Source organism: Zingiber officinale, chromosome 5A, assembly GCF_018446385.1.
Source record: "Zingiber officinale cultivar Zhangliang chromosome 5A, Zo_v1.1, whole genome shotgun sequence".
Lineage (NCBI taxonomy): Eukaryota > Viridiplantae > Streptophyta > Magnoliopsida > Zingiberales > Zingiberaceae > Zingiber > Zingiber officinale.
In genome coordinates, this window is record NC_055994.1 from 149,555,336 (window position 1) to 149,672,063 (window position 116,728).

Genomic DNA, 116,728 nt, shown 5'->3' on the forward strand with positions numbered 1-116,728 from the left:
ATATCTCTATGGATTTCATAGTGGGCCTACCCAGAACCACGAATGGTTTTGACGCCATCTGGGTAATAGTCGACAAGTTGACTAAATCAGCCCACTTCTTAGCTATCAAGATATCCTACTCCATGGAAAAGCTAGCTCAGCTGTATCTCCAGGAGATCATCAGATTACATGGAGTCTCACGGACCATCATTTCAGACAGAGATAGCAGATTCACATCACACTTCTGGGAGTGTGTACAGTCAGCGTTGGGCACGAAGCTGAAGTTCAGCACAGCATTCCATCCTCAGACAGATGGTCAGACAGAGCGAGTAAATCAGGTACTCGAAGATATGCTCCGAGCATGTGCCCTAGATTTCAAAGGAAGTTGGTGCAAATATCTGAGTCTAGCAGAATTTGCATACAACAACAGCTATCAGGCCACTATCGGCATGACACCTTACGAGGCTCTCTATGGCCGGAGGTGTAGATCTCCAATCTGCTGGTATGAGAGTAGTAAACAGAAGGAACTAGAGCTCCAGACAGATCTAGTCACAGATACCACAGCAGCAATACAGCAGATCCGCCAGAGGATAGAGATAGCTCAGAGCCGCCAGAAAAGCTATGCTGATACACGGCGCAGACCCTTAGAGTTTACAGTTGGGGATTCAGTATTCCTCAGAGTAGCTCCCATGAAGGGAGTAATGCGTTTTGGGAAGAAGGGCAAGCTAAGTCCCAGATATGTGGGACCATACCTTATCAGTAGAAGAGTGGGCAAGGTGGCATATGAGCTAGAGCTACCCCAGGAAATGTCAGCTGTCCACAACGTATTTCATGTCTCTATGCTGAAGAAGCATACCCCAGATGCCACCCAGGTGATTGAGCCTCAGTCGGTACAGATCCGCGAAGACCTCAGCTATGATAGTCGGCCTATTCAGATAATAGACCGAGCAGTTAAGAAATTACGGAACAAGGAAGTACCATTAGTCAAAGTCATTTGGCACAGTCACACAGCAGAAGAGGCAACTTGGGAGACAGATGACAGAAGTACCCAGAATTGTTCTAAGTTCGAGGACGAACTTTTTATAAGGTATGGGGGATTGTAACGCCCGAAAATTCTCAAACTTGCATTAGAATTATTCTATGATTTTTCTAGAATTTTTAGATATTTTTCCGGAATTTTCCGAGTAGCGGAAGTAGCAAAAATAATTAGAACCGCAAAATAGCTTAGGCGGGAATCGAACCCGAGACCTATGGTATACGGGATAATGTTAATAACCGGTGAACCCAGCAGGGCCGTGCTGAAAGGAAAGGGAACCAATAAAATTTATATTGGAGTTGGGCCTAATATCCACTTAATATAAATTAAATAACTTAAGTTGGGTTGGTTTAAGTTTTGGTTCGGCACCTCCTCACCTCACGCCACTTTTCTCTTCCAAAACCTCACCGCCGCCTCTCCCTCCTTCTCCTCTTCCTCACGCACGGCACACCAAGGCAAGGGTCCATAGGTTCATCTTCCGGCGACGACTCCAACATGAAAGAGGTTCTTCTCCGCGAGAGGAACGCGAAGACGTGATCGGATCGTCGAGAGGATCATCTCCACCGGAACTCTAGCAAATAGAATCGTAAGAAATTACGATCAGGAGGTAAGAAACCCCTCACCTGCGGTATAATAGCTCCGTTTGGTTTCCTACGCATTAGTTTTAGCTATATGCAGGTTTTTCGGCACATAGGGTGTGTTTAAACCCTCCTCGAGGATTAGGGATCTAGTTGAGCACCTCTAGACGGGCCGGACACGTTGTTCTCCTTTAGTTGGAGATTCTAGACGTTGTCGGGTGCCTAGAGGTGATCTCCCTATTAGAGGAGAGAGTTGGAGCACACCAAGTGTTCGGTAAAATGTTAGTGTAGCTAAATACCACCTCAGTTATATTTAAAAGCTCAGTTAAATGCATTAGAAGCATTTAAAACAGCACATTAGTTTAGTTCAGTTTTATGGGACTACGGTCCAATGGGTGGGCTCCCACAGTCGCCTCTAGATTCAGATAACCTAGCTCTAGGTTCAGATAACCTAGAAACAGCAAGTTAAAACAGTTAGCTATATTCAGTATTTTTGTACTGGATCAGATATCCATTGGGTTGGACTCCCACAGTCGTCCCTAGGTTTAGATAACCTAGTTAACCCTACTAAATTCGGGACTTGCAAACCCGGGTCTAGTTAGGGATGCGCGCACAGCAAGTACAGCTGCCGGGCCCAAACAGCATGCTTATGTATTTTCACTTACTATGTATTAGTTTTCAAAACTCATAAAAATCAGTTATGTTAGTTGAGTTTGAATTAAGTACCAGTTTAGCTTCAGTTTAGCTCTTCCTTACTTACACATTATGATAGCTCATGTTCAGTTCTTGATTGCTATGCTTGTATGATCATATGCCATGTTTATATGTTTAGCCTAGTCAGTTTATTTCAAATAGCATGCTTTAAAAATCATATTGCATCGTCGCATGTTTTTGTGAGGTATATGGTTTCTTACTAAGCTTGTTAGCTTACAGATACTACTTTTCTTATACTGCAGATAAAGGTAAAGGAAAAGTGGACTAGCAGTGGAGGCTGGAGGTCAATGCAGATGAGGATGTGTGTGTATGGAACTGGAATCAAAGGTCCTTAGGGGACGTAGCAAATTGAGCATTAGACTCTTTAGCATTTACTTTAGCATTCTATTTATTGGTTTTGGTTTTCATGTTCTAGGCACTTTTAGTTGTGTGTTGCCATGAATTCCTAAACTATGCCCTATGTTAAGTTAGATTACTAGTTTATGTCGTTAAAATATTATTACATGTTGTTAGAATGGTTTATGATGCATTAGTTAGATGTTATGTGGGGTTTCGGCACGCCAAAGTGTTGGAAATCAGAGTCCCCCGGGTGAAATCAGACTCTGATCGGTCTCCCGACCGATCAGGGCCTGGCTGTGTCACTCGATCGGTCAGCCGACCGATCCAGCCAGATACAGTATGCTACTGTATCCTCCTGGATCGGTCAGCCGACCGATCCAGTACAACACAGTAGCGAGTCCCCGATTTCCAGGTTCCTGGATCGGACATACCTGGATCGGTCGTGCTGACCGATCAGGACACTCCTGGATCGGTCGGTAGACCGATCCAGCTGGGGACAGAAGCGATGTAGCTCCCGGATCGGACAGCTGACCGATCCAGGGTCTTGTGACCGTACCAGTGTCAGCAGATCGGTCTGTGGATCGGTCCGGAGGGTGTTACCAGTTGTAAATACCTCCCCTAGCATGTGTACAACTCCAAGGTACACCCGGAATGTTAGTGTCAGAGTTAACATTAATCAGATAATTAGCAAAAACTCAAATTAGATCAGTTTTCCGCGCAGCTTAGCACAGCAAAACCGTAGCGATTCGCCTTACAGCCTAGTAGTAGAAGGTGGGTCGTTACATTCTGCATAGCCCAATTTCTGCATAGTATAAATAGCTTCCAACTTCTCTTTTTCCTTCGCTTTGACTTCCGAAGCTCCGTTCTTTTGGATGATTCTGGCCAACCGAAATAGGGCTCACCCGAACCCAATTTCTGGCCTTCTCCTCGAGTAGCCTTCCTCTCCGGCTTAACGTCCCTCGAACACCGCGCACGTTCTTCTCGCCCACCGGTGTACTCTTCTGCAGCTCTCTCGTCCTTCAGACGCACCGAGCCCGTCGACTCCCTTCCTGTGCCGTCCTTCTCGCTAGCTGCGTCTTCCGCTCAACTTCCTGCGCTCCTAAGCTCCTGCACACTCAGACACAGAGATCAAACACAAAGCAGGATCTAACCAACTTGGTTGATCACATCAAAACTACCACGGGATCCAACAATCTCTCCCTTTTTGATGTGTTTCAACCCAAGTTCAAGTTAGGGTAAAAACAGACACAAAAAGTAATTTTAAAGAAAAATTACTAAACTAGCATGCTAAGCATAAATTTTCCTATAAATAAAATTACAACACAGTTTTTATAAAAAATGATATTGAAATTTTTAATTTTCCTAACTCCCCCTAAACTTGTACTTTTCTCTCCCCTTTTGATCACAGCAAAAACAGGGTGATAACTCAAAAATATATTAGGAAATTTTTAAGTTGGAAAAATTTGTAAGCAAAAATGATTTTTTAGAACATACCAAAAATTTCTCAGTAAAATGAATTTTTCCAAAAAAAGATTCTAAGTAAGAATGAGGTTTTTGAAAAAAATTTCAAGTCAAATGAATTTTTGAATTTTCCAAAAAAATTTTCAAGTAAAAATGAATTTTTTTTTGACATTTCAAAAAAGAATTTCAAGTCAAATGAATTTTTTGAATTTTCCACAAATTTTTTAAGTCAAATGATTATTTTTTTTAACAAAAAATTCTGACTTTTTAGAATATTTTTTAAAAAAATCTTACAAGAAAAACTTTCAAAGCATTAATCAGTTCTAACTTTAATGCTTTTACCAGAAAGTTAATTAAACTTTTCATTTCTATATTTGGCTTCCAGTTAGTGGCGAGGCACTAGGCCTTCTTGGTTATTGGAGCAACAACCACTTTCTAGTCAAAACCGCATAAGGAAATTCCTTGTTTAATTTTTCTCTCTGAAAGCTTTTAACCCTTTTTTTTTAAAACAAAATAATCTAGCAATGATTTTGGAATCCAGTAAAGGTTACTTCCTACAGGGTTATTCAAAAACATAGCGGGTATATAACTTTTGGGTATTTTTCTAAGTTGACCTTGGTGTTTTCTAATGTACCAATTCAATTTTCCATAAATTCTAATTTTGATTTTGGAAAAACATTTGTTTTTAAACATGCATCCGATTTCAATTTTTCAAATTTTAATTTTTAATTTTCATTTTTGATTTTAATTTATCTAAGTTATTATTTAATTCAGCATTCTCTCTTTCTAACTTAAATAGATCTTTAGAAAGAGACTTAATAAAGAGAAACAACTGAGTAGGGGTTAGAGCACGTACCTTACTTACCTGACTTGGTGATGCTCCCCCTTCATCGCTACTTTCTTCTGATGATGTTCCTCCCCCTTCATCGATGCTCATCTCGAAGCAACTTTTATCGTCGTCTTTAGGTCGGTATTCGGCTATTAGTGCTAAGTTATGGATCTCCTCGATCTCAGATTCCTCTGATGACGAAGCGATGTCCATCGAAGGGTCAGATTCTTCGTTTCTTGATGTTTTGTAATGTTCTAAGAACTTTTCCCAAAGTTCTTTTGCACATGTATAGTCACTGATCTTTTCGAGTTACTGCACAGGTAGAACAGTAAGTAAATGAAATTCAGTCTTACCATTTGCCATGAATTCGATCCTTTGTTGTTCGTTCCATCTGTATCCTCAAGTACTTTTCTGTCTATTGTTTTAGGTACTTTAAAACCCCTCATCATACTCAACATGATGTCGAAGTCCGTCTTGAAGAAGACCTCCATTTTTCGTTTCCAGAACTCGAAGTCTCCGTCAAACTTCGGGGGATGGATATTCACTCTGGCCATCGTCTTGATCGATGTGCTTCAGTCGACGGTTAGTCCTTCTGAGGCGGTTTGGCTCTGATACCAATTGTAGGTGCAGCAGAGGCCGACAAGAGGGGGGTGAATTGCCTAAAAACAAAAGACCTATACCCTCCTCGGATTTTTCAACTCAAAAGTGCAATAGCAATAAAATAATAAAACAATTAAACAAAAAGGACAGAGAAGATCGGGAGTTAACCTGGTTACAACCAAGAGGGTTGTTAATCCAGGGCAATGAAAGAGAGCACTAGAAAAGTCTTCTTTGCTGAACGCGGAGAAGCCTTTTACACACTAACAGCTCAGAACTATTGCTAGGAAGTTGTTACAGAGTTGAATACTCGATGAATAATTCCTAGGTCCAAGGGTCCTTTTATAGCCCCTGGAAAGTCTATCACGAAGGTCCAAGGCGCCTCCAACAGAGGTCCAAGGCGCCTTCATCGAGTCGGCAGATAAAACTTTATCCGAAAGCTCAACGACCACTTTGGCTAGGTCCGAGGCGCCTCGGACTGTCTGAGGCGCCTCCAATGGGTCTGAGGAGCCTCCAAGTAATAGCCCAATTTCTGCATGGCCCAATTTTTGCATAGCCCAATTTCCAATTTCTGCATGACCCAATTTCTACATAGCCCAATTTCTGCATAGTATAAATAGCTTCCAGCTTCTCTTTTTCCTTCGCTTTGACTTCCAAAGCTCCATTCTTTTGGGTGATTCTGGCCAACCGAAATAGGGCTCACCCGAACCCAATTTTCACCCTTCTCCTCGAGTAGCCTTCCTCCCCGGCTTAACCCCCTCGAACGCCGTGCACATTCTTCTCGCCCACCGGTGTACTCTTCCGCAGCTCTTTCGTCCTTCGGACACACCGAGCCCGTCGGCTCCCTTCCCGTGCCGTCCTGCTTGCTAGCTGCGTCTTCCGCTCGACTTCCTGCGCTCCTAAGCTCCTGCACACTCAGACACAGAGATCAAACACAAAGCAGGACCTAACCAACTTGGTTGATCACATTAAAACTACCACGGGGTCCAACATATTACCTTGATAGACCATATCGATGTTATGATCCAGTGGTAGCCAATAGAAAAGCTATCTTAACAAATAAATAGACTTATTTGATGATTGTTATTTTTTGCTTTATATGCATGCTTAGATTATGCTAGATTAAGGACCTAGGTGTAATTTACACTTGACTGGTTAGTCCTAGACGTTTCAAAAAGAAAATTAAATATATAATTTCTTTGAAAGGCTCTGCCTAGAAATGGTGGATGATCTCATACCCAAGAAGGTCTAGTGCCTCGTCACAGCTTGGGAGTCAATCCTTAAAATCTGTATTTAATTGATTAATTGAAAAATCTAAGTCTAACTCAAATGTAAATTAATTCTTAGACAAATCTAAATTAAAGATAACCATCTCAAAAAAATACATAAGGTTCCCTGATTGATAACTTAGAATTGGGTAATATAGATCTAAGATGAACATAGTCGAATTTAATTAATCCTTTTAAAAATTATTTTTAAAACCTTTTAAAATTCCTTTTAAAATTCCTTTTAAAAATTATTTTAAAGATCCTTTTAAAAATTATTTTATAAACCCTTTAAAAATTATTTTAAAAATTCTTTTAAAAACCTTTTAAAAATTCTTCTAAAAATCCTTTTAAAAATTATTTATTAAACCTTTTAAACATTCTTTTAAAAATTTCTTTTAAAAATCCTTTTAAAAATCATATAAAAATTATTTTAAAACCCTTTTATTAATTATTTTAAAAACCATTTAAAAAACTTTTAAAAATTATTTTTAAAACCTTTTAAAAATCCTTTTAAAAATTATTTAAAAAAATATTTTAAAAACCTTTTAAAAATTATTTTAAATATCCTTTTAAAAATTATTTTAAAAACCTTTTAAAAATTCTTTTAAAAATCCTTTTAAAATTAATTTAAAAATTATTTTTAAAACCTTTTAAAATTAATTTAAAAATTATTTTTAAAACCTTTTAAAAATTATTTTAAAATTATTTTAAAAATCCTTTGAAAAATTATTTAAAAACTATTTTAAAAACCGTTTAAAAATTATTTATAAATTACTTTAAAAAATTCCTAATCAATATAACTTAATTACTTAATTTAATTAACTTAACCAAACCTAGTCAATATAACATAATTACTTATTTTAATTAACTTAACCAAACCAAATCAATTTAACTAAACCAACTTAATTTAATTCACTAACTTAACCTACTTAATTTAACTAACTTAACTAAATTAAATATAACTTAATTAATAACTTAATAAATTATCTCACACTCACTTATAAGCTGAACATGCTTGATAATCTAGAATCGGTGAGATGGAAAAATTAGGAACATAAAATAATAATCCTTATGTTTTTTCTAATTTACATGCTTGGACTCTAGGACTTTAATACTTTTTGGCTGGCATTAATTAAAAGGGAGTGGAAAAAGATTTTTTGAATTAAACCAAGTTAAATTTTCTTTTAAAGTTTTTTTAAATAAAAATATATATTTTTCAATTTAGCTTTCAAATAAAAATTATTTTTGCCTTAGCTTTAAAATAAAAATTATTTTTGCCTTAGCTTTAAAATAAAAATTATTTTTGCCTTTGTTCTGAAACAAAATTATTTTTAAGTTTAATGTTTAAACTTAGTGTTTATCAAAAAAATTTTAACTAAAAACTTAATTAAGTTTTTTTTTATTTTTTTTAAAGTACTTACCTGCACCTTTTCCCATATCTTTGAAAACTAAGTACTAAAATTATCCAAATCTTTTACTAAGTCTTTTTCAGAACCTTTATTTTTTTTAAAAAAAATCTTCTTAAGCTAAGCATTTTTCAAATAAAATTCCTTTTTGAAACTATAAAGTGTTTTATTTAAAAAAAAAATTCTTTTTTGAAACCATAATGTGTTTTGTCTTAGTTAATTTTTCTTTTAAAGTTTTTTTTTTAAAATAAAAAAATATTTTCAACTTAGATTTCAAATAAAAATTATTTTTACCTTAGCTTTAAAATAAAAATTATTTTCGCCTTTGTTCTGAAATAAAATTATGTTTAAGCTTAATGTTGAAACCTAGTGTTTTTCAAAAAAAATTTTAACTAAAAACTTAATTAAGCTTTTTATGATTTTTTAAAGTACTTACCTACACCTTTTTCCACGTCTTTGAAAACTAAGTACTAAAATAATTATCCAAATCTTTTACTAAGTCTTTTTCAGAACCTTTATTTTTTTTTAAAAAAAAATCTTCTTAAGCTAAGTATTTTTCAAGTAAAATTCCTTTTTGAAACTATAAAGTGTTTTCTTTAAAAAAATTCCTTGTTGAAACCATAAAGTGTTTTGTTTTGAAAAATTCCTTTTTAAAATATTCTTAAATTAAATATTTTCTTCACACTTATTAAACTAAATTTAGCTAAGTTATTTTTTAAAATCAAAAAAACTTTTTCTTAGTTAAACTACTTAATTTTTGAGCAAATTTTTTTAAGGAAAAGATTTTTTAAACTAAAGCTAAGTACTTTCTTAAAAATTATGCTCCTTATTAAACTTTGTGATTTGTGTTACTTACGTTTTGATAACAATTCTTTAAAATATTCATTTACTTAGCTGAAAAATCTTTCAAGAAAATTTATTCTAAAAAGCTAAGTATTTATCAAAATGTTTTAAGTACTATTAAACTGCTTTCATTTTAAGCTAAGTTTTAGCTAAAGTTTTTCTTCATATTCTTAAAAGCTAAGTTATTATAAGCTAAACTTTTACTCACTTTTAAAACTTAGTCTTTATCCTTCCCTCACAAAGTTGTTTCTTTTTAATATATGACAAAGGGGGAGAGTATAAGAAAATTCAAAATAAAAAAAATCTAAAAGTCAAGTATAAAGAAAAATTCTAAAAAGGGGGAGCTTTTATTAAGGGGAGCTTGCACTTAATTTTATTTATGCTTGCACTGTTACTTAAATTTCAGTTATGCTTGCACTGTTTTTTATAGCATTATTTTTTATTTCTTATGTCTTTTTACTTAACTTTGAATTTTTATTGCCACAATCAAAAAGGAGAAGATTATTGGTGCGGGAAGCATCCGACGATCGAACCTGAGTTTTAATAATGGCAAAAAATTCAAAGTTAAGGTTATTTGTGATCTAATATATTTGAATGAATTTACAGGAAAGACCTAAGTGTACTTAGGCAAAAGTTCTAGCTGCGATTTTGCAGATGGAAAACCCTAGGGGGCGGTAACCCTAGGTCCTAAGGGGGCGATAACCCTAGGTGAAAAGTCTTGGTGGGTCGAGGTCTTCGGGCAAAAGTCCTAGAGTCGGGGACTCTAGATGGAAAATCCTGGTGTCGCGAACCAGGTAGAAGACTAGGCGGGTCGGAGATCAGACGTCCAACAGAAAGTCCTGGAGACTCAGGCACTGAGCAAAACTCCAGTCGGTCTGGATGACCGGTCTGTCAAAGGTAAACTCTCCTAAGTAGATTAGGTGAAGACGCATTCCCCGGAAGAGGGAACAGTAAGCGTCGGTTCGACCTAGAGTTTCGATGAAACTCAAAGTCAGAACCGGACAGCCGGAGGCGGTCAATTCTTATATTAAATATATTGTGTTTTGCCTGGACTAATTTTGGTGTCTTTGTTCTTTCTGCTTTTCTTTATTTTAATTCTGCTGCAAGTTTTCCGAAACAAAAGTGAAAGCCACGAGCGTTATTCACCCCCCCCTCCCCTAGCGCGTCTTGTTCCAACATATATGCTAAAGTAGTAGACACTGATTTGAGCTTCAAGTAGATAATTAAATAGTTACTTAAGATAAAACTAAGATTAACTTATAATCTCAAGGGTCTCACATAGTAGAGAAACAGAGATTCATTCTACTACTACTCTTATTGTCATTTTAGCACATATTGTATGAATCCGATGCTATGATGTTATTCTCTTTACCAATAAAGAGCGCACATTTTTTTCAAAATTTAATATCGTACATATTTTGATCTAGACATACATAATGTCTAATCCTGAATTCAACTCATGAATTCGAATCTGGCCTTTAGCAAATTCACTAAATGGTGAGTGTATTTACTCCAATCATTATTAATACATAAATGATCTTATCTTGACATAACTATCAAAGCAATCCTAACTTATGAGTATGCCTCTATTTACAACTACATAAGTTGTTCCATAAGTAATGATCTTACCTCTATTTATATTTAATAAATAGAGATGATTGTCTATGTGAGTGGACTAATCTCTAACTGCCAACATACTCATCAAGAATTTATCCAAAACTGTAACAACAACATATACACTGAATAGATCATGACATTTTCATATATTCAATTATCTTTACAAAGTGTTACATTTTATGAAGTTCCAAAAACCTCACATATCATTGAAATGACTCTTTAGTCAATAATTTAGTAAAAGGATCTGCAAACATAACACGTATAGGGATATACTTGAGGATTATCTTTTGCTTGTCAATAATATCCCTTATAAAACTATACTTAATTTCTATATACTCGTCTTTGTAGTGATATTTAGAATCCTTGAAAAAAAGCTATAGCAGCTTGATTGTTACAGTATGTTGGTGCGGGAAGCATCCGACGATCGACCATTGTTTTGATAATGGCAAAGGAATTCAAAGGTAAGTTATTTTGTGATCTAATGCACTTGATTGAGTGTTTCAGGAAAGTCCTAGCTGCGGTTAGGTAGGTGGAAACCCCTAGGGGGTGGTAACCCTATGCGGAAAGTCTTGGCAAGACGAGAGCTTCAGGCAAAAGTCCTGGGGGGTAACCCTAGGTGGAAAGTCCTGGTGTCATGAACTAGGTGAAAGACTCGACTAGCCGGGAAGCGGATGTCCAGTAGAAAGTCCAGAAGCTACGAACGCTAAGCAAAAGTCCAATCGATCTGGAGGATCGCACTGGCATTAGGTAAATCTCCTGAGTGGAGTAGGTGAGGACGCGTTCCCCGTAGAGGGAACAGTAGGCGTCAGGTCGACCAAGGGTTTCTGGTTGGAAATCCGAAGTCAGATCCGGACAGTCCGACGACTGTCAAGTTTATCTATAATATTATTTCTGTGCTAACTTTGTTTTGCAGGGTTTGTGTTTAGGACTAACACAATTTGCAGGAACAAAGGAGCAACTCAAACCTCGGATGAACAGTGTCCGAGGCGCCTCCATGGGGCTTGGAGGCGCCTTGAGTGCCAGCCGAAGCCAGCTGTCCAGAGGAGCTGGAGGCACCTCGGAGGAAGCTGGAGGCGCCTTGGAGCAGCTTGGAGGCGCCTTCAGAGGGATGAGGTGCGACCAGGTTTGCGTTGATCAACCCGTGCGACTCGGCGGCCTGGAGGCGCCTCGGAAGCCTGTCCGAGGCGCCTCCAGCACTGTTTATAAGGGGACTTCGAACAGCAGCTCTTGACAACTTTACATAAGCAATCTTTCTGCAACCTGCTGCTAACAAGACGTTCCGATAAAGCTTCAACTCGACGCCGACAACCCGGAGCTTCAGATTTAGTCTTTTGTAGTTGGTATAATCTTTATTATTACTGCTGTCAATTGTGCTTAGTTTGTAATAGTTTTTTCGATCTTATAGTTGTTGCCCACCGGAAGCGATCAACGATCACGGGCCTTAGAGTAGGAGTCGCCACAGGCTCTGAACCAAGTAACTCCTCGTGTCCTTCTATGTTGCTTTACTTTTTTTTCGTTATTCCGCTGCATTTAATTACTCGAACGATTTACGATTTTGAAACGTACGAAATAGCCACGAGCGCTATTCACCCCCCCCTCTAGCGCTTTCGATCTAACACAGTACATCGCAATTGGATTTCCACTATCCTAAGTAATCATCAGATGCTTCATGAACCCTCTCAACTAGACAACTTCTTGCACATTCGTTACGCAAGCTACATATTCAGCTTCTATTGTCGACATCGCTACACAAACCTATTTCTTGCTATTCCATGAGATGGTGTCACCATTCAGCAATAAGATATAGCCAGATGTGGATTTTTTGTCATCAAGGTCTCCTACCCAATTTGCATATGCGTAGTAGCCCTTCATGCTCATATTGGATCATTGAAAACAAAGGCAATCTATTATCTCTTTGGGTGTGTTTGGTTCAAGTTATCATATATAACCTTGGTTATGTGATTACTAAGTAATCACATAACTAAGGTTATAAGGAATAAAATATAACCTTAGTATTGTTTGGTTCAACCTAGTAATGATATAACCTAATTTTATATTTACTATATTACCCTTAATAATATTAGGATTAAAAAAACTATTTAAGTATTTTTACCGTGCTCTCTAAAGTTTAAACTATTTAAACTATCTAAAGTTTAAATTAAAAAAAATCAAATGGATCACTTCGAACCTTTTTTTTTTGCCGTGCTCTCTTCTCCTTTTTTTCTCCAACGTCGTCTGCATCCCACTGCGAGCTCGCGAACGTCACGGGCAGTGCCAACGTCGTCATCAGGATGGATGGCGAATGCGACGACGGAGTCGTCGAGAAGGAGAGGGTCATCAGCGGCAGCCCCTGGATGGAGGCGAGTCCTCTTCTCCGGAGGATGCAGGCGGCTGCTTCTGTGATGGGTCCTTTTCTCCGGCGGACTGCTTCGCCTCTTCTCCGACTCCGGCATCAACTTCGGTGATGGGTCCTCTTCTCTAGAGGATGCAGGCAGGCTGCTTTTGAGTGCCCAGAGAAGAGATGGGAACAAAGGAAGGGAGGCGAACGAGGGTGTCGACGAGATCGGGCACGTGCGAAACGAGGAAGGAGCTAGGAGACATCACCAACTGAGGGAGGGAGGAAGATGGAGGAAGTTGCGACTCGACGAAGGAGGACGAAGAGAAGAGGGGAAAAATCGGAGGGTAATAATGGAAAAAAAATTATTAACCCCGGAATCGTGAAAAACCCTACGCTTCCAAGGTTTTCTTATTCCGGGTTGTATTCCCACTTTGCTGACGTGGCGGGAATCGCCCATTACCGGGAATCACTCATTACCTAAACCAAATAAAGTTTTGATTAATAACCTACCAAAGTTATCAACGATAACCTTGAACCAAACACACCCTTTGAGATATCTGAATATCCTCTTCACCATTTTCCAGCATCTCGATGCTAGATTTGACTGAAAATGGCTAACTAAGCCAATAACATAACTAATATCAGGACGAGTACACAACATAGTGTACATCAAACTACCAATAACACTAGCATATGATTTTTTTTCTTCATTTCAACTATTTCTTCATAAGTTTTGGGATATATACTTTTGCTCAAAACAGTACCTCTTGTTACATGTATTTGTTCAATGTTGTAATTTGATATATTGAAGTGTTGTAGCATCTTAGTTATATAAACCTCTTGAGACAAACCCAAATACTTTTTTGATCGATCTCTAATGATCTTTACTCCTAAAGTGTACTTTGCTTCTCTCTTATTTATTATGTTAAACTATGATAAAAGCCATGATTTGACTTCTATCGCAAACTTCATGTTATTTCCATCTATTAGCATATCATCAATCTATAATGATAAGATGATCAACTTTCCTTTCTCCTTTCTTAGGTAAACACAATGATTATCATTAATCATTTCAAAACCATAAGATAAAATAACTTTATTAAATCTCATGTTCTATTATCTTAATGCTTGCCTTAACCCATATATAGAGTTTTTAAGTTTACAAATTTTATTTTCTCGCCCTTCAGCAATGTAACATTTTGGTTGTACCATATTGATTTCCTCGTTAAGATTACCATTAAGGAATACTATTTTTACATTTATCTGATGTAACTTCAAGTCAAAATGTATTATTATAGCTAAGATGACACATATTGACACAAACTTCACAATAGAAGAAAAATTCTCTTCAAAATCAATATCCTCCAATTGGATATATCCTTTTGCAACCAGTAGAGCTTTGTACTGATTAATCGATTCATCTGCTTTCCTCTTAATTTTGAGAATCCACTTATTTCCAATAGCCTTTGGCCTGAAGGAATCTCGACTAAATCTCAATCTTGATTCTTTCTCATAGATTGTATTTTCCCATCTATTGTAATTTTTCATTTTTTTCTAACTGAACATCTCAATGCTTCCTCAACCGTTCGAGGATGCTCATCGTCCACTGGGATAATCAATAATGCTCCATTATCAATATCAAATCTTCTCTAAGGAATAATTTTACAACTACTTTGTATATCAAACTGTTGAGAAATCATCTTATTAATTGATAAATTACTCTTACTCGGTTGACTAGATTCAGTTATCTTTTGTGATATCCTATCCATTAATAAAGGAGCATAATCCTCCTTTATTGCAAATAAAGAAATTATCTTATTAACTTCACCTCTTGTTAGGAACTCAATTTTGAAGTAGCAATTCTTGACTCTATTTCAGAGATGATTCCATCTTGTTGCTTACCAATGAAGGCATAACCCTTGAAAGTATCATAATACCTTATAAAAATACATTTATTACTTTTGGGTCATAATTTTTATATTTGTGAGTCTTATCATAAACATAAGCAGCTGACCTACATGGTCTCAGATTACTTAAATCTGATTTTTTGTCTGTCCAACGTTCATAAATCATACTGAGTCAATGGAACAGATTTATAAGGCACTTGGTTAAGTATATAGGTTGCAGCTAATAATGCATCTCTCTAATAAAAAATTGGCAAATTAGCTTGAGTCATCATAGACATAACCATATCTAGAAGAGTTTGATTTCTTTTTATAGCTACCTCATTTTTCTGCGGACTTCTAGGGATAGTTAGATGTCTAATAATCTCTTTCTCATTACATATTATCTTAAATTGATCAGATATATATTCACATCACAATTAGTGCGTAAGGTTTTAACCTTACATTCTAATTGATTCTCAACTTTGTTCAAATAACGATTAAAATAATCTAATATTTCAGATTTATGAGAAATCAAATACACATGACCGAAACGTGTGAAATCATCAATAAATATAACAAAATAGGAATCTCTATGTCTAGACTTCACATTCATCGGATCACAAATATCCAAATGAATTAATTGCAATGATGATTCAGCTCTAATAGTCTTACCAAATAGTTTTATAGTTGTTTTTCTAGCAAGACAATGCTCACATACAAACAAATTAATCTTAGCATGAGCGCCTAATAGACTCTCTTTAGCTAATCTATTCATTCGTTCTTATCCAATATGTCCTAGTCTAGTATGTCAAACTTCATCATTAATATCAACACTACTAATAAGAGCAATGTTTGAAAAATAACCATTAATATCATAATTAATATCTGGTTCTACATCAAGAACTATGAAACTACTCATTATATAACCACACCCAATTAATACTAAGTTAATTGAAGTTCGACATATTGACTGAAACAATTTATACAATAACCTAATTAAATCAAGAAAATTAGTAATAGAACTAGATTCTGTCGAATCTCAAGAGCATAAAGGACATTATGTAGAAACAAGGTAGGTCCACCACGTAGGTTGAGTTTGCAAGTGACAACTCCTTTGACTTCACTCCTTATATTATTTCCCATATATATCTATTTGTTACGAGTTGGTACTTAACGGTGCTCTACATAGTAACTCAATCATGAGCTACATGGTTCATTGCTCCTGAATATATAATCCACAAAGGTTAAGAATCAGCTAGCAACACTGAACTAGCAACATAATACCCATAAAAGAAGTTAAATATGGATTTACCTTTTTTGGCTTAGTACAATCCTGAGTAAAATGGTCCTTCTCGTTACAGTTATAGTATGTCAGCTTGCTTTTAGGTTTCTTTCTATACTTCTTTCCTTTAAGATTCTTCTTAATTGGGTCTTGTCCAGTAGCAGCACCAACTTCTTTTCCCTTTTCCTTTCCTTTCTTTAACCATCTTTTCTTATTCTTGTATCCATATGCTCCAATAGAACCTTCAGCCACAAAACCTTGTTTTGAAATCCTTACGGATTCAATTATCTCCACCTTAAGTTTGATATGACGTAAAACATCAGTGAAAGTCTTGATATTTTCACTGTGGGTAAGATTATGTTTCATCATTTCCTAAGAATTAGGAAGGGAGCATATTACTGTCTGAACTTGTTGTTCATCAGTCAACTCATGACCAACAATCTTTAGCTCCCGAATCATATTCGTCATTTCCCTCAAATATTGAACCATGGTAGCATTCAGACGTTTTTTGTAACTGTCAAACTTTATTGTTAGTTGATGAAACTTGCTCAAGCTAACTTTACCCTATGATGGAAAGACATCCCTGAAATGCTAGTTGTGGAGTGACCAGTCATTCATATTTCTAAATTTATCCCGATGATTGATAGAAAATTTCTATTGAATTTGACTGATCATTTTTAAAATTAAACGGTTTGAAATATTTGGATTATAAAAAATATATATAATTTTATAGAAAAGAAAAATGTAAAGCCAAGTTCCATCTTCCTACCAACAGAAAGGGATTTCACCTTCAGAAGCAACTAAACCTTTCTAAAGCTATAAAATCAAACCGTTTGCATTCTGTTTAGTGTAACATATTATTGTCCCATGAGAGTATCAGTTGATTAGAAGGTGACATATTTAGCATAATGAGATTGAGATCAATTTTTGATTAGCACACGCCTTTGAAGAAAAATTCTTCACACACTCTCTAATTACTTAACAGTCAGCTATATAAGTTGATCCTGTAATTTACTACCCCTCACATAATTTAAAAATGGACTACGAGAAATGTCTCATATTAGTATAATCACTTTTATATAGTACATTATTTCAAAAACAACATAAAAACTAATAGTTAAAGTTATGCTAAAGATCAGCATTGCTGTATTCGGAAACAAAATAGTTTATTTAAGGGTGAGATGCAAGAAGCTGATGATTCATTGGAAGCTTGGCATCACAAAAGCTAAATCGAGTCCAGTCGCAAAGCCGAATCCAGCCATAACCTTTGCGAATCTTATTCATTGCAATCTCTTCTTGCTTTTTCATCTTCTCTTATGGTGTGTTTGGTTCAAGTTATCATGTATAACCTTGGTTATGTGATTATCAGGTAATCACATAACCAAGATTATGGGGAATAAAACATAACCAAATATTATTTGGTTCAACCTAGGTAATGTAACAAAAACTTGTTTATTTGAAGGTTTTAATGAATACCTTAGTTTAATATTTTACCGTATTATCCTCAGTTACAAAATCAACTATACATAATATTATTATTATTTATTTTTTTATGTTTTTTTTACTTTTCTTCTTCTGGTATATTTTTTTTACTTTTTATGTTTTTTTTATTTTTAATGTTTTTATATTTTTTATATTATTTATATTTATATTTTTTATATTTTAATTTTATTTATTTATTTTATTTTTAAATTTTTATAAATTTTTTTATTTTTTTTAATTTTTTAATTTTTTAATTTTTTTTAAATTTTTAAATTTTTTTAAATTTTTTAAAATTTTTAAAATTTAAATTTTTTATTTTTAAAATTTATATATTTTTAAAAAATTTTATTTTTTAAAATTATTTATTTTTTAAAATTTTAAAATTTTTTAAACATTTTTTTTTTTACATTTTTTAATATTTTTTTTTACATTTTTTCTCCTTTTTCCATATTTTTTCTTATCGGAAGGTATTTTTGGTAAAAAAAATTTATTAACCCTGGAATCAAGAAAAACCTTAGTTTTCTGAGGTTTTTCGATTCCGGGCTACATGACCCTTTTACTGACGTGTTGGGCATGAAACATTACTCGGGAATCATCGAATACCTAAACTAAACAAGATTTTTGTTGATAACCTTGGATGAATAACCAAGGTTATCAAGAATAACCTTTAACCAAACGCACCCTTAAATTTTTTTCAGAATTTCATGCTCATTCCGCAAGGCTTCCTCTTTCTTTTGAATCTTCTTCTTCTCCTCTTCAATTTTTTTTTCCAGAATTTCTATATTTATTGTTTGAGTAATGATATGCAAGGGTAAAAAATTTCAAGTAAAAGTTTAAGGATAGATATATAAATTCATGGTGTACTATTTTCACTTTTCTGAATCCCACCACTTTATATATTTATTTCTAAATTTTTTATGAGATTTTTTTTCCTTTGCATATTATTTTTCTTATTATTTTCAATTTTTTTAATGAAAGCTATTATATCTTCCAAATGGAAGGTTAAGCAATATAGTGGAGTATTTATAACTAAAATTAATATGGACTGGTCCATGGAACTAACAGGACAGTTGTATGTATCATCATAAGGCCAGTCGTCAGCCAGATCAATCCTCTGGTCCACCTTTTATAGATTAAAGAATGATCCATAATACAATTAAAATCGGATCATGATCGTAATTCAACCGTAATTAATTACGATCCCTCCCTGTATTCACTGTCCTAGGAGGCCACATGCGGTAGACAGGTGGCTGGGTTGTCGAACGTCGAGCGGGGGTAACTTGCTAAGAGAGAAGACGGAACTATAGTTCTTGATTCTGTAAAACTTGTGATGGCTAAGTAAGGCAATATAGCATGCATGCTACAATAAGACCTGAAGTGTCGGGATAAGAAACCAAGAATTATATAAAAAGTTCTCGAGCCTCTCTAACTGGTGATTTATAGAACAACACTACAACTACCTAAGGTTTAGGTCTATCTATCAAAGAAACGCAACTCAGTCTCTATCACTACCTCCCAACCTATAAAAAAAAAAATTTAAAGCCCAAACCTAATTTGAACTTCCGGGTGGCCTCCTGATCGAAACTATAACCTGAATGAGAAAATAAAATCAGAAAAAGATCATAACTACTGACAATCAAATTATGACCATGATCTAACCATAAGTACATAATAAATCATCCTCGGATCCAGATAAAATGAACTAAAGGATCCTCTCTCATCTTTACCCTTCATATTTCAGATCTCGGATTGACAAGATATACTTGTCTGCCCATTGACATATTTTATTTTATTTTATTTTATTTAACTAGACCTCATTTTAATAAGGATCCTATGTAATTATTTTTTACCTGCGCTATACATGATGAGGAGTTATTGTCAAGTGAAGAATACGGATATAAGATAAATATATGTACACAGATACATAGGAGGTGCATGGTAAAATTATTAGTGCAATTTATATTGAGAACCTAGCTCAGATTTTGATAAATAATAAGTATGTTAAGTTATATATTATTATGATATAATTACTTGACTAAGTATACCGGAGTTGACAGGTTTAGATGACCTGACACCAGGATAAAATCAGGTAGGTCCATGAGACCCGATAGTCAGTACGAAGCTCAGATAGAGATATCTGATATGAAGTACAGTTGGATCTGCGGGACCTGACAACTGACCAAAGTCTAGTTGGGTCTGCGGACCTAACAACTGACATGAAGATCTGGTGGGTCGAGAGGTTAGTCAACAGATTACAAATTGGCAAGTAAAGATAAGTCACTAGAGGAGAGTGACCAAGTGATGATGTGTCCTAATTGAGGGGAAAGTAGGTGTCGGTCCAGTTAGGTCCATTTTGGATCCCTAAACTTAGACCTTGACTAGTTTCTGATCCATGAAGGATAGAAATTAATTAATACTCCTTATGATTGTACAAAAACTTATTTTGTACGTTAGATATTACCATGTTAGACTAACATAACCTGTAGGACAAAAAGGAGCAAAAAAAGGTTTCAGATGAATAGTACTCGAGATGTCTTCAAGCATTAGAAGGCGTCTTCATACTATTCATGGAAAGCGCATTCGGTGCTATAGAAGGCGTCTTCAAAGGGATAAAATCGAAGATTTCATCGCAGATAAGGAGCGAGCTGTTTGGAATAAAGTTTTGACCATTGAAGGCACCTTCAAGGCCATGGAAGGTGCCTTTCACACCCTTTAAAAGGGTATGTCGAGGAGCATTCAAGACACAACCTCCATACGAGCTTCTAAACGTCTGATTTAGATTTCAACTGCTCTAGCTTCCTATTGTTGCCCTGCTACGACTCTACTAGGCCCAACTGACGTTGAGAAGTCGCCTTAACACTGAAATTAAAACCGACCAATTACAACAGTGTTGAATAACAAAAGTTAATTTATGTACTTTTTTGCAAACGGGAAGTGTAGCGTGTTACACTTCTTTGATTCTCTTATACAACATCCCCTCTTCCGGCGGTTTTGGAAGAGGCTTTTAGTGAATTATCCGTCGATAGGTCCGCGGGACCTGGGTCTTGGAGTAGGAGTTATCGAAGGCTCTGAACCAAGTAAACTGATCGAGTTTGCGTGTTCTTTTGCTTGCTTTTCTACTTCACCTTCTAACTGAGTTTTTCGCTGCACACTTTGATTTCAAAACTGAAAAATAAGATTTTTGAAAACCACGTGATTCACCCCCCTCCACGTGCGTCTCGGTCCAACAAGTGGTATCAAAGCAAGTTCTGCTCTGAATTAGTGCAACCATCAATCAAGCCGGGAGAATCATTTTTTTCAGTATTTCGTATCTTATCTGAATTGGTAAAATGTACCTCTTCAGATAATGATTCTCATTCGTTTTAACTCGAAGTTGGTGCAATACCACTCAAGTTTTTCGATATTTTTTTCAAACTCTGCTCCAAGACCAAGTCTTAGTACCTCCTTTTTGGTTCTCTATTTCAGTGAAAAATGGCCTAACTTAAGGGATATACCACTACCCATCCTCCTCTCTTCAAAGGAGATGACTTCCCCTACTGAAATAGATGAATGGAAGTTTACTTTAAGACCGACTTCGGCCAGTGGTTTAGCGTCACCAAAGGATACAAGGCGCTAGTCGACCATAACATTGAAATTCTAATGAACCCAGAAAATTGGAATCCAAAGATGAAGAAAAAGACCCAAATTGACTTCAAGACCCTCAACACAATCTATGCAGACTATCAAAGGAGGAACTAAAGCACATCAACCCACACAAAAACTAAAAGGAGCTATGGGACAAGCTCATAGAACTACACAAGGGAACCAATGACACAAAGATAATTAAAAGAGACTTGTTCTTAAATAGATTATTTAATACCAAAATGCAGGAAGGAGAGTCTGCGAGTCAGTAGCACGCGAGGATAAAGGGCATCCTCAACATGCTCCACACAATCGACCATCAGATGGAGAACCGATATCTAATAAAGTATGCTCTAAATACATTTCCTAAAAAATGCACTGTGGGCATCCATCGTGGATGCCTACAAAATCTCGCGGAATTTGTCTAAATTAAAATTATATGAACTCTTATGTGAATTAGAGCTACATGAACAAACTAACATTAAACCCGAGAAAGATATTGCTCTTGTTGTAAGATCATCAAAAGAAAAATCCAGACTTAAACCAGAACCAGAAGATGAGTCTGACCCAGACTCAGACGATAAAGAATACCTAGTGAACCTGGTAAAAAAATGTTCAATTGGAGAAAGAAAGACTTCATCTAAAGGGATATGCAGAAGATCAAGTCTACTCCAAATAACAACAAGACAACGTTACGTGCTTTGGATGTAACAAGAAGGGACATTACAAGAATGACTGTCCGACTCTCAAGAAGAAGAAAGCCCTCAAGGTGACTTGGGACGAATCGTCCGCGGAGGAATCAGACAATGACTACCTGAAGCACACTAACTACCTCGCGTTAATGACATACAAACTAGAATTTGAAAGTGAATCAAAAGGTGGGTCCGAACTCGAATCGAGCCACGAGTTCACACTCATGTCTAACGAGGTACAATCTATTTTAAGCAAAAAGTTTTTTAAAATAATTGCATGTTTACATAGGAAATTAACTATGTTTGAAAATAAAATAAATGAACTAAGTATAGAAAATAAAACATTTAACGAACAACTTAAATCAATCTCAACGACCGAGCCGATTCAAGTTGAAATTCTGACTCAAGTTGCAAAACTTGAAAAGGACAATTTCAGATTGAAAGGCGAAGTAGTTGAACTAAAACAACTACTAGAAAAATTCACAACTTGATCCAAGTACCTTGATATGATACTTATATTACAAAGAGTTGTGTACAATAAATCTGGACTAGGATAGAAGTCCATCTCAACTAATAAAATATTTATATCTCTAGTAAATCAAAATAAAAATCAAACTAAAATCTGGGTTTCAAAAGTGTGTCTAACCACACAAGTAAGAATCAATCAATATTATGTACCTAAAAATAAAATATACTATCTAAAATCAAATAAACTAAATAATCCAACCTTAATCTCAAAAATTAAACTCTCTAAGCTAAATTCAATAAAGTCAAACAAAGCAGTAACTAAACCTAAATTAAATAAAATTAATCTAAACTAGAACAAAGTTTATTATAACTATAAAATAAATCGACATAAACCTAACACCTAAAGTTCAATAATTCAAGGAGAGACTCCAAACTAGTTGGCACATCCAAAGCAATAGTTCAATAAATTAGGACTAAGTTAAATAGGAACAAAAGTTTAACTTGATAAATGGTACTGGAGAAGTTTTAGATGATAGTAGGTTATGGAAGCTTTGTCTATCATGTCTAGGAAGATATGACTTTGACCTAGTGTATTTGACTGAGTAGAACTAATTGAAGCTATCCCTTATTAATCCTAACTGGTTAGATAAAAGTTTTGTACTAAGTTCAGTTGATAGGATTATTTAAAAATTTTGAAGGCGTGGCTACTCTAATGATGTCTAGGTGACTCACCACAGCTTAGAAGTTTATCGAAAGAATGTCTGTTTGGTGAACCTAAAGCTAAACTTAAATCTAACACAAAGTTAAACCAAATTCTAAAATCTAACTTAACTCATCTCACAAAATCATAGGATTCCCCGATTGAAAATATAGATCGGGTGAGATGACTAAGGATGAAATTAAATTAAATTAAATTAAATTGGGATAGGTAATATCGAACTCAAAAACTGACTTTATTATTAAAACTTAAGGTAATTGGGATAGGTAATATCAAACTCAAAACTAACTTTGTTGTAAAAGGGGGAGAATGATGTGTGCCAAAGGGGGAGAATGATATCTTAAGTTAGAAAAATTAAAGGAAGAGAGTTATCTTAAGTTAGAAAAGTTAAACATTTCTAAATTTTCTTCCCATAAATTCCTAAATTTTGGTTTTTCACTAAATCCTTGAGCATTTTTATTTCGAGACTTATAACTATGGTCCTTAGTGTTATTGCCTAGACCCTTACCTACCTTACTAACCCTAGGGGTGATAGTCTTAGCATGAAGAGCCACATATTTTTCTTGAATGACATCATGCTTCCTATTTTTGTGGTAAATAGTATTAAAATGATATAAATTAGAACTAGCATGCTTTTTACTATTAGTCAAGGGAATAGGCTCAATAAATGATATCTTTCGTTTTACCATGGAGGCTCCCCCTTGACTTGTGTTTCCTCCTTGAGCCTTGACCGCTTTCTTCCCCTTTGGACATTGACTCCAATAATGTCCCTTTTGGTTGCACAAGAAGCACACAATGTGCTCCTTGCTCTTCTTTGTTCCGGGAGCGGTCTCCTTGGACTTCTCCTTGCCCTTTAATGTCACTTGGCTCTTTTTCTTAGCCAATTTAGGGCATTTGCTCTTATAATGCTCATGTTGTCTACACTCAAAACATATAATGTGATTTTTATATTTAATTAAAATATTTATACCTTCATGTGTAGGGATGACACTTGATCCTCCTTTTGATGCGGAGGTAGATGCTTCCTCTTGATTTGATAATGATACTCCTCCAATAGATTTGACTTGACTTATGGAGGTGGAAGCTTCTTCATCCTCTTCTTCTCTTGACCCGGATGTGGAGACTTCTTCTTGCTTCGGTGTCAATAATCTACACTCCCCCTCAATCCTAGAGGTGGAGGCTTCATCATCTTCATCTTGTACATGGAACAAAGAGTATGCTCCCTCTTTGCTCTTCTCATTGTACTCCTTTGAAGATGAGGCTTCTTGAACTTCTTCTTCTTTGGAAATTGAGCATCTCTCAACTTCGGAGTCCTCTTGATTTTGATCCAACGAGTCACCCTCTTTGGATTCTTTGTGATTTGGTACAGTGGAGGGGATCTCATGAATCTTGGCCAATTTGCTCCATAGCTCTTTGGCATCTTCAAAATCTTCAATTTGCTCCAAGATGTTGCACGGCAATAAATTGACCAAAAGCTGGTCACTTTTTCATTGGCCTCACATCTTTGGATTTGTTCTTAGCTCCACTTGCTTCTCTTGAGAATTTTGCCCTTGGAATTTGTTGGAACTTCGAATCTTTCCATTAGAGCAAACCATTGCTCTATCTCCTTCATAAAAAAATTTTCGATTCTTGATTTCCAAGAATCGAAGCTTGTGGATACATATGGTGGAGGCACCCTCGTATCGAATTCGAGTCCATCTCGAAATTCCATCTTGAAGTTGAGCTTCTTGAATTCTTGATTTTGACGAATTTGCTTCAACTTCTTCACCCTCTAGCGTTTTACCCCTTCCGGCGATGATTCCGGTGAGCAACATCACTCTGATACCACTTGTTGAGACCAAATATCTAGATAGAGGGAGGGGGGGGGGTGAATATCTCAGCGCGATCTCGTGCTCGTTGTTGCTTGTTTCTTCATGGATATGCAGCGGAAATACAAAGAAACACACACAACAACGCTAACTCAAGGATTTACTTGGTATCCACCTCACAAGAGGTGACTAATCCAAGGATCCATACACTCACGCACCCTCCACTAATAAAACACTCCTTTATGGTAACTACCAAAGGCGGAGAATCCCTACAAGTTCACACTACAAGAAGAAAGGGAAAGGGAACAAAATACAAGCAAAAGCTTACAAGTTTGTACAAGAAAACCCTAACCCTAGCTTTCTTCTTCTTGCTGTAGATCCGCCTCTTGACTTAGAAAAACCTCCAAGAACTTCAAGAGCTGGCAGTGAGAACTCTGAGGAGAAGCTTTGGAAGCGCTGTGAAGATCTAGGATGAAAACTGTGAGCTCTCTCTAAGAAATCGCACGCCACCAGCTAAATACGACGCCAACGGTCAAATCCCAATCAATTGGATTGCTCCCAATCGATTGGGGAGGCTTTGGATCGATCAGCCGCTCGATCCAGAGTGCCTCTGTGCTCTTGGGAATTGCCTGTATCGATCGGTCGATCGATCTAGGCCTTATCGCGCAAAAACCACACCTCCCAATCGATTGATCGATCGATTGGAGGCTCCCAATCGATCGGCTGATCGATTGGGAGGCTTTCTGTTCGCGCGACACTTCGATCCACTGATCGATTGGGAGATGCCTTTGTCGTGGCACTCATTCAATCGATCAACTAATCGATTGAATCACCTTGACTTGCTCTAATCAAGTCCCTAAGTGCCTAAAACCAATATCCGGTCAACCATGACCTGTTGGAACATCATGCCTAGCATCCAGTCACTCTTGACCTGCTAGGACTCCCTTACCAAGTGTCTGGTCAATCCCTTTGACCTACTTGGACTTTCACCAGATGTCTGGTCAACCTTGACCAATCTGGATTTTCTCGTGCCAAGTATCTGGTCAACCCTTTGACTTACTTGGACTTCCCAACATCAGATGTCTGATCAACCTTGATCCATCTGGATTTCCTGTGTTTGGCTTCACTTACCAGGACTTCCCTTCTGCCTAGCTTCACTCACTAGAACTTCTCATCTGTTTGGCTTCACTCACCAGGACTTTCCTTCTGCCTAGCTTCACTCACTAGGACTTTCACCTGGCTTCACTCACCAAGATTTCTCATACTGTCTGGCTTCACTCACTAGGTCTTTCACCTAGCTTCACTCACCAGGATTTTCCATACTGCCTAGCTTCACTCACTAGGTCTTTCACATTTGCCTAGCTTCACTCATCAGGACTTTCCTTTTGCCTATCTTCACTCACTAGGACTTTCACCTGGCTTCACTCATCAGGATTTCTCATACTACCTAGCTTCACTCACTAGGTCTTCTCATCTGCCTAGCTTCACTCACCAGGACTTTCCAAACTGCCTAGCTTCACTCACTAAGTCTTCCCAGTCAAGTATCCAGTCAACCTTGACCTACTTGACTCTCCTTCACAATCTCCCCACACGAATGATTACACCTACAATCTCCATGTGTCGTCTACATGTATTGTCAAACATCGAAACCCAAACATCAGGATTCGAACTTGATATAATTCAAGCTCAGTCAACCAGGTCAACCTTGACATAGGGAATATTACACCAACACTCGATTCTCTCTTCTGGGGGTATCGGAAGAGGTTTTTAGTGGATTGCCCATCGATAGGTCCGCGGGACCTGGGCCTTGGAGTAGGAGTCGCCGAAGGCTCTGAACCAAGTAAAAAATCGATTGTGTTCTCATTGTATTTCCTTATCTTCAAATTTCTTACTTTTCGTTGTGTACTCGAGTTTTTAAACCAAAAAGAAGTGTTTTTGAAAACCACATGATTCCCCCCCCCCCCCCCCCCCTTTACGTGCATCACGATCCAACAAACTGGACTTCCCGCTAGATTTGGGTCCCACGTGTAACTACCCCGTGGTAGTTTTGATGTGATCAACCAAGTCAAGTTAGGTCCTATTATGGTTTGATGCCTTGTGTCTAAGTGTGTAGTAACTTAGGAGCATAAGAAACCAACCGAAACACGCAGCTAGCGAGAAGGACGATACGGGAGAGAGTCGAAGGGTTCGGTGCGTCCAAGGGATGAGGAGCTGTGGAAGAGTACGTTGGTCGATGAGAAGGAAGCGCGCGACATTTTCAAGGGACGAGAAGTCAGAGCGGAAGGTTGCACGAGAAGGCTAGAAAATGGGTTCGAGTGATCCCTATTCTGGATAATCAAAATCACCCAAGTGAGCTGAGCCGGAGCAGAAGACCAGGACGAAAAGTCAACCTTAAGTTGACTGTGGTCCGGGTGCTTAGACTAGTCTGGTCCAGCTGGGGTGCCTTAGCAAGGTGCCCCTGTGCGAAGGCGGTATGGGCGCCTGGAGCTATTCCAAGCTCTCGGACCCGAGAAATTTATCTAGATCGAGCAATCGCGATCTGTTGCATCGTAGATAAAGTTTTATCCATACCTAGACACCCATAGCAAGACTATAAATACAATCATGATCTTAGTAGTCAGAAGAACACTAGTAAACAATATTCTATTCCGTTCTACTTTGTGATCTAGTGCTGAACTACTGTAAGAGGTTTCTCCACTAGAAGGAGATTTAATAGTGAGCTTTCAAGGTCTTGAACTATTAATCTTCTGATTGCAAATCAAATAAAAAGATCTGCCTCTACTTTCTTTTTAATTAATTTACTATTAACAACTTTGTCTTAATTTAATTTAAAAAATTGAAAAAGTTGTTTTGTTTGTTTTATATTGTGCAGGGTAATTCACCCCCCCCCCCCCTTCTTGTCGGTCGCAAAGGACCAACATCGTAGACTTATCTCGACTTCGCATTAGCTAGCAGGTCCCGCGGACCTAATTGGATTTTAGTCTAATGTCAAATCCTCCAAACCTGTTAACTCCTACATACTTAGTTAAATAATTAGATCATAATATTTTAATTTTAATCTACTTATCATTAATGGTAAAATATGAGTTAAATGAGATTTATCTTCACTGAGAGATATATGCCCAACCCTGCCATGAGTCAACAACAACAATTAGGAAAATCACCTTGTCATTTACCATTCCACCCTGCCCCGGGTCAACAACAACAATTAGGGGAAAAAAATAATTTATCAACTTATATTCGGGAGCATCAATCCATATTATACTAATTAAAAGATAGATAAGGACATCTTACTTTTCACCCATACTTAAATCAGATATCCTAAATTTCTAGGCCTGAACGGAATCCCAATGGTGACGCTCATATTTAGTAAGTATTAGATGTTTTAACAAAATAAATAAAGGAACTGAATCACCAAATACGAAGTGAAAGTGCGAATTTAAAATCGGATTTGATCGAACAAAATCTATCAAGTAGGCTGAAAATAAAAAATATATTGTTTTAAATGGAGTTGATTTGGTTTTGATTTACTCAAGACTAAACCAAATTTAATTGAATGAAACTAGTCCAATCTATTTAAAATAAATGAGGAAATTTTTTAGAAAAACTATTCTCTCCTCACTTTTCTTTTTATTCTCTTCCATATACGTAGCTTCCCTCCCACTATCTCAAGCACAAATCTCCATGGGTTGGCTTCTTCTAAACTTCTCCTCCCTATTGTTTTTCTCAACCATAGCTTAATTGCTTTTTCTTATTCACCTTTTCCAACGATAGCTTAGGAGTTTTTCCTTCTTCTCCCCCCCCAACAATAACTCTCTTTTTACTTTCTATTCTCAAGCGTCATCCTTCTTTCCTTCTTTTATTGTTTTCCAACCGACCAACATCAACTCTAGTCCTTCTTCTTCAACAAAAGTAACTCTTATTTTAACTTTTCTTGTTGTTAGAACTAGCTAAGACTATCAGAAAAAAGGATGACTTCCATTCTATTTTGGTTTTATCTTTGTAGTTTTTTTGTTGTACATATAATGTAATGATTTTTTTATTATATGTATTAATAACAATATATAATTTATTATATTAAATTTCAGTTCACCCAAACTCTAATTTGTAGATTTGTCCTAAAACCCATCTCTCAAGAAAATATTTTAATATTACTCGGAGTAAATCCGATTACCATCATATATATACCAAGATTTAGATGGTACACAACATTTAGAACTCTCATTAAATACAACATCAAACCAAACAGGCTAAAAATATTTTCTTTTCGCCTGCTACCAAGATTTAGATGGTACACATCATTTAGAACTCTCATTAAACACAACATCAAACCATACAGGCTAAAAATATTTTCTTTTCGCCTGCTACCAAGATTTAGATGGTACACAACATTTAGATGGTAGTGCTTCCTTCACCTCGACTAACACAAGTTTATGTGATTTGGAATCATCTAGCTTCTGGAATTGAGATGATTCAACTATTTTGGACTGTAGAGAATACGCATCAAGATGTAAGAGAGTTATTAGTGCTCATAGAGACTGCTTCGAGCAAAACAAGTAATTCGATAAATGATTACCAGAGAGTTATCCAGAGTTGGAGTAGTAGGCTTAGCCCTCTTCTCTTGCAGTGCTTTCTGGCGATTCTCGTAAAAGCCAAAGTCGTCCAATATGGACGTTTTAGCAGAATAGCTCTTGAAAATGTTTAACATCTCAGTGCCTTGTGGAAACTTAACCTGACAGATTTCAAGTACTTAGCATCACATCCAGTAACATATAGAATACAGTAAGGTATATATGAGGCGACAGTTAAGCGGCAAGAGAGCATTGAACTTCCTTTAGACTATGAATCCCAATGTAAGGAGAAGGATGAAGTACTTAATTATAGGTTCATAAGATTGATACTTTTAACTTCTACTAAAGCAACCTTCCAAATTAGTAATTATCAAGGCATTTTAACAATATAGAATATTACTCTACTTGCCTTATGGTATTCACCTTGTGAGCACCAAGTATTTTTTTTTTAGAGCTTAAGAATTTAGATTATAATATTAAAGCTATTTTTTTTAAAAAAAAAATAATATTACACATGGTGCTCACAAGGTATAAGTGTCATAGGGTAAGTAGAGTATGAAGACTCTCTTTCTCTCAATATATATATAACGTGCCATATCATTTTTCAAAATCCTTAAGAAGTACACAACGTCTTAAGTGAAAATTAGTGGAGGTTTGATAATACCTTAAATCAAATACATGGTCATGATTTTTGAACTTTCATTTTTCATGTGCTTGTATTTTGAGTTACGAGTCAATGGGATGATCCTTAGATTGTATTTTGAAAACACAATCATCTAGTAAATTATCAGAACATTATAATAGGAAACCCAGAACCTTCTAACAGGCAGATAAGCATCAACATATTCACAGTTGAAACTATAGAGAGGTATACCTCTTGTGTATCCCTGCTGTTTGTTACAGGCTTGTTCTCATTATTCTCCAATATTATGTGACGGAGTCGTGGGTTTGAAACATCTTTAATTATATGCCACTTCACTGGGAAAAAGCCATTCCATTTGTCATGTTGCCAAAAGGGCATATTTTTACTGAAATCAACTCGGCCTGACATTTCTGCAACGCCACAAAATTGACCGCTTGCATTAACCTGAACAACAAAAGATTCAAAGGTTTAGGCAAATAAAAAAAATTGAGCATTCAATAAAACAACATTTGTAAAAAGGCAAAATTCTTCAATAATAACATGCGGAACACTTGAAGAGATGATACACCCACTTAATGGATTAGGACATTTTACCTTAAAAGCCAAGTTACACCTTTAATGACAAAAATGCATGTGTCATGACATCCATGTAGGAGACAGCAACACCAAATCAAGGATCATTTTTTGCGATTAGATAGTTAGGCCAACCTTCGAAAAGGAGAAGTTAGGTCTACTTACAGAAAAGAAGAGAAACACGGGACACTTGCCACCCTTTTCTGCCATCTTTCCTTGAGCAGCTAGGAAGGCATTGTCAAGCCTTTTGTTCCCATTTGGAGTGCTTGACCAGACATTATATTTTATACTTTTATGAACATCATCTTCGCTGTATGAATTTATTACAAAAAACAAAGCTTATTCATACTTCGTTATGAAATCAGGAGAGTTGTATTCATCCTTGTCAATTGAACCACTGCTATTATCATTCTGTTTGATGCTAAGAGTTTGCTGAAAATTATCACCAGAATTAGTAGTTTTGATGCTATTTGTTCTAGGACCACGGTTTCACTCATTAAGCAAGTCGCCTGCTACCAAGATTTTCTTTTGGCCTGCTACCAAGATTTAGATGGTACACAACATTTAGAACCCTCATTTAATACAACAATATACAAATGTTGATGTAGAATAACTAGTGATGAAAGTCCAAGATACCTGTGCATAGAGCTCTGAAATTTTCTGCACTAGCCAGGAAAAAGAAAAATATACCATAAGTTGACATGTTAAACTTGGGATGAAGAAAGACTAATAAAAATACAAAATTGAACTTATGCACATCAAAGAAGATGTTAGAAGCCTTGAGAGTAGTTATGAAGAACTGCGATCCATATGAATCAGACCATGAGTTCACCAGAAACGATACCTGGACGGTGTGGGCTAGAGGCCTAGAGTTTTAATTGAGAAATTCATAGTGCTAGTTAATCAATGTCATACAAAAAAAGCAATTAAAAGAAAACCAGTCTCTCTTAAGAGACAAATAAGATGTCACATCAAAAGAAATGAGTATCTTTATTTACAGAGATAACTTGTCATAGCAGAGATCGAACTATCCAGCAGCGGGCTCTCATTTTGCCTGGCCCTTCTCTCTTTCAGCATTGAGGTAAGCTATTTCTTTCGTGGCGACATCCAGGGAGGACTCCAACATTTTGATCGAGTCTTCAGAGGCTTTCTTTGCATTTTCGTAGCCTTTCTTTAGGTCATCGAAGTCTTTCTTTAAGTAGTTGAAGACTTTCTCCGTTTCTGCAATTGAAAGCTTGAATTCGACAAGTTCTCTGGTCATCATCTTGAATTTGGATTTGGAGGCCAGTTTTCCTTCCACAATTTCTTCAAATCTTTTCATGAAGTCTTGCAGCGTAGCGATTTCTTCCTCCTTCTCAGCTTCCAGATCCGTAACATATGCAGAAAAAACTTTTAAAAAACGATCGAACTTATCTCTTAGTTCACCAAAGGAAACGGGAGGATGGAACGGTGCATCGGGTAGCGCAGACGCATCGGGTAAGGCGAGCGCCTCCGGCAGGGCGGGCGTAGGGTCGACACCTTCATCTTCCATCGTCGTCGTCAGTGTCTCACTGATAGGGTTTCAGAGTGAGGTGTCAATAAATAGAGCGTCGAGATTGTTGTTTAGACCGGCCAACAATTTTATTTGGCTCAATTAAACGGAACCGGCAGGTCCGGCACCATTTACAAATGCATATAATGGGAAAAAAAAATAAACAGAAATTAAAATTTAAAGCAAGCGTTCTTCCATAAAACAATGCAATAATATATATTTTAAAACTAAAATTAAATATCCAGAATTTATTATTAGTTTTATAATCCATAGAATTTTGGAGTTAGAATTTATCTTATATTTTAATTTTAATTTTAATTTTAATTTTAATTTTAATCTCATAATAATTTAAAACAACAGTTGGATCTTCTATTAAATTCTTTTAGCGTTGCTAATTAAATTTTCATCTCCCTTATTTGTCAAATATTTATGGATAAGGTATATTATGATGGGACACGGTGAGATCGATGGTGAAGTGTCAATCAAAATCGGAGTATATCACTGGAGCTCAGCTCCTCATCCCCAAATGCTAAGGCATTTAGAATAAATCCGATTGGTATAAGGATCTCAACTCACAACTTTACATACAAGGTTCTCAGCCTATATCTAGCCATCCCCTTACCAGTCGAACTTATAGTGTGTAGATCTCCATTCCTAAAATACAAGTCTCAACATATGATTGGTCGGCCCTACGGTCGATCGGACTTAAGAAACTTAGTGCTCCACTCTCCAGTATATTCTCAAACGGTCAAAGAATTGTTCGAGCCTTAGGCACTCGGTTCCCCACTTCTCCAAAGACATTGCTCCTAATATATGCTCGGCCGAACTAAAGTACCGGACTGATCTAAGGGCTCAGCTCCTCACTTACAATGCAATTCAGTATACATCCGGTCGGATCTTCGGGACATAGTTCCCCCATTTCCCAACACCAAGACATTATGCATAGAACCGGTTGGCCTGAAGCGCCGAGCAAACTTATGGGGCTAAAGCTCCCTACTAATGCCATTCTCTCATTATAAAATCGGTCGGTAACTAGTCCAGTCGAACTGCATCCAAGAGATAATGTTGTTAGGGAATCACAACAACCTATCAGAGAATAACGATTATCCACCAGGAATATTATGATATCTGACACATATCTGTAATGGAAGCTTCTTATGAAGGTGGCTATACAACTTTCATCATTACTATAGAGGTTAAAAGAGATTGTTCATATACATATAATGGAAGATTCCTCGAAGGATGATTGTACATTATCTGAAATCTTCCAACATCGAATATTTCATGTCACCTTATTATTACAGAGTTATGCGAGGTGATATAAAAGGGAGGCCCTCTCCGTTTGCCAGGTACGCTTACACGTAGGGCTGTAAATGAACCAAATGTTCGTGAACAAGCTTGGTGTTCAGTTTGGGAAGAGCTTGTTTATGTTCGCTTAATATACATTAGATTAATTAAACAAACAAGTTTGAACAGCTCGTTAAGCTAAACAAATAAGCTTGAACACATATGTGTTCAGCTCGTTAACGTTCGTGAACAACGTTCGTGAACAACGTTCGTGAAAAACGTTCACGAACCATATTTATTAATAAAACTCTTTTCAATATGCTAAATAAACAATACAATATAATAAAATAAATAAATAAATTTAAATTATCTATCTTAATAATCAATCAAACAATTAAAAGTTTCAAACAATCAAACAAGTTTGAATTGAGAGCTTGATAACATCTAAACAAACCAAGCTCAAACCAAGCTCGAACCAAGCTCAAGCCAAACTTGAATTGAGAGCTTGATAACATCTAAACGAACCAAGCTCAAGCCAAGGTTCAAACAATCTCAAGCTCATAAAACATAAATCAAACCAACTTGAACACTCATTTCAAAAGCTTGGTTCATTTTAAGCTCGGCTCGGCTCGGTTATTTTATCAAACAAGCTTGAACACCCTAAAGCTCGATTCAGCTCGGCTCGTTTACAACCCTACTTACACGTATACACATATACATCTACTATTGTTCATCTTCTCCACATTTTCGCCAGACTACTCTACTGACTTGAGCATCGGAGTGTCTGCTCTAGGGACTTCTTCCCTAGTTCTTGCTCTAACGCTTCTCTCTCTCTCTCTCTCTCTCTCTTTAGTGTATGCAGAAAGGAAGAAGCATCCGGGGTGCTCTCTCCTCCATCTCAAAGTTTTTTTTCCCATCAACGATCAAGCCATCTACCCAGCGTGTCATCTCTAACGCTTTCAGACATGATCAAATTTGGTGTTGTTTGTGGAAACTTTGCCTGAATCTGAAACGCAGAGATGGACAAGCCTGGATGATTAACCGCAATCACCTTGTCACAAGAAGATTTAGAGTTGCTAATAGTAGCTCGAGCGCAGAGAACGGTCCATTGTCGTGCAACCTGGCTGCATAGGTAACAGACACTCACACTGAACGAGGGACCCGAGTAGAAGATCCTATTGGGTTTCAACCAATTCCCCCTCCACCAACGATGAACTTCATCAAGGCACTTGTGAAACCAATCAGCTTGCCGCTTGTGCCCCCATTCTCGGGCGTTATTCTACACGCCCTTCGAGGAGTGGGCCTAGTAAAAATGCCCTAAGCATCATCTTCCGAAGATGCCCCCGTTCGGGACCCACGAAAGGGAAAGGATCAGGACCCTAGTGCTTCTCTCGAACAGATTAGCATGTCATTCTTTCAAGAGATATTGGAGGATAGATTGCTAAACCACTTCCGACCCCTGACTATAGGGAAATACGGAGGCACTACGAACCCGGAGGATCACCTTCTCAAGTTTGAAAACGTCGTCATCCTTGATCAGTACACGTATGGTGTAAGGTGTTGAGTATTTCTTATAACTCTCTCAAGCTTGACACAGAGATGGTTTAACCAGCATCTGACAGGATCCATTTGCTGCTTCAAGGATTTCCGCAAAACTTTCCTTCATCAATTCACCATTAGTCGTCGATACCACAAAACAACGTTGAGCTTGTTCTCCCTGAAACAAGGGCCCAAGGAAACGCTAAGGGCATACATCAAAAAGTTCAACCAGTGGCCATAAATGATCCTTCGGCTACCCGGAGATCCTAGTGAGCGCCTTCTTGCAAGGGCTCATAGATACGATTTCTTTTGCTCCCTGATCAAGAAACCCCCGAGACTTTAACTACCTACTTGGAATGGTGACCAAGTTCATTAATATGGAAGAAGCTCAATCCGCTTGGAAGAGGGAAGTAGCACAACCTACTCACACTTCTGTCCCTAAGGATGTAAATGAACCAAACCGCTCATAAGCTATTCGAAACTCGATTCGATAAAAGCTCGTTTGAGCTCGTTTAATGAGGCTCGTTAAGATAAACAAGCAAAGCTCAAGCTTCGCAATACTCGGCTCGTTAGCTCGTGAACACGTTCGTTAAGCTCATGAATCAATTTTTAAATAAAAAAAATAATAGTTCTGATATTGAATTTCTAAATTTTACACTCTACTTATGAAAAATATTGATAAATATATTAAATTTATTTATTAGAATAAAATTATAAATTTTAATAAGAATATTAAAATTTTATATAAATATATAATTTAGTTTTTAATGAATATTTAAATTTATAATCTATATTTATTAAGCTCGTTTAGGCTTGATAAAGCTCGAATAAGCTTGTGAGCCATGAATATATTCGTTAAATAAAGCTCGAGCTCGGCTCGATTATAAACGAGCCAAGCTCAAACATTCAAGAGTTCGGCTCGGCTCGGCTCGATTACATCCCTAAGACTATCCCCGAGCAACAAACGTTGGGCGGCTAACCATAACATTGAAGATTGTTATCATTTTAACCAGGAGAAGCGTTGGGCGGCTAACCAGGGGTTCCGCCAGCGTTCGCCATTGATGTGCATAGATTGTATACACTTTTATGCATGTTTGGACGTGCATTCACATATTTTGAGCATGCTTTATCTATGCATTTTCGTACTTCCAACTTTCCTTTTAGCATATTTACTCTTTTTGTTCGGAGATCTGCTTTTGTGCATTTTCTGTACACAGGAGTCGGATTTGGTGAAGGATTCAAGTTCAAGGCCAAATCTGCAAACGAAGCAAAGGAGGAAGGCACCATTCCTGAACCTCACACGACCCTGCCATGGGGGGTTGCCCAGGCCGTGTGGGGATCCTTGGCCGTGTGGTTGCAGTAGAGGTGGAAGTTGTCACGGCCGTGTAAACCTCACACGGCCGTGCCAAGATTTGAAGCCAGAAGGAGTCAGGCCGTGTACACTACACGACCATGCAAGCCATCCAGAGCTGAAGCCTTACACGACCGTGTAGATCTACACGGCCGTGCAAGGTTTCCAGAGACCAAGAAGACCCTGGTCGTGTGTACCACACGGCCATGCGAGGTTTCCAGAGGCAGAGGTAGTGCAGGCCATGTGGATCTATACGACCGTGCAGGAGAAGGAGAAGCAGTGTGTGCCACGACCGTGTCTCAGACACGGTCGTGTGAGGTAGACAGAGAGGGAAGTGGAGCAGGCCGTGTGAACCTCACATGGCCGTGCCTCGGGGTCGTGTGGCGCCCAAACCTCCCTTCTATATAAAGCCTTCTTCTTGATTCGAAAGGGGATCTTCTGTCTTTTGGGGGGAATCAAGATTTGGGGTGTTCCTCCACCTTCTTGGAGGGATTTCCGACGATTTGAGGGCAGATCTTCAACGTTTCGACTCCGGAATCGAGGATTGGATCCGAAGACCGCTCTTCATCGTAGATAAGCTTTCTTTCTCTCATTTCTTGGATTTGGGGATCAAGAATGCTTGTAATCTTCTTCTTTTCGGGTTTCCTTCCATGTTCTATGGATTAGATCTTTTGTTCTAGGATGGAGGGAGTATTTGTAATGAAGATTTGATATAAAACTCTTGTGGATTTGCCAATTTCCAATTTTTATGATTTTGCCCTGTTTGTATCAATTTGATCTTGTATGGATTGTTGTGATTGTGCCTAATTACCATACTTAATTGAATGTTTGGATATCTTGTGGATTTTATAGAGGTAATTCCTCATTCAATTTTCCGAGAGACGTACGTGACAGACATGCCCGTGTAAGAACGTTTGAGGGGTGATCTTGAAGGTGAAATAGGGTCATTCAAGGAGGTAGGATGGATAGTTGGCATTAATCTTTATATCTTGATGGGGTTGAGAAGTGATGGATTCTTATGTTGATTATCCGAGGGGCGCACGTGACAGGCAAGCCCGTGTCAGGATAACATACATTCATTCCTAATTGATCATATTTAGATATATTTTAGTCCTAGGCCGATTGTCTATTGCAAGAGAGAACCGGCAACCTTCTACAAATGAGGGACAATTGAGAAATAAGATTTGGTAGACCATTTACATTGAAGAACATTACAAAAAAACCAAAACTCCTAAAACATACTTTTATCATAGTCCTTATTCTTGTTTCTTATTCGTTAGTTTCTATTGTCTCCTTTTCATAGTTGCACTTAGCTTTGATAAACCAATTGATCGATTGTTTAGCTAACTCGCGTTGAGATATCTTTAGTGCTTATACCAGTCTCTGTGGATACAATATCTTTTATTATTACTTACGACATTTCCGTATACTTGCGGAGAGTCAACAACCATCTCTTAACCGCCGACGTTACCAGCACTCACCCAAATGGATCGCCCCAAAGAGACCATCAAAGCGCCGAGCCTTGCCGACAAAAGCCGCAATAGCAAGAAAACCATGCCCAAGCCCTCGCCTAGGTTGAGCAGGAGCGTCCCCTGATGCGACAAGAAGAAAATCATAATAATGTCGCTCGAGGGGAAATTTGTATATTACAGGAGACCCGACCGATGGAGACTCCAATCGGGCGAGAAAGTCCCATACCCGTCGACTGAAAATTCACACAGTCAACTGTAGCCAGGAACGAGCACAGGGAATGGAAGTCAACACCATCCATAAAGCACTCCCGACATTGGTCTATGAAAAAAAGGAATAAGTACAAATTCAGCTAGGTTGACAAGAAGCAACCACCCAGATAGTTGCCTATCTAGCCTTGTAACTTAAAGTGGAACTCGTCACGTGTTTAATATGCAATAATGACGTCTTTGTCTGGACACCTAAGAAAATCATGGGTGTATCGCCAACGGTGATGGAACATGTGCTTCACGTCCACCCAGATGCTCGACCAGTCAAGCAGAGAAAACGAGCCTTTGGAGCCAAGAAAAATAAAATCATCTAGACGGAGATAGATAAGTTGTTGGAGGTCGGATATATTCAGGAAATGCAATTCCCAAACTCGTTAACCATCATGGTGTTTAAACCAGGGAACAAAATGGCGAGTATGTGTCGACTTCTGGGATCTAAACAAGGCATGCCCCAAGGACTATTATCCCTTGCCCCAAATAGACCAAGTGGTGGACTTAACCTCCGACCGCGAGTTGATATGCATGTTGGATGTATACCAAGGTTATCATTAGGTCCCATTGACCGATGATCAAGATAAGGTTAGCTTCATTGCTATTGAAGGAACCTATTGCTACAATGTTATGTCATTCAGACTAAAAAATGCAGGAGCTACTTACCAACGACTCATAAACAAAGTGTTCCAAAAGCAGATTGGGCGCAATATGGAGGTATTCGTGGACAACATACTAATTAAGTCACTCCATGCGGTCAATTTGTGCACTGACATAGAAGAAACCTGCCAAATATTGCGAGAGTACAGGCTCAAATTTAACGTTAGCAAATGTTTGTTCGAAGCCAAGAGCGGACGCTTCTTGGGCTATATAGTTACAGAGCATGTAATTGAGACTAACCCGAGTAAGGTGCAAGTTTTACAAGATATGACTCCTCCACGCAATCTGAGGGAAGTGCAACGGTTGATAGGGTGGATCACAGTATTATCTCGCTTCATATCAAGATCGATTGACCGGAGCTTACCCTTTTTCAAGATACTCCATCGAGTGACCAAATTTCAATGGGATACTGAGTGTAATAAGATGTTCGAAGTGTTAAAAAATTATCTATCCGCCTTGCCTATACTAGCAAAACCAATAGTGAACAAACCTTTGTAGGTGTACTTGTCCACCATTGAGAATGTCGTCAGATTGGTGTTAGTAAGTCAATAGAGAAAAGAACAACCTGTATATTTCCTGAATAATTTATTGAAGGATATCGAGTGCCGCTATACTGCTCTCAAGAAATTGACGTATGGATTAGTCTTAGTAGCTCAGAGATTACGACCTTATTTGTAGGTCTCGTACGACCGACAAGAGGGAGGTGAATTGTCCTAAAAAAATAAATTACCCTTCTCAAAACTTATGACTTTAATTAAAATAAACACTTTAAAAGGAAACTAAAAATACATAAAATAAGTATGAGACACAGATGATTTACTTATTTACAATGAGGGATGTTGCTAATTCAAGGCAAATGAAGCTCAACTACTCGACTCCTTCGACACAAGTCGAAGGCGGAGAAATCTCGTTCACGGCAATGTTCTAGACTCTCGAGCCTCCCGGCTATGTTATAACCTAGCATGCTCTTGCGCTAATGTCCCAGATTCCCGAGCTTCCCGGTCGGGTTATAAGTGAGCATGCTCTCACGCCAATGTCCCAGACTCTCGAGCCATTCGGTCAGGTTATAAGCAAGCATGCTCTCGCGTTAATGTCCCAGACTCCTGAGTCGTTCGGCCGGGTTATAAGCGAGCATGCTCTCGTGTCTATGTTCGAGACTCTCGAGCCTCCCGATAGGATATAAGCGAGCATGCTCTCGTGCCTATGTTTCAAACTCTCGAGTCGTTTGGTAGGGTTATAAATATGTTCCAGACTTCCGAGTCGTTCAACCAAGTTATAAGTGAACATGCTCTCGCACCTATATTTGAGACTCCCAAGCCTCCCGGCGGGTATAAGCGAGTATGCTCTTATGCCTATGTTCCAAACTCCCGAGTCGTTCGGCAAGGTTGTAAAATATGCTCCAGACTCCCTAGCCACTCAACCGGATTATAAGCGAGCATGCCCTCGCGTTTAAATATCGGATGTTTACGTACTCTGATTGGATTCTTTTGCCCGACTGAATTATTTAAAATGGAATTGCTTACGTATCTAAGTTCTTGATTTCGAGGCATTGGACATTTCTTATTAAGGAACGTTCACTCGAAGTTCATTTTATGAGCCCAAAGGATTTGACAATTAATGCTGAAAATATACAAAAGGTCAGGTATGATTTAATGATTATCAATACATATTTACAATTTGGTTTCACACCCTCTTGGAGGGGCTCAATACATAAAAATATCTACACTATAAAATCAGTTGAGCTTACTCAAGAGGTCTTTAAGGAAATTGTCTAAAGTCCATTAGCGGTTTATGAACCGTTTTGGCGACTCTGCCGTCAAATATGTCGCCTTACAGAGTTGTTGGACCGCTCCTTCAGCTCCATGGGTAAACATTCTTATTGTGTGATGGCCAAATTTTAAGTTGAACTATGAGATTGAAGATAGGCTTTCTGCCTGGCTTCAAATCGCTCATATTCCCCGACCTAGTATGTTGTCAGCTCAGACTAAACAGACTTCAGCTCAGCCTGCATAGAGTTTATCTTGCTTTCTTATGTATCCAAATCCTTCTGTTGCTCCAATATCAACAGGTCTTTAGTGGATAGCTTCAACAGGTCTTTAGTGGATAGCTCCTTCGCTCTTGCTGCTGATTCCGCCACATGGGTGGTCTTTAACTCCTCCAACTCAGCAATTTTCTGTGCCAAAGTCGGATATTGCCTTGGCTTTCATTGTAGTTTCCACCCAGAGTTAGGTTTCATTGGTCTACAACAAAATCTCTAATTTCCTTTTTTTTCTTCCTATTGGAGATCAATTGTTTGAGTCTCATCAATGGCTTTCTCCAGCGTAGATAGCCACTGGGCTTGAATTTCTCCCTCTTTTCATAGCCCGACCATCTCAGGGGTTAGGGCAGAAGTTGCTGAGAACTCTAACTTAGCTACACGATCTTTCAAGATCTTATTATCCCGTACTAAGTCCACCACCAAATGACTTAGGCTCAGACCGGCTACGAAAGTCTAAGAAAAACCAATGTCAGGAAGTTTTACTCGCTAAAGGAAATATAGTTAAGAACTTACTGTGGTGGTGAATTCATCCGCACGAGCAGGAGCAGAGAAGTCATTCGGCTGGCTTCTTCCACACGTCCAACTTTCCACCAGCGATCCTCTTAAATTCACCACCCCGAAGGGTGACAGGGGGTTGGAACTCCTCCCTTGCTGGGATGGTAAACCAACATAGACGCAAAATTGGGGCTCAGGCTCAGAAGGCGTGCCAAGCCCCGTAGAATCCCTCGAGGATGGGTCGGCTGGTCAGGGAGGACATACGGAGGTGGAAGGCGCGGGATTAGGCTTGGTTGGCTCCAAAGGCATAGGCATTGTTGTTGTACATGCGAACTTTCCATCGAGGCTTTTCCCCGATTGAAGGCAGGAGTTGTGGGCATCCGCTTAGCCGTCATTCGTTGAGTAGGGGTCAGTGCATCTAAACGGGTTGTAGGAGTTGTGGACACCCGCCCAACCCTCACTCGTTCTGTCAGAGCCGGTGCATCCGATCAGGCTGTAGGAGCGGAGGATACTCTCTCAGCCTTCACTCATTCAGTCGAAGCTGATGCATCTGATCGGGTTGTAGGAGTGGAGGACACTCGGTTGGCCCTCACCTGTTTAGTCAGAGTTGATGCATCCGATTGACTTCTTTTGTGCCTAAATCTGAGCGGCACATCCGAGTCAGGAGACTCACAGGCGATGCTTGGTATTTGAGGACGATTAGATTGCGAAGTTTCCCGCGCAACCTCCCGCGCCTCTAAGATTGCTTTTTCTAGCCGATTCAATGTAGTAACATCCAGTCTGACGGTTTTGGAAAGAAAAGCCATGGACATAATCTCCACTACAAAAGAAAGAAAAGGGTTTTAGTGAAAGGGGGGAGAGAAATGAAATTTCCTACTAAAGGAGGAATTTAGCCCCATACGGATAGGGTTCAACCCAAACATTTACAACATCCCATCCTCCTCGAGTAGTTTAGTGGTATCAAACTACAAACCGACCAATTTCTTGGTAACTTCGTTGAAGACCAACTTCGTGCGAAAGTCACCTAGCTCAGGTGCCAGAGGAAAAGACAACAGCCACTTAGTTAACCAAGACACTAAAGTGGGAAGTTGAATAAAAAAGTAGTTATCCCTCCACTGAGTGTCTTGGGTATGGACCTTACCAAAAGGGGTAATTTTTGGACGAGTGAGGAAACAAAAAAAGTTGTTGGTTACTTGCTGAGGGTAGTAGAAATAGAACACTCGTGGGTTTAAGGGAAGTCCGAACAAGTGGAACATGATGGCAACTCCGTATAAAAGGCAAATGGAGTTGAGAAATAACTTTTGAAGAGAGTTGAAAATACCAACTCACTTCAATAAAAAAGGAGGGAAGAGGGAAACGTAAACCTGCTAGGATTTGCTTTTTAAAGACAATTACATAACTAGAAGGGGGAAGATGAGGATGATCCTGGTCGATGGGAATAATCACATGTAGAGATTTGGGGACTTTATAAGTAAACTGAAGATTGTCCACATCTACCCCGTCGAAGCTTGAGATGAGTCAAGTGTACCACACACTCGAAATATTCATGGTGGGATTCAGAGGGTATGGTTGAAGAAAAACCTAGAAAAGAAGAGTTCACCGGAACTTGTGGAAGCATGGGGATCAGTTAGCCTCAGAGAGAAGAAAGGAGATGCGAAGATGAGAGTGTTAGGGTTTCTTGAAGGAACCCTGTGAGTTCCTTTTAAAAGAGACCGTCGGATGCGGAAGGTAAAAAAAAGGTGGGTCCACTGTCGCAGCCATTTGATTGGAAAAGAGAGAGGAATGGCGCCCCTATAAAAAACCGTGCGCTACCTGTCACATCGTAAAAACTGCCGCTGTTAGACATGTGTCGATAATAGGGAAAGCGCATTCATGACAAATATGACAAGCAAATCATTATTCTAAGACACCAGCGCGCATCGATGAGGGCCTCTATTTTTAGAGGCCAAGTCACCTAAAGAGCCGACCGACTCTTGCTCCGATCGTGTCTTGAGGGTTTTGTGCTTTGTCTAAGTATGGTCGTTACCCTATGTTCAATTGGTCAGAAGTCGATCGGAACTTAGAGGTTTTTGTTAAATGGTTAAGTGCCCAGCTTTCGATCGACCGAAAGTTGGTCAAACCTTAGAGGTTTTTCTTTAGTGGTTAAGTGCCTGAACTTTCGATCGGCCGAAAGCCGGTCGGACCTTTGAGGTTTTTGTAAGTGGTTGAGTGCTCGAACTCTCGGTCGATTGGAAGCCGATTGAATCTTCAAGATTTGTTTTACTAAAGGAAAATTAACAATGGAGAATGACCAAATATGCAACCAGAACAAATAGAAGTCCAACATAAAATAAAATTCAGCAAATTAAAGAGTTTTCTTTACCCATGAGAAGAGAAAACATTCAATACATTCTATGAGAATTACGGGTGGGAGCTCCTTTAATATCCCTTAGCGGTGTAATAATCAGGTGAGAGGTTCGGACACCAGGTAACCACCTTCACGAAATTGCATAATAGCCCCCTCAGCCCCAACAAGAAACGCTTTGTTGATGGAGTTGACGATGGACATATTGAAATCGCGAGATTGAAGGTAGGCTATTTTCTTCGTCTCAAAATGCTCGTCTTCCCGCCTGGTAAGTGGTTAGTTCCACCTGAGAGGCTATCAGCTCAGATGCGACTCCCTCCACCTCAGACTTGGAGGTAATCAGTGTGGATTGTGTAGCCTCTAATTTTGCTTGAAGAGACTCGATCTTGATCCTCTGAGCGTTCATACTTTGTTGCCGCTCAGACAACAAATGGGTTTTGGTTGTTAGCTCAACTTCTTTTGCACCCATTTCCGAGGTGTGAGCAGCCTTCAACTCCTGTAGCTGGGTAGAGAGGCTCTGGACTTCAACAATTTTTCCATCCAGATCGGCCAACACATTGGTCCGCCTAGTTATTTCGGACCGCAGTTTATTTTCAGTTGTCATCAGGGCGGCGTCGGATGTCTTCGCTTTCTCTGCCTCAGCCTTCACCATTGCCTTAGCTTCTTGGAGTTGCCCTTTTAACTCGCTCAGTTGCTCCCACTGACCCTGATTTTCCTAAGGGGTGTGGGGCATAGATAGACCCCGCCTCTGATAGTCGACCGTTCAAGACTTCGTTCTCCCGAGATAGGGCCGCCATGGATCGGGTTAGATTCATCCTGACTCCCCAAAAGCTACAGAAAAGTCATCATTAGAAGTATTCTGGGTAAAAAGGTAAAACAAAAAAAAATTGAAACTTACTGTGGTTAGGTCGTAGGTATACCCATCCGTCATTTTATCTAAAATATTGTTCTCCGCTCGGTTCATGGTCAGCTCCTAGGCCTCAATCAATTGGCCCTACAATAGTACTCAGCTGAAGGCCTGTCGAGGACCAACGGAGAGGATATCGTCTAGGCGGATGACACTTTGTAAACCGCCGAAAATTGATAGCAGCCTTTCGGCTGGCTGAAGCTTCGGCGAGTGGAGCCTCAGCTGGTAAAGCAATTGGAAAGGAGGAGAGAATGTGGAGAGAGGTCGGCCGACGAACCACCCGGACGGGAGGTGGTTTCCTCTGTTAGGACCACTGGCCAACTAGAATAGGGGGATAAATAGCCCTGCACAAATAAAACAAATCATACTCGGACTTAAAAGAACACTTGCAAGAAAATGATAGAGTAATTAAAAGGACAGAGGCTCAGAGTTTTTACTTGATTACAATCGGAGAGGTTGTTAATCCAAGAAAATGAATCGCACTACTAATTCCTTCAGACAGAGAAACTTCTTTACAGCAATTAACGCACAAAAATGAAAAAGTTAAACAAAAAGAAAAGCGTGTACAAGTGTTGTTCAGTAATTCTTGTTGTTTTCTAGCTTCTGGACCGAGACTGTATTTATAGTCTTGGTCGGGGTGCCTGGAAGTGTGTCAAGCGCTTGGAGTGGGATAGAAATATATCCCCGACACAACGGTCAACGTCCACGTCGATGATGATAGAATTTGGATTCCGAGGGTCTGGACCCTCAAAGTCAACCCTGTTGACTTTTTTTTGTCCGGGTCCTCTACTTCAGTTCTGCTCGCCTCAGTCCGGATCTTCCACTCCGGCTCCGCTCACTTTGGTGATTTCGGTCATCCATAATAGGACTCATCTGAATCCAACTTCCGATCTTCTTGAACAACCTTCCGCTCCGGCTTCTCGTTCCTCGGAAACGTTGCGCGCCACCTTCTCGTCCGCTCACATACTCTTCTGCAACACTTTGTCCCTCAGACGCACCGAGCCCGTCGGCACTCTCCCATATCATCCTTCTCGCTAACTGCGTCTTTTGCTCGACTTCCTGCGCTCCTAAGTTCCTTCACACTTAGACACAGGGTTCAACACAACAGGACCTAACTTAACTTGTTTGATCACATCAAAATTACTTTGGGGTACCAACAATCTCACCTTTTTTTTATTCGAGCAACCAAAGTTAAGTTAGGGTAAACTAACATAAAAATAAAGGCAATTAAAGTGAAAAATAATTAATTGAAATCTACCTACCCCCAGAATTAATCTTTTCATTCTCCCCCTTTGATCACATAAAAAATGGGGTACCAAGAAAAATCTAAAGGTAACTCTGATTTTAAAAAAACTTATCAAGTTTTGAAAATTCTGAAAATTATTTTGATATAAAAAAAATTTACAATAATCTTAGAAACTTTAAAGTGTTGCAAAAAAAAAAAATCTACGTAAGAAAATTTCAATTACAAAAATTTTCTAAGTTTAAAGATAAAATTTCTGTGCATGTATAAAATAAATTTTGGTAAAGCAAAAAATAACTTAAGTTAAAAAAAATGAGAATTTTTTTAAAATTAAACAAATTTGTGGAGAAAAATTTGAGAATTTTCCAAGTAAAAAAAAATTGAGTAACTATTTAAAACATTATCTAATTTAAATTTTAATGCTCTATCAATTAGTCAATTAAATATTTTATTTTAATATTGGACTTCCAGGCAGTAACGAGGCACTAGGTCTTATTAGTTATTAGAGCAACAACCACTTTCTAGACAAAGTCTCATAAGGATATTAAACGTTTAATATACTCTCTGAAAGTTCTAAGTCTAATTAAATTTCAATTAAGACAAGACTTTGGAACCCAGTAAAAGTTCCTTCCAACTAGGTTAATTAGGAATTTCTTAGGAACATATTTCTTTGAAATGTTTCTAATTTGTCATTTATGATATTTAAAATATCAGTTCAGGTTATATTTTCTAACACTTGTACTATGTATGCATGCATTATTTCTCAAGTTATTTATTTCTAGTTGTAAATTATCATTTTCTAACTTTATTTTGTCAAATTCTTCTAATGGACAAGAATTTGCTAGAATTAACTTTAATTTCTTAACCTATTTTTCAAGTTTGCAACTATCTTTGGTTAATAATTTCACAAATTTAAATAATTTATCGGGAGGTAGAGATCGTATCTGACTTACCTAGTCAATCTCGTTATCCATAGCTCCCACTGAACTGCTGCTTACTTCCGATGTAGCTTCCCCTTCATCGATTCTCTCGATGCTCATTTCGGACGAGCTTGCTTCGTGTTCATCTTCTTGATGACTTGTCATTAATGCAAGTCCAAAGAAAGCCTCAACTTCCGATTCAAACAACGTTTCGTCTGACGTCGCTTTTAAAGTCTTGTACTTATTCATTTGGACAGGCTTCTTTCCTCTGTCCTTATCCTTGTTCCTTAACTTAGGATAGTTGTCCTTAACGTGCCCTTCTTCGTTGCAGTAGTAGCATCTAATTATTCTTTTCTTTCTTTCTTGCGGATGGTTAGTTTTTATTGATTTAAATAACTTTTTAAAACGTCTTACCATCATTACCATTTCATTGTCATCGAGAGAGGATTCTGACTCATTTTCGTCTCTCGTTGCCTTGAAGGTGATGTTGTGCTTAGGCTCCTTCGTACCTGCACATCTGGATTCATGCATTTCAAAAGTTAAAAATCATTCTTCTAAGCTAATAGATTCTAAGTCCTTAGGGATATAGAAGGCATCTACTAGTGATGCCTATTTTGTATTATCTTAGCGAATCTCGGTTGTTTACCTTTTCTCCGAGATTCGAAAGTCCGGTGATGAGCTCCTTAATCCTCGAGTGAAGGTGTGCAATCGTTTCGTCTTCTTCAAATCGTAGGTTGGTGAGCTAGTTACGAAGTAAGCCCCGTCTCGCAAGCTTGGCTTCGGACGTCCCTTCGTGTAACTCAAGGAACTTCTCCCAAAGCTCCTTTGCTGAGTTGTAGATACTGATTCAGTTGATTTCATGTGGCGGAAGGGCGCTCAACAGATGGAACTCTGCTTTGTCGTTTGTCACGTAGTCGGCCTGCTTCTTTTTCGTCCATTGGTATTCTCCCTTACTCTCAGGTGCTACAAAACCGAACTTCATTATTAAAAATAATTCAAAGTCGATTTTAAAAAATACTTGCATTCTCTTTTTCCAGCTAGCGAACTCCCCCTCGAACTTTAGTGGGTAGATGCTCGATCCGGCCATCGTCTTTGCTTCGATTGGCCATTAATCCTCCTGAAACATCCAGGCTCTGATACCACTTGTTAGGACCGTTGGTCGGCTAGAATGGACTTGAATAGCCCTGCACAAATAAAAATAAACTCTTTTCGAACTTAAAAGAACACTTGTATGAAAATGATAAAGAAATTAAAAGGACAGAAGCTCAGAGTTTTTACTTGATTACAACTGAGAAGGTTGTTAATCTAAGGAAATGAATCGCACTACTAACTCCTTCACGCGGAGAAACCTCTTTACAGCAATTAATGAACAAAAATGAAAAAGTTAAAAAAAGAAGAAAGCGTGTACAAGTGTTGCTCAGTAATTCTTGTTGTTTTCTAGCTTCTGAATCAAGGCTTTATTTATAGCCTTGGTCGGGGCGCCTGGAAGCGTTACAGGCGCTTGGAGTGAGATAAAAAACTATCCCCGACGCAACAGTCAACGTCTACGTCAATGATGATAGAATTTGGATTCCAAGCACCCGGAAGGGTTCCGAGCGCTCGAACACTCAAAGTCAACCCCGTACTTTTTAGGTTCGAGCCGCTGCTCCAATTTTGCTCGCCTTGGTCCAGGTCTTCCGCTTCGGCACCGCTTGCTTAGGTGATTTTAGCCATCCGGAATAGGGCTCAGCCGAACCCAACTTTCGACCTTCTCGGGCAACCTTCCGCTCCAGCTTCTCGTCTCTCAGAAATATCGCGCACCTCCTTCTCGTCATCCCGCTTACTCTTCCGCAGCACCTCGTCCCTCGGACGCACAGAGCTCGTTGGCTCTCTCCCGTGTTGTTTTTCTCACTAGCTGCGTCTTTTGCTCGACTTCCTGCGCTCCTAAGTTCCTACACATTTAGACACAGAATTAAACACAGCATGACCTAACTTAATTTATTTGATCACATCAAAACTACCTTGAAATACCAACATCTTCTTCTCGAGCTAGATTACTATAAGGGAGAGTGGACTCCTGCTCGGAGGATAGAGCAATGATTTCCTCCCGGACAAGTGTAAGATGGTGAGAGGACACAGTGGTTGTACCTGTCCATCCTTCAGAGAATTGAATGACAGGAGAGAGGCGTGGCCTATTGCATCTCCTTTTCAAGGGCGCTTCGAGATCAGAAGGAGGATCTTCAGGTATTGGGAGAAGGTTGACAGGCAACCCTTCTTCCGCAGTAGGCGTCGAGATGGTATCATCTGGCCGACCACTGGAAGCCTCTCCCGAAGGCCCGACTGGTTGATTATCCTACACGGCTAAGAGTGTTTGCGCTAGTTGATCCATCTTGGCCTCATCCATTCGAAGAGACTCGGAAGCTAAAGCCAGAAAAAAGGTATCCACCGCATAAGATAAAAAGAACCTTAGTGATAACATGAAGGCTAAGTTATCAACTCTTACTAAAGAACAAGCGCCGCTCGACTAGGGCTCAATCAAAATAAATAAAGCAGGCCTTTGTGTAACAACCTCGGAGCTTTGAATTTCAAACCAACCACCTTCTCCGAGGAGAAAACAAAGGTCGGACAATGTAGTCTCCAAGGTCGGGAATAGGAGGAAGGTCTGATTGCCATTCAATCGGTCAGGAAACCAACTCAAGCATTTAGATAAAAAAGTACTGAGATTTCCATCCATTATTCGATGAAGTTAGGTCCTTAAAGAATATTGCCTTGGAGTGAGACTAGAACAAGAAGACCCCTGACTCTGATTTCTTAGGATAAGAAAAATAGTGAAAGTTAAGGGAGTCGGAGGAATATCATACAGACGAAACAAAATGTACATTCCATACATGGTGCAGAATGCATTGGGTGCAAGTTATTGGAGTGGAATATAGTAGTAGCTTATCCCGAACAGAAAACGTGGAATCGAAAAAAGTAAACCCACGAGAAGCTAATATTTGAAAAGGGTGATATAGTCAGGAGGGGGACGATGAGGATAGTTTCGGGAGGTTGGAATACGGATGCGGAGTTGTTTAGGGATTTCAAAAGCAAGACGAAGAGTTTCTAGGTCACAGTTATCAAAATCAAAACGGGTAAGGAGTACTAAGGAGCAAAAGTTTCTGGAGTCATGGCTAGATGAAAACAAAGAAAGATAAGAAGAGGAACTTACTACTACAAGTCATAGGAGGAAGGTCGGTGATGGAAATCACTAGGCGAGAAAGACGAGAATGAACCACAATGAGATGTTTCTGTAACACTTAGGGTTTGTAAACGTAAACCATAAGAGATTTTCTAATCTTAACCATTTGATTGAAATGGTCTGATCATTGCTGACCATTGGATTGAAAAAAGGAAGCGTCGTTGGTCCGTACGACAAGACGTGTGTCGTATAATAAGGCGTGTGTTAACCGTCGCTTCAAAGAACGAGGTTGTGGGATACATGATGCTTACCCATAAATGGGCATTTACGATAGATAAGACAGTTGAATCATTTCAATGAGAAACGTCTTCCATTGTATCATCGGCACGATACTTAGCATATCAACGTTTGACACGTTTTTTCGAGAAAAATAAAGTTGACTATAGCATTAATGAAAGAGCAGACACGTGACTAGTCGAGTAACCCGGCCGATTATATAATCGGGTAGAAAAAAGATTTGCCTTACTAATCAATTAGACTAATAGAATAGGTGATTAGATGGGAAAAGGAATTGGGCCCAGTCAACCGAGCGATCAAGCGGAAATGAGACTCGGGTCTAGTCAGTCAGACATGAGCCTCCTTCGACTAGATATGAGAGGGAGGCTAGTGATACAGTATATTATGATGGGACCTAGAAGAGGTATGGCATCGATGATCAAGAGGATATGGTAGTCAAAGTCAATGTGAGGTAGTAGTCAGAATCAGAGTATATCACCGGGGCTCAACTCCTCATCCCCCAATGCTAAGACATTCAGAATAAACACGGTTAGCATAAAGAGTCGGTCGAGCTTAAGAGGCTCAGCACCCCACTTCACATATAAAGTGTTAAGCCTATATCCAACCATCCCCAGTACCAGTTGGACTTACAAAGTGTAAATCCCCATTCCTAAAATACAAGTCTCAGCGTGTGGTCGATTGACCCTAAGGCCGGTCAGACTTAAGGGGCTTAGTGCTTTACTCTCTAGTATATTCTTGGGCAGTCAAAGAGTCGGTCGAGCCTTAGGGACTCAGCTCCCCACTTCTCCAAAGGTATTGCTTCTAATATATGCTCAATTGGACTAAAGTATTAGGTTGATCTAGGGGTTCAGCTCCCCACTTACAATACAATTCAGTATATATCCCGTCAGATTTTCGGGACATGGCTCCCCTATTTCCCAACACCAAGGCATTTTGCATATAACCGGTCGGCCTGAAGCGCCGAGCAGACTTATGGGGCTAAATCTCCCTACTCATGCCCATCTCCCATCATAAAATCGGTCGGCAACTAGTCCGGTCGGATTACCTCTAGGAGACAATGTTGTTAGAAAATCACATGTTAGAAAATAACAATTATCAACCATGGAATATTTTGATATCTGATGCATCTCTACAACAGAAGCTTCTTATGAAGGTGGTACATCTTTCATCATTACTGCGGAGGTTATAAGAGATTGTCCATATAAATGTAACGAAAGATTGCTTGGAGGATGACTATACATTTTCTATACCGTACGTCTTCCATTACCCGACATCTTCTGACACCAAATCTTCCATGTCGCCTTATTATTACAAAGTTATACGAGGTGATATAAAAAATCCTCTCCGTTAGCCATGTACGTTTATACGCATACGTGCACACATCTACTATTGTTCATCTTCTCCACATTTTCACTCGACTACTGTACTGACTTGAGCGTCGGAGTGCCTGTGCCAGAGACCTCTTCCCTGATTTTTGCTCGAACACTTTTCTCTCTCTTGTGTACGTAAGAAGGAAGAAGCGTCGGGGGTGCTCTCTCCTCCATCTTAAAGTCTCTTTCCAATCAACGATAATATAATCGGTCGGGTTACTCCACCGCTTTCCGATAAGATCATTTGTTAATCACCTAAATATATATTTATACTAACTAATCAAATTTACAACTCACTATAAAAATGAAATCAAACCAGCAAACTTCAGCAATAGCTGCATTAATCCCATTTTATAAAGAAAGTTTGAAGCATAAGCTTGGATTTCAAGCAGTGTTATAAATAACGGTAGGCGATGGCGGTGCGATCAGTCACCGTCTACCACCTCGGTGGCTAAATTCTTTTTTTACTATTTTTATACATAATTAGATAATATCTAAAAATAAAAAAAGTTATAATCTATTTTTTAAATAAATAATAATATTTTTAAAATATATATATATTAACTTAATAAAATAATTTTATTGATCTTTAATTAAGCTTATTTAAATTATTCCAATAATAATTAAAATTATTAATCTAAAGTTTCAATTGAATCCTGATCAAAAAAAAAAACTTATACTATTATGTGATCGGCTTCAGTGTTTCGACGTCTAGACCTGTCGCCGAAGCCCGGTGATGATTCCAGACCCGTCGTTTGGCCCGGCGACTCGTCCGGACATGTTGCCCAAACCTAGTGATGCTTCCGGATGAGTCCCCCAAGTCCAAATCAGAAACACTTTACTGCCACCAAAACACAAGGCGGTGTGGTTCAAGGCAATGTGGTTGAGGTCTGCCTCCTGCCTAGACGGCAGCGGCCGCCTCAATCACCATTTAGAATACTAATTTAAAAATAAATTGATCAGACCTATCGTAACTAAACTTACAATCACTACTGGCATTGAGGAACTATACTACATCTTGGAGGAGGAAACCTAGCCTTTAGTCAATCTTCACCAGCGAGAAAAGGCAATGAACGAAGTAGAACAAGACCAAGAAACTGATGGTGCCCATAGATAGCATGATAGCAAGCGCCATGATCAGTGAATAGCCAAGGTCAATGGCGTAGTTCGGATTTTCAACTGGGGGAGGAATTCAATAAATTTAAAAAATTAATACAACATAAAATGTATAATAAAAGTCGCAAAAACTAAAACCATATGATTCTTGAATATATAATAGACTTTTGTTGTAGGAGTTAATGTTATGTATTGGTACACTATATTTTTTTTAAGCCCCGGACCCATCCAATATCAAAATAATATGAATTCTAGAGTTCGATTGGATTAGGTGGAATTAGATGTGTTTGAAACCATATGTGGTATAAAATCATTACAATTTTTCATCACTAGTGAAAGACTAACTTAGAATTCCAACAAATAAAGCAGAATATACCGAATTGAAAACCATATAGTGAAGGGGAACTCACTTCTTCACGAACAGAGCTAGACGTCTATGCTCAATACTTTTAGGAACTTGATCATCAATATCTTATCCAGAATCAATTGTCCATGTACCGCTACTTCTTCTCTAATGATGAAGAAAAATGAGGAACAAAAAAAAGTGAGATAAAAAGCTTGTCTTCAAAAGATATGACCCTACAAAGGCTTCATTTTCATCTAGTGTGCCTTAGCAATGTTGGTTCAACTAAAAAAAAAAAAAAAAAAAATTAAAAAAATAAAACATTACTTATTTTAAGGATAAAATAGTGATTGCCTCAACACCAAAGAAACAATATGACATGGAATGAAAGAATGAATCATGTAGAATATTATCACTATAAACAACATATTTTTCAAGCACAAATATTCCTCGAAGGTGCTAGAAATGAATTGATACAGATGTGGGTAAATTCAACAAGTCAATCAATTTTTTCTTTAGGATATGAGACTACTTCCTTTTAGTTCAGATCCTAAACCAGATAGAATGACCAAATGGAAAGCAAAAAAAACTCTATGGTAAGTGAATAAATGTACCTCCATAAGGTTGGGATTATTCCATGGCCCATTGTTAACTTCAAACATCCACCTTCACTAGAGCAAGTGCACAAGCCACCCAAGAAATCAAGAAGTTGGCTGAAATTCGAAGAGAATGTAATTTAACCATCAAAAGAACAAATATTAGCAGTATCACGAAGAGAAAAATATGACCCTATCAAGAGTTCATAACTTCAAGCAATGCACTCTGGACCTTTGTTCCCAATACCTTCATGATATAGTAATCAAAATGTATTGCAATAAATATCAGAAAATAAGATACTTTCAATATTGGAGAACTTACATGTATGCTTGAAGTTGTTTTTGGGTCAAGAAAACGGTGTTCCAAAGGAGCCTAAAGTAGTGCCAGCATTGACAATGAACATCTCAGGTAAAGTCTGCACTTTAACAAGTAAAATATTGCAGTTTGAAGAGACGAATAACAAAGATGATGAAAATGGATAAAGTCCAATACCTCAGGATAGTAATCTCCATCAAATTTCTGCATTTTGAGCAAAAAGACTATAGTTGTCTTGATGAAATTCTTCAAACTCTAACTCAGTGGAATGCAACTTGAAATATCAGTATCGCGGTCCGGTCGAGGGCACGCGGTTGAGGTTGAGGGCATGTGACTAAGGTCGCATATGGCCTTTCGACCTCGCTATGAGGCAACGGCGGGTAGGGATGTAAACGAGCCGAACCGAGCTGAACAGTATTAGGCTCGAGCTCGGCTCGTTTAAGTTATATTCGGGCTCGAGCCCGGCTCGAATCGAGCTTTTATCACAAGGCTCAAGCTCGGCTCATTTTAGAATTATCAAGCTCGCGAGCAGTTCGAGCTCGGCTCGTTATTAGCTCAATTATCAAAGTTAACGAGCCTAACTCGTTAAGTGAGCTCGGACTCATTTTCGGGCTTGTTTAGAGCTCGTTTTAGAACTCATTTTTTTAGCTCATTTTAAAACTCATTTTAAGGCTCGTTTTAGATCTTTTTTTTTTCTCGTTTTAGAGCTCGTTTAAGGCTCGTTTTAAGGCTCGTTTTTTTTGGCTCGCGAGCCTATAAACGAACATGTTCGCGAGCTCACGAGCCGAATATCCTTAAGCCCAAGCTCGGCTCGATAAAACTGTCGAGCTCGAAATCGAGCTCGGCTCGATAAGATAAACGAACGAACTCGAACGAACTTTTTATCGAATCGAGCTCCGAATAGCTCGCAAACCATTTGGTTCATTTACATCCCTAACGGCAGGCATGGCAAGGTCGCGCTATAGACAAATTGGGGGTAAGGGGATAGGAGAGAGGTCTATCTACCTGAAGAAAAATCGCATGAGTAGATCGGAGATCGAGACAGATTGCTTGAGGAAAGTCGCGATGGAAAAAATTGGGAAAGTTAGATCGGCTGCAGCTAAGGGGGGGGGTGCGGTCGCACCCCCTAGTCTCCACTTGGCTACGACCCTGGCCAAGGTATAGCATTGCCGAAATAGGCCCGCTTAAGCTTCTAAGCTGAAATATCAAGTAGTTGATGGAGTACAGGAACACATATACGGCGACCGATCCAGAAGCAAAGAAAGCTTTCCACCACCACAGTCAATCCTCGACGCAGAGATGCATGTAAGTTAGGATGACCGAGACTTCAGCGCAAACTATGACCAGCAAGAGGAGAACTACAAGCAGGAATCCAAATACATAATAGAACCTTCCGAACCAGACACTGGATAGGATGAAGAAAAGTTCAATGAAGAGAGTGCCAAAGGGTAGAGTTCCAGCACCGAGGACAAGGAGCCATGAAGGATACTTCCTAGCAGGAATCTCTCTCAGAAACTGATTCGTTCGCACAGGGAACTGAATGTGTTCCACCCAAGTGCCCAAGAAGCCTCCTAAAAGGGTAAGTGGCACCGAGATGCAGAACCACAAAGATAACAGAGTGAAAAACAATGATATCGGTAGAGCTCCAGTGCTCTTGCTCCGCCACAGCATGAAGTTTAGAATGCACAGAACAAGAAATGCTATCCCAGGAAAGAAACAAGAAATAGACCATGAGACTGATCTCCACCCTTCCAAACCACCTTTTATGTTCGCCAAAGTCTAACTCTGACGTATCCAGAAACAATTCCGAGGAATTGATAAAGAACAATCATGCCGGTAAAGAGCCTGTCTCGTGAAGCAGGAGACATGAACCCAAGAGCAGCAAACACAATTGTCACGACTGTCATTCCTGTAATTTGCACTCCATCACCGACCATGACACAGAGCAGCTTCGAGAAATTTGGCCCCCTAAAGACATCGCCTACAACTAGTTTCCAGCCGGACAACTCCTCGTTCATTTGTGCTTGAGACTCTTTATTTCTTCATAGCTAGTAAGGTCTCTCCTTACGGTCCTCAAAAATATCACAAAGACTATCCCGGCTAAGAAGAATATAACCATCAACGAGTTCATGATCGAGAACCAATGGACTTTGGCACCTTCCATCTTGAGATATGCTCGGAGCTAGTTTCAGAAGCGAGATCAACAAAGCGACATAGATGAAGCAGGAAGACGTCATAGCGACGCAGACAAATTTCAAACTTTTCTACGGCAACCTGCAATCAAACTCAAAGATTCCATCTTTCACCGAGCAGATCAGAAAAGGCAAACACCATCGGAGCATTGAACAAGACCCGGATCTAATTCTCAACGATGAAAGCAGCAAAGAAGGTTGAGAAACCGACGTCTGATAGGATAAATCGAAAAGCAAAAAAAAAAACCCTAAGACGAAAACGGATCTGAGAAGGAGATGAAACGTACCGAAGAAAATTGGATAGGGAATTAGTGACGAGGGAAGGGAAGAGAAGAGAAGATCGAGGGGCAAATGGGGAGGAGAAGCGATTCCGATGGATTCATCGGCGGCGTTGAAGTCGCGACGCAAACCGTGGAAGAAGAAAGGAAGGGATTATTAGAGCTAGGGCTAGGGGTGAGTAGTTAACTCGTCAGACCGACCAACCCATTTATACTGACCCGAACCAAATCGAAAAAAAATAATCTGTCGGATATAGGGCCGGATGTAGGGTCTTAATATTGCATTATCTGATCTAGTAGGGCCGGATAGTTTTTTATCTCAATAACTGAACCAACCCGATCCGATCACCCCTACTTGTAGCAACTAATGTTGATAAGCTGTTACACGTTGTAGCAACTATTGTCGATAAGCTACTACACATTGTAATAGCTATTTCCGATTAGCTGCTATAACGTGTAATGAGTAATGTCTATTATCATTTTAAAAAATTTTATTTTTTTTGTTATATTTATATTTATATTTTATATTTCATTGGATATAGAGTCGGATATCGAAATAACTGACAACTCGTCGGATATCTGATACATAAGAACCGCCGGATATACGGCCGGATGTAGGTCCTGATTTTACATTATCTGATCTAATAAGACCGGATAATTTTTTACCCCAATAACCAAAGCAATCTGATTCGTGATCACCCTTAATTAGAGCATCCCAATGGGATATGGGATATTAAATGGGGCGGGATACATACTGATAAGAGCATGTAATATAAAATTTTAATCACACTTAATCTTAGCAAAAGAAAAACCAAAAAAATATATACTTTCTAACATTACTGACATAAGATATTTGACAATTATAAAATTAGGATTAAAAATAACCATAACAATACATAGTTTTTAGGAAATATACTCATAAATCTTAAAATTATTTTAGTGTGAAAAGAAAAAAAAAGACATTAATATAATTTAATTTTGGACTTCACCCAAATTAGTTATTAAAGGATATAAATTCTTAATAAAATAGTAAGATGATGATGATGATTGATACGGGTTGTAGTGAACGGATACAAAAGATGGCTGAGCTTAAGGGAGTTAGCCTTATAAATCCTTCTATATACGTCTTGTCGGGCTAAAGGTCGGTCAGGCTCAAAGATACTTAGTCTTTTAAGTATCTCCATATACACCTTGCGCGAGCTAAAGGTCAGCTAGGCTCAAAGATACTTAGCCTCATAAACATTCCTATGAAAATCTGATCAAATAAAGGTCGTCCGGGAACAAAGGCACTTAGGCTCAAAGACATGCACTAGCCTCTTAACCTTTCCTATGAATGCACGACCGAATAAAGGTCGTCTGGACTCAAAGGCACTTAGCCTTCAAAGTATCTCCATATACTCCCGGTCGGGCTAAAGACCGATCGGGCTCAAAGATACTTAGCTTCATAACGTTTCCTATGACCGCCCGACCGAATAAAGGTCGTTCGAGCTCAAAAGCACTTAGCCTTCTTAATATCTCCATATATGCCCAGTCGGGCTCAAAGATACTTAGCCTTCTAACGTTACTATGAATGCTCGACCAAATAAAGGTCGCCTGGGCTCAAAGGCACTTAACCTTCTAAGTATCTCCATGTACGTCCGGCTGGGCTAAAGGTCGGTCGCTAAAGGTCGGTCGGGCTCAAAGATACTTAGCCCCGTAACCTTTCCTATGAATGTCCGACCAAATAAAAGTCATCCAGGCTTAAAGGCACTTCGCCTTCAAAGCATCTTCATATACGCTTGGCTGGGTTAAAGGCCGGTTGGGCTCAAAGATACTTAGCCTCATAACCTTTCCTATGAACGCCCGATCGAATAAAGATCGTCCAGACTCAAAGGCACTTAACTTTCTAAGTATCTCCATATACGCCCGGTCGGGCTAAAGATCTGGCGGACTCAAAGATATTTAGCCTCATAATATTTCCTATGAAAGCCCAATCGAATAAAGATCGGTCGGGCTTAAAGAAGCTTGATTTTATATTACAAATACTTGATTGTTATTATCCTCAATATATCATACCAGGTTTCTAAGAAGGTTTATACAACATTTGATACATGACAGAGCAAATTAATACAAAAGAAAGCATGAATGTGGCCGACCTTAACGACCGGCCGAGATATACTCAACGGACAACATTCAACAACATTCTAACAACTTATCATAACTTGTCGAGGAATATTCCTTTAGAGCCTTCTTCGAATGTTATCATATTGCTCACAAGCTAAATAATGATGACAGCATATTGTTGGTTGCTACTTGGTTGCTACTTGGAAAACCTAATGGTTCCACTGTACAAAAATTTTATACAAAGGTCTGAACCTTTTCCTAGCTATCATGTGTTTTTTTAAATTAAACTTGGATCGCTTGCGGAACTTAACACGTTTGATCCAAAGTTTAATTTATTTGTTCTTTTAGGTTTAGACTTGGATCTCCTGCGGAACTTAACACGTTCGATCCAAATCACCTAGGTTATTAATTTCATTAAATATTAATTTCCAAAATTGGCTTCCAAGACTGCATGGCGATGCACCTGACCTTCTTGGATATGGGAACAACCACCACCGCGCTTAGACAAAGCCTTTTAAGGAAAGTTAATATTTAATTTCCTTAAATAACTTTAGGTCAACCAAAAAGAACAATCAAATCACAAGGAAAAGAAAAATAAAAAAACACAACATCGAAAACTAATTCGAAATATTAGAATCGCATGCCTCTTGTATTTGGTATTTTTACAAAGAAATAAAACTAGTATGATGCGGAAATTAAATACTAGTATACCTTTTCTTTTGCAAACAAAAACCTCTAGGTCTTCTACCGTATTCCTCTTCTAATCCCGGACGTTGTGTGGGCAACGATCTTCCGAGACGAGAACCACCAAGGCACCTTCTTCTTCCTTCCTTCAAGTTTCGGCCAAGCATATCTTCTAAGGATGAAGAACTTTTTTTCACCAACCAAGCTCCAAGGGATGCAAGCTTTCTCTCCTTCTTCCTCAAGCTAGATCCGGCCACCTTCTCCAAGCTCCAAGAGATAAAGGATTTCGGCCACACAAGAGGAAGAAAGAAAAAGAAAAGGGCCGTCCACACCAAGGAAGAAAAGAGGGAGAAAATAGAATAGAGTCATTAGCCACGAAGCCTTCTCTACCCCCTCTTTTATAATCCTTGGTCTTGGCAAATAAGGAAAATTTAATAAAAACTTCCTTAATTCTTTTGCCATTGAAAAGGAAAATTTATTTAATTAAAAATAATTTTCTTCTCAATTTATTTGTTTGGCCGGCCACTCTTCTCCCCAAAACAAGGAAAGTTTTAATTAATTAAAACTTCCTAATTTGTCTCCAGAAATTTATAAAAAATTTCTCCAATAATTTTATCCCTTCATGATTGGTTAATAAAAAGGAAATTTTATAAATTAAAATCTTTCTTTTTAACATGTGGATAAAAAGAAAGTTATCTCTAAAAATTAAAATCTCTTTTAATCTACAAATAAGGAAAGATAACAAATCTTTTCTTAATCTCTTGTAGAAACTTATAAAAGAGAATATTTAATTTTTAAACTCTCTTTTAAAACATGAACATGGTTAAAAAGCAAAGTTTTCTTAAAATTTAAAATCCACCTTTTAATCAACAAATAAGGAATGATTTCAAATTTTAAACTCTCTTTTAAACATGTAGATGATTTACAAATAAGGAAAGTTTTTACCAAAAATTAAAACTATCCTTTTAATCTACAAATAAGGAAAGAGATTAATCTCTTCTCTTAATTTTTTGTAGAAAGCTATAAAAGGAAATTTTTAATTTTTAAACTCTCTTTTAAAACCATGATATCCACATAAGAAATTTTTTTAATAAAAATCCTTTTTAATATTCTAGTGGCCGGCCACCTAAGCTTGGGACCCAAGCTTTGGTCGGCCACCAAATTGGCTCATCCACTTGGTCTTGGCCGGCCCTAGCTTGGGTTCCAAGCTAGCTTGGCCGGCCCCATTGGATGGGTAAGAAGGTGGGTATGTGGTGGGTATAAATCTCTATACACAAGAGGCTACGATAGGGACCGAGAGAAGGAATTGGTTTTGGTCTCCCGATGAAATTAATCATCCCATATTCGCCCCGAACACACAACTTAATTTCATCAATAATAATTCATTCCACTAAAGAACTATTATTGAACTACCGCACTAATCCCAAATTACATTTTGGGCTCCTTCTTATTATGAGTGTGTTAGTCTCCCTGTATTTAAGATATCGAATGTCTACTAATTAAGTGAGTTACTGACAACTCATTTAATTAATATCTTAGTCCAAGAGTAGTACCACTCAACCTTATCGTCATGTCGGACTAAGTCCACATGCAGGGTTTAATATGACAATCCTTATGAGCTCCTCTTGGGGACATTATCAACCTAGATCACTAGGACATAGTTTCCTTCTATAATCAATAACACACACTATAAGTGATATCATTTCCCTACTTATCGGGCTTATTGATTTATCGAACTAAATCTCACCCATTGACAAATTAAAGAAATAAATATCAAATATATGTGCTTGTTATTATATTAGGATTAAGAGCACACACTTCCATAATAACTGAGATCTTTTTTCCTTCATAAAGTCAGTATAAAAGGAACGACCTCTAATGGTCCTACTCAATACACTCTAAGTGTACTAGTATAATTATATAGTTAAGATAAACTAATACCTAATTACACTACGACCTTCTAATGGTTTGTTCCTTTCCATCTTGGTCGTGAGCTACTGTTTATAATTTATAAGGAACCGATAACATGATCTTCTGTGTGTGACACCACACACCATGTTATCTACAATATAAATTAATTGAACAACTACATTTATCATAAATGTAGACATTTGACCTGTAACACCCCAAATTTCATGATTTGGAGTCCCAAAAGACCTTATTAAAATCTAGAAATGCTATAGAAAAATTCTAGAGATTTTTAGAAATTTTTAGAGTATTTTTATGCAATTTTTGGAGGTCGTTTGGTATTTTTACTAAACGAAGGAAGTTTCGACAAAAAAATGTCCAAGCCGAGAATTGAACCCACGACCTTTGACTCGGTCAAAACCCAGCTGACCAAGTGGGCAAACAGATTTTTCTGTTTAGAAAAGGTAGCGAATTTATTTAAGATAGTTAACAGAATATTATAAAAGGGAAAAGATGATCTTGGATTTGTTTGTTTAGAAAAGGTAGCGAATTTATTTAAGATAGTTAACAGAATATTATAAAAGGGATAAGTTGATGTTGGATTTGTTTGTTTAGAAAAAGTAGCGAATTTATTTAAAATAATTAACAGAATATTGGATTATAAAAGGGATAAGTTGATGTTGGATTTGTCTATTTAGAAAAGATAGCGAATTTATTTAAGGAGTTAACAGAAATATTAAGTTATAAAAAGGAATAAGTTAATGCTCTGTTTTCCCATAATTTAAACCATTCTCTCCTTCTCTTCTACGTACGATGGCGGAGCTCGGGCAGAAAATGAAAGGGAGTTAGGGCATCATCTCCGGTGGTCGGCCAAGGTCCTAGAAGCCCTTTTTGTTCGGTTGTGAGTCCAAGAAGCAAGGTAAGACGCTTACTCACCTGCGGTAAGAGTAGCTCTCGGATTTCTTGTTTTCCATGATTTCGTAGCATGTTGTAAGGATAGTTTGTTTTGTGTTGCTGCCGTAAGTCTCAAGGGAAGAAAGGGGAAGAACGGTAGAGGTTAAGTATGTGGAAAGATTCCTTTCAAGCTTTGAAATTGGCATTTGTAGCTTTTGATTTGGATTTTTCTGTGTGACCGTGATAAGCATGCTTGGTTAATTTTCCCTTGCTGCCGTGAGTTTGATAAAGAAGAGGAGAAGAGATCCATTAAGTTCTTGTACTAGTATACCATGAAACAAAACAAGCTTTACATAGGTTTGAAGAGAAGATCCCAGCAGGTTTTAGCTTGAGTTGGAACTTGCTGTGCAGTTTCAGATTTTCTTTTAGCATTTAGTTTAAGTTCTGTTAAATGTATTTCAGTTGTGGTATGAGGTTTATGTCTCTAGTTCTAGTTTGTTTTTCCTTAGAAGTTTCGAAGCTTATCCATGCTTAACTCAACTTACAAAACTAGTAAATACCAGATGCATAAGAGTATGTTTGATTTCTGTTTTAAGAGTTAATTATCATGAGGTTTTAAGTGTTGTACTATGTTATTTTTAGGCACTTCAATTTAGTATGACATGCAGATTTTATTAAGTTATAATGCAGAATTTTATTAAGCAGTTTTATTGAGCTAGTATGCAGATTTCTATTAAGAATTAGTGCAGATTTTTGATAACTATTGTATGTGCAGATTTTTTTGTATTCTATGCATGATTATGTGTTACATAGTTAGTTTCATTCATAGATGCATACGAAAGATACCCTAACAGTATTTTGGATTTAAGAAAAGTATAAGAAAGATAAAGATAAGTATAAGAAAGATAAAGAAAAGAAAGAAAAGGCCGAGGCCTTAAGTAGATCCCAAAGTCGAGACTTTAGGGATTTTTGGCACACAAGGTGTCTATTAAAATGCCAAGGCATTTAAAGAAGAAGTAAATAAGCTAATAAGTATTTTACTTTTAAGAAGAGGCTAGTACCCGACTTCCGAGGTTGTCGTTAAACAAATCCAGGTAATCCTACTAGATTCAGGACCAGCTATCTCGGGTTTAGTTGGGGATGCGCGCATAGCAAGTACAGTGTCAGGCCCAAGAAGAAAGTTGATTATTATTTTGAAGTATTATAAGTATAAGTTTTGAACAAGTAAAACGAGTTTTACATAAGTATAAAGTATTAAAGAATAAGTCTTTAAACAAGTTGAATAAGATTCAGAAGGTGTTTAGAATTCAGTAAGTTTAGTTCTTTATTCTACCATGTTTGTCTAGTGGATGAGTAGTTTTCATGTTTACCTATTAGATGAGTAGCATGATTAGCGAGTAGAATTACATGAGTAGATTTCTTAGCTTTTCTTTGCTATTAGTTTGACATGAGCAGTTATGTTTATGCTTTATTTCTTTTTAGAGCATATAGTTTCTAGTTCTTTTCGTATACATGCACATTCGTGATTTTGTGAGTTAGATAGCGCTTACTAAGCAAATTTTGCTTATAGACTACACTTCCTCTTACTGCAGATAAAGGAAAAGAAAAGATTTAGCAAGGAAGGCGACAAGGTGGCGCGGATGGTGTGTGATGCCAGGACTATGGAAGCCTTAGGACTTAGTTTAAGAATTTATTAAGATTGTCATTTATTAAGAAGGTATTAGATGAGCCATTTAGTCTTCCGCTGTTAGTTAATTGTATGTTTTCATTTTGTTTCCGCTATTCATTACTTGCATGATTTGATTTCATTAAACTGCGTGGTGATGTTATTCCTTTTATGTGTTTGATATGTGTTCCAGCCGCCTGTGGCTGTGTATATTATGTTATGTATTAATGATTATGGTCACCGGTACAAGGGAGACTCTGTCGGAATTTTTCGGTAGGGTTTCCATGTGATTCTTAATCATACCGGTTAAGTAGAGTTAGTAGTTAAGTAACGGTCATCCTTAGAGAGTAGTAGTAGTAAGAAGGGTGGTCGTTACATGACCAATGTGATTCTTATTTCTAGATAAATATTTATACCAAAAGCTAGGCTTTTAGTATACATCCTAACACATATTCCTTTAACAAGCCTCAGTAATAGCGAGATATATATATGACAAAAGATGTACATCTATGGGTAGGTAAAGATTCCTCGGGCAATTATTGCACATTGTCTAGGTTGTATTTCTTTCCATCACCTAACAAACTTTATTATCCAGGAGACCACCTCACGATCACGGAGGTTATGTGTGGTGGTATAAAAAAGGGGATCCTCTCTGTTGGCAAGGTATACAAACATCTACATCTGAACCTTAGTTTCGCATGAGCATTTTCGCTACTGTTCTTCATCCACCTTATTGAAATCATACTAACTTAAGTATCAGAGGGTCTTGCCAGGGATCCCCATCCCGAGCTTTGGTCATTAACACTTTATCGGATTGTCTGAGTGTGCACAAAAGCATTAAGGAGCTTCTCTGTTCATCAGGAAGTCCTCTAGCAATTAACAAATTATCCACCGGAGCCAGCGCGCCATCTCTTTAGCTTTTAGACAGGATCAAGTTTAGCGCCGTCTGTGGGAATCTTCACCTGAATCTAAGACTTAGAGGAAAAATTCACCACTGTTACCTTGACGCAAGAAGATTTGGAGTTGTTGATTAATTCTCGAGTTCAACAATGGGTACAACAGCAACAACAAGCAAATACTAGTGGTACATTACCATCACCGCACCCTGCAGGCTTGAGGACAACACATAAGAAGGAGAGAGGGGTTCAGGAGGAAGGCCCTGCTCGTATGCTTCATGTGCTTCCTTCACTCGTTCATCCCCCCGAGCACTCTTTCGCACACCACCGAAGCAATTGGACCAAGAGGGATTATTCCAAGAATCTTCAAGAGAAGTGCATGTCCGAAATAGACGCAAAGGAAAAGCTCCAGTGAGAGATAGCTCTCTGGGGCAAGCTGTCACCCTGTTTTCTCAACAAATATTGGAGGATCCATTATCAAAGCACTATCAGAATCTGGACATCAGAGAATATTCGGGAACAACTAACCCAGAGAATCATCTCCTCAAATTCGAGAACACCGCCCTTCTTCAACAGTTTACAGATGATGTAAAGTGTCAAATGTTCCTTACCACATTCGGCGGTGCAGCCCAGCGATGGTTCAAACGATTACCGGACAACTCCATTCGATACTTTAAAGACTTTTGTAAAGTTTTTCTTCACCACTTCTGTAATCGGCGCTACTACAAGACTCCGTGAAACCTTTTCTCGCTCAAACAAGGGTCCAATGAAACACTCAGATCCTACATTAAGAGGTTCAATCAGGTGGTTGTGGATGTCCCCACAGCCACCACGAAGATTCTGGTGAATGCCTTCTCTCAGGGACTCACCAATAACGACTTCTTTCGTGATCTAGTGAGAAGACCTCTAAAGGATTTTGATATTCCACTCAATCGAACCATTGAATTCATCAACGTCGAAAAGGCACAAGCTGCCCGAAAGAAGGAAGTTGTCACACGTACTCTCGTTCCAACTATTAAGCACCCAACGCAGCCTGCCCTCCACTGAAAGGACCTCAAGCGGGCCATCAATTTCGGCATCAAGAATCACGACCTCAGGGCGTGCAGCATGTGGAAGCCCCTCGGGGAGTTCCGCGAAAGTGGTGTACATATCACCGATCAGACACCCATAACACTCAAGATTGTTTTGGTTTGGCAGGGTGTTAGAACAATAATCCTAGATACCATCGGCATTCGCCAACTCCCAACCACCAATCGTACCAGCGCCGACTGTATCAACAGCAGAATAGCCCGTTCATGATTGAGTATCAAGTGGACCGACAACAACATAGAACACCCCCAACAGCAGGCCGAACAAACTCAATCACTGACTCTATCTCAGCAAGAATAGTCCTTGACACGACAAGAGGAAAATTACAACAATGCCCATTGAGGTAGCATTGGGATGATCACGGGAGGGTCAACTAACGAAAATTCCAATCTGGCGAGGAAGTCGCACGCTCACAAGCTGGAAATTCATGCGGTCGGATGTAGTCCGGAAAAAGCATAAGGATCTGAAATCAATTTCGGGCCCCGAGATCTCGAAGGGGCGGAAATATCCCATGATAACACTCTAATAATTAAGGTCGTTATAGCTAATTATAATATTCCTTGTACTTTTGTTGAGATATTGTTCTTGATCCTCCTCTAACCGCGAATATACCAGAATGTCATCAATAAAGACAATAATAAACCAGTCTAAATATTCCAAGAATACTCGGTTTATCATATCATAAAAGCTACAGGAGCATTGGTAAGCTCAAATGACATTACCAAAAACTCATAATATATATACCGAGTACAGAAGGCGATCTTCTGAATATCTGTATCTCTAACCCGTAATTGGTGATAACCTGATCTTAAATCAATCCTTGAGTACACACAGGTACCTTTAAGCTGATCAAATAAATCATCTATTCTAGATAGAGAATACTTGTTTTTGATAGTTACAAAGTTTAACTGCCTATAACCAATGCAGAGCCTTAAGGATTCATCTTTTTTCTTAGCAAAGAGCACCGAAGCACCTCAAGGAAAAAAACTAGGATGGATAAAACCCTTATCTAGCAACTCCTGAAGCTAGATCTTTAGTTCCTCCAATTCTCTTGGTGTTATCCGATATGAAGCTTTCGATATTGAAGTTATGCCAAGAAACAACACAATGGCAAACCCTACCTGTCGCCGAGGTGGAAAGCCATGAAGTTCTTCAAGAAATACGTCGGGATATTCACGAATTATGTGGACATAAGAAAGCTGGACAAAACTATCTACATAGGAACTCACTAAAGACAAGAGATATCCCTTACATCCCTGAGTCAACAACTATTGAGTCTGGAGAGCTGAGATAATAGATATCACTCGATTATTGATCCCAATAAATTCCCATGATGATTGATCCAAGGATTGAAAAGTTACTACTTCGGCTTGACAATCGACAGTGGCATGATACTCTGACAGCTAATCCATATCTAAAATAATATCGAATTTGTTGGACCCCGTGGTAGTTTTGATGTGATCAACCAAGTTGGTTAGGTCCTGCCTTGTGTTTGATCCCTGTGTCTGAGTGTGCAGGAGCTTAGGAGCACAGGAAGTCGAGTAGAAGACGCGACTAGCGAGAAGGACGGCACGGGAGAGAGCCGACGGGCTCGGTGCGTCCGAGGGACGAGGTGTCCGCGGAAGAGTACTCCGGTGGAGCAAGAAGAACGTGCGAGGCGTTCAAGGGACGAGAAGCCAGATGGAAGCCTGCTCGAGGAGAAGTCCAGGAATTGAGTTCGGGTGAGCCCTATTCCGGTTGGCCGCAATCACCCAAAAGATCGGAGCGTTGGAAGTCAAAGCGAAGCAAAGAAGCAAGCTGAAAGTCAAGCTGCCAGCTTGGAGGCGCCTCCATCAGGATTGGAGGCGCCTCTATATTGAAGGCGCCTTCAATCCAGATTGAAGGCGCCTTCAGTCCAGGTTGAAGGCGCCTTCAACCCAGTCAATCCGACCGTTTGCCTTCGGATAGAGTTCTATCCGATCACTTGCTTGGAGGCGCCTTAGACCCCTATTGGAGGTGCCTTGGACCTCCAAGATAGAATTTCCAGGGGCTATAAAAGGACCCCTGGAGCTATGAATTATTCATTAATTGAGTCTTCAACTCTGTAGTCATTCCTAGCAACTTGTCTGAGCTTTCCATTGTGTAAAAGGCTTCTCCGCCTTCAGTAAAGGAGATCTCTACTAGTGCGCTTTTCATCGCCCTGGATTAACAACCTCCTTGGTTGTAACCAGGTTAACTGCTGAGCCCATTTCTATTTCTCTACTTTTGTTATAGTTGTTTATTATTTTGAGTTGAAAGACGAGGAAGGTAGTTTTTATTTTTCAGGAGCAATTCACCCCCTTCTTGCCAGCCTCCGCTGCACCAACAATTGGTATCAGAGCCAGAACGCCTCAAAAGGACTAACCGCCAACTGAAGCACATCGATCAAGACGATGGCCAGATCTAACATCCAACCGCCAAAATTCGGAGGGGACTTCGTAAACTGGAAGAAGCATATGGAGGTATTTTTTGGTACTGATTTCGATTTATCACTAATAATGGAATTTGATTTTGAAGCTCCCGAAGGCAAAATAAAATATCAATGGACAAAGAAAGAGCAGGCCGACTACGTGGCAAACAAGAAAGCAGAATTCCATCTGCTAAGCGTACTTCCGCCACAAGAAGTCAACCGGATCGGCACCTACAACTCGGCAAAGGAGCTTTGGGAGAAGTTCCTTGAACTACACGAAGGAACATCCGAAGCCAAGCTTGCAAGACGGGACTTACTTCGCAACCAGCTCACCAATCTTCATCTGGAAGAAAATGAAACAATTGCACATCTACACTCGAGGATCCAGGAACTCATCACCGGACTTTCGAATCTCGGAGAAGAGGTAAGTAACCGAGATTCACTAAGGTACGCTTTAAATTTCTTTCCTCAAAACTCAAAATGGGCATCACTAGTAGATGCCTTTTACATTTCAAAAGATCTAGAAAAAATTTCATTAGAAGAATTCTTTTCAACTTTTGAAGTGCATGAGTCAAGATGTGCAGGTATAAAGGAGCCCAAGGATAACGTCGCCCTCAAAGCTTCGAGAGACGAACCTGAGTCAGAATCTTCTCTCGACGACGAGGAAATGGTAATGATGGTAAGAAGATTCAAGAAACTTTGTAAATTTAGATCTACTAACCATCCACAGAGGGAAAAGAAAAGGACGATCCGCTGCTACCACTGCGACGAAGAAGGGTACGTCAAGGACAACTGCCCCAAGCTGAAGAACAAGGACAAGGATAAAGGTAAAAAGCCTGTCCAAAAGCGTAAGGCTCTAAAAGCAACGTGGGGCGATACGTCGTCCAAATCGGAAGTCAAAGAATTCTCCGGACTCGCACTGATGGCGAGTCATCAAAATGACGACTATGATTCAAGCTCTTCTGAGATGAGCATCGAGAGCATCAATGAAGGGGGAGCCTCGTCGGAAGAAAGCAGCAGTTCAGGGGGAGACACAGACAACAAAGTCGACAAGGTAAGTCAGGTACGTTCACTCCCTCCCGATAAAGTTTTTAGGTTTGTTAAGTTATTAACTAAAGACTGTTGTAAATTAGAAAAAGAAATTAAGAACTTAAAAATAAAATTAGCTAAATCTTGTCCTCTAGAAGATTTAGACAAATCAAAGTTAGAAAATGAAAAACTGAAATCAGAAAATGAAAGTCTGAAAATTCAAGTAGATAACATGAAAAATCATGATGCATGCTTTAATAAATTTCCAACATAAAAAATTAGACTTTATGGAAAATTGAATTGGTATATTAGAAATTATCAGGGACAACTTAGAAGAGTGCCCAAGAATTATGTACCCCCTAAGTATTTGATTAATCCAATAGGAAGGAACCTCTATTGGGTTCCAAAATCTGTGCTAAATTAATCATTTAAAATTAAAAGCTCTAAGAGAGAAAATTAAACATTGATTTTCCTTATGCGGCTTTGACTAGAAAGTGGTTGTTACTCCAATAACCAAGAAGGCCTAGTGCCTCGCCACTAACTGGAAGCCAAATATAGAAATGAAAAGTTTAATTAACTTTCTGAAAAAATATTTTTTTTTGCTTTGGAAGTTTCTTTTGTAAATTTTAAATTTTTTTTTGAAAAATTCAAAAATTTATTGTACTTAAATTTTTTCAAAAATTAATTCTAACTTGTAAATTTGCTTTAAAATTATCCCATTTTTGTTTTGATCAAAGGGGGAGAGAAAGGTACAAGTTTAGGGGAAGTTAGGAAATTTAAAATTTTAATCTTTTCCTAAAATGTGTTGCAATTTCACTTATTGCAATTTTTTGTACTAAACATATTAGTTTAGTAATTCTCTTTAAAATTACATTTTTTTTGTGTCTATTTTTACCCTAGCTTGAACTTGGGTTGATGCACATCAAAAAGGGGGAGATTGTTGGACCCTGTGGTAATTTTGATGTGATCAACCAAGTTAGTTAGGTCCTGCCTTGTGTTTGATCCCTGTGTCTGAGTGTGCAGGAGCTTAGGAGCGCAGGAAGTCGAGCAAAAGACACGGCTAGCGAGAAGGACGGCACGGGAGAGAGCCGACGGGCTCGGTGCGTCCGAGGGACGAGGTGTCCGCGGAAGAGTACTCCGGTGGAGCGAGAAGAACGTGCGAGGCATTCGAGGGACGAGAAGCCGGATGGAAGCCTGCTCGAGGAGAAGGCCGGGAATTGAGTTCGGGTGAGCCCTATTTCGGTTGGCCACAATCACCCAAAAGATCGGAGCGTCGGAAGTCAAAGCGAAGCAAAGAAGCAAGCTGAAAGTCAAGCTGCCAGCTTGGAGGCGCCTGCATATTGAAGGCGCCTCCAGCTTGAAGGCGCCTTCAGTCCAAGTTGAAGGCGCCTTCAACCCAGTCATTCCGACCGTTTGCCTTCGGATAGAGTTCTATCCGATCACTTGCTTGGAGGCGCCTTGGACCCCTGTTGGAGGCGCCTTGGACCTCCGAGATAGAATTTCCAGCGGCTATAAAAGGACCCCTGGAGCTAGGAATTATTCATTAATTGAGTCTTCAACTCTGTAGTCATTCCTAGCAACTTGTCTGAGCTTTCCATTGTGTAAAAGGCTTCTCCGCCTTCAGTAAAGGAGATCTCTACTAGTGCACTTTTCATCGCCCTGGATTAACAACCTCCTTGGTTGTAACCAGGTTAACTGCTGAGCCCATTTCTATTTCTTTACTTTTGTTATAGTTGTTTATTATTTTGAGTTGAAAGACGAGGAAGGTAGTTTTTATTTTTCAGGAGCAATTCACCCCCCTCTTGACGGCCTCCGCTGCACCAACAGAATTCAGTCATCTCTAGCACCTGCAGATCCACTGTAAGAATATGCCTAATGAAATTTAAAGGACAACTCTTGACCTCCTGATCTGACATCAATACTCCACCTTATGGTGTCAATACTGATAATCCATAAGGTCGAAGAGTTGGGACCTCCCAATCTTGCATACAAACTCATGAGAAATAAAGGAATGAGAGCTACCGACATCTATCAATACATCTGTAAGAATACTATGAACTGAAATAATACCTCGGATAACAAATCCTACAACTCGTGGTGCCTCCTCATGAGTCAAAGCATAAACATGTCCCGACTCAAGACCCGATGGCTAACCCCTCTAGATAGAAGAAGAGGGTTGACTCTGATCCTGCGAAGGCTGGTATGACTTAATCGAAGGCTGATAAGATAATAGTGGCTGATACTGCTGGGGTGGCGGTAACAAGTACTATTCGGGTGGAGGTAGCAAGTACTATTGGGGTGGAGCTACCAAATACTATTGAGATGGAGCTGGCAAATACTGTTGAGATGGAGCTAGCAAATACTGATGAAGAGGAGGTATTGAATGATACTCAGTCTCCACCTGGGACTATAAATGATAGAGTTGTGGTAGTTGAGCAGACTGTGTAGGTGGGGGGATTTCGTTGCTGAGCCTACTGAGATCTCTGTGGGCATTTCTGCTGCCAAGACTATGGAGGTTGTGGGGTAAGTCGAGCCTGTTGAGACTGTGATCCTCCTGCTTGATGTTGTGCCTTTAAAGTGCAATCTTTCTGGATATATCCTGGTAGTTTACAATAGAAACATATACTCTTATCCAGTAGACATTCTGATGGTAAGTGATTTAGTGCACCATATTGAAAATACTTCACAGATATCTGACCCCGCTATGATAGGAGTGGACGACTAGATCCCTGTGATACTTTGGCCACCTTTTGTGACCGTGAAGACGCTCTAGTTGTATCCTGGCCATGAGATCGACGACCTTAACTCTGCTGTCTAGAGTGTGAGCTCTTCGAGGTCTATCGGTTGGCTTCTCTTTCTTGGGAGACTTGCTGCTAGGTCATCTCAATAAATATAGCTTGATCAAGTGCCTCCCAATAAGTAGTAAGAGGAAATTCAGAGATCTTGATCCAATATAAGTTGTCAGTCCCTGTGTAAAGTGAAGCATACGATCTAAGTCCTAAGCTACCATATGTGGGCAAAACTCAGCAAGTCTACAAAATTCTGAACTATAGTCCAGCACGCTTCGATCACCACTACAACAAAAACCCTCATAGACATCGACTTTCCACCGGTGTCTATTACATTTTCGACCGATGTCTATGAAGGCGATGTTAAAGGTTTGCCATTTTAGACATCGGGTTAAAACCGGTGTAGTATCACTTAACGACACCGGTGTTCGAATCGGTTATTAACCGGTGTAGTATCACTTAACGACACCGTTTCATCAACGGTGTAAAACCGATATAATATTATATGTTAATAACACCAGTTTTGGTAGCGGTATATGACCGATGTAATATTAGTTAATTACACCGATTTTGCAGCGGTGGAAGACCGATGTAATATCAGTATTTTTTAATAGTACAAATTTGATTTCCGAAACAGTGAAAAGTCGACAGTAACCAAAAAAATACACAAATATTCACAAATTACACAAATATTCTTCATTCAACAATATCCATAAAATACACAAATATTCACAAATTACATAAATATTCTTCTTACAACAGTATCCATAAAATACACAAACATTCTTTTTACATCAAAAGCTAATAGATATCAGAATCAAGGTAGAACATTCTTTTAACAACACATCAAGATAGAACCGCACTTCAAATATAATCTAGCATGCATTCAGCCCACTCGAACCGCACTTCATCAATTTCAACTTTGGAGTACTTGAGATTTGTAAACTGTAAAAACACATAAATAATATATTAGTAAACCAAGACCAAAAATCATAGTTGAAAATGCAATAAGAGCACCAGGTAATAAGATGACTAATTGGAATGCTTTAAAAAGATAAACATTCATCAATTATCTCAACCACAAATAAATAGAAAGAAGAATCATAGATGTAAGATACTGATATAGTCCAACACTAACACAAATTCAAAGAAGAAATTACCTATCTTTGTAAGCTGAAGCCAAATTTGCATGGGCTTTAGGCATAGTTGGTCTGATATTCACAACACGTATATAATCCTGAATTGCTTCAGTAACTCTACCAATCTCCTTAAATGTGTTCCCTCTATTGACAAGACCATCAGCAGCAGTCTGCGAAGAACTTCATTGTAACAGGCTATCGCTTCTGCACGGTGTAATACAAAGAACTATATCAATTTCCAACTAGGGAAAGAAGATGATAGACAAATTATATGACTTTCTTCCATTAAATGAGGCAATATGCAGTAACTCTCAAACTAGCGATGAAAAAGGCAGATATAGTACTCTACCTGTTGCTTGTATATAATAGCCAAGTTGTTGAAGGGCGCAGATATCCCTGTTGTAACTACTAAAGTTGCCTTATAGAATGATGCAGCAACACTCATCATGTTGCTGCATGAAGAGAAGTTTCATTAAGGAACAAAAATAAACTATCCGCATAGTTGTCATCAAACATTTCTAAAGCTTACCAGTCCATGTATATGTTGCCAAGGCTTGACAATGCTTGTGGATGGTTAGGTTGTAAAGCAAGGCATGACTTGGGAAAAATTATTAAAATGAAGTTATTCAACAAGGGAAAAAAACTTAAGAGAATAAAAATATCCAAATTAAAAAGTCACCCTATAGAAGTTGATAGCCTCTTCCACATGTCCAGCGTCTTTGAGAGCATTCCCCTTTTAATGTGCAAGAAAGTCGATCATTAACTAACCTGGCTCACCATCAAGAAGGATACCACATTTTGACATATTAGACCATTATCAACTTACCAGATTATTGTAAGCTTCAATAAAGGTAGAATCACAGTTGATAGCTTGCTTGTAATGCAGAATTGCCATGTCAAGTTGACTTTGTTCATAATAGATGCCAGCAAGGTTTCCTGCGTCCAGATATCCCCAATGCATAGTTGACATAATAAACTCTCTTCAGAGCATAGTTTGCAGCAAAGTTATCCACAAAATCAAAAAGAGATTAACAGTCCAGTGGAAAAATAGGAGTTATTGAATCACGTAGCATATTCCAGTGAAAGTATTCTACCACAGTAATGTTATGAAGAACTTGAAATAAATAGAAAATGATTAAGAGTTCACACAAACAAAAACTACACATAGTAAATAAACTTCTCTCCTTTTGTATGCAAGTCAACAACAAATCATCATGTACTTCAAAAATGAGTAAGATATTAGTTAAAATAGAAATAATTAGAGGAAAAAATAGACATGTTTCATATAGCAGCCAATTAATACATTTTGATATGGAGAAACAACATCAAACCCTTAGTTGCAACTATTAAGGAGACCTAAAGACAAACAGTGTAAAAGCCTTCACACAAAAAGTAGAAGTGTGGATACCAAATATACAATTTCTTCTTTCATATCAAATCCAGCAAAGAATCATTGGATCACTGTCATCTTTGGGAAGCAATGAGATTTCAATTAAAATAGAACAAATTTGAGGAATTTTACATTCTTGATTTGTATAATAACTGGTCAATTGATTTTCGTATGGAGAAGAACCAAATAAAATATGGTTAGTGTAAAATCCTTATGAGTTGAAGTCGAATTATATTTCAACTAAAATACAGATTAAATCAATGACAAATGATAATCAAAGTGAAGAAATAAACAAGTAGACAATAGGTTCCATTATCACAACAGTTCACAGAACCTAAACATTCTAAAAACACTAAATCTAAGAATTTATTTATGGTAAAGAATCTAAGCTTGCTGCGCATGAAATGTAATGAATCTGGAATGCAAATTCTAAACACACTAGGAGTTGAAGTCTTATGAATGGTCAGGTGCAAGAAAAGGTGAGGAGGGCCCCTTGAGGTTTAATCTTAACAACTTAGCATCTAATATTTGGATGCTAAAGTTAATGCAGGCTGATGACTTTGACTCTGAAATCTACAATATCCACAGTTCACATATGATTACAGTACACTCTTCTTCATAGCAAACAACACAGAGTAGGAATCTACAAGTTTCGTTATGCAAGGTTGACCATAGAGAAAGTTAAAATCCTGTTACTCTTACTTGTTGGTCTCACCACAGAATTACATCCGTCATGCATTTGCTGCAATTTCATAAAAGACATCCTTAGGTCATTAAGCCATGTGCAAGCTCTGTTCATCTTTTCACCATTTTTAAGCTCCAAAATCTTATATATTTTTCATCATAAAGGACCTTTCGTTTGCTCATAGCTTGGATATGTGGTAGCGCTGATCAGGCAATTTCTTAGATTTAGGTTCAAATGACATCAATCTATATGACTGAGGTAATCTTGCAATAACTTGAATAGAAATTTGAAATATTCTGTATTTTTTTCAGGAGGGATAACTCTAAAAAGATAATAGCCATTCCATATCAACTATGTGAGTTGAAGTTCTAACTAAGAGAAAAACCACAAAGGTACACAAACTTTCAAAATTTTTTTGTAAAATGTCAATTCTGATTGACATAAAAATCATTACCTAGGCCGAGGGCTACAACTTCTTGACCTTCCTCTTGTCTTTGGAACTGCTTCCATAATTTTTCCTTTATGTCTAGAAAATATTAAAAAAAAAAGATACATACAACTTATTAGATTTCATGTTAAACAGAAAAGAAACATCACATTGCTTAGTGTTTACATCCATAGAAGATGAGATACACGTCTACAAATTGACGAGATGCAGTCAAAAGGACAGCATTACACTATGAATTGTTAAGAGATTAACTAAACTTGTAAAACTCTGCACAAAACTAACAATGTGTGAGGAAGAACCTCAAACAGTCACCCACTAACCTATTGCTAACAATGGGATAGTAGTTTAGAACATCAAAGGTTGCTTGAATTTATTAAATACTAAAAATTCTTTCAAGTATACTTTGCATTTATTGTGCAACTTGTGTTCCAAACAATCATATAAGATTTCCGATGACCGCATTAATATCCCTTGTCTTTGTCTAAGTAACTAGATGCACATCAAAATCAGATATACAAGAGCAGAAGTGTTGGAGTGACAGTACTCATGTCTTTAAGATATTAAAATTTGGACCACTTATTCAGTAAATTTGTTCAAGTATTGTAAAGGGGATATATAAAATAATTCTTAAATGCAAAACCTTCCAGTTATTTCTAATCTACTGAATTCAAGTCAGTGCAACAATAGCAAAAAATAATCACTTCAACAAAAAAATCACAAAAGAATACTAGCAGTTCCATAACTTACATACGCTCAGCATTTGGTCCATATTTTGCAAACTGAACCATAATATTCCGACCATCCACATTCCTCCCTATAATATCCAATAAAAATAATAATCAAATTACAGGTTACTTTCCAGAAGATCAAACATCATCAGAAAAATAATTATCAAAACAGAAAATAAAGTAGAAGAAACTTGCCATCAAGTCTATCGACAGCCTTCTGAGCCTCATCAGCATACTTATACCTCACAAAAGCAAACCCTCGTGAATCTCCAGTCCTTTGAGTCGCTAAAAGACGAACAAACAATTTAGTAAACAATTGAAACTCAAAAATCGTATCAATAACAGTAATCTCTCACCTCCGGTCCCTTGGAATGAACACGTCAATGACTTTCCCGTACCGATCAAAGAGAGGAAAGAGATCATCGGCAGTGGTGCCTAGCAATTCGAACAGAACCCGAGTCAAAAACTGGATTCCCATCAAAACCAGCAAGAGAGTCCGGGGAGAAAGGGAAAACACTCACGGAAGTTGATGTTGAGAACGAGGAGGGAGTAGGTGTCCTTGATGTCTGGCAGCCTTGATCTCCCGAAGTGCGACATGGGTGGCGACGAGACTATTCAGATTTCTAGGGTTTCAACTTTCAGGGAGAAGACTGGCGAACGATGCGGATGGGAGCATCCGACGACGTCGATCTGAAGAATTAGAAGGTGAGGAAAGGGGTCGGCGAGGGTGATCGACAGTAGAGAAGAGGGGGGGGGGGGCAAAGGTACGACCTTGTTAAACTAGATCTTGCGGGCGGACTGGATTGCATGGTGGATGTCAGAAAACGGCGAGGGGGAGGCGAGCTCCTTGGCGAAACGTTTGCTGCCGTAACACCGTAGCACATCCTCCGTCATCTTTCGTAGATCTAGGAATGGGAAGAGGGAGATAATGCTGAGAGAGATGGTCGGACGCCAGCGGCGAGGAGAAAAGTGGTGGTGGCGTTGCTATGTAATATAGTGGACGACGCGATAAAGGTTTAGGTTTAGGTTTGGAGGGAAGAGTGAAGTGTTGTAAATTTCGGCTAAGTATTGGTGGGAAAATTAAATTATTTTATTTTATCATAGACACCGGATTTTAAAAACCGCTATTAAAATCAGTGTCTATTAACAAAAAAAAGGCGCTTATAGACATTAGCTAAAAAACCGATGTCTATGAGCGAAAATCTGCGCTCATAGACACCGGTTTTTAGAAAAACCGGTGTAAAATACTCAAAGACATCGGTTTTTGCTTAAAACCGTTGTTATTCCACCGATGTTTATGAGGGTTTTTGTTGTAGTGCACCTTGCTTGAGACTCATGAATTCCTGGCGTCGAGCAATACAAAATGTTGTAGGAAAATACTGTCTCTCGAACGCCTCTCGAAACGACTGCCAAGAGATAATCTGATCCCCAAAGATCGTCTTTTGCATCTTCCACCATGTCGATGCTTTCCCTCGAAAATGATAAACGACTAGCTCTACCTTCTATGTGTCTAAATAGGACATGTACCCAAAAGTGCCCTCAATATCCTCCAACCATGTACGCGCCACCCAAGGATCGGTGCCTCCATGGAACAGTGTAAAACGATCCTTTGCTGAACTAGCAAGCAAAGGAATATGGGCCTTTCCCATGATAATGGATGTTGTGGGAATGTCTAGTACGGCTACATGAGCTGCAACAAGATGAGGTTGTCCCTTAGTCTGACCACCAACTCCAATACTGGGACCAACCTGAGTCTCGGTATCAACTCAGATAGGGAGATAGAGGCCTCATCCAAACCATGATCAACCCTCTGAGTAGTAGTGGTACGCCGGCATACACGACCATGACCTCGGCCATTACCACTATTGCAACCACGCTTGCGACTACGAGCATGGTTACTGCTCTAACCGGGACCATGAGCTCGTGACATTGCCTATAAAATTGAATGAAATTTTTAATAATCGATTATAATCAAGATAATTAAAACGATGAAGGATTCTTAAATCATATAACTCAGATACAACTCGACTTACATAAAAATTCCTTTACTCGGGAACTACATAAACCAAAAAAAAAAATTCTGAAATAAAGTCAAAACCCACGAACAGAAAACATAAACCTGGGCTCTGATACCAATAAAATTGTCATGCCCCGAGGGTCTAGTTCTTGGTACCCCACTCGGTGATGATATAATAAAAAGAGACCATAGGAACCATCTAAACAGAATAATTAAGAAATGTATCAAATTTGTATATATCATAGTTTTCGTAGACCACAAAACTATATAGATAAACAACATCTGAAATAAAATTTTAAAATGTAAATACAAGGAAACAAAAGTATGACAAACTAAGAATCAATACGTCAAGATCTCTGAGTAACTCTATGTAAAGCCGGAACCAACTATAATATCAAAAAGATCTCTGTGTCTGCAAAACTGGAGGCCAAGGAATGTATAAAGTTAGTCAAATGGCTAAGTGAATACTCAAGAAAGATGTGCATGAATTTAATCTTGTTTAAGAAGTCAAAGAAGTAGAGTAAATCATAATCTTTTGTTACAACTTTAAATTATTCTTAAAGTTCTCCATTTATACATATATATGTATAATCATCTTCAGTTATCATTATCTATAATCAGGTAATATTTTTATATTAGAGTTTAGGATCTTCACCTTATCATCATTTGTTATTATCAATTAAAATCAATTCTCCAATCTTATTATTTAATCAATTGGTATACAAGTTATCATGGTAATATCAACATATATATCAATAGTCTAAATCTAATAAATCAACTAAAAAGTGAAGCACTGGAGCCAATATCATCAGAGTGTAATGTCATATGTATAGGCTAAAAGCCTCCTCAGAGTATAATGTTGTCGAATGCATCATCTGACGTACGGGCTATCAGCCCTCACTAGTGGAAGACATAATAAATACTGACCGAGGGTTACATCATGTCACCACGCCTCGGATGTATGGTCAGGTACTCTGAACCGTGGTTACCACGCTACCACAATAATATATGGATAGAGGCGCAGCGGAATAAGATGCAAGATAGATGCGACAACTCGACCCGATGGCGGTGGCTAAAGATGGCAGCAGCTAGGGTTGGAGCACACGGAGGACAGTGATGAAAATGCCATAATAGTTGAAAAATTAATATCCATGTTTATTTCTTTTATTTACTGTGATGTGTGTATATGCATGTGTTATATGCTAGCATAGGTTAAAATTCCTCACCTTAAATAACTAAGTGAGAGAGGGATTAGTATATTAATCCCACGGTCTCCATTACTGGTTTGTAAGTGATGCAACAAGCTTGCGTTTTGGCTCTGAGTGCCTCCCTCTACAACGGATGAGTTTGTTTGCGGATCACTAGATCAAACTTCTTTAATGGATGGTTATAGGAAATTATTTAGGATGTGTGTGATCTTCTCCAACTGAAGGGGCACAATTCTATTTAATGGACTTAGTATCAATGTAATGGTATACACTTAGATGCATCTAATAGTATCCTCCCCAACGGAGTCAATGTTATTACTTGTGTGACAAAAAAGGAAACCAACTATTAATTTGTCATAAAACTAGGTTGACAAGATAATAAAATTAATGGGTTAAAACCCATCTTACAAATGATTGATTTTGTATACGTCCACACTAACGTGGCATACAAAATTAACGGTGTTTGAGATAATTTTATTTGTCATAAAGATACGTTGACAAGATAGTTAATGGGTAAAACCATACTGTTACAAATGTTGATTTTGTATACGTCCACACTAACGTGGCATGCAAAATTCACGGTGATTTGAGGTGTTGGTAAATTTAAATAGTATTGTTAGAGGAATCAATATTATTTTAAATTTAGAGTCTTGACCAAATATTTGATCAAAGACAGAGCAACTATTAATTTTATTTGTCATAGGTTGACAAGATAATAAAATTAATGGATAAAATCTCTTTTTATAATTTGTATACTTCCACACTAACGTGGCATACAAAAATTCATGGGGATTTTTGAAATGTTGGTCTTGACCAAATTGTTGGTGCAGTAAGCATCCGACGATCGAACCTCAGTTTTGATAATGGCAAAGGGATTCAAAGTTAAGATTCCTTGTTATCTAACGTGGTTAAATAAGGTTTCAGGAAAGTCCTAACTGCGGTTAGGCAAGGGAAAATCCTAAGGGGGGGGGGGGGGTAACTTTAGGTCCTAGGGGGCGGTAACCCTAGGTGAAGGAAAACCCTAAGGGGCGGCAACCTTAGGTCCTAGGGGGCGGTAACCCTAGGTGAAGGAAAATCCTAAGGGGGGGTAACCTTAGGTCCTAGGGGGCGGTAACCCTAGGTGAAGGAAAATCCTAAGGGGGGGTAACCTTAGGTCCTAGGGGGCGGTAACCCTAGGTGGAGAAAAACCCTAGGGGGCGGTAACCCTAGGTCCTAGGGGGTGGTAACCCTAGGCGGAAAGTCCAGTCGGTCTGGAGGACCGGACTGACATCAGGTAATCTCTCCTGAGGGGAGTAGGTGAGGACGCGTTCCCCGTAGAGGGAACAGTAGGCGTCGGGTCGACCTAGGGTTTCCGGTTGGAAATCCAAAGTCAGACTCGGACAGTCCGAAGACTGTCAATTATGACTTACTGTGTTTTATCAGATTCTAACATTGTCTTGCAGGGTATTTTTCTCGGACTAACCTTTGTTTGTAGGTGAGGAACCTGCTGGAAAAAGGCTGTCCGGGCGCCCGGGATGGATCCAGGCGCCCGGAGGTCCGGGCGCTCGGAACAGGTCCGGGCGCCCGGGACCAAATTCTATCCCCTGCGCGACTTCGCCACGTGGAGCATCCTGGTTGGTTGGCCACGTCACACTCCAGGCGCCCGGAAGGGATCCAGGCGCCCGGAACCGCATATAAAAGGAGGGTTGAGGTGCAGCTTCAAAGGACAACGAATTCTAAGTGATCTTTCATCAACACGCTGCTCCAAAAGACGCTCCGAAGAGCTACTACAAGTGCCCGACGACCCGAAGCTTCAGAATTAGCATTTCTTGTTGTCGGTATAATTTTTGATACCCTCTATTTGTACTCATAATTGTAATCTTTTAACGAGCTTATAGTTGTTGCCCACCGGAAGCGATCAAGGATCGCGGGCCTTCGAGTAGGAGTCGACTTAGGCTCCGAACGAAGTAAAATCGACCTGTCTCTTTGTGTTGTCTCTTTATTTTATTTCCGATTATTCTGCTGCACGTTTTTACTCCGATAATTTTCCGATAATCGAACGAAATAGCCATGAGCGCTATTCACCCCCCCCTCTAGCGCGTCTCGATCCAACACAAATAAATTTATGATTCTTAGGTTTACAAATGTTAGTCAATCCCCTAGATGTTATACTATAGAATAGACTTAGTAGTCCCAATTGTAATGATTGGAAAACTTGGACATTAAGGTAGACTGTCCTCACAAAACTAAGAATAATAACGGTGTATTTTATTAGTTGTTGAAACATATTTAGTGGTGTTATCTACCAGTACCTGGTGTGTAGATACAGGAACCACTGATTATGTCTGCAATTCATTGCAGGGGTTCCAGGAAATCTGACAACTATATAAATTACCGTCCACATGGGCACTGCTGTAAAAGTAGCAGCTGTTGCAGTGGGAGATGTTTATTCTTTGATAGGAATAAAATATGGATATTGAGAAATTGTCTTTACGTACCAAGTTTAGAAAGAACTCAATTTCAGTTTCTAAACTATTAAAGAATAGATATTCTATCTATTTTGATAACAAACTTGTTATCAAGAAAAATAGGGAAGTTATCTGTTCTGGTATGTTGGTTGACAATTTATAATCCAATAACTCCCACGATGCAATAACATATTTTCTAACTTTAAGAGAAAGTAACCTTCGGAAATGAACCAATCATATTTTTGGCATCCAAGGCTAGGTTATATTAACTTGAGTAGGATTCAAAGGATAATAACCAATGAACTCTTGAGTTCATTGGTAGTGGGAATCTTTCCAACCTGTGAGTCTTACTTGGAAGGAATAATAACCAAGAAACTTTTAAAGGGGTATAGAGCCAAAGATATGTTGGAATTGGTTCATTCTGATTTGTGTAGACCTTTGACTATCCAGGCAAGAGGTTGTTTCGAATATTGTCTCTTTTATAGACTACTATTCGAGATAAGGATACATTTACTTGACTCGCCACAAGTCTAAAGTGCTTTGATTAGTACTAGGCTGATATGGAGTAACGTCAAAGTAAAAGTATCAAGACACTACGGTGAAATCATAGTAACGAGTACCTCTTAGGAGAGTTTATGAGTCACTTATCAGAAGTCGGGATTTAACCCCAACTAACTGTATCTGGTACAACCCAACAGAATGGTGTAGTAGAAAGAAGGTATAAGGCTCTTATAGAATAATTAGATCGATGAAGAGTTATTCAGAAAATTACCAAATTCATTTTAAGGATATACACTAGAAACGGAAGTGAACATAGTACCTTCTAATTCAGAACTCTCTACTCCCATAGAATTACAGAATGGGCGTATGCCTAGTCTGAAGCATATTCGGATTTGGGTGGTCTATCACATGAGAGACACTGATAAGTTGGACATGAGTTCACTTGTTTGTGAGTTATTCTAGAAAAACGAAAAGAGGTTTATAGTCCTTAAAATTGGAAGGTCATTGTTGGCACCAATGCCCATTTTTTGAAAAGGACTATACTATGAACCACAAGCCCATGAGTAAAAATTATTCTTAAGGAAATTAAAGGATACGTCTAATGTAGTACCAATTGTACAAGATGAAATATCATAAGAAACTGCAACACGTATCACAAATGATACACAATTGTAGAAAGTGCCTGGTCATAGTGGGAGGGTTGTTAGGCAACCTAAAAGATTCATACTTTGGGAGAGTCTTTGGACTTGATCCCTGGTGGACATGAACCTGATCCCCGGACATATGACGAAGCACTCCAAGATAAAGAATTATAATATATGTATTATAATAAAGTCTGGGAGCATGTAGAACCACCAAATTGTGTAAAAGCCATTGGGTGTAAATAAGTCTACAATAGGAAAAGATGGATAGATAGGAAGGTGAAAACTTTCAAAGCAAGGCTTGTTGAAAAATGAAACTTTTTCGCCGGTAGCCATGCTTAAGTCTATCCAGATTCTTTTATCTATAAGGACTATGAGATTTAGTAAGTGGATGTCAAGACAGCTTTCCTTAATGGAAGTCTTGAAGAAAACATCCATATATAAAGCAACTAGATGGGTTCATTGCAAAGGGCAAAGAGTATCTTGTGTGCAAGCTCAATCAGTCTATGGACTGAAGAAAAGCTTTACGGTCTTGGTTCATCTGGTTTAATGAAGTAATCCATACCTATGGATTTATTTAGTAACCGGATAAGTTTTGTGTATACAAAAAGTGTGATGGAAACGTAGTGGTATTTCTTGTACTATACATAGATAATATTTTTGGTAGTTGGAAATAATATCAAAGTGTTGTTAGAAGTAAGGGTATGGTTGTCCAAACAATTCGATATGAAGGACTTGGGAGAATATATATATTCTTGGGATCAAAGTAATAAGGGATCGCAAGAAAAGAATATTTTACTTATTCCAAGCTTCATATATCGAAAAAAATTCCTTGCACGTTTTAAGCATGTAAAACTCCAAGAAAGGTTTCTTACCTTTTCAGCATAGAGTAACTTTATCCAAAAGGATGTCTCTGAAGACATCAAAGGAGATAGAAGAAGTGAAGGCAATTCCTTGTGCTTCGGCGGTTGGAAAGCCTACTGTATGCTTTGCACGAGATCGGATATCTGTTTTGCCCAATGCAAAGTTAGCAGATATCAAAGTAATCTTGAACAGGGATATTGGTCTGTGGTAAAGCATATATTGAAGTACCTAAGAGGCACTAGAGATTATATGCTAGCTTACAAGGTAAATAATTTGGTCCCTGTGGGTTGCACGGATTTTGACTTCCAATCGGATAGGGACAATAGTAAGTTGACCTCAGAGTTTTGTGTTTACTTTAGGAGGTGAAGTCATAACTATGAAAGAGTGATAAACAAAGGTTCTTTTTCGGACTCTACCATAAGAAGCAGAGTAAGTGGCAGCCTCTGAGGCAGTCATAGAAGCTGTATGGCTCAGATACTTCAAGATAGACTTAGATATGATTTTTGGTTTGCGCAAAGATTATTTCAATTTATTGTAATAATAATGGTGCAGTAGCAAACTCGAATAAACCATAAGTCTATAAGGCAAGTAAACATAATAGAACGTAAGTACCACCCAATACGAGAAATCATATAAACGAGGAGAAGTTGTTGCTGCCTAGATTGCATCAAGTAATGACCTATAGATCCTTTCACTAAGGTCCTTAAGGCAAGAGCTTTTGATGGACATGTTGAAGGGTTGGGAATCAGATGTATGGCAGCAGATATGGTAGCTTAGTCTTTTAGTATAAGTGGGAGATTGTTGGAGTGTATACTAAAAGCCTAGCTTTTGTATAAACATTTATAAGAATCACATTGGTCAAGTGTCTACATTTATATATACCAAATGTAGATGTTCAATTAATTTATATTGTAGATAACATGGTGTGTGGTGTCACACACAGAGGATCAAGTTATCAGTACCTTATAAATTATAAACAGTAGCTCACGACCAAGATGGATAGGAACAAACCATTGGAAGGTCGTAGTGCAATTAGGTATTAGTTTATCTTAACTATATAATTACACTAGTAAACTTAGAGTGTATTGAGTAGGACCATTAGAGGTCGTTTCTTTTATATTGACTTTATAAAGGAACAAAGACCTCAGTTATTATGGAAGTGTGTGCTCTTAATCCTAATATAATAACACGCACATATATTTGATATTTATTTCTTTAATTTATCAATGGGTGAGATTTAGTTCGATAAATCAATAAGCCCGATAAGTTGGAAAATGATATCACTGATAGTGTGTGTTGTTGATTATAGAAGGAAACTGTGTCCTAGTGATCTAGGTCGATAATGTCCCCAAGAGGAGCTCATAAGGATTGTCATGTTAAACCCTGCAGGTGGATTTAGTCCGACATGACGATAAGGTTGAGTGGTACTACTCTTGGACTAAGATATTAATTAAATGAGTTGTCAGTAACTCACTTAATTAGTGGACATTTGACATCTTAAACATAGGGAGGCTAACACACTCATAATAAGAAGGAGCCCAAAATGTAATTTGGGATTGGTGCTGTAGTTCAATAATAGTTCTTTAGTGGAATGAATTATTATTGATGGAATTAAGTTGTGTGTTCGGGGTGAACACGGTGTTGGTTGCTACTCGGAAAGCCTAACGGTTCCACTGTACAAAAATTTTGTACAAAGGTCTGAACCTTTTCCTAGCTACCATGTGTTTTTTAAATTAAACTCGGATCGCCTGCGGAACTTAACACGTTTGATCCTAAGTTTAATTTATTTCTTCTTTTAGGTTTAGACTTGGATCTCCTGCGGAACTTAACACTTTCGATCCAAATCACCTTGGTTATTAATTCTATTAAATATTAATTTCCAAAATTGGCTTCCAGTACTAACGTGGTGTAACGACCCAACTCCTGGGTACTAGGCTGTGAGCCGGATCGCTACATTAACTACTGAAGCTACTGTGCCGTACTGTGCAGAAAACTGGGTAAAATAAAAATTTCTCTAACTGACTCTGTTGATCTGACAACTGATACACCCATGCTGTTATAAGGAAGGATTCAGGGCCCTTTCCGGTTGGTGTACATGTGCTAAGCAGGATACTTGACCTCCCATCTGAGCTAGGAACTCAAATCTAACTTCCCAGCTAGCTATTGATCGATCCACGGATCGATCAAGCTTGCTACGATCCTGAGCCCTGCTGGATCGGTCTGCGGACCGATCCATATGCTTACCTCGCTTCTGTACGCAGCTGGATCGGTCTACCGACTGATCCAGGAGCACCCTGATCGGTCGGGAGACCGATCAGTGAGCCTCCGTGCGTTCTGTACGCAACTGGATCGGTCTACTGACCGATCCAGGAGCGCCCTGATCGGTCGGTAGATCGATCAGTGCACTTCCTAGCTTTCTGTTCGCCTCTGGATCGGTCGGCTGACCGATCCATAACCCTTGCCAACTCTCTGTTCGTGCCTGGGTCGGTCGGCTGACCGATCCAGTGACACCAACTCATTCCTGATCGGTCGGCTGACCGATCAGGGTTTTTGATTTCGAATCAGAAACTCTGATTTGAGCACTGGTTCGTGCCAAAACCTCACACTACAACTATCTAATGTATAATAAACATTCTAGCAACATGTAGTAACAATTCTAAACTTAAGCTAAAGCAAGGTTTACTAGTTCATGGCATTTTAACAACTTAAAGTGCATGAAGATATGAATTTCTAAAAGTTCTAATTGCTTAAACTTGCTAAGGTTCAAAAGTGCCTAAAACATGAAAACTGAACTAATAAACTGTAAAGTGCTAAAGTAAATGCTAAATCCCCAGAGGGTCTTTTATTCCAGTTCCTTCCACACACATCCTCATCTGCATTGCCCTCCAGCCTCCACTGCTAGTCCACTTTTCTTTTACCTGTATCTGCAGTATAAGAAAAGTAGTACCTGTAAGCTAAAGAGCTTAGTAAGAAACCATCTACCTCACAAAAACATGCAACGATGCGATTATGTTTTTAAAACATGCTGTTTGAAAACTGAACTGAGCATGGCAACATGGCATGGCATACAAACATGTACTGAACTGTTCATGGCATACAAACAAGCTGAGCATAGCATACTATATCTGAAACTAAGCATGAATACTGAACTGATCATGCATATACATCTAACTGGTCATGAACTCAAATCATGAACTTAACTGAGATAATTAACTGAAACTGAACTAAGTTAGTGTTTCCATCACTGATTACATATTTGGAAAACTATATATAATAATAGATGAAAATACTAAACATGCTGCTGGGGCCCTGGCAACTGTACTTACTGTGCGCGCATCCCTACGAGACCCGGGATTGCAAGTTCTGAATCCAGCAGGGTTTCTAGGTTATCTGAACCTAGGGACGACTGTGGGAGTCCAGCCCATGGATATCTGATCCAAGTACAGTGCCAACTGAATAAAAGTAAAATACTGAATACTGTTTTATTTTACTTTGCTGTTCTAGGTTATCTGAACCTAGAGCTAGGTTATCTGAACCTAGAGCTAGGTTATCTGAACCTAGAGGCTACTGTGGGAGCCCACCCAATGGATATCTGATCCATATAGCTATAATAACTGATAATAAACTGAGTAAAATGTTTCTAATACATTTTACATGCTGTTAGGACACCTATTGGTGCATCCTTCTGAACTGGGCATTCTACCGAATGCTTGGTGTGCAGTAAAAGCACACCCTAAAACTGAAAACTGTAGAACTACTGAACTAACGCCAAAACTAACAAGCGAGAGCAATTATACTGCAGGTGAGGGGTTTCTTACCTCGTATATGCAATTTCTTACAATTCCTTTCGCTAGAAATTTCGGTGGAGACGATTTCTCGACGATTCGCTCGCGTCCACGTGCTCTACTCGCGGAGGGAACTTCCTTGTGTTGAAATCATTGCCGGATGGTAACCTTGGGACCCTAGGGAGAAAGCCCTAGCCTTTCCTTGATGTGGCGCCGAGAGAAGGAGAAAGAAAAGGAGGGGGCGGCGTGAATGGTCTCGGTGAAGAGGGATTTGCCGAACCAAAATAAAATAACCCAATTCCAACTTAAGTTTATTATTTATATTAAGTGGTTTAATGAACCCAACTCTAATATAAATATATTTGGTTCTCCTTCCTTTCAGCACGGCCCTGCTGGGTTCACCGATTACTAAACTTATCCGTAAACCATAGGTCTCGGGTTCGATTCCCGCCTAAGCTATTTTACGGTTCCAATTATTTTTGCTGCTTCCGCTACTCGGAAAATTCCGGAAAAATATCTAAAAATTCCAGAAAAATCATACTATATTTCTAAAACAAATTCGGGAATTTTTCGGGCTTTACAATCCCTCATACCTTATAAAAAGTTCATCCCCGAACTTAAAACAATTCTGGGTACTTCTGCCTCATGCTGGCCTTTGTCTCCCAAGTCGCCTCTGCTGCTGTGTGATTTTGTCAACTGACTTTGACTAATGGTACTTCCTTGTTCCGTAATTTCTTTACTGCTCGGTCTATTATCTGAATAGGCCGACTGTCATAGCTGAGATCATCACGGACCTGTACCAACTGAGGCTCAATTACCTGGGTGGCGTCTGGAATATGCTTCTTCAGCATGGAGACATGAAATACGTTGTGGACAGCTGACATCTCCTGAGGTAGCTCTAGCTCATATGCTACCTTGCCCACTCTCTTCGTGATAAGGTATGGTCCCACATATCTGGGAGCTAACTTGCCCTTCTTCCCAAAACGCATGACTCCCTTCATGGGAGCTACTCTGAGGAAAACTGTATCCCCAACTGAAAACTCTAGGGGTCTGCGTCGTGTATCAGCATAGCTCTTCTGACGGCTCTGTGCTGTCTCTATCCTCTGGCGAATCTACTGAATGGCTGCTGTGGTATCTGCTACTATATCTGTCTGAAGCTCTAGTTCCTTCTGTTCACCACTCTCATACCAGCAGATTGGTGATCTGCACCTCCGCCCATAGAGTGTCTCATAAGGTGCCATGCCGATAGTGGCCTGATAACTGTTGTTGTATGCAAATTCTGCTAGACTCAGATATTTGCACCAACTTCCCTTGAAATCTAGGGCACAAGCTCGGAGCATATCTTCGAGTACCTGATTTACTCGCTCGTCGACCATCCGTCTGAGGATGGAAGGTCTTGAATTTTAACCGGGTGCCCATAGCTAACTGTACACACTTCCGAAGTGTGATGTCTGCTGTCTCTGTTCGATATAATGGTTCGTGGGACTCCATGCACTGACAATCTCCTTGAGATACAACCGAGCTAGTTGCTCCATGGAATAGGATATTCTGATAGCTAAGAAGTGGGTGATTTAGTCAATCTCAACTATTACCCGGATGGCATCAAAACCATTCGTGGTTCTGGGTAATCCCACTATGAAGTCCATAGAGATATCCTCCCACTTCCATTCTGGAATCTGGATCGGCCGCAGAACTCCTCCTGTCGCCGATGTTCCGCCTTAACCCTCCGACAGGTTAGGCAGATGCTGACGTACTGGCGATATCTCGCTTCATCCTGTGCCACCAAAATCGTTTCTTTAGATCCCGATACATTTTGGTGGAACCAGGATGCATCGCATAGGAGTCTGTGAGCCTCGTCTAGAATCTATTTTCGTAGTTCCTCCCGATCCGGAACACAAAGTCGTCACCACAAGATACACTACCCCATGGCGGACACTCAATTCTCCACTTTCGATTACGCTAACCCTTGCTTGATTTTCTGGATTTCGGGATCCCTGAGCTGTCAGATATCATCAAGCAAGGTAGATGCTAAGGACATAGTGGAAAGCTGCCCGACTATAAGCTCGAGACTAAAATTTGTAATCTCCTTCCTTAGGGGTGGTGACATAGCTGCTAAAGATAATAAGGTAGCGTTGGACTTCCTGCTGAGTGCGTCTGCTACCTTATTAGCTTTCCCTGGATGGTAGAGGATATCTATGTCATAATCCTTGACCAGCTCTAACCATCTGCGCTGTCGCATATTCAGATCCTTCTGAGTAAAGAAATACTTCAGACTTTGATGATCTCTATACACTCTGCACTGAGCTCCGTACAAATAATGTCTCCAAATCTTGAGAGCGAACACCACTGCTGCAAGCTCAAGGTCGTGAGTAGCATAATTCCTCTCATAATCCTTGAGTTGTCTGGAGGCATAGGCGATCACCTTGCCCTGCTGCATCAGTACTGCTCCTAATCCCAATTTGGAGGCGTCACTATAGATGTCGAAGCTGTCTGTGTTTTCTGGTATAGCTAAAATAGGAGCACTGGTCAATCTCCGTTTTAGTTCGCTGAAGCTGTTCTCGCAGTCCTCTTTCCACTGAAATTTCTTGTTCTTCCTGGTGTGGGGAGGCTATCCTGGAGAAGTCCTCTACGAATTTCCTGTAGTAGCCTGCTAATCCCAGAAAGCTTCTGATTTCACTGGCGTTCTTGGGTCTCTTCCAGTTACTTACTGCTTCTATCTTGCTGGGATCTACCATAACACCATCCTTGGAGATGATGTGACCTAGAAAGGCTACCTGGTCTAGCCAAAATTCACATTTCGTGAATTTGGCGTACAGCTGGTTCTGCTGAAAGATCTGCAAAACTGTCTTCAGATGCTCTGCTGGTCCTCCTGAGTGCCTGAATAGATAAGAATGTCATCGATGAACACGATGACAAACTTGTCTAAGTATTCTCTGAATACTCTGTTCATGAGGTCCATGAAAGTAGCTGGAGCATTTGTCACGCCGAAAGGCATGACTACATAATGTCCGTATCTGGTCCTGAAAGCTGTTTTAGGTATATCACCTTTCTTGACTCTAACCTGGTGATATCCTGATCTGAGGTCAATTTTAGAGAACACTGTGGCTCCCTTTAGCTGGTCAAAAAGGTCATCTATCCTGGGGAGAGGATACCTGTTTTTAATTGTGACCTGGTTCAAGGCACGGTAGTCTATGCATAGGCGCATGCTTCCATCCTTCTTCTTCACGAACAACACCGGTGCTCCCCATGGTGAGTGACTAGGGCGTATGAAACCCTTGTCAAGAAGCTCCTGTAATTGCTCCTGAAGTTCCTTCAGTTCTGCTGGAGCCATGCGGTACGGTGCCTTGGAAATTGGATTTGTGCCGGGAATGAGCTCTATCTCAAATTCAATCTCCCTGTCAGGTGCTAAGCCTGGTAGCTCTTCAGGGAAGACTGCTGGGTAGTCACAGACGACTCGAACCTCTGATAGCTGTTGGTTCTTGTCCTGGCTGGTGTTGACTACATTTGCTAAAAATCCCATGCATCCTGAATCCATTAGCTGCTGTGCTTTCAATGCTGAGAGAAACTTCCTAGCTTTTCTCTTTGGTTTTCCCATGTACTCAAACTGTACTCCTGCTTCAGGTTGGAATATGACATTCTATTTATGGCACTCTATAGAAGCGTCGTATCTGATTAGAAAATCCATTCCAAAGATGACATCGTAGTCCGTCATTTCTAGCACTATCAGATCACCAAAAAGTTCTCTGTCTGCTATAATGACTGGCACTACTCTGAGCCAGTGTGTAGATGCCATAAGGTCTCCTGAGGGTAGTGTTGTCAGAAACTGACTATTGAGTACCTCTAGGGGTGTTGCTAATTTCTCGGCAAATGCCCTGGATACATAAGAATGGGTTGCCTCAGTATCGAATAAGACAGTTGCATTATGCTGTAAAATACTGATCTGACCTGTGACAACTGTCGAGGCATTTGCTACGTCCTCTCTGGTCAGTGAGAAAATCCTGGCATTCGTGATAGCTGTGGGGCTTCTAATGCCTCGATCGTGGACCATCTAAGGCAAGATACATCTAGTGTAGCTACCGGTCGAGCTCCATCTTGTACCGAGGTGAGGAAGATTCTTGTTCGGCACCTTTGCTAGCCATGTGCCCTTCCATCCACATTCAAAACAACCTCGCGTACCCTTGCGGCAAACTCTGGATGATGTTTCCCATAAGTAGCACACTTGGGATGTTTGGAATGTTTTCCAGCGGCCCTCCTTTTGGGTCACCGCTTGCCTTGTTTTCCCTTCCAGTTGGAGCTATGTCCTGTTGTTTCTGCTGAGTACCGAGCCGACTTGTCCCTTGGGCTCTGTGGGAACCTGCTCTGCTGGGTGATGTTGTGCTGATAGTGCTCGTGATCGAGCACTACTCACTAGCTCCTCGTGGTTTGTGGCCTATGCACGCCACCACCACATTCATTGCAATCTCGATCCGAGCATCTTGACAGATCAACCGTACTGCGTTCCTTCTCATGCGACTAGTTACGGACATGACGGCCAACCTGTTGAATTTCTTCACGGCTTCCTGAACTGATAGGTTGCCCTGACAAAATTCTGTAAACTCATCATAGTGTCGGTTCGTGACTTGCATGTGAAAGAATTCCTCAAAGAATTCTTTCTCGAAGTTGGCCCATGTCATCTGGTTTACTGGCCACTTCGATTTAATCCGCTCCCACCACATGCGTGCGTCTCCTGTTAAACAGAAGGAGGCACACTTCACCTTCTCATGCTCTGGCCAGTCTAGAAGCTCCATCGTGCTTTCCAGTGTTTTAAACCATGCCTGAGCATCCCATGGTTCGCTGGTGCCTGAGAAGTTCTCGGGCTTAATTCTCTGCCACTGGATAAGGTAAGCTTCTCTCTTAGCCCCTGCTACTGGGGCCACTGGGACTGGTACTGCAGGCTGAGCTGGTACAACCTCTATTATTATTGGAGTCGTGAGGTTCGGTACTGGAGTGACTGGGGGAGTAGTCTGCTGGTTAGCCTTTAAGGAGGCTATCTCCTGCTGCTGTTCAGCTAACTGCTGCTGTAGCTGAGCCACTAGTGCTGTAAGGTCTGGGGGAGGCACTGAACTGCCTGCCTCATGCTGGGGCTCAGCCGCTGATGTTTTCTTAGCTGGACGTCCTCGTACCATTTTCTAAATAGCAGAGAACACATATATATAACTAGGCTATCATGTTATAGTTAACTACTAACATGAGAGCAAACATGAAAGCACATATAACTGATATGAAAGCTGAAAACAAAACTGAGTGAGAGATGTTCTTACTTGGAAGCTGTAGGCATAATGCTGATGTGTGTGTAGGAAGTATGGAACACTGCTCTGATACCACTCTGTAACGACCCAACTCCTGGGTACTAGGCTGTGAGCCGGATCGCTACATTAACTACTGAAGCTACTGTGCCGTACTGTGCGGAAAACTGGGTAAAATAAAAATTTCTCTAACTGACTCTGTTGATCTGACAACTGATACACCCATGCTATTATAAGGAAGGATTCAGGGCCCTTTCCGGTTGGTGTACATGTGCTAAGGAGGATACTTGACCTCCCATCTGAGCTAGGAACTCAAATCTAACTTCCCAGCTAGCTATTGATCGATCCACGGATTGATCAAGCTTGCTACGATCCTGAGCCCTGCTGGATTGGTCTGCGGACCGATCCATATGCTTACCTCGCTTCTGTACGCAGCTGGATCGGTCTACCGACCGATCCAGGAGCACCCTGATCGGTCGGGAGACCGATCAGTGAGCCTCCGTGCGTTCTGTACGCAACTGGATCGGTCTACTGAACGATCCAGGAGCGCCCTGATCGGTCGGTAGACCGATCAGTGCACTTCCTAGCTTTCTGTTCGCCTCTGGATCGGTCGGCTGACGGATCCATAACCCTTGCCAACTCTCTGTTCGTGCCTGGGTCGGTCGGCTGACCGATCCAGTGACACCAACTCATTCCTGATCGGTCGACTGACCGATCAGGGTTTCTGATTTCGAATCAGAAACTCTGATTTGAGCACTGGTTCATGCCAAAACCTCACACTACAACTATCTAATGTATAATAAACATTCTAGCAACATGTAGTAACAATTCTAAACTTAAGCTAAAGCAAGGTTTACTAGTTCATGGCATTTTAACAACTTAAAGTGCATGAAGATATGAATTTCTAAAAGTTCTAATTGCTTAAACTTGCTAAGGTTCAAAAGTGCCTAAAACATGAAAACTGAACTAATAAACTGTAAAGTGCTAAAGTAAATGCTAAATCCCCAGAGGGTCTTTTATTCCAGTTCCTTCCACACACATCCTCATCTGCATTGCCCTCCAGCCTCCACTGCTAGTCCACTTTTCTTTTACCTGTATCTGCAGTATAAGAAAAGTAGTACCTGTAAGCTAAAGAGCTTAGTAAAAAACCATCTACCTCACAAAAACATGCAACGATGCGATTATGTTTTTAAAACATGCTGTTTGAAAACTGAACTGAGCATGGCAACATGGCATGGCATACAAACATGTACTGAACTGTTCATGGCATACAAACAAGCTGAGCATAGCATACTATATCTGAAACTAAGCATGAATACTGAACTGATCATGCATATACATCTAACTGGTCATGAACTCAAATCATGAACTTAACTGAGATAATTAACTGAAACTGAACTAAGTTAGTGTTTCCATCACTGATTACATATTTGGAAAACTATATATAATAATAGATGAAAATACTAAACATGCTGCTGGGGCCCTGGCAACTGTACTTACTGTGCGCGCATCCCTACGAGACCCGGGATTGCAAGTTCCAAATCCAGCAGGGTTACTAGGTTATCTGAACCTAGGGACGACTGTGGGAGTCCAGCCCATGGATATCTGATCCAAGTACAGTGCCAACTGAATAAAAGTAAAATACTGAATACTGTTTTATTTTACTTTGCTGTTCTAGGTTATCTGAACCTAGAGCTAGGTTATCTGAACCTAGAGGCTACTGTGGGAGCCCACCCAATGGATATCTGATCCATATAGCTATAATAACTGATAATAAACTGAGTAAAATGTTTCTAATACATTTTACATGCTGTTAGGACACCTACTGGTGCATCCTTCTGAACTGGGCATTCTACCGAATGCTTGGTGTGCACTAAAAGCACACCCTAAAACTGAAAACTGTAGAACTATTGAACTAACGCCAAAACTAACAAGCGAGAGCAATTACACTGCAGGTGAGGGGTTTCTTACCTCGTATATGCAATTTCTTACAATTCCTTTCGCTAGAAATTCCGGTGGAGACGATTTCTCGACGATTCGCTCGCGTCCACGTGCTCTACTCGCGGAGGGAACTTCCTTGTGTTGAAATCGTTGCCGGATGGTAACCTTGGGACCCTAGGGAGAAAGCCCTAGCCTTTCCTTGATGTGGCGCCGAGAGAAGGAGAAAGAAAAGGAGGGGACGGCGTGAATGGTCTCGGTGAAGAGGGATTTGCCGAACCAAAATAAAATAACTCAATTCCAACTTAAGTTTATTATTTATATTAAGTGGTTTAATGAACCCAACTCTAATATAAATATATTTGGTTCTCCTTCCTTTCAGCACGGCCCTGCTGGGTTCACCGGTTACTAAACTTATCCGTAAACCATAGGTCTCGGGTTCGATTCCCGCCTAAGCTATTTTACGGTTCCAATTATTTTTGCTGCTTCCGCTACTCGGAAAATTCCGGAAAAATATCTAAAAATTCCAGAAAAATCATACTATATTTCTAAAACAAATTCGGGAATTTTTTGGGCTTTACACGTGGCGAGGCACATGGCCTTCTTGGATATGGGAGCAACCACCACCGACTCGACAAAGCCTTTTAAGGAAAGCTAATATTTAATTTCCTTAAATAACTTTAGGTCAACCGAAAAGAATAATCAAATCACAAGGAAAAAGAAAAACAAAAGAACACAACATCGAAAATAAATTCGAAATACTAGAATCGCATGCCTCTTGTATTTGGTATTTTTACAAAGAAATAAAACTAGCATGATGCGGAAAAACATTACTAGTTATACCTTTCTTTTGAAGACAAAGACCTCTTGATCTTCTACCGTATTCCTCTTCTAACCTCGGACGTTGTGTGGGCAACGATCTTCCGAGATGAGAACTACCTTTCCACCTTCCTTCTTTCTTCCAGATTTCGGCCACAATAAATTTCTTCAAGGATGAAGAATTTCGGCCACCACCAATGCTCCAAGGGAGGCTAGAGACGAGGCTTGCTTTCTCTTCTTCTTCTCCTTCCTTGATCCGGCCACAAACAAGAGCTCCACCAAGAAGATAGATTTCGGCCAACAAGAGGAGAAGAGAGAAATAGGGCCGACCACCAAAACCAAGGAAGAGAGGCAGGAAAAGAATAGAGGTTGTTCCACCATGAAGGCTCCTCCACCTCCTCTTTTATAATCCTTGGTCTTGGCAAATAAGGAAATTTTAATAAAAACTTCCTTAATTCTTTTGCCATGAAAAGGAAAAATTTATTTAATTAAAAAAAAATTTTCTTCTCATTATTATAATGGCCGGCCAAACCAAATCTCCAAGCAAATAAAAATTTTAAACACAAATTAAAACTTCCTTATTTACTTCCGTAAATTTTATAAAAAAATTCTCCAAAAATTTTTATCCCTTCATGATTGGTTTAAAAGGAAATTTTATAAATTAAATCTTTCTTTAAACATGTGGATAATTTCCGGTAAGTTATCTCTAAAAATTAAAATCTCCTTTCAATCTACAAATAAGGAAAGATATCAAATCTTTTCTTAATCTTTTGTAGAAACTAATAAAAGAGAATTATTAATTTTTTAAACTTTTAAATCATGAACATGGTTAAAAGGAAAGTTTTTACCAAAATTAAAATCAACCTTTTAATCTACAAATAAGAAAAGAGATTTAGCTCTTCTCTTAATCTTTTGTAGAATCTTATAAAAGGAAAGATTTAAATTTTTAAACTCTCTTTTAAATCATGTTATCCATATAAGAAAATTTTAAAAAATAAAAAACCTTTTATTTTAATTTGGGCCGGCCACACCAAGCTTAAACCCAAGCTAGGGCCGGCCACCTTGAAGCACCCCATGAACCAAACTTTGGCCGGTCCTAGCTTGGTCTCCAAGCTAGCTTGGCCGGCCCCTATGGGATGGGTAAGAATGTGGGTATAGCACTCTATAATTAAGAGGCTACAATAGGGACCGAGAGGAGGAATGGTTTTGGTCTCCCGATAAAATTAAGCATCCCGTGTTCACCCCGAACACACAACTTAATTTTATCAATAATAATTCATTCCACTAGAGAACTATTATTGAACTACCGCACTAATCCCAAATTACATTTTGGGCTCCTTCTTATTATGAGTGTGTTAGTCTCCCTATGTTTAAGATGTCAAATGTCCACTAATTAAGTGAGTTATTGACAACTCATTTAATTAATATCTTAGTCCAAGAGTAGTACCACTCAACCTTACCGTCATGTCGGACTAAATCCACCTGCAGGGTTTAACATGACAATCCTTATGAGCTCCTCTTGGGGACATTCTCAACCTAGATTACTAGGACATAGTTTCCTTCTATAATCAACAACACACAGTATAAGTGATATCATTTCTCAACTTATTAGGCTTATTGATTTATCGAACTAAATCTCACCCATTGATAAATTAAAGAAATAAATATCAAATATATGTGCTTGTTATTATATTAGGATTAAGAGCACACACTTCCATAATAACTGAGGTCTTTGTTCCTTTATAAAGTCAGTATAAAAGAAACCACCTCAAATGGTCCTACTCAATACACTCTAAGTGTACTAGTATAATTATATAGTTAAGATAAACTAATACCTAATTACACTACGACCTTCTAATGGTTTGTTCCTTTCCATCTTGGTCGTGAGCTACTGTTTATAATTTATAAGGAATCGATAACATAATCTTCTGTGTGTGACACCACACACCATGTTATCTACAATATAAATTAATTGAGCAACTACATTTATCGTAAATGTAGACATTTGACCAATGTGATTCTTATTTCTAGATAAATGTTTATACCGAAAGCTAGGCTTTTAGTATACATCCTAACACACGGGAAGCTTAATTTCATCGGGAGACCAAAACTAATTCCTCCTCTCGGTCTCTATCGTAGCCTCTTGTATATAGAGATTTTTCCCCACCACATACCCACCTTCTTACCCAACCAATAGGGGCCGGCCAAGCCAAGCTTGAAGCTCAAGCTTAGGGCCGGCCAAGCCTAAAGGTTGAGCCTTAAGGTGGCCGGCCAATAGCTTGGAGCCCAAGCTTAGGTGGCCGGCCACATCATATTAAAAAGGAATTATTATTAAAATTATTTCTTATGTGGATATCATGATTTTAAAAGAGAGTTTAAAATTTAAATCTTTCCTTTTATAGCTTTCTACAAAAGATTAAGAAAATATTTGAAATCATTCCTTATTTGTAGATTGAAAGGAAATTTTAATTTTGAGAAAAACTTTTATTTTTATCCATGATCATAATTTAAAAGAAAGTTTTAAAATTAAATATTCTCTTTTATAAGTTTCTACAAAAGATTAAGAAAAGATTTGATATCTTTCCTTATTTGTAGATTGAAAGAGATTTTAATTTTTTAGAGATAACTTTCTTTTTATCCACATATTTAAAAGAAATATTTAATTTATAAATTTTCTTTTTACAAACCATCATGAAGGAACAATTATTGGAGAAATTTTTTATAAATTTCCGGAGACAAATTAGGAAGTTTTAATTAAATAAAACTCTCCTTGTTTTTAGCTTTAATGTGGACGACCATGTAAATTGAGAAGAGAAAATTATTTTTAATTAAATAAATTTTCCTTTTCATGGCAAAAGAATTAAGGAAGTTTTTTATTTAAATTTCCTTATTTGCCAAGACCAAGGATTATAAAAGAGGAGGTAGAGGTGCCTTCATGAGAAAAACTCTATTTATTCTTCTTCTCTCTTTTCCTCCTTGGTGGCCGACCCTAGTTTCTCCCTCTTCTCTTCTTCTTGTGGCCGGCGGCAACCCCTCTTGGAGCTCTTGATGGTGGCCGGTTCTAGCTAGGAGAAGAAGGAGAGAAAGGAGTTTTTTTTTGTTTCTTGCATCCCTTGGAGCTTGGTGGTGGTGGCCGGACCTCTACTTCTCTTGGAGAATTGTGGTGGCCGAAACCTAGAAGGAAGAAGAAGGTGCTTGGTGGTTCTCGTCTCGGAAGATCGTTGCCCACACAACGTCCGAGGTTAGAAGAGGAATACGGTAGAAGATCAAGAGGTTATTTTTTCTTACAAAGAAAGGTATAACTAGTAATTGTTTTCCGCATCATACTAGTTTTCTTTGTATAATTATTTATGGAAATACCAAACACAAGAGGCATATGATTCTAGAGTTTTTCGAAATAGTTTTTTCGAGTTTGTGTTTTCTTCTTTTTCAAATTTGTGATTCGATTGTTCTTTTTTGTTAACCTAGAGTTATTTAAGGAAATAAATATTAGCTTTCCTTAAAAGGCTTTGCCTAGGCGGTGGTGGTTGCTCCCATATCCAAGAAGGCCATGTGCCTCGCCATGCAGTCCTGGAAGCCAATTTTGGAAATTAATATTTATGGAATTAATAACTTAGGTAGATTTGAATCAATAGTGTTAAGTTCCGCTTGCGATTCAAATCTAAACCATTAAGAACAGATAAGTTAAATTTGGAATCAATGATGTTAAGTTCCGTCTGCGATTCCTAATTTAACTTCTAAAGAACACAATAGGTTATTTAAGGAAAGGTTCGACACTTGTATAAAAATTTTGTACAGTGGAACCGGTACGATTTTCTTAGGACTAACCATCAATTGGTATCAGAGCTAGGGTTTGCCTCTGTGTGTTTGATTTTCAAATTAGGTTATGCACATGTCATACATAATTTAGGCAAGATAATAGTAGGATATGCTAACTTTGTGGTTGTAGGCTCCAACTATTATGGCATATTTTTATTGTGTGTGAATGAACCCTTGGACATGTCAAGGGCATTTAATTGTGTGTGCATGATTGTAAAATTAAATACAGCAAGAGCTGTATTAGTTATTAGGATTTTATATTTTTTTGTTCGATCTAGAATATATGTACATTCCTTTATGGAATATAGGATCGATGTATGTAAAATTCTATATTTGTCGCGGATCGTATCCTTGCGAGGTGAGGTGCTATCGGAGGACCAGAGGCGCAGCGGAATAAGACGCAAGATAGATGCGACAACTCGACCCGATGGCGGTGGCTAAAGATGGCAGTAGCTAGGGTTGGAGCACACGGAGGACAGTGATGAAAATGCCATAATAGTTGAAAATTTAATTTCCATGTTTATTGCTTTTATTTACTGTGATGTGTGTGTATGCATGTGTTATATGCTAGCATAGGTTAAAATTCCTCACCTTAAATAACTAAGTGGGAGAGGGATTAGTATATTAATCCCACAGTCTCCATTACTGGTTTGTAAGTGATGCAACAAGCTTGCGTGTTGGCTCTGAGTGCCTCCCTCCACAACGGATGAGTTTGTTTGTGTAGGACCGTTGGGCCGGCTAGAAGGGGGGTTGAATAGCCCTGTAAAAAAAAACAAAAGCAACCCTTCTCGAACTCTTAAACTAACACTTGTATAAAATTAGCTAAGCAGAAATACAAGAAAGAAACGAGCCACCGTGTTTGACTTGGTTACAACCGGGGAGGTTGTTAATCCAAGGAAAGTGATCGCACTAAAAACTCCTTCGGGTGGAGAAGCCTCTTACACCGGTGAAAGCACAAAAACAGAAGCTAAACTAGAACAATGAGCGCACAAGTGTTTGGAATGCTAATTACTGAGTTGATTTTAAGCTTCTGGACCAAGGCTATATTTATAGCCTTGGTCGGGGCGCCTAGAAGGGTTCCGGGCGCCCTGGGGGGATAAATTTTATCCCCCAACATTCAGATCGAGTTTTGACTCGATCTGGTAAAATACTCAGTCCGGGCGCCCTGGGCTGCTCCGGGCGCCCCGGACTGTTCCGGGTGCCCCGGACTGTTCCGGGCGCCCCGGAGCCCAAAGTCAACCAACGTTGACTTTTTCATCCGGGGACCACTGCTCCGGTTTGGTTCGGCTCGGTCCGGGTCTTCTATGTTGGTGCAACCTTAGGTCGAGGTTGACCTGGTTGACCCGACTCGAGGTGACTTGACTCGAGTTGTATTTTGATGTTTGACTTGGGAAGATTGTCGGTGCAACCTTAGGTCAAGGTTGACCTAGTTGAGTTGCATGTTGATGTTTGACACTCGTGAGAGAGTTCTATTCTTGATGTGAGACAAGAATAGATGGTTGAGAGTTTATTGGTCCAACCCTAGGTCAAGGATTGACCTGGTTGACCTGAAAAGTCCAAGTATGGAGACTTGGCACTGGGAAAGTCCAAGCAGGGAGCTTGGCACGCAAAAAGTCCAAGTATGGAGACTTGGCACTGGAAAAGTCCAAGCAGGGAGCTTGGCACGGGAAAAGTCCAAGCAGGGAGCTTGGCAAGTGGGAAAGTCCTAACTGGGATGTTAGGCAGTGTGGAAAGTTCTGGTGAGTGAAGCCAGGCGGTGGGAAAGTCCTAACTGGGATGTTAGGCAGTGTGGAAAGTCCTGGTGAGTGAAGCCAGGTGAAAATCCTAGTGAGTGAAGCTAGGTGAAAGTGGAAGTCCTGGTGAGTGAAGCCAGGCAGTGGGAAAGTCCTGGTGAGTGAAGCCAGGCAGTTAGAAAGTCCTGATGAGTGAAGCCAGGCAGTTGGAAAGTCCTGGTGAGTGAAGCCGGGCAGATTGGAAATCCTGGTGAGTGAAGCCAGGTAAAAACCCTAGTGAGTGAAGCTAGGTGAAAGTCCTGGTGAGTGAAGCCGGGCAAGGAAAAATCCAGATGGATCAAGGGTGATCGGACATCTGGTGTTGAGAAGGTCAAGTAGGTCAAGGGAGTGACCGGATACTTGACACGAAGAGAAAAGTCCAAGTGGGTCAAAGGGATTGACCGGACACTTGGTAGGGAGTCTTAGCAGGTCAAGAGAGTGACCAGATGCTAAGCATGAGATACCAATAGGTCAAGGTTGACCGGATATTGGTTTGGAAGACTTGGAACTTGGTTTGGGCAAAACCCAAGCTCTGGATCGATCCAGCGATACGCTGGGTATCTGATCGGTCTGGTGACCGATCAGATAACGATCAGTGGCTTACTGAGGTTCTTCTGATCGGTCTGCAGACCGATCAGAAAGCGAACAGAAGGCAAAGAGAAAAGGAGGGGATCGGTCTGTGGACCGATCCACATGCACCCTGATCGGTCCACAGACCGATCAGGAGACGATCAGAGAACTTGGGCGAGTTCTCTGTGAAGAGTGCTGATCGATCTGGGGACCGATCAGCACAGGTCCTGATCGGTCCCCAAGACCGATCAGAGAGGATCTGGACCGATCAGGCTTTAGCCTGATCGGTCCACGCACTAGCCGTTGCGTAGCAACGGCTAGTTCTCTGCTCTTCTTCTTCGCAGGTATAAAAGAGGGCTACAGAACTTCGGTGATGCTTCTTCTTTAGCCACTTCTTCTTCCTTCTGGAAGTACTCTTCTTGCTGAGCTTTGTTGAGCTCGTTGGGTGCTGAAGCTTCGCGTGAGCTTCTTCCTGTTGCTGGTTTTCTAGCTAGGCTTGGATCCGAGAAGCTGCTGCTTCACCAGGGTTCCTGCTGACTTCAAGAAGGCAAGCAAGTGTTGTTTACATTTCTGTTCTTGTTTTCTTGTTCCTATTTGTACTCCTATTGCTGTTGCAAAGATTGTGGTGAGGTTTCTCCACCCACAAGGAGTATCTATTAGCCGGGTTTCCGGGGACTCATCCACCGACGGATTGGTAGGCTTCGTCCACCTTACGGACACGCCGAGGAGTAGGAGTTCATCTCCGAACCTCGTTATATGGTTTGTCTTTCTTCTCCTGTTTTCTTTCTACGTTGTATTTCCGCTGCACTAACCCAATCGTAGGAAGAAACGCGAAAGATTGGGGTCGGCTATTCACACCCCCCCTCTCTAGCCGTACGAAGAGATCCTAACATTCTACTCCGGATCCGCTTGCTTGGGTGATCTCTGCTATCCGGAATAGGGCTCACCCGAACCCAAGTTCCGGTCTTCTCGAGCGTGCTTCCCTCCGGCTTCTCGTCCCTCGGAATTGCCGCATGTTTTCTTCTCGTCCACCAGCGTACTCATCCGCAGTCTTCGTCCCTCGGTCGTTGACCTTCTCGCTAGCTGCGTCTCTTGCTCCCCGAGCAATCTTCCGCTCCGGCTTTCGTCCCTCGGAACTACCGCGCGCTTCCTTCTCGTCCGCCGGTGTACTCTTCCGCAGCGCCTTGTCCCTCGGACGCACAGCGTACCGTCCTTCTCGCTAGCTGCGTCTTCCGCTCGACTACCTGTGCTCCTAAGCTCCTGCACACATAGACACAAGGTTAGAAACAACGCATGACCTAACTTAACTTGTTGATCACACCAAAACACCCATGGGGTTCCAACAGTTTGCGGATCACTAGATCAAACTTCTTTAATAGATGGTTATAGGAAATTATTTAGGATGTGTGTGATCTTCTCAAACTGAAGGGACACAATTCTATTTAATGGACTTAGTATCAAGGTAATGATATACACTTAGATGCATCTAATAGTATCCTCCCCAACGGAGTCACTGCTATTACTTGTGTGACAAAAAAGGAAACCAACTATTAATTTGTCATAAAACTAGGTTGACAAGATAATAAAATTAATGGGTTAAAACCCCTCTTACAAATGATTGATTTTGTATACGTCCACACTAACGTGGCATACAAAATTAATGGTGTTTGAGATAATTTTATTTGTCATAAAGATACGTTGACAAGATAGTTAATGGGTAAAACCATACTCTTACAAATGTTGATTTTGTATACGTCCACACTAACGTGGCATGCAAAATTCACGGTGATTTGAGGTGTTGGTAAATTTAAATAGTATTGTTAGAGAATCAATATTATTTTATATTTAGAGTCTTGACCAAATATTTGATCAAACACAGATCAACTATTAATTTTATTTGTCATAGGTTGACAAGATAATAAAATTAATAGATAAAATCTCTTTTTAGAATTTGTATACGTCCACATTAACGTGGCATACAAAAATTTACGGGGTTTTTTGAAATGTTGGTCTTGACCAAATAATTTTGTGATTCTTAGGTTTACAAATGTTAGTCAATCCCTTAGATGTTATACTATAGAATAGACTTAGTAGTCCCAATTGTAATGATTGGAAAACTTGGACATTAAGGTAGACTGTCCTCACAAAACTGAGAACAATAACGGTGTATTTTATTAGTTGTTGAAACATATTTAGTGGTGTTATCTACCAGTACCTGGTGTGTAGATACAGGAACCACTGATTATGTCTTGACCACACTAACGTCCACACTAACGTGGCATACAAATATTCACGGGGTTTTTTGAAATGTTTTGTATTGACCAAATAATTTTGTGATTCTTAGGTATACAAATGTTAGTCAATCCCCTAGATGTTATACTATAGAATAGACTTAGTAGTCCCAATTGTAATGATTGGAAAACTTGGACATTAAGGTAGACTGTCCTCACCAAACTGAGAACAATAACGGTGTATTTTATTAGTTGTTGAAACATATTTAGTGGTGTTATCTACCAGTACCTGGTGTGTAGATACATGAACCACTGATTATGTCTGCAATTCATTGCAGGGGTTCCAGGAAATCCGACAACTATATAAATTACCGTCCATATGGGCACTGCTGTAAAAGTAGCAGCTGTTGCAGTGGGAGATGTTTATCCTTTGATAGGAATAAAATATGGATATTGGGAAATTGTCTTTACGTACCAAGTTTAGAAAGAACTCAATTTCAGTTTCTAAACTATTAAAGAATAGATATTCTATCTATTTTGATAACAAACTTGTTATCAAGAAAAATAGGGAAGTTATCTGTTCTGGTGCGTTGGTTGACAATTTATAATCCAATAAATCCCACGATGCAATAACATATTTTCTAACTTTAAGAGAAAGTAACCTTCGGAAATGAACCAATTATATTTTTGGCATCCAAGGCTAGGTTATATTAACTTGAGTAGGATTCAAAGGATAATAACCAATGAACTCTTGAGTTCATTGGTAGTGGAAATCTTTCCAACCTGTGAGTCTTACTTGGAAGGAAAAATAACCAAGAAGCTTTTAAAGGGGTATAGAGCCAAAGATATGTTGGAATTGGTTCATTCTGATTTGTGTAGACCTTTGACTATCCAGGCAAGAGGTTGTTTCGAATATTTTGTCTCTTTTATAGACGACTATTCGAGATAAGGATACATTTACTTGACTCGCCACAAGTCTAAAGTGCTTTGATTAGTACTAGGCTGATGTGGAGTAACGTCAAAGTAAAAGTATCAAGACACTACGGTGAAATCGTAGTAACGAGTACCTCTTAGGAGAGTTTATGAGTCACTTATCAGAAGTCGGGATTTAATCTCAACTTACTGCACCTGGTACACCCCAACAGAATGGTGTAGTAGAAAGAAGGTATAAGGCTCTTATAGAATAATTAGATCGATGAAGAGTTATTCAGAAAATTACCAAATTCATTTAAGGATATACACTGGAAACGGAAGTGAACATAGTACCTTCTAAGTCAGAACTCTCTACTCCCATAGAATTACAGAATGGGTGTATGCCTAGTCTGAACCATATTCGGATTTGGGTGGTCTAGCACATTAGAGACACTGATAAGTTGGACATGAGTTCACTTGTTTGTGAGTTATCCTAGAAAAACGAAAAGAGGTTTATAGTCCTTAAAATCGGAAGGTCATTGTTGGCACCAATGCCCGTTTTTTGAAAAGGACTATACTATGAACCACAAGCCCATGAATAAAAATTATTCTTAAGGAAATTAAAGTATACGTCTAATCTAGTACCAACTGTACAAGATGAAATATCACAAGAAACTGCAACACGTATCACAAATGATACACAATTGTAGAAAGTGCCTCGTCATAGTGGGAGGGTTCTTAGGCAACCTAAAAGATTCATGCTTTAGGAGAGTTTTTGGACTTGCTCCCTGGTGGACATGAACCTGATCCCCGGACATATGACGAAGCACTCCAAGATAAAGATGCAGTATCTTTGCAAAGAGCAATAAATACAGAATTAGAATATATGTATTATAATAAAGTCTGGGAGCATGTAGAACCACCAAATGGTGTAAAAGCCATTGGGTGTAAATAAGTCTACAATAGGAAAAGATAGATAGACAGGAAGGTGAAAACTTTCAAAGCAAGGCTTGTTGAAAAAGGGAACTTTTTCGCCGATAGCCATGCTTAAGTCTATCCGGATTCTTTTATCTATAAGGACTATGAGATTTAGCAAGTGGATGTCAAGACAGCTTTCCTTAATGGAAGTCTTGAAGAAAACATCGATATATAAAGCAACCAGATGGGTTCATTGCAAAGGGTAAAGAGTATCTTGTGTGCAAGCTCAATCAGTCTATGGACTGAAGAAAAGCTTCAAGGTCTTGGTTCATCTGGTTTAATGAAGTAATCCATACCTATGGATTTATTTAGTAAATGGATAAGTCTTGTGTATACAAAAAATGTGATGGAAATGTGGTGGTATTTCTTGTACTATACATAGATAACATTTTTGATAGTTGGAAATAATATCAAAGTGTTGTCAGAAGTAAGGGTATGGTTGTCCAAACAATTCGATATGAAGGACTTGGGAGAATGTATATATTCTTGGGATCAAAGTAATAATGGATCGCAAGAAAAGAATATTTTACTTATTCCAAGCTTCATATATCGAAAAAAAATCCTTGCTCGTTTTAAGCATGCAAAACTCCAAGAAAGGTTTCTTACCTTTTCAGCATGGAGTAGCTTTATCCAAAAGGATGTCTCCAAAGACATCAAAGGAGATAGAAGAAGTGAAGGCAGTTCCATATGTTTCGGCTGTTGGAAAGCCTACTGTATGCTATGCACGAGATCGGATATCTATTTTGCCTAGTGCAAAGTTAGCAGATATCAAAGTAATCTTGAACAGGGATATTGGTCTGTGGTAAAGCATATATTGAAGTACCTAAGAGACACTAGAGATTATATGCTAGCTTACAAGGCAAATAATTTGGTCCCTGTGGGTTGCACGGATTTTGACTTCCAATCGGATAGGGACAATAGTAAGTTGACCTCGGAATTTTGTGTTTACTTTAGGAGGTGAAGTCATAACTATGGAAAAGTGATAAGCAAAGGTGTTTTTTCGGACTCTACCATAAGAAGCAGAGTAAGTGGCAGCCTCTGAGGCAGTCATAGAAGCTGTATGGCTCAGATACTTCAAGATAGACTTAGATATGATTTCTGGTTTGTCCAAAGATTATTATAATTTATTGTAATAATAATTGTGCAGTAGCAAACTCGAATAAACCATAAGTCTATAAGGCAAGTAAACATAATAGAGCACAAGTACCACCCAATACGAGAAATCATATAAACGAGGAGAAGTTGTTGCTGCCTAGATTGCATCAAGTAATGACCTATATATCCTTTCACTAAGGTCCTTAAGGCAAGAGCTTTTGATCGGCATGTTGAAAGGTTGGGAATCAGATGTATGGCAGCAGATATGGCAGCTTAGTCTTTTAGTATAAGTGGGAGATTGTTGGAGTGTATACTAAAAGCCTAGCTTTTGTATAAACATTTATAAGAATCACATTGGTCAAGTGTCTACATTTATATATACCAAATGTAGATGTTCAATTAATTTATATTGTAGATAACATGGTGTGTGGTGTCACACACAGAGGATCATGTTATCAGTACCTTATAAATTATAAACAGTATCTCACGACCAAGATGGATAGGAACAAACCATTGGAAGGTCGTAGTGTAATTATGTATTTGTTTATCTTAACTATATAATTACACTAGTACACTTAGAGTGTATTGAGTAGGACCATTAGAGGTCGTTTCTTTTATACTGACTTTATAAAGGAACAAAGACCTCAGTTATTTTAGAAGTGTATGCTCTTAATACTAATATAATAACTAGCACATATATTTGATATTTATTTCTTTAATTAATCAATGGGTGAGATTTAGTTCGATAAATCAATAAGCCCGATAAGTTGAGAAATTATATCACTTATAGTGTGTGTTGTTGATTATAGAAGGAAATTGTGTCCTAGTGATCTAGGTTGATAATGTCCCCAAGAGGAGCTCATAAAGATTGTCATGTTAAACTCTGCAGGTGGATTTAGTCCGACATGACGATAAGGTTGAGTGATACTACTTTTGGACTATGATATTAATTAAATGAGTTGTTAGTAACTCACTTAATTAGTGGACATTTGACATCTTAAACATTGGGAGACTAACACACTCATAATAAGAAGGAGCCCAAAATGTAATTTGGGATTGGTGCGGAAGTTCAATAGTAGTTCTTTAGTGGAATGAATTATTATTGATGGAATTAAGTTGTGTGTTCGGGGCGAACACGGGAAGCTTAATTTCATCGGGAGACCAAAACCAATTCCTCCTCTCTGTCCCTATCGTAGCCTCTTGTATATAGAGATTTATACCCACCACATACACATCTTCTTACCCAACCAATAGGGGTCGGCCAAGCCAAGCTTGACGCTCAAGCTTAGGGCCGGCCAAGCCTAAAGGTTGAGCCTTAAGGTGGCCGGCCAATAGCTTGGAGCCCAAGCTTAGGTGGCCGGCCACATCATATTAAAAAGGAATTATTATTAAAATTATTTCTTATGTGAATATCATGATTTTAAAAGAGAGTTTAAAATTTAAATCTTTCCTTTTATAGCTTTCTACAAAAGATTAAGAAAATATTTGAAATCTTTCCTTTTTTGTAGATTGAAAGGAAATTTTAATTTTGAGAAAAACTTTCCTTTTTATCCATGATCATAATTTAAAAGAGAGTTTTAAAATTAAATATTCTCTTTTATTAGTTTCTACAAAAGATTTGATATCTTTCCTTATTTGTAGATTGAAAGAGATTTTAATTTTTTAGAGATAACTTTCTTTTTATCCACATGTTTAAAAGAAATATTTAATTTATAAATTTTCTTTTTACAAACCATCATGAAGGGAAAATTATTGGAGAAATTTTTTATAAATTTCCGGAGACAAATTAGGAAGTTTTAATTAAATAAAACTCTCCTTGTTTATAGCTTTAATGTGGGCGGCCATGTAAATTGAGAAGAGAAAATTATTTTTAATTAAATAAATTTTTCTTTTCATGGCAAAAGAATTTAGAAGTTTTTTATTTAAATTTCCTTATTTGCCAAGACCAAGGATTATAAAAGAGGAGGTAGAGGTGCCTTCATGAGAAAAACTCTATTTATTCTTCTCCTCTCTTTTCCTCCTTGGTGGTCGGCCCTAGCTTCTCCCTCTTCTCTTCTTCTTGTGGCCGGCGGCAACTCCTCTTGGAGTTCTTGATGGTGGCCGGTTCTAGCTAAGAGAAGAAGGAGAGAAAGGAGTTTTTTTTGTTTCTTGCATCCCTTGGAGCTTGGTGGTGGTGGCCGGACCTCTACTTCTCTTGGAGATTGTGGTGGCCGAAACCTAGAAGGAAGAAGAAGGTGCTTGGTGGTTCTCGTCTCGGAAGATCGTTGCCCACACAACGTCCGAGGTTAGAAGAGGAATACGGTAGAAGATCAAGAGGTTATTTTTGCTTACAAAGAAAGGTATAACTAGTAATTGTTTTCCGCATCATACTAGTTTTCTTTGTATAGTTATTTATGGAAATACCAAACACAAGAGGCATATGATTCTAGAGTTTTTCGAAATAGTTTTTTCGAGTTTGTGTTTTCTTCTTTTTCAAATTTGTGATTCGATTGTTCTTTTTTGTTAACCTAGAGTTATTTAAGGAAATAAATATTAGCTTTCCTTAAAAGGCTTTGCCTAGGCGGTGGTGGTTGCTCCCATATCCAAGAAGGCCATGTGCCTCGCCATGCAGTCCTGGAAGCCGATTTTGGAAATTAATATTTATGGAATTAATAACTTAGGTAGATTTGAATCAATAGTGTTAAGTTCCGCTTGCGATTCAAATCTAAACTATTAAGAACAGATAAGTTAAATTTGGAATCAATGATGTTAAGTTCCGTCTGCGATTCCTAATTGAACTTCTAAAGAACACAATTGGTTATTTAAGGAAAGGTTCGACACTTGTATAAAAATTTTGTACAGTGGAACCAGTACGATTTTCTTAGGACTAACCATCAGTATGGTGGTTGTCATTTTCTTTTGTTTTTTTTTCCATACTTAACATATAAAATGTAGAGGAGGTTCCATTGGTAAATATCCTCCCTTTCGTAATTGTTGAGTTATTGTAATGCCTGAAAAATTCTCAAAACTATTTTAGAAATATTCTATGATTTTTCTGGAATTTTAGGATATTTTTATGGAATTTTTAGAATAGCGGAAGTAGCAAAAATAAATAGAGAACGAAAATAGTCTACGCGGGAATTGAACCCGGGACCTAGCGAACTCTATGTCTTATAGGGTGACTCTAGTAACCAAGTGAACCCAGCAGGGCCGTGCTGAAAGGAAAGGGAATCAATTTTATTTAAGTTGAAGTTGAGGCGAATTAGATCACTTAATATAAATAAGAAATAATTAAGTGAAGGGTTATTGGGATCGTGATTCTCCTCTCCTCAAAACCTCACCGCCGCCCACCTCTCTTTTCTTCCTCTCTCGGCGCCAACCACAAGGAAGGCTAGGGTTCCGCCCAAGGGCACTTTCCGGCGACGATTTCGACACGAGGACGCTCCCCTCCGTGAGAGGAATGCATAGACGCGAGAAGATCGTCGAAAGGATCGTCTCCTCCGGAAATCTAGCGATTAGAATCGTAAGAAAATCCGAACAGGAGGTAAGAAACCCCTCACCTGCAGTATAAGTAGCTTTCGTATGATTGTATGTATTGTTTTAGTCGTATGCAGATTTTTAGCGACAGGGTGTGAATTAGCGCACACCAAGCGTTTGATTAAATGCTTAGCTTAGTTAAATGTCATCCTAGGCATTTTAATAGCTCAGATAAATGCAATAGAAGCATTTTTACAGTTCATATGGTCTTGCTACAGCTTTTATGGAACTAGATGTCCAATGGGTGGGCTCCCACAGTCACCTCTAGGTTCAGACAACCTAGTTCTAGGTTTAGACAACCTAGTAAAAGCAAGACAAGAATTATTAGCTTATGTTCAGTATTTTACTTTCTCAGTGGCACTGTACTGGATTAGATATCTATTGGGTTGGGCTCCCATAGTCGTCCTTAGGTTCAGCTAACCTAGTAACCCTACTAAATTCGGGACTTGCAAACCCGGGTCTAGTTAGGGATGCGCGCACCGCAAAGTACAGTTGTCGAGCCCAAACAACAGCATGATTATGTATTTTCACTTATTATGTAATTAGTTTTCAGAACCTCACAAAATAGCTATGCGAAAGTAGTACAACTCTAGCAATAGTTTAGCATCAGCTTAGTTCAGTCCATGCTCTGTTTAGTTTTCTTATGGAGGCATGTGATAGTCTTATGATCAGTTTTGATTTCCATATCTTATGAACCTGTATGCCATGTTTTAGTATTCATGTGTAGTGATTTCTGTATGCCATGTTTCTCAAGTTCAGCATATGATTTTAATAGCATTCTTTCAAAAGCATATTGCATCGAATGCATGTTTTAGTGAGGTAGATGGTTTCTTACTAAGCGAAAGCTTACAGATACTTTCTTTTCCTTATACTGCAGATAAAGGTAAAGGAAAGATGGACTAGCGGAGGCTGGAGGGCAATGCTACGAAGATGTGTATGGATGGAACTTGGAATAGAGATCTTAGGGAATTTCAGCAAGCTTGTGTTTAAGCATTAGAACCTTTTAGCATTTTGTCATTTTGCACCTTCGTATGTTAAGTGTCATGAATTAGTTAATCATGCATCCTATCATGTTTAGAACACTATTTTTTTTGTGATGTTTGAATGTTTGGCATTTAGTTTAGACCTTGTAATGTGATTGAGGCACGAAGCAGTGCTGAAATCAGACCTTTGGCACGAAATCAGAAACTCGAATCGATCAGCTGATCAATTCGAGAGTTTCCAATCGATCGAGGGATCGACTGGGCAACTTGTCTCGCGAACAGTAGGCCTCTGGATCGATCAGCCGATCGATCCAGCGAATTCTGTCGCGAACAGAAGGCTCTGGGATCGATCACTGGATCGATTGGCCAGACTGGATCGATCAGCCGATCGATCCAGAATATCGCCCCGAGCACAGTAGCGTGCTGGATCGATCACTGGATCGATCCAACCCAAGTCCCGCATACAGTAGCCGGCTGAATCGATCACTGGATCGATTCAACCATTCCAATCGATCTGTGGATCGATTGGGAGGCCTGAAATTTGCTGGGAAGCCTGTAGTTCAGTTCCTTGACCATGGGGGAGGTAAAATATGACATGAATAGTTAGATTACACCCCTTAGCATGTATAGAATCAAGAAATATTAGTAGTTTAGCAACATTTTAATTAGTATAGCTTCCGCACTTAGATTTAATGATGGTCATAGAACAGTTAGCACAACATAATGTAACGATCGGCCTCACAGCATAGTTAGTAGAAGGCGGGTCATTACAGAGTGATATCAGAGCAGCTTCCATACTTCCTATACACACATCAGCATTGAACCTGCAGCTTCCAAGTAAGAATACCTCTCACTCTATTTACGTTTCTTGTTTTCTGCTTATAGCTCATGTTTATAGATAACTAGAACACGTTTATATATGATAGCATCTGACATGATTGTAGTAGTTATTAGGTAAACATGATATTAGCAGTTATGAATGTCCTTTGTTCCTTTAGAGATGGCACGAGGATGCCCAGCTAGGAGGGCACCAGCCACTGAGCCCCAGCATGAGGCAGGCAGTTCAGTGCCTCCCCCAGACCTGACAGCATTAGTGGCTCAGTTACAGTAGCAGCTAGCTAAACAGCAACAGGAGATAGCCACCTTAAAGGCTAGTCAGCAGAATACCCCCACAGTCACTCCAGAACCAAACTTAGCAACACCAGTAGTCTTAGAGGTTCCCCCAGTCCAGCCTGCAGCACCAGTAGCTCCAGCAGCAGGAACACAGAGAGAAGCCTATTTAATCCAGTGGCAGAGAGTCAAGCCAGAGAATTTCTCAGGCACCAGCGAACCATGGGATGCTCAAGCCTGGTTCAAAACACTGGAGAGTACGATGGAGCTTCTGGACTGGCCAGAACATGAGAAGGTGAAGTGCGCCTCCTTCTGTCTGACAGGAGATGCACGCATGTGGTGGGAGAGAATTAGAGCGAAGCGCCCAATAAACCAGATGACATGGGCAGACTTCGAGAAAAAAATTCTTTGAGGAGTTCTTTCACATGCGGGTCACCAACCGCCACTACGACGAGTTCACTGAGTTTCGCCAGGGCAACCTATTAGTTGAGGAAGCCGTGAAGAAATTCAACAGATTGGCTCGTCTATGCCCTGAACTAGTCAGCACAGAGAAAGAACGAGTCCGGTTGATGCTCAAGATGCTGAGGCCGGAAATAGCAATGAACGTGGCTGGCGGCATTCACAGGCCGCAAACCACCGAAGAACTAGTTAGTAGCGCCCTGACCACTGAGCACTACCAGAACAGTATCAAGCAGCAGAAGCAAGTTTTCTCAAAATCTAAAGGTCAAGGAGGCTCAGGCACTCAGAAACACCAGGGCCACAGCTCCCATGGCTCTAACTGGAAAGGGAACTCCAGCAACAAGCGCAAACCAGGGAGTTACCCAAAAGGAGGACCAGCTAGCAAGCAGCCCAGTTATCCAAAGTGTGCTACTTGTGGGAAATTCCATCCTGGAGTTTGTCGTAAGGGCACACGAGGATGCTTCGAATGCGGACAGGAAGGGCATATGGCCAAGCAATGCCCGAACAAGATCAGCTTTCCTCCACCACAGCCGATCCAGTATGAAGCCAAGCCAGCACAGTTGCATCAGATGCAGGCCGCCTTAGATGGTCCCCTCATCGGCCAGGGCAGACTAGAAGCCCCTCCAGCTACGACAAATTAGCAAATGCCTCGACAGTTGTTACAGGTCAGATTAGTATTTTACAGCAAAGTACAACTGTCTTATTCGATACTGGGGCAACCCATTCATATATATCCGGGGCATTTGCCGAGAAGTTAGCAATGCCTCCAGAGGTACTCAGTAGTCAGTTTCTGACGACGCTGCCTTCAGGAGAAGTTATGGCATCCACGCACTGGCTCAGAGCAGTGCTAGTCGTTATAGCAGACAGAGAGCTCTTTTGTGATCTGATAGTGCTAAATATGACTGACTATGATGTCATCTTTGGAATGGACTTCCTGATCAGATACGGCGCTTCCATAGAGTGTCGTAAACAGAAAGTCGTATTCCAACCTGAAGCAGAAGCACAGTTCGAGTTCGTCGGAGAACCAAAGAGAAAGGCCAAGAAGTTTCTCTCAGCTCTAAAAGCATAGAAATTAATGGATACAGGATGTACGGGATTTTTAGCACACGTAGTCAATACTAGTCAGGACAAGGACTAACAGCTAGCAGAGGTCCAAGTCGTGTGTGACTACCCAGCAGTCTTCCCTGAAGAGTTACCAGGACTAGCACCAGACAGGGAGATTGAATTTGAGATAGAGCTCCTTCCCGGTACAAATCCTATTTCCAAAGCACCGTACCGCATGGCTCCAGCAGAACTAAAAGAACTTCATGAGCAACTACAGGAGCTGCTTGACAAAGGCTTCATACGCCCTAGTCACTCACCATGGGGAGCGCCTGTATTGTTCGTGAAGAAGAAGGACGGAAGCATGCCCCTGTGCATAGATTACAGAGCACTGAACCAAGTCACGATCAAGAATAGGTATCCTCTTCCCAGAATTGATGACCTGTTCGATCAGCTAAAGGGAGCAGTAGTGTTCTCTAAGATAGACCTCAGATCAGGTTATCATCAGGTGAAGGTCAAAGAAGGGGATATACCCAAGACAGCATTCAGGACTAGATACGGACATTACGAGTTCGTAGTCATTCCCTTCGGTGTGACAAATGCTCCAGCTACTTTCATGGACCTCATGAACAGAGTATTCAGAGAATACTTAGATAAGTTCGTTATCGTATTCATCGATGACATTCTTATCTATTCAGGAACTCAAGAAGAACACGCAGAGCACCTGAAAATAGTATTGCAGACCCTTCAGCAGAATCAGCTGTACGCCAAGTTCACAAAATGTGAATTTTAGTTGGATCAGGTGTCCTTCCTGGGTCACATCATCTCAAAGGATGCTATTATGGTAGACCCGAGTAAGATAGAAGCTGTGAGTAATTGGAAAAGACCCAAGAATGCCAGTGAGATCAGAAGCTTTCTAGGATTATCAGGTTACTACAGAAAATTCGTAGAGGACTTCTCCAGGATAGCCTCCCCACTGACAGCTCTTACCAGAAAGAACAGAAAGTATCAGTGGACAGAGAACTGTGAGAACAGTTTCAGCGAGCTGAAAAGGAGATTGACTAGTGCACCTATTCTGACTCTACCAGAGAACGCAGACAGCTTTGACATTTATAGTGATGCCTCTAAGTTGGGACTAGGAGCAGTGCTGATACAAGACGGCAAGGTAATCGCCTACGCCTCCAGACAACTCAAGGATTATGAGAAGAACTATCCTACTCATGACCTTGAGCTTGCAGCAGTAGTCTTCGCTCTCAAAATTTGGAGACATTATTTGTATGGAGCTCAGTGCAGAGTGTATACAGATCATCAGAGTCTGAAGTACTTCTTCACTCAGAAGGATCTGAATATGCGACAGCGCAGATGGCTAGAACTGGTTAAAGACTACGACATAGACATCCTCTACCACCCAGGAAAAGCAAATAGGGTAGCAGATGCACTTAGCAGAAAGTCCAGTGCTACCTTGTTATCTTTAGCAGCCATGTCACCGCCCCTACAGAAAGAGATCACAGATTTCGGTCTCGAACTCATAGTCGAACAACTCTCTACTATGACATTAGAGTCTACCTTGCTTGGTGACATCCAGACAGCTCAGGAGCAGGATCCTGAAATTCATAAAATCAAGCAAGGATTAGTAGGAACGGAAAGTGGAGAATTCAGAGTGTCCGCTAGCAGGGTGTTGTATTTTGGTGACAGATTATGTGTTCCAGATCAGGAAGAACTCAGAAGGAAGATTTTAGATGAGGCTCACAAGACTCCCTATGCGATGCATCCAGGCTCCACCAAAATGTACCAGGACTTGAAGAAGCGTTTTTGGTGGCCTGGGATGAAGAGAGACATCGCTCAATATGTCAGCACCTGCCTAACCTGTCAGAGGGTTAAGGCAGAATATCATAGACCAGGAGGAGTTTTGCAGCCCATTCAGATATCCGAATGGAAGTGGGAAGACATTTTATGGATTTCATAGTGGGACTACCCAGAACCACTAGTGGTTTCGATACCATCTGGGTAATAGTCGACAGATTGACTAAATCAACCCACTTCTTAGCTATCAGGATATCCTACTCCATGGAACAGCTAGCACAGTTGTATCTCAAGGAGATCGTTAGACTACATGGAGTCCCACAAACCATTATATCAGACAGAGACAGTAGGTTCACATCACACTTCTGGGAGTGTGTACAGTCAGCTTTGGGCACGAAGCTAAAGTTCAGCACAGCATTCCATCCTCAGACAGATGGTCAGACGGAGCGAGTAAATCAGGTACTTGAAGATATGCTCCGAGCATGTGCCCTAGATTTCAAAGGAAGTTGGAGCAAATATCTGAGTTTAGCAGAATTTGCATACAACAACAGCTATCAGGCCACTATCGGTATGGCACCTTACGAGGCTCTCTATGGGCG

At 39.3% G+C, this 116,728-nt stretch overlaps 2 protein-coding genes, 1 long non-coding RNA gene and 1 pseudogene across 6 annotated transcripts; all 4 read right to left on the reverse strand.

Moving 5' to 3' along the window:
- Window positions 1-29,251: 29,251 nt before the first annotated feature.
- LOC121982415 (YTH domain-containing protein ECT1-like) lies at window positions 29,252-54,731 on the reverse strand. Of its 4 annotated transcripts, none has more exons than XM_042535460.1 (9): window positions 54,167-54,731; window positions 53,996-54,089; window positions 53,692-53,790; window positions 53,145-53,245; window positions 31,386-32,299; window positions 30,915-31,282; window positions 30,408-30,620; window positions 29,539-29,694; window positions 29,252-29,449 (listed from the first exon to the last, which is right to left on the reverse strand). In XM_042535460.1, exons 6-9 carry the CDS (start codon window positions 30,957-30,959, stop codon window positions 29,327-29,329), a joined length of 537 nt encoding a protein of 178 aa, XP_042391394.1. In that variant the 5' UTR covers window positions 30,960-31,282; window positions 31,386-32,299; window positions 53,145-53,245; window positions 53,692-53,790; window positions 53,996-54,089; window positions 54,167-54,731; the 3' UTR covers window positions 29,252-29,326. The 4 variants fall into 4 exon arrangements, with proteins under 4 accessions (XP_042391394.1, XP_042391395.1, XP_042391396.1 ...); XM_042535461.1 differs by having other exon boundaries at window positions 30,915-31,285; XM_042535462.1 differs by having other exon boundaries at window positions 30,915-31,059; window positions 31,196-32,299.
- LOC121980175 lies at window positions 52,299-56,288 on the reverse strand (annotated as a pseudogene).
- Window positions 56,289-73,623: 17,335 nt separating this feature from the next.
- On the reverse strand, window positions 73,624-74,175 carry LOC121983384. Its single transcript, XR_006112473.1, has 3 exons — window positions 73,911-74,175; window positions 73,764-73,817; window positions 73,624-73,681 (listed from the first exon to the last, which is right to left on the reverse strand). It is a non-coding gene; the product is annotated as an uncharacterized LOC121983384 (long non-coding RNA).
- A 1,352-nt stretch (window positions 74,176-75,527) lies between these two features.
- On the reverse strand, window positions 75,528-76,932 carry LOC121980176 (serine/arginine-rich splicing factor SC35-like). Its single transcript, XM_042532136.1, has 6 exons — window positions 76,857-76,932; window positions 76,692-76,770; window positions 76,527-76,610; window positions 76,355-76,417; window positions 75,614-75,685; window positions 75,528-75,531 (listed from the first exon to the last, which is right to left on the reverse strand). The coding sequence occupies exons 1-6, from the start codon at window positions 76,930-76,932 to the stop codon at window positions 75,528-75,530; spliced, it is 378 nt and encodes a 125-aa protein (XP_042388070.1).
- Between the last annotated feature and the right edge of the window lie 39,796 nt (window positions 76,933-116,728).

Bases quoted from the DNA above. Each gene is read 5' to 3' on its own strand.
- LOC121980176 (XM_042532136.1), bottom strand. From the start codon at position 76,932: ATGTCGCACTTCGGGAGATCAAGGCTGCCAGACATCAAGGACACCTAC. The intron at 76,771-76,856 runs GTGAGTGTTTTC...TCGAATTGCTAG, and splicing joins CGTTCTCAACATCAACTTCC to GCACCACTGCCGATGATCTC. The intron at 76,611-76,691 runs GTGAGAGATTAC...AGCGACTCAAAG, and splicing joins TTCATTCCAAGGGACCGGAG to GACTGGAGATTCACGAGGGT.
- LOC121982415 (XM_042535460.1), bottom strand. From the start codon at position 30,959: ATGGCAGAAAAGGGTGGCAAGTGTCCCGTGTTTCTCTTCTTTTCT. The intron at 30,621-30,914 runs GTAAGTAGACCT...TTTGTTGTTCAG, and splicing joins CCGTGTTTCTCTTCTTTTCT to GTTAATGCAAGCGGTCAATT. The intron at 29,695-30,407 runs GTATACCTCTCT...GAAATCTGTCAG, and splicing joins ACAGCAGGGATACACAAGAG to GTTAAGTTTCCACAAGGCAC.